The 135,401-nt window shown below is 39.4% G+C and overlaps 1 protein-coding gene across 1 annotated transcript; it reads right to left on the reverse strand.

The window, feature by feature from the left end:
• Positions 1–10,518: 10,518 nt before the first annotated feature.
• On the reverse strand, positions 10,519–102,328 carry LOC149068771 (potassium voltage-gated channel protein eag-like). The gene is made up of 10 exons (XM_089250907.1): positions 102,086–102,328; positions 78,564–78,797; positions 57,416–57,544; positions 54,123–54,247; positions 47,211–47,606; positions 44,730–45,213; positions 32,890–33,089; positions 21,441–21,693; positions 17,855–18,051; positions 10,519–15,529 (listed from the first exon to the last, which is right to left on the reverse strand). Exons 1-10 carry the CDS (start codon positions 102,162–102,164, stop codon positions 14,378–14,380), a joined length of 3,249 nt encoding a protein of 1,082 aa, XP_089107033.1. The 5' UTR covers positions 102,165–102,328; the 3' UTR covers positions 10,519–14,377.
• Positions 102,329–135,401: the final 33,073 nt, after the last annotated feature.

The raw sequence follows: 135,401 nt of genomic DNA on the forward strand, positions 1-135,401 counted from the left end.
TTATTCGTTGCTCTCTATACACAGTGAAAGGAAGGGCCTGTTCTTTTTATTTATACATGTACTCATTCTGTTACATACTATCCAGGAAATAACTACAAAATACATTTTTTTTGAATGTACACAAATCCTGATTGTATGAAATTGTCTTCGTTACGTGTATATACACACACACATATATATATACGAACAGTTATTCAGATTTAGCATCATTAATATACATATATAAATATATACAAACATATAATCTTTGATGGGAGAAATATCTCTTTGAATCTCAAATTTTTTTCAGCCTTCATAGAATCACTGCTAGACTTTCGTTCTAACATCTCAAATACAGATATACATGGTCATATTACTGTCGATACATTAAGTATTGCTCCAATGTGAAAGTTTATCCGTGATAAAATCTGGTTATATGCGCCAGGTTGATATTTAGTAAGACTTTCCTCATGTGTTATATTCATGTATAAAAAATACTGTTTTCACTAGATCGATCAGTTCTTTATGACTGTTCCCCATTTAGTTTTGCACATATATGTATATTAGATGTAAATATTTATTGCATGTTATATATAGGTGTTTTAAAAAATGTGATTTTTATTGCTTGTGTAAAACAAATTCCAATGTATTTTAATATGGACTTTTCCATTTATAACTTATTAATGACTTTATGAAACATTTTTCAGTTTGCACACACCATTGGTTTAAAACCACCAATTTTATTAACAGTATACTAAATTTTAGATGTTGTATTTCATCACAAAATATGAGGTGCCATTCACTATGTGGTATAACACACACAGAACAGTGCACTGTTGTTGTAGGGCACCTGTTATTGCAATTGAGGTCAATTGTGAAGGCTTGAAGAGGCCTCCAAAGCAATGTTCTGCCCATTAGGAACCACGCTGCTGCTTCTAAGATGGCTCTGACACCAATATTAATTTATTTGATTTTTTACATCAATCTAAACTCTTCAAAATGGCAAGTGAATTCCATACAGGACAGTAAAACCATGTTTTAGCTTTCTTGGCATCTATAATAATGTGGAAACCCTCCATTTCCTTATTTTTCTTGTAAAAAATATGATTTGAAAATGTATTTAAAAAAAAAATTTCAGCATATGCCTATCCACAGATTTTCATCACTTTCTGTAAAGTGATTCATGTTGGCATATATGTAGGGTAAGAAATCGACATGATTTGAAGCTAGGGGTATGAAATACCAACCAAGGATCACAAACTCTTCATTATTGAGAGCTATAATTGCTAAGAAATTCAATCCTTTTGATAATTCAGGGCTGATAGAATTCAGGCAGAAGTTGAGCCCATGGCTCAACTTCCATGTTCTCAAACTATGGGTAGACAGATCTCTTTAACGGCGCAGCATGAATCCAAAATGCCATTTTTTTTATGAAGTAGGCTTCTGATTGGTGACGATTTCTTCCAGAGAATTTCGAGTTATCAACCGTCAAAAAGAATTTAAATTAACAGAAATTAATTAAAATAGAAAATCATTTTATTTCAATACATTAATTTTTTAGGACCAATATAAAACAAAAAAAAAATTGGAGGTGCGGGCACGAGCCCCTCTTGCGTACACTTCTAGACCAGAGGGGCATTTATGGTTTTGCCGCTCTTCTCCCATTCTAGTCTAAATTTCTTGACAACTCTTACCTGAAATTCACCACCCTGCACTATAACCTGCTTGGCCTTGCCCCCACCACTCCTGAAAGTATACCTGTGACTTTAAGTCACTCTTGGTCACTCAGATGCTCATATACTATCTGCATCACTCTTTTGGTCACTCCCATGCTCACACTCTAAGTCACTTTTGGTCACTCACATTCTTTCACATAGTATCAGTCACTCCCATGCTTGTACACTGTTTTGATCATTCCCATGCTTGACCACTCCCCTGCTCACACACTCTCTAAGTCACTTGTTTGGTCATTCACATGTTTCACACTCTCTAGGTCTCTCTTTTGATCATTCTTGTACAAACTCTAAGTCACTCACCGACCTGGTCCCTTGCTCTGTAGGTCACTCTTAATTTGCATGTTTGCCCACTCTCTAAAGACTGCTACACACTACTCTGATGCAACGTGGTCCCATGCCAGGATTTTGGTCACTCACCAATGTAGACTGTCTGGGCAGAGGTGGATTTATTGAAGGTTATACTAATTTTGTCTTTCTCCCATTCCACTCATGCCTCAAATTTTCCACCCGCTCTGAACTTTCCTCCCTAGGCTATAGCCCCTAAGCTACCCCCCCCCCAACCCTTCTTTGTAAATACGTCACTATTCTGCCATAGGCATAACCTATTCACCATAATAGGCATAAGCTTGCTTGTATCGGGCCAAAGCTCCCTTCCCTCCAATATTTTCAATAACTTCTACGCCTTGGCCATTGTTATGCAATTATTAATATGGTCACCTAACTGTGTCGCTCAAATCATGAATTTTTTGCTCACAAGTATGTTTGTTTCATAAAAAGTTGGTCATTCCTTGTACTAAAAGAATGATGTCCTAAATTGTTTAATCAGATAATTCAGTAGAGAACCCAGAGATGATCTTGTTAACTGCTTTGCCACGCATGCATTTGCATCAATTAAATTGATACATCTTGTGAGCAAAAAAGATTTACTGCATGGAAAAAGAAAAAAATTTCCCACAACCATTTGATTAAAATTGCTATTGAAAATATTTTTTGTTGCTGTATATAGGCCTATATTGATTGATTGTCTGTTCAAAGACCATCATTTTGTAGTGATCATTTTGGATGAATCTCAATGTTTTGATTGAGACAGGGTGGGCGAAAATTCCTGGACACATTTTAAAAACTAACAAATTTTCAACCAATTGACAGAAAAAGTGCAGTTTGCACCAAAATATTTATCAAGGCAATTATTTTTTTGGATCGATAAAAGTTTGAAATTTAGCTGACAGATGGTGCTGCATCACAGAAAAACTCAACACAGCACATAAAATGCAATACAAACAGTGCATGATTAATGTTAATTACGATTTGCATGACATGAAGCTACCACATTTTAATATGAGCACCAGTCTAAATATAGCTGGAGCTAGAAGGATTGCTTATATTGAAATATGGCAGTTTTCTGTAATGGAAATCATCAACATTCATTATGCTCTGTTTGTCACAATTTATGGGTTCTGTCAACACCATCTATAGCAGATACCTACATATCTGCCATAGATGGTACTGGATATGTCGATTTTTTTTAATGCTGTACCATCTGTGAGCAAAATTTTTTACTTTTTTATTCTTCAAAAGAAAGTTTTGACACCTTGATAAGTATTTTGGTGCAAACCAGGGGCAACTCAAGCTTACCTGCTGCGTGGGTGCAAAGCTTTATGGAAAATTGCATTTCAATCCCCTGGTTTAATGGTCACCCCTATTTTGCAGATACATTTTTTTTTGTCCCACCTGTGTCCGCAAAAAAAAGGTTTTACTGTATTAGCATTTAAGAAAGCTTCTACAACCTTGTTTAAGCGCTACCCTCACAAGGTATTCTGTTTTCCCGGGAGGGTTGCTTTTTTGCCAGAGGCGATTTGCTATAGGAATCGACCAAGGTTTCTTGAATATTTCTATGATCGACATCAAGAGTTTTGTTTGCATCCTATTTCCTTTATTTCTAAATGGGTATATTTCTAAGGAGTAATACCCTCTTCCTCCACACCTCAGTACATGGCATTCGCTGTTAGTAAGCAAACAATGGTATGCTCAAAATAGATGTTGCCGTTTTGTTCTTCCGTAGCTGTTTTTCAGACTTTCTTTTACTTAGGACAAGTTGGGCTATCGTAAAATTGCATCTGTCCTGCTTGAAGATAACTGGGGTTTTTGTAGTCTGGGAATTTCGACGGCGATAGATCAAAGGGTGTGAACGTGTGGATAAAAACACAAAAACTCGTATCAGTGAAGAGATACGTGTTTCAGAGTGGAAAAAAATAATTTCAGAAACCTGGAAAGAAGGACAAAAAAGCTACTTTTCCAAAACGTAGGAGGATGCTTCAAATGGCTTAATGGGAGGACATCTGGTAACCCTTACCATGAATCACGCATATACTGGAAGTTTGAAAATTCTGGCACCCGTTCTGTTCATGCCTCTGAATGCCATCTATCTTCTCACTGGAACATTACACTGAATTATAAAAATGAAGACATTTTTCAAATCAGTTTTGAAATAATTTTGCAATTGATCATTTTACTGTTGAAAATTTTTTTTTAAAAAGCTATACGAATCTCCAGCCATAACTTTTTATTTGTAACTTGCAATTAAATTATTTATTAATATGTTATATTAGACATTAAATAATAAGGTGTTGTAAGAAACAGTGCACAATTCTCACGAATATTTACAGTAATTTCCTCCGTTAGAGCCATGTATTTCGTTATTTACCACAAATTCTGTATTATATTTATCATTTATACTTTTACATGTAGTAAGCCCATACAGAACTAGATGGAAGACCATTCCTATTGCTCATTTGAATTGCATTCTTTAGCTCAGGGGTGCACAATCTCCAGCCAGAGGGAAAATGCAGCCCGCCAAGGGGTTCTGTTGATCCTGCAAAGGTGTTCCGGAAAGAAAAGTACCAATGCACTCAACACGATAAAAATGCCTAAGCTGACCATATTTCTTTCATTAAAATACGGAAAAATTGGGATAAAATTTGAAAAAATAATCAAAGGCAGGCTAAAATGCCAATTACATTCACAGTAATTGTCAAGGACTAGTAAGTTATCACTTGTCACTGAAATTGCTGAAAAATCACCAATGATGGAAAATAAAGGACTACTGCAAATGGCAAAGGGTAAAAATTCAATTCACGAAAAACAAAAACATGTATTTGGGAAAAATGTAAGATATTGCATATATATTTTTATATGACTACTAGCTATAATTCTTCCGTTATTCTTGAAAGGATTGAAAAAGTGACAAACCATTATAAAGGTATATAAACTATTATACATATACTAACAGGATTAAAGAAATGAAAAACCATTGTAAAGACATACATGTGTGAAACGCATTGGTAGGGAACCACGGTAAAAAAAAAAAACCAAAATAAACATTTTGGAAATGATTGTTCAGGCTGAGAAACCGTTGTTGCCCGACAGTTTTTTGCCCATTTCGGGCATTTTCCCAGCTCTGACGGACTTTAAAAGTAGTCTATCGTTCAAGTCGGGTCTCGTTTGGTATACAGTAAAACTTCGATTAACCATCACCGTTCGGATCAGGGCTGTGACGGATAACCGAATAGGGATAACAGAAACCTCCTAATACATATGTAGGCCTACAGTAACGTGATTTCACTTCATGCTTGGGACAAAAATTTAAATGAAACCCTTTAAAAGTGAATAATACATACATGTATATTTAATTTTACAAAACGATCAATATAAGGTCAGCCCATGCAGTGACAATATTGAAAATAGCGTCCTTTATGTTGTATCTCTTCCAAAATTCTTTGGCATCATCAGATAAAAGCAAGCCTTTGATAAAAGCTTTTCTGTAACGCTGCTTCATGTTTTCAATTATGCCCTGAAATAGCTGATGATTATTCATAATCACAGCAGCTCTTATGCATTTTAATAACATATGTAGCATAGCCACTCTTTGTGGAGGGGGTGGCAATGTGCACTTTGATTCGAGTCATATCGAATAATTAAGTATGAATGTTTCGGTTTTTTTACTGCAACATGGCTTAAAAAGCATTATGTATTTATCATTTCTTCGCCATGTTCACATTTTCTTAAATGAACTCTATGAACGCTATTTTTTCAGGCTAGAGTCATTCTAAAATTTCTTTGTCTTCCCATCTTGTCAACAACAAGTTTTTGTTAATTTTTAACTGAGCGCTGATTGGTCAGCGGCAAAATTCCCCAAAAGGGGAATTTTTTTGGCCTGTCCATCATCACATGACCTTAACAATTGCCTTTAACGATGGCATCGTGGTTGCATTCGGAGCTCGATTCTTACGTATGGATGATTGGCTATTAAGAATCAGAAGGTAGTATATGCCATGGTCTATAGACTGGATAAGTGGAGTTGTATTCGCTGGGAGGAAAGAACTATTTTGCTATCTCATATATATATATATATATATATCACTTTAGAGTTCACAAGAGGGTTGTATCGAGGCATTGTCCACTAACAGCAGTGCTTCCTGCAGCAACTGTTTTTCAGCCATGTGAGCTCTAACCTGAGGCACAAAAATTCTGTGGTACCATTTTGAAAAAATTGTTTGGTCCATTCAAGCACTTTTTGGTCATAATAGTTAACAGGCAATTCAATTTAAATTTTTGAAAGCACATGGTTTTTTTGGATTTACCAATTGCAAGCAGAGCAGATCTATAATTGTCTATGGCATTTGCACAGGCCATAGCAGTGATTCCATATTTTTGGACCTTAAAACCTGGGGCTGTTTTACCGCATTTTTTTTAGACGATGATGGATAACAGAAACTGGTGGTTAAATGAGTGACGGTTAATCAAAGTTTTACTGTACATGAGAAATTTAAATATGATCGATCTAAAATTGTAGATTTGTATAGAGAACTTACACATGCACAGCCAGAAAATCAATCATATATATAGATGATCAATTATGATAAGTCATAATTATCATAATGTAAGTCATGAAAATAATCTTAAAATTCTTGATTTCAAAAATTCAATGCCTTGCTGAAAATGAGGAAGCAAACGGGACATTTTATAAGAAAGTTGGAATGGGCCAAAATTATGCAAATGTTCAATAAATATCACACTTCCATATATGCAAGTTTTTCTGGCCCGCGAACTGAAAAGGTTGTGCACCCTTGCTTTAGTTCATTATACAAAAACATTTTCTCTTACCCAGGGCCGTCTTAAGAGTATTGTGGACCCCGCGGGTCAAGTGATTTTTCGGATCCACTACCTATTAAATCCTAGAAAATTTCAACTGGATCTCATTTTTGTGAGGTCCCTGGGTCGTGTCCCGGGTGGGCCCATATGTTAAGATGGCACTGCTCTTACCTGATCCAAGCCAGTATATTGTATACAGAGGCACATTTATGGTTTTGCCACTTGTGGGCTTTAAGAATTTTCCCGCCCTTCTCCCATTCTAGTCTAATTTTCCTTGTCCATACTTGAATTCGCCAAGCTGTGCAAGTATATTTATGTTTCTGAGTTACTCTTTTGGTCACGCTCACACACTCTTTAAGTCACTGTTTTGGCCATTGACATGCTTTCACACTCTCTAGGTCACTCTTTTGATCATTCACATGTTTTTATGCAATCTAGGTCCGTTTTTTGGTCATTCACAAGCTTTCATACCCTTTAGGTCACTCACAGACCTGGTTCCCCGCTCTGTAGCTAATTTCTTTTGGACATTCACATGCTTGCGCACGCTCTAAGTTGCACAAGTCGAAACAAATAATGAAAATTCGGAATTGGTAAAAAATCATTTTAGAAATAATGAAAAGCCAGAATTATATATATATTGAAAGGAATAACTACAAAAATACTGGAAATCAGGAAGGAGTGAAAGAATAATTTTCAAAAATTAATGAACTATATAAATTCACAAATGAAAATCTGGGATGAAAGAAAGAGAAATCTCAGAAATGATGAAAATCACAAAGAATCGGTGGAAGAAATAATTTCGAGAGAGAAGAGAATTTGAAATTTTTTCAAATCTTAGAAAAGAAATAATTTCAAAAATAATGAAAATTCGGAATAAATTCAGAAATATTTAAATACAGAATTAATGAAAGAAATAACCTCATTACTGTATAATGAAAGACAACCTCAGATATATAATGAAAGAGGTAACTTCAGGAAAACAAAAATCTAGAAATCAATAAGAGAAATTGTTTTAAAAATAATGAGTTTTTTCAGAACTAATGAAAGAAATGATGAAAATCCAGACTAATCACTAAAAGAAAGTAAAAAAAAAAACAATCCAGAAGTTTTATGAAAAATATAATCTTTTAGAGAAAAAAATCCAGACTTGTAATGACACATTAATAAATTCCGAAATAATAAAATAAAAATTAATTCAAAATAATGAAAATCCGGAATCTATAAAATAAATAATCTCAGAAATAATAAACACTCAGTATTAATGAAAGAAAAATTATTATGAATGAAAGAAATGATCTCGGAAAAAATAAAAATTCAAAAATTAATGAAATAAATTCAGAAATTATGAAATAAATTAAAAAAATAATGAAAATTCAGTATTGTGTGTGTGATGAAAGAAATTTTCTGAAAAGTAATGAAAATCCCCAGAATTGATGAAAGTGTTCACAATATAATTCTGCCCCCTCCCTTGATTAAGGGAGCCTAGGCCCCAGATCCTCGAGCCCGTTAAGACGCAACTTCCTGTGTTTTTCCGTGAACGAACATGCTTTCTTTGGTGTTAATCAGGCATCTTCAACACGTTGCTCGCGAGCACCACAGTGCTCTCAGAAGCACCCAATGCGCTCGATGCTCGTGTCCAATTTCGTGCTCGCGAGCACTTTATCAACGCTTCAATTAAACACACTGTAAAAATTGCATTCGAAGGACTACAATTAATGTAGATTTCAGGCATGCGTATGCCAAAATATTGTAAGGGTGCTCTTCGTTTGATGATGAGTATAGTCAGTACTCGTGAAAGGTTGAAAACCTCTGGTGTAAATAATTTTTCTCATCCGAACATTTCTGGCAGTTTATTGTACATATGTTACTGCCAAAGCCCGAAGTGCGGCGTATTCGCGACGGAGCCGGCCACTTCACGAATTGGCCAAGAGTTTTAGCCAAAGTCCGAATTGCAGAAATAATACGGACTTTGGCCAGCCATTTCGCGAAGTGGCTGGAGATCTATGGCTAAAGCTCGATGTGCTGGTATAAGACAGTAGGAGCCAAATTAGTTTTTTTAATCGCCAACGTGTGATACATGGCTATATATAGTATCTGTATTAGATTAGCTACATGTGACGGGGGGGGGGGGGGAGAGAAAAAGTGAAATTCAGAGGAAAAACTATAAAAATAATTGTAAAAACATAGTTTTTCCTGCCGAATTTTGGAGGGGAAAATGATTACTACGTCGTGACTGTGCGGTTTGAAGGGTTGCCATAACTAACGGGGACATAATCAGAAAAAAATACGCCAAGTCTACGGTGACCCCGAATTATGTCTTTGCTATCCGACTTTGGCCAGGGATTACTGCCTGCCCACTTCACGAACTGGCCGGACAATGTCACAGATTCGGACATCGGACGGGTCAATATTTAACAAAATTGGCCGACTCGCGAAGTGGCCGGCCCCGTCGCTAATTAGCCAATTTCGAGCTTTGGCAGTAACATACATTATATAGTCAAAAGGCCTACTTAAAAGTTAATACATTTGCTCGAATTCCTAGAAAAAATACTGAGCGAATTGCTCTAAAATTTCGGTCGTATATAGGTCTACCATACTATATTGGTACTCACCATTTCCAGCGAAAATTTACTCACGAGTGTTTCAAAAGGGGACCGATAAACAATTAAATAGGGAAAAAAAAAATGGTTTTGATCAACCCTGTATCAAAAAAAAAAAAAAAAAAACATCAAATGACTTGCAGGTTCAACAAAATATTTTACCAACTTCGTAGAATACTTGTGTGCATTTTCGTGAATAGCATGTTTATACGTTTTGCATATACGTTTTCTATAAAAATTCAAATTTTCATTTCATGTTTTTTGCTTATAAAATGACAATTTTTCAACCAATTTTTACGAAATTTACAGAAAAATTGACGCTATACATGAAACATACTGTATAGAAATTTAAAATGTAATACCATTCAGATTCAATGAGATATTGGTATTTTTCGTAAATAAATTATTGATTTGCACATGCGCAAGATATGTAAATTTTATTTTTTTTCATAATTTGATTGCTAGATATATAATGCAACTCATATGGAAATTCTAGCTGAATGTCGTGAAAATTCAGAAAGATATCGGATAGCAGCAATTTCGAAACTTGCTGAAAGTGTAACTAAATGATAAGGGATTTTCCCTGAATTGGTATTCGATTATTCTTTGTTATTTGATTATTTCGAGAAGCCCGCAGCATTATGTGAATGAGCAAACAAATCAATAATAAAATAGCAAAATATAATCGAAATACGAATTTGTAGAAAATCCCTTATCATTGACTTATTTACAGCAAATTTCGAAATTACTGCTCACTGCACCACCGACATCTTTCTGAATTTTTACGACATTCGGCTAGAATTTTTGTATAAGTTGCACTATATATCTAGCAGTCAAATTAAAAAGTAAAAATTTAAGTTAAAAGTTTGAAAAGTAAAATTTATTCATTTATTTTATTTTATTTTGCGCATGTGAAAATATTTACTAAAAAATAAATATCTCATTGAATAATAGTTCGTCGCATTTCGAATTTCTACACTATATGTCTCATTTACAGCGTCATTGTTTGTGCAAATTTTGTAAAAATTTATTGAAAAAAACTCCATGTTATAAGCAACAAACGTGAGATGAAAATTGGGATTTTTATAGAACATTTTTATATTTTTGGGAATATACGTGGTATTTCTCACGAAAATGCACAAAAGTGTTGCACAAAATTAGTGCAGCATTTCGTTAAAGTTACGTCATTTTCTACCTTTTTTGACATAGCGTTGATCAAAAAAAAATTTTTTCTTATCTTATTTAATTTTTTATCGGTCCCCTTAGTGCACTCGTGACTCTTAACTGGAAATGATGAGCATTAACATAAGGTACATATGATCGAAATTAGAATTCGTTTAGAAATTCGAGAAAATGTCTGTGAATTCCTAAGTGACTCTTGGCTGTATAGTGTATGTTCCATACTCCCTGATTATACGATTTTCAGGTCTTGTTTTCGATATAAATCCTCAGAGTTTATACTAAATTATTTTTCTTCTTTCTAATCGTTGAAACGTTTTTAAAAGCTCTCTTAAATGATCATTCGAGAAAAAAAATTAGGGCGTGGCGTTTACTGTGAAAGAGCTGAAAAAAAGGGAAAACGAAGCAATTTAGGAAAGAAGACGAGCACCTTTATACGATAATTAACGATCACCTGTCATCATTCGTATACGCTACGTTAATTTTTGCTTCGAAATGATCGACCTGGAGGTCATTAACTGGAGAAAAAAAAACCACTTCAGGAGTTTTTTCTATTTGATTCTGGATCCGTTATTTGGAACGTTTCCTCTAGAATATAGCCTAAATGAAAATCAATACGGATATGTTTACGCAAATAAATGCTATTTTTCAATGAGATTAATGGACCCTGTACGTTGTTGATTAATTAATTAATTACCCTTGGGGATCTCTCGTAAATGATAGTTAATGCATCATTTGTTTGATGTATTCATACAGGTTGTTTTAAAAATTCACGTAGAAATTTTGAGGTGGGATTGGAGGTACGTGCAGGGTGGATACTATCGACTGCCCAATAATTACACGTGATTCCTTGTGAAAAACCAATATGGAAAAGGATTTTCAGTTTTTTTGGATTTGGCCAATGCTTTTGGAGTTTTGACGCATTAAAAATTGATGACGTCACTTTCGAATCATGCCAAATTTACCGAATGTATAACTTTGCGTTTTTAAGCCGATAGCAATGCTATAACCCTTAGAGTAATCAAGAAAGCCGATGCTGTGGAAACCAGGTTTTTTCCCTTGCCCTTTCTATCGAAAAATTTTATTTAGTAAAGGAAAGAAAATTACCGAATTTTGTCAAAAAAGTTGATTTTGGGGAAAAAAAATTTCCAATGGATCTCGTTCGGCTGGAAAATTTATCTGCTGATAAATTTGCCAATATAGTGGGGTGCAGGTAACATATTATAACAAGGTGTTATTTTTGGTACAAGATTATCATTCTACAAGAAGAGGAAAAAGCACCAACCGTGGAAGAAAATAACAACTCTGCTTCTAACGGGATTGAATATTAGTTCATTTTCAATTAGCGGCAACCTGCTGCATGGGGGAATTTTTTTTTTTCCGTTGGGTGTTTGGCGCGTAACTGACCGTTAGAAAACTGACGCGTCACAAAATGTGAAACTGTTATAACTCCCTTAATATTTGTTCTATCCTAAAACGGGAAACATTTTTTATATAAATTTTTACAAGGAATCATGTATATGTATTGGGCAGTCATATATATATATATATAGTATCCATCTTGTATTGTTTGTAGAATTGGGAGATCTTCCCCATTCTCTTCTTTCTCAGGTAGAGTTGTCCTGAGAACCGGTTTGGATTATTAAGAAACCTTACATTGATACGAGCGGGGAAGAAATTTAGTGCTCCATGATTGGTCGCAATGACTGACGAAGGAAAGTCACTTTTGACGGATTTCTTTGCCAGGGTCAATACGAAGGCAGGTGGTGTGGTTGCAGACGCTTTCTTTTATTGTCGCAAAGCTGTCAAGTACTCCGGATTTTCCGGGATCCTCTCGAAAATTCCTTGTTACATTTCGCGGACTCTCGAAAAATCTTTATATTTCCCGAATTTCGACCGTGATTGCAAAAATTCCCCACTTTTGGGGAAAAATAATTATTTCTAAGGAATTTAGTTAGTTAATTTTTTGTAGTAGAAAAAAATAAAAGACCGTTGCTTTTCTTTTTTCCGTCCAAGATGATTTCTCAAGCGTAGGCTAATCATATTTTATCGAGAAAAATACGGACGATAAGGACCTTAAACACTGAAAGTCACCAATCATCGCCAAGAATGATGTTAAACGTCTACAAAGTTGCCAATTATCACTAAGGATTATGCTTAAAGTCTGTAAAGTTGTCAATTGTAAACAAAATCACTGCAAAAAATTTACAACGATGGGAAATGAATATTTCCTGCAAATTGCAGTGGATTTAAATGAATTCTGCAAAAAAAAAAAGTTTTAAAATGAAGAAATGTGAAAAAGGTTTTTGCGGTGAAAATAAGAGGGAAAACTACATTTTTATGAAAGAGTCACGATGGCGAAAATGAAGGAATTTACAGGGATGTCCTGAGAAATACAGGTCATATGGGCACCCTGCTCATTATGCTATTTTTTTGACGATGGGATCTTTATTTTGAATCACGAAACATTGGCGCTGTCTTTTGGAATCTCTGTGGCAACTACGTGTTGAATAATGCGTGAAAATTCAGCAGAAAAATGTAACGAGATCCGTGAACAAAATTAATTTGGCCTTGATATTGTCTACAAAAAATATATATAGGCCTATATATATATTTATTTAAAAATGAGAATAAACATTAAAGGAAGTTTCTGTGCACACTACGCGGGAGATTGAAAAAAATGTGCAACGGGGTAAAAATATCGAAATTCCGCCTCCGTCTCCAAATATCGCCAAAAGAAAACTAACTCCGCCAATACTGGACTACCTTCGTCACTTCAGTGCGACCAATCATTGGATTTCACATTTCCCCCAACCCGTATAGACGTTGAAATTGTGTATGCTACAGCTTTTAGCGCAAGTGGCTCAAATCTTTCGTATTTTGTCTTTAGCGTCATTCTATAGAATTGACAACGACGATAATGAGAACGTCAATGCAAATGACTTGTATGGCGCGATAGAACCCTATTCGTGACAAGGTAGTGAAGAGTTCTTCATTGCCAATCCCTCTAGTCAGGGCCAGGATGATAGATAATTCCAGAATAAAGATGTGTAGGAACTCTCGCCCCCCAGTGAAGATGTCCTGCCTTGAATATCAACGAGATTTCTGAAATTTCTAATTGCAGTAGAATTAGGAAACGTTGCGTTTACATGCGCGAGGGAACATCTTTGGTGGTGACTTGAGTAGAGTCGATTTTTGCCTGTCCTACTAGATGTTCAATTTTCTGCACTTTGATTCCTTAGCTCGGAAATAACGTTTTGGCATCGTGTTGGCTGTTTTGTGACGACGATGACCAATGGGAGTGAAAACTGTTTTGCGTTGACGGTAGAGATGGTGGTGTTGACAAGAAAAGTTGGCGTCTTTCGCTGAACCAAGCAAGGAACGTCTCCAAAAAACGATCGAGTTGTTACTGCTGATAAGTATAAACGTAGCCGCTGGCTTATGGTTTCGCTTACCACCACTTTAAGAGAGGGATATGCGTACTTGCCGTTGTTATCAGAATGCATCCTGCTTCGCTGCCACCAGATTTCTACTTTTATCAAGGGAAAGAGTGTCCGATCAGCATGTGGCTATTTACTTGGATTGGAACTTTTTTTGGTCCACACCATTAGGATGGTCTACTGACAGAAATCTTGACATTAACGTCGATGACGATCATGACGCATGTGGAATTTTTACGAGGAGGAAAAGAAGTGTTTTATATATATATATGGTGATGGCGAGAAATGCTGTTCATTGGTTCTTGTCGGCATTCGTTGGCGAAGGAAATTTTTCCTGTTCCTCTATCTCGTTTTCCAACATGGACCGGACAGCACTCTCCGGTGGCGATAGCACCTGCTGCTGCTGCTGTTGTGGTGGTGGTGCATTAGTCCTGTTTGAGCTCCTGCTGCTGCCATGCGTGCTGCCTCGTCGTCGCGTCACCGTCCCGTTGACCATCAGCACGTTGCTGCCGGTGCTGCTGGCTGAAGCAGATGAATCTCTTCTTCTGGATTGCTGTTGGTCAGCACCACCGCCGCGTTTCGCGAAGCCGCGAGCGCTGTCTATGCTGGACGCCCTGAGTACCAGGACTGGAGCGGTGGAACCATTGCCACCGGCTTTCGAATGGACCGGGCGGACGTAGCGCAGTAGCTCTGCTATCTGTTCATCGACCCTAACTATTTTGGTGTTCAGTTTATGCATTTCCGACTTGAGATCGACTCTCATGTCGACGAGGCTCGACAGCAACTTGTGGTACTCGGGTGAAGACATGGCTTTGACGATGGGACTGACGACCATAAGTTCACCCTCGCTAACGACGGTATTTGACGGGGAGTCGAGCTGGTTCTGAGGAGGGCTGCCGATGTCGTCAACAACATTCTCGTCCATAGAGGGTTCCTTGTTTCCCAGGAGTTTTGACCATTTCGAAAACGACGATGACCTGACGGGTCCACACGGAAGAGTCTTACCGACGTCTTTCTTGAAGTGGATCCCCTCAGCCGGGGGTTTGTAAGAATTGACGCTGTCCGTCGTCATCATCATCATCACGTGGTTCTCCTTGTTCTCATCGCAGCTCGGGTCCTGCGTGACCGTCCACTTGGTGGTATTGTTCATCGTCGACGCCGGCGGCGTGTTACCCTGTCCCGGAATCTCCAGGACGGACTTGAGTTTGGCATCGCCGCCGCTACTAGCAACTGGTGATCCGCTGGGAGTTCCCCTGATGCCCTTTTCGATATCGAGGTGGTTCGGCGATGAAACGCCGAATCTGTTATCCTGGCCGTTCCTCCGGAATTTCGAGAATATCTTACGCACCAGGTGGTCCTGGGAGAGCTCCTGCAGGGGTTCGTTCTTCCGACGCTCCGCAAGTTCTTTCTCTCTCTTCACGTCGGAAACTTTCCTGAAGATAAGCTGTAAGTGGGAGGGAGAAGAAGAGAAAAAGGGCGCTCAATTAATCAATAAAACTAACGCCCGGAAAGTGCAACGCATCTCTCTCTCGTATTAGATTCCCTTCCCAAAAGAGACGCAGATAAAAGGATTTAATTCTGAAGGATTCGCTCTTTTTTTTTTTAGTGAGGATTCTTTTATTCGTAAGTAAATTGATAGCAAGAGGCCGTCTTTTATTTCTGTTGTCTCTCTCTCTCTCAGGTTTTGAAGGGTTGCCGGCGAGCGCACGATGGCATAACCTCTTCATCTTCTCGTAACCACCGAGAAATTTCTCCTAGCTCTTTTTGGATAATTCACTTCTCCTAATGAGTTTTCTAGTCATTCTCAGGCGGTGCTCGAACCATTAAGGACTTGTATAACGTTACACGACGCTTTGTTTCCAGGTTCATATAGCGTGCTTTGTTACTTTAGTAACAAAAATAAGACCAGATTTTTGACCGTTACATTGACTTTTATTTCGTCCTGATTCTGCTCCGCGTCGTCCTATTCTTTATACAGAGATAAGACCTATAACTACCATTTTTTTAGGTGGCGTTTTCTCAAGTGACTCGTAAATCACCATTATCAATGTTCAAACTTAAAACTTGAGTTTCAGCTGAATTGGTTTTGAAAAGAATCTTAGCAAATCGCATCAATTATTCAAGAACTATTCCTGATCATGAAGATTTATATGATATCATTACACACATTTTTTACAATTATAAAATACAGTAGAACCTCCCAACAACGGCCGCTAACGGGACCGTGAAAATGTGGCCGTTATTGAGACTGGTAGTTTATCTAAAAAAAACTGAAATTTGCAATCTACGTATAATTAACATAATTATAATTGAAATTATAATCCATACTGTAACTGATTTCGATAGTTGTATTGATTATGTTAAAATATATAGTTATATTTCGATAATATTATAATAATTGATCGATCTCGATCTACAGCACTATTATGACATCCTAAAATCCAGGCTTGCAGTGCTCAGGTAGAACACAACAAGCGAGAAAAACTGATATGTGGCCCAAGACGGTGTACCAGCAACACCAAATAGTTCTTTGTTCACACTGGACCTTCACAACTGGAGTCTAGTTACTTTCAACTAGACTCAACTTCAACTGACCTTCAACTAGAGTCTAGATCCTCTTTCTAGGGCGTTCCTAAATCCAATCTGATAGCTGAAGACAAAGGCGCTAACATGTATTCTTGTTATAAAAAAAACCTTTATCGATTAGAGTGCTGACAACAGGTCTCTTATTATCTCTTCAATTTTTTTTCATCTTCACTGCCTTCAATATACCCATCTAGTATTTGTACCCAGGAAAAGAAAGCATACATAATCTCCCCCCCCCCACCCCATAATACTCGGGGGAACGAGAAAACTCCCTTAAAAACCAGCTTTTGAAAAATTTTTCTCATCGGGATATGCGTATTTTTTTCCCGACTTCTTGTCCAAAGTGGCCGTTGTTGTACCAATCGAATTGTGCACCTAAAACTTGAGTCGTATAGAAAGGATTAACACAAGCTCTCTTACGTCGTAAACAAACTCCACATGACAGCGAAACACTGAAAAATAGATACCAGGGGCTATGAGCTATGCGGAATGTACAAATGCTACCAGCTGGTGACCGATTAAGGAGAGCGGCCATTCTTCCCGTCGGCGTCGTCATCATTGGAATCATAGACAGTAAAGATGAAAGGCGATTATCACGGCCAGCGATAGACATTACGGTTTTTATGGGAAGAGGGGAGGATTTCAGAAGGAGAGAGGGGGGGGGCGTGATATCCATTGTCATGTGGTAACGCTGTGCAGAAACGAAGCACCGTCAAGACAAACTGTATTGTCCTGGTTGGCCAAATTCAACAATGGACAGGAAAGTGCAGAAAGATGTGAGGACCACCACCACTCACAAGACGACCTTCAACATCCAGCAAATGTCGACGCTTCTGATTGTGGCAAACAGGTGCATAACATTTGCTGAGCTGCACAACGAAACAGGACTTGCTCAAGGAACATTGCAGTCGATTATTCACAATTCGTGCGAGGTCAACGACTGCAATGTGACGGAGAGTTGCAGGCTATTGTCCGTAGATGGTGCAACAACACACTAACAGTATGGGTTCGCCACGGCCATTCGGAGACTCTCAGTCAAACAGTAGAAGTGCATGTACTTGAATGGGAAGTTTGTCTAATTAATGTGATATTCAGTTTTTGTGAATAAACTATTTTCCACCCCGTGACTTCATTTGTGCCCATCGTTTCTATACGACATAAATATAAAGCGAAGATTACTTACCCTGTGCCTCAGGTTGTAGGTGAGCACCAAGTTACGAGCGAAGGAATTGGCGAACGCGTGATAGAAGTTCAGCACCTCCAGTAGTTTGTCTCTCTTGATCGCGTGCAAGTCGCAGTAAGTGAGTGCCCGGACGTTGGCGCAAGACTGGCCGATGGTTGGCTCTCTCCAGAATGCATCGCCGAACACGTCGCCTTTCCCTATCGTAGACAATACAATCGATCACACATCAAACCTCGCGACAAAAACGTTAACTAATCGAAACACTACGATACGATATAAGAGTTTTGACATTATTAAGCCAGTGGGGTGAGGGGTTTGTTGGGGACGAGCATGCGGTCTATCAGACTCCATTATTCAATTCGGTGATATTATTATTACAGGGAAATTGTATTTTTTTCATTCAAAAGATACCTACTCAGGGTCGTCGGAAATGTTTCAGACCCGTGGGTAATCGTACTGAGCTTCATGTAGAAGATTTTGATTTTTATATCAATTCTTGGGGTGTTCAAAAGCATGATACAAACTACTGGTGCAAACTCGGCAACACCGATTCACCACCCTCGGTGCAAATGTCACTTCACCTACTTCAACTTATGCAGTTTTCTTCGTTTAAATTGCGTTTTTCGCTCTCTTCAGCTGCTCTGTCACCGTTTCCACGAAATTCACCGATAAAAATCAAAACCGCCTTTATGAGGTGTACGGCCGGAGGGGGGGGGGGTTGGTTGCACCTCACTTACGGTAATGAAAGTGGAAAAATATACATGTATATCAAATGCATTTTTCCTGCATATCCTGTGGTAATGCATGAATATTTAAATGTCGATTCCCCTCTCTCACAGAATGTATAAAATCGGGGCGAAGGAGCCCCGAAATTTTTTTTCGCACAGGGCCGCGCATCTGATAAGGGCGTCCCTGATAAAAATTCATCGAAGGGAAGTTTTACCGACAAACCATTCGTCGAAAGACGATTCACCGACAACAGTTCGCCGTCGAGAGATCCGGTGAATAACCGAGTCAGTGTGAGCAACTTTAGGAACGCTTAATTGAGCGGGTAACAAAGAAAGGGAATGAGCAAGGCATCATTGCTCGATCACAGAATTGTCCTCACTTGCTTATGCATTTGCTCACTAACTCACTTGCTTATGCATTTGCTCACTAACTCACTTGCTTATGCATTTGCTCACTAACTCACTTGCTTATGCATTTGCTCACTAACTCACTTGCTTATGCATTTACTCACTAACTCGCTTATGCATTTACTCACTAACTCACTTGCTTATGCATTTACTCACTAACTCACTTGCTTATGCATTTACTCACTAACTCACTTGCTTATGCATTTACTCACTAACTCACTTGCTTATGCATTTACTCACTAACTCACTTGCTTATGCATTTACTCACTAACTCACTTGCTTATGCATTTACTCACTAACTCACTTGCTTATGCATTTACTCACTAACTCACTTGCTTATGCATTTACTCACTAACTCACTTGCTTATGCATTTACTCACTAACTCACTTGCTTATGCATTTACTCACTAACTCACTTGCTTATGCATTTACTCACTAACTCACTTGCTTATGCATTTACTCACTAACTCACTTGCTTATGCATTTACTCACTAACTCACTTGCTTATGCATTTACTCACTAACTCACTTGCTTATGCATTTACTCACTAACTCACTTGCTTATGCATTTACTCACTAACTCACTTGCTTATGCATTTACTCACTAACTCACTTGCTTATGCATTTACTCACTAACTCACTTGCTTATGCATTTACTCACTAACTCACTTGCTTATGCATTTACTCACTAACTCACTTGCTTATGCATTTACTCACTAACTCACTTGCTTATGCATTTACTCACTAACTCACTTGCTTATGCATTTACTCACTAACTCACTTGCTTATGCATTTACTCACTAACTCACTTGCTTATGCATTTACTCACTAACTCACTTGCTTATGCATTTACTCACTAACTCACTTGCTTATGCATTTACTCACTAACTCACTTGCTTATGCATTTACTCACTAACTCACTTGCTTATGCATTTACTCACTAACTCACTTGCTTATGCATTTACTCACTAACTCACTTGCTTATGCATTTACTCACTAACTCACTTGCTTATGCATTTACTCACTAACTCACTTGCTTATGCATTTCCACACTTGCTATTTAACTCACACGCCTGCTTCACTCAATTACTTGCTCTCTCACTTTCTCCTCACCCGCTTGAACATTCCCAACACTTGTTCACTGACTCGGTCACTCACTCTATTTTTTGATGGTGAATTGTTGTCGGTAAATTTTATTTTCGGTGAATTGTGTGGTTGTAAATTTTGACGCTGAATTTTTCGTGAATTGTCTGTCACACTGTAAACCGCGAGTCGGTGTCACGGGCGCTGCTGAATTCAACTTCGTCGTTGCCTTCGAGAATTTCGATGTCCGCACTGTTTTTGGCAATCAAAATGTCCTTTCTCACTCCCTGTATTTCATCTTCATAGGGACAAGTAATTGGTTTTGGGCCAATCAAGACACATTCTAAAAATCCCGTGAGAGTGGACACTAAGTTGATTGTTGGACATGAAATCGTTTCCCTTATCAAAGAAGTACTTTATGACCGAGTGCTTTTCAACAGCACAATAAAGATGACCTTAAACTCTTCTACTTTAACTAACTTTCCATACATGAACCTCATACACATTCCTCTGGGTGAATTTCTAATGAATTGGTACATGCTGGAACATGCGTGTGTGTGCGTGGCCCTGCAACTGCTTAACGAAGACTTTTCACTGTAACTACTACTAATACTACTTAACTGTACATGCACCTCGTAAACATTACCATCGGAATTTCTAATGAATTAGTACATGCTGGAACGTATTGTGTGTGCATATAAGTGTGGGTCCAAAACGTATTCATGTTGTCCGAGTTGGGGTTGTGCTTGTTTCGTGTTCTTGCTGATGCTGCCGTTCAGCTTCCATATTTTGAAGTGAAGACGATAAATGCCCGAATTTTCATTGTTGTGTAAGTATTATGTTGAAAGTGTACCTTTCTTTCTTTCTTTCAAATCAAGCACAACTCCGTTGTATCGCCATTGGGCAATCTTCAATCGATGCACTTGGGTTGGAAATAAAGGCGCCATCTATCTGTGGTCGCCCCAGGCTTGTTAAGGAAAAGAACTTGTTATCTTTGTTCTTCCCCAGGTGCGAACCTGTGGACACCTTCATGGTGGTAGACGAGCATGTTACCACCACTCCACTCGGGTGCTTCAAATGTGAGACTGGCTCGCATCTAGGCCGAAATCGGGAAACCACAGGAAACTAACTTCAGCCAAAACGCCACTGTACCAACAACGAATTTGGATCCAAACGGTGAAAGTCCAGCACGGTGGAAACTCGACCGCAGAGTGGCAAACTCAGCTACCGAAGGAATTAATAAGAAGCTCATTTGCATGGGTTGAGAGGACGAGTCCACTTTATAAGTAATGAGGACACCACGCGCACTGCCGCCGTATAAAAATGGTTAAAAAAAAAAGAAAAGTGGTTAGAGAGGCGTCTGCTCACCGAGAATGGCGACGACCTCGTCGTCCTGTATGACTTCGAGCGATCCCGTCACCACAAAGCAGAGGGTGTCGATGCTCTCACCCGTGTGGTAGAGGAGATCACCGGGTGCGCTGTGGTCCATGGAGAAGTACATAGCCAGGGCGCGGAGGCAGCCGTCGCTCGCCAGTCGGAAAGCCGGGTGTTCGTTGAATACCTTACGGTTCAGGTGAACGCAAATGTCCGCCGTCATGTCCTTCGGACAATAACTCAATACCTGCAAAAAAAAAGGAAATATAAAAATTACTCACGTAGTTATTCAGTGACGTACGTCTCTATATTCGTGATCTGAGACCTTAAAGTAGAAAAAAAAATGATGCGGATCATGTTACAGATGATGAACAATGTGTGCGTGTGAAAAGAAAAAATATTTTCGATAGGATATAGGATTCGTGCCAAGCACATGCCAAGAATTTTCTTCAAGTACCCTTTGGTTTAGTACAGTTATACCTGAAGGAATATTCTTGTCACGATTTTGGACGATTTTCAAGTGTATATAAGTCTACTTTCCCATCTTAAGTATCATTATTTGAATTTTTTCCTTTTTTTTTTCATTGAAGCTCGAAGCATCAAATGTACATGTACACTGAAGTGTCACGGAATTAGAGATAAATAAAGTTCCGTATAACTAACTAACTAACTAACTAACCGTGTGATGGCTCGGTCCATATCCTACGGGACTTCTAACCGAAAAGCCATCACCGGGAAACATTTTCAATATGGTTAATATGCAAAACGAAAAATACATTGCGATAATTACAAATACAACGCCACAACAGGCAAATTGCCCAACGAGGTGGCTGACTTAAGAACATCATGGATCCCCGAGCCATTTTTTGGAGGCCCTACCTACTACTGCTACACCATACATGCACCCCGCCCACACCCCTCCCCCCCGCGGAACCCACAACGAATCGGTACATGCGGTAATGTGCGTGTACGTGTAGTGAAACCTGACGTGAAGTTTTTTTTTGTTTCTCTGTAATGCTTGTTATGTGTAGTGCTGCCATCTGCCACCAGTTTTTCTAACTATGAGTGAAGTGTTATGGTTGAATGATTTATCGTTGTAGGACTGTTGCTCTCTGTGGCGAGACTTTTTAACGGGGAGATCGGCTCGCATTTGCGCCTTGAAGTTGGGAACCACAGAAAACCAACTTCAGCCGACCACCACTGTGGGGTTCGAACCCGGATCCTCGCATCGCGAGTCCGTCACTATAAACTCCGTCACATATGCTCGTCCTATACACATATTCCACAATTTCCAAACATTTCGGAAACAGTTATACATACAAGCAAGGGCAGTAAAATAGCAAGCAAAATAAAATAGTGCATATGTTTATCCCTTTCGCATTCCACAATTTCTAAATATTTCAGAGACAGAAATACAAACAAAAATGTGTACACATCAAATTACCCAATCACATATGGCTAGTCATCAGAGATGCAATACGCTACGAGAGCGTATACTATAATATAGAGATTATTGAATTCTCTGATCACACTGTTAGTCTATTCCGTAGCAGGGATTTGCTTCGAGTAATAAGCGGCGAGTAATCTGATAAGATTGAAGTCGTGGATGTGTCCGAGTCTGTAGTAGGCTAGCAGAAGGTCTAGTCTTGGTGTGCCATATATGCATATGGGTGGAATTTATAAGGTTTTCCATCTTTTTAGTGATTGATTGACCGATGACCGCTCACGCCCAGAGCTGTTGTGCAAGAGACAACTTCCTCTCTTCACCTCCTAGGAGGCTGGGTCGTGTCGGAGAGCATCTTCCACTTATTCAACAAATGAACAAATTGTATACATTCTATGGAAACAATCCATCAGAAGACATTGAGGATACATACAATCAGGATTAATTAAGAGAAAAATTAAATAAAATATATAAACCATCGAAAAAAGATCAAATACACGCCAATTTGCACCAATTAGCTATGCACTATTATGTACATTCTGTGAAAACAATCCATAAGAAAACATTGAGCACGATTCAATCAAGATTAACATCTTTAACATCATCAAGATTAATCTTTTTAGTGAGGACTTGAGACCTAATGATTTGTTTCTTCCATATGTTTATGTAAGATGGAAAATGAGCATCGCTGGTGTATGGGCACTGTGTGAAATAGTGCAGTAGGTCCCCCTTTATACCGCCACAGTTACAGAATTTGTTGTTGGAGAGTCCGAAGCGTCTTAAATAAGTTGGCGATGGGCCGTGTTCTAAAAGAAAAATTGTCTTCTGACGTGACCAGACTTTATTCATAGTCTGAACTTGTGGAACTACCTTTTGAACCTCAGCTCGAGTGTCCGAATCATTCCATTCCCTTTGCCATCTGTTCCTAAGCCAATATTTTTTTGGCAAAGCATTTCGGTAATGGAAAGTCTGTTAGAAATGGGTGCTTAGTCGTTCCGTATAGCATAAACTACGGCCGCTGTGGTGGTCGAGTGGTCATAGTGACGGACTCGCATCCCTAAGACCCGGGTTCAAACACCCCACCGTCGGCAAGGTGGTGGTCGGCTGAAGTTGGTTTTCTTTGGTTCCCAACTTCAAGGCGCGTATGCGAGCCGATCTGTCCCGTTAAAAAGTCTCGCCACAGAGAACAGCAGGCCTACTACGGTAAAATCTTCAATCATTGCACTTCTCTCGTAGTTATAAAAATAGGTGGCAGATGATGGCAGCACCAAGCATTACACAGAAACAACCTTCACAACACGAACACGTGCATTCCAACGTGTACCGATTCGTCAGAAGTTCCGCAGAAGAATATAGACGAGGTGCATGTGCGGTTTAGTAGCATTAAGTCAGGGCCACAATTGTGCCCAGCCTGTCCCGATACGTTAGTCATGGACAAGTTTTGTACCCATTCCACCATTGGCAACGATCATAATATTGGAGAGTGGAAAATATTGGAAGGTTGGCTGAAGAAAACAAGCAGGACCTTCCAGCCTTCAGCCTAAGTTGTGAAGGAGCCACCTTTTTCTCTCTCTCTTTCCGATCTTCCAATCAGTCTGGCCACACATTGGTCGAAGAATGCCATCAGTCACAACAAGTGTTGGCGTATTAAATTGTTTACCGGAAGCAGATGTCCGCCAAGGAGCATTGAGCCAGTATGGGTCAGTGTGTAGCCAGTCAATGCCGCTGGTGCTCTTCATTAGTACAGCAGTGGGGATGCACACATTGGAAACAAATATTTGCGAATGACAATTGGGCCAGGCTAGACACTCGCTCATTCTATAATCATGTCCCCCCCCCTCCCCCATTAAGTACAGAAGCTCTTTTATTCCGCCTTGAAAACGGCGCTCATGAATGCCGGAACATTTGTCGGTGCTGTAGATATAATACAGTATTTACCAATAGCACGTGTTCTTTCTTCAACCTTGTATACAGTTAGTAGTAGTGTTGAAACTGATGGTGTTTATGGAATCACTTTTATAAACGCCTTAGTCGGAATCGAAAGGCACCCAACCTCTATCATACACGGTGCTTTGGGGGCTTCGATGATTCCAAAGATTTAATACCAATATGAAAATGATAACATAAACCTTATGAAAGCAAATAACATTAGTAGTAACCAGTCTTTCCGACTAGCAGAATTGATGAACTTTGTGATTCAAACGCCTGTGATCTCAGCCTACAAATATAGGTTCTTTGCGCGGTTCAATACAATAGGGCCGATCTCCCCACGCCTGAGATAGAGGGGTAGTTCTAATTAGACCAACGAGAATCCATACTCATTGCACCTCAGCGTCTTGCATTGAGATTGAGGAAACCGAGTGACGTTCAGGCTCTGTCGCACAGGCGATGTAAGCACTGTATCGGGTGTCACTGGAACTTTTTTAAGCACATTAAAAACAATTCCTGAATTCACTGACTGCAGAAACAAAATAAGGTCATGCACTACAGCATCTTGCATCGGGCAGTAAACACACAAGACCATCAGACGTTTGGAAGCACGTAGCATAGGTTAACAAGTCTCATTTCCTACTTCACCTCTGCGTCGAGAATTGTATCGGTCCATGATGCCATGGAGCATACTCTTGAGCCAGGGTCACAGTCGCGTCAAGCCTGGCCCAATAGCCATTCCCAAATATTTGCCTTCCCCCGATACAAAGAAGCATAAACGGCATAGGTAGGCCTACACACTTGCCCAGCCTGGCCCATTGTTCTTTGGCAAATATTTGCTTTCAGATCAATTTAATACGCAAACGCGTGTTGTGACTGCTGGCGTTTTTCGATCAACGTGTGGCCAAACGGATTTGAAGATCGGGAAGGAAGGCGGAACCTTTGAATTGAAGGTGGAAGGTACTGGTCGTTTTCTTCGACCAGCCTCCAACATTTGACGGTCATTTCCAATGGTGGAGAGGCCACACTACTTGCCCATGACCAAACTTAGAACGTATTGGACCAGCGTTGACACGTGTGTTGCCCTGGCTTTAGGAATCTAATCCTATTGAACACATAGGACGACGCTTCGAGATGTGAGGCGGGGCTGCGTGTCCGGTCCTTCACTATTCATACATCAGGGAGAATTCGGACACACAACCCCCGCCTCGCATCTCTCATCATCGATTGATCCGTTAATGATTCATGCACAGCTGCAACTGACGTTTGGCAAGCAATACCACCGGGTAGAACAAATTCGAACAAGGCGAATCCCGCTGGTCTATCTTTTTAGCGAGGAACATAATCCGTAAATAGTTCATGTCGATACCATTGGACGCATTTTCGGTCATTTTTCTAATTCAGTGCAGCCCGTATTATGTACAGTACCGTCCTCGCTAAATTATAAATTCTAATACTGCATCTACGCAGGGGATCGGTGTCAGATATTGCCGATCGGCGATAGAGCCTTTACCGTATTCAGTTCAAAAGGCAATAGGTATCAAATGTAACGTAGCCATAGTCGCGTTTCGGAGTTTAGTAATGATATATCAGTGTGGTAAATGGTTTGTCGTGGTTTAAAATGACGAAAAGTCAACCCTCACATGAGTTCGTAACTTGGAGAAACCATGATGTGCCATTAAGTGATGTTAAATAAGAAATATCAACGATATCAGTAACCGATTGTAATGGGTAATCAGAGGATTGATCCGTGAACCGAGGACGTATTTTAAAGAGAATTCAGCGAAAGAACATTACACAGCAAGAGAGTTGCAAATTATGTGTGTCAATTTCAAAGAGCTGCCGATTGTATTAATGTAAATTATGTAAATTTTGTGAATCATTTCCTCTGACTGATATGTCCCGGCCATGTAATTACGTCGCGCGATTAATGATAAATCACCTCTTTCGCCGAGGAGCAAAAGCTGATGGTACCATTAACGATGTAGCTTAGGTTGTCTCTGGCCCGTAACGTGATTTAACATCGCCTGCCATTTTAAGAAATCTCTTTTTCTTCCGGAATACTTCGGGATTTTACAACTTCGAGGTGCGAATGTGATCCGATCTCTATTATTTGGAAAACATCTTTCCGCACAGACACCAGGCGGAACTTCAACACTATACGTATTTACATTTCGTAACTATTACATACGTAACTACACTTCGAAGTGTAGAGATGGCAGGACCAGTAAAACACGCATAACTCTGACAACATATAAGCACATTATGGATACATATAAACTCGTAACTAGAGCCCGAAACTAAAAACAGTCGAAATGGACAGACAAAAAAGGCGCTAAAAATGCCTAAAATAGGCACTAAAAAAAAAGGCATTTATAATTTACGGAAGAAAGAAAAAATATCTAAAACTAAAAGGTATTAAGAATCCAAAAACTATTTGAAAAAGTTGCATTTAGTTCCTTACTGCTTTAGTTATGGTTTATAATAACCACGTTATTATCCAAGTTAAACTGATTTCATTTTCCGAAATAAAATGTTAGTAGACCCTCAGGATTAGGTTAATTACTAGGCTACCATTACCAGACGCGGAGCGCGTAGGGAAAATGATCTGTAGGGATCCCTTCGAGTTGGCCGCATCTGTCGCACACCCCTGAGGTCGACTCTGGTCAATTTAATCGAATACTGAATATATATGTATATGCAAAATAAATAGCCGTGGTGGTTTGCAGTGCATTAATGGTGTGAAAAAAAAAAATCAGAACAACATGGCCTCAGAGCCCTGTCTGCTCCTACTCCGTATGTGTGAGCCATGACGTCAATTGACGTCAATGACCTCTTGGGACAGTCATCGGTCAGCTATATATATATGCAATGTAGTTTAGTACCTGAGCGAGACATGTGAAGCATGTGGAGAAAACATACATTTCTAATTTTTCTTTGTTTTTCTAACATGTACTCAATGCCGTCTTGGTGCATGGGTCCACCCGGCATGGCAAGAGAAGAGGGGCTTCTGAAAATTGAATAGTAGCCTACTTAATCTTTCGAAAATTTGCCAGGTAGTGCCTTAGAAAAATTACTTGGCCTGGGGGCCCTGCATGGGCTGCGTTCACCTGAAGCAAAATCATTCACGTCTAACAACATCCGGTCAAAGCAGAGTTAATGCATGGCACCACCAATCTCTCAGATCACTTATTTGTGTCTAAATGGGGCTGGAAGGCCTGGGAGCGCTTTCTGATGATAATTAATAGTGAGAGTTATAAGATTTTAAAAGAGCAAATCTTTTGAAGTTCTCAATGCTCAAAGCATCCAAATTTCACCGATTATGACCTCTGATATTCACTATTAAACTTAAAACTATGTTAAAATAGACACAATTTCTGGCACGAAAATTTCAAAAAAGGCATTTTTACCAAAAAAGTTTGAAAATAGGCAAAAAAGGCATTTATGGCATTTTGCCTGAACTTCCGGGCTCTACTCATAACACGCTTTCCGGTATGCACCGATTTGTTAAAAATTCCTGAGAGGAATGGAATATTTACGGAGTGCCTTTACAATTTTTATATCCGTCATCATATTCGAAAGCGTCTGAATTCAGGGCTATATAGTAAGGGTTTCAACACTTTGATGTTGCGCTTGCCGCCTTGGTTCAGTGGGCGTGGTCTCGGAGCTATTGTGTGATGTATAACAGCCCTGCTCCTTCTTTCTCGCAGACGACATTATCTTACGTTGAAGAGGATTATTTTAAATTTTAGTTGCTTATTTCTTACTGTTTTTTAAGTGAGTGACCTCTCGTTTATGGTGTTGTTTCAGTGTCGCTAGTATTCGCCGGCGGAATTTTTATAATATAATTTCTGTGATTCTAATGTAAATCAGCGATAAACAAGTATGAGTTGTTCTTGTATAAAGTTGTAACTCCCGGTCTAATTAGCTCTCGTGAGCAGAAAATGATGGTTGGTGCGACAAAAGTGATCAACATAATTTTTTTCCAGAGGGGCCCAATTCGCTCTTTAGACGGTCTTAATCCAAAGTGTCAATCATCTTTGATTAAATCCGTCATAAAAGTAAATCATCAAATTCTCGAATAACTTGCATCAAGTTGAAAAATACGAGTAAAACCACAATTACTTCTGAGCATTCAAACCTTATGACGCGACACGAAAAGAAAAAAAAAATTGGCAGCCATATTTTTTTTTTTTTTGCTATTATTTAGCAGATTCCGTGCCATCTTTAACTCGTCTCTCTCAGTATAACAGTTATTTCGAACGTGAAGCCGCCATTAGCTGCTCATTACAATATTCACTTTTTATATTTATTGCATTTTATCTTATGGTAATTATTGTAACGATTCAAAGAAGAGAAAGATGGCGCAACAGCAGTTCAAGACAACAGCCATTTTTATGACTTTTTTCTGAAAAGCAAAAAAAAAAAAAAGCAAATATTTTCCATTGAAACAGCAACAAACTCATTATCAAGACCATAATCATCATTGCATGCAGTTAATGTTACGTAAGAGAGAGATAAAAGTTGAATCATGTTGTTTTTTTTTTATCTTGTGAAATGGTCTGCCAGTGATTATTACCCGCTGTTTCATAATTTACGTGCATGCGCAATGTTCACAAATGACTTATATTTCTCATTTTTCAAGGGGATAATCACACACAGTGCTGATGACACGTACGACGATGATTCATCAGGCTTCTCGTGAAACGATCGGCTCAATCTCAAAGAGAAGGAAACTATTTCCAAGGAATCGCGGGGATATCGTTCCAATGAGCAATCATTGTTGGATCGGGATCTGCGAAACAAAATAGAGTGGATGGATTCGTCCATTTTCCTCACTGAAATCTTACGCTGTCTGATTATGATTATCTAGACGCCTCGATTTTTCACCAGCCCGTGCAGAAGAAATCAATAACGGTTCAGTCTCAGGGCTGTCTCTCAACAGCATCATAGGTTCTCGGTCAAAGCGATTTTTCTTAGGCTACCCGACTCAAAATAGAGTTCCTGTCTGCCAATCTTCATTCTAACACTCGAAAAATCTTTACCATACTCTAATTGCCATGATGTGGTTCCCGTGTGGGGCCCATGTGTTGAGATGACACCTGGTGGGTCTGTTGTTTATAGCGATCAAAGCTGCTACTCTCCCAGGAAAACTATCCACCGTTCTTTACAGCGATCCAGCTGCCACTCTCTCTCTCTCTTTCAGAAAGGATATGCAGTATTATTTAAGCAGTGATTCCAGCTGTCACTCTCAAAAAAGCTATCCACCATTGTTTATAACGATTGATCACATCTACCACAATCTCTCTGGGAAGCTATTCACCATTGTTTACAGTTATTATATAGCTGTGCCTCTCTCCCTCTTTCTCTCGGCTGCTGTTCTCTAATTCGAACTATCCACCACTGTTTAGAGTGATTAAGACTGCCACTCTGTCAAGGAAACCTTCGTCTAAAGCGGCTATATTCCTTCATTTTTAAAATAATTTCCGGATACATCCTTCACGAACGCTTCAATATCTCTTCGAGATGTGAAGTGGGAATGTGTCCGGTCATTCAATGCTCAATGCCCCCTCTCTCAGGAAAACTATCCACCATTATTTATAGCAATCACAGCTGCCACTCTCTTAGATAAACTATCTACCATTCTGTACAGTGATCGCAGCTACCTTCTCTCAAGAAAGCTATCCATCATTGTTTAGAGCGATAATATCTCGCAGCTACTTCCCTTTCTCTCAGAAAAGCTATCCATCATTGCTTAAAGTAATCACAGCTGCCACTCTCTTAGGCAAGTTATCCACGTGCTTTCAGTGATTACAGCTGATACAGCTACCTCTCACACTCTCAGGAAAGCTATCTACCATTCTTTACAGCGACAGCGATTACAGCTCTACCCCTCACACTCTCAGAAAAGCTATCTACCATTCTTTACATCGACAGGGATCACAACTCTGCCACTCTTTCTCCCCTCTCTCTCATTAAAGCTATCCACTATTGTTCACAGCGATCACAGCTGCTACTCTCTCAGGAAAGCTACCATTGTTTGCGGTGATCACAGCTGCCACTCTCTCTCTCAGGAAAGCTAACCGCTATATTGTTTAGAGTTATTACGGCTGCTACTCTCTCTCTCAGGAAAGGTATCGCCATTGTTTACACGATCACAGCTGCCATCCTCGCCGTAAAACTATCTACCAGTGTTTATGTTACAGCTCGAAGTGCGACTAATGAACGACGGGGAAGGTCACTTCGCGAATTGGCCAAAGTCCAAATTGCAGAAATGATTTGAACTTTGGTCGGCCATTTCGCGAAGTGGCTGGATATCCCTGGCCGAAGCTCGATGTGCTGATGTAAGACGGCCAGGTAGGAGCCAAATCCATTTTTTTTTAAATCGCTAATGTGTCCACACGTCTATACTATGTAGCAGCTGCATTGGAGAGAAATTCAGAGGAAAACTAAAAATAATTACACAACATATAGTTTTTATGCCAAATTTTGAAGGAAAAAAACCCCCCGCATGGTGACTGGTTTGACAGGCTGCCATAACTAACGTGGACATAACTATCACGAAAAAATACGCAAACTTGACGATAATCCCGAATCATGTCTCTTGTTATTGGACTTTGGCCAGGTAAATATTAACTCAGGGAAGCTAGCTCCGCCGTTGTTAACTGATAAAAGCTTCCAATCCCTCAGGAAAGCTTTTCGAAATTGTTTACAGCTGTCACTCAGAAAAGATATCCAGTAGTTTTTTTTTTAATGTTTGGCCACACCATTCTCGCAAAAGAGCCGAGACTAGCTCCGTTTGGCACACATTTTTTGACACCCGTTTTGGTTCGCAGCCGACGTTCAGTCGATACCATTTCAACGTTCGACTCGGGAGCTTCGTGACAATGAGACCTTAAAGATATAAGATCGTTTGGATCGAACCTTCGGAAATAAGTATGCAAATAGGCAGGCCTTTCTACGTAAAGGATCTCAGAAAAATCACTTTGCACGGACGACTATGGTACAAAGACACGAGGAGAAATCTCGCAAAAGAAGGGTGAACGATCAACGGTCAATAACTAAAAATGAACAGTTCCATACGCACAAAAAGCGTTAGAGTGGGGAATACCGTCTGTATGTGGAAAAATCATATCACAAATAATAAAGACAGTTTTCAGAATCACGATACTGGAGTAGCGAAGAGACTAGCATGCCAAGTTGCCAATCAACCGGTCGTGTGAGAATTTTATAGTTGCCAATTCTTCAATATTCTCGTCTCAGGGGCACCATGGAAACACACGTGCTTGATCACCTGGGCACTGACCTTCTGGTTTCTATACAACTTCAGTATCAGTGTGAGGAAGGCGTTACTTTCTACCCGATGGCCAAAAACGTGTACACATTAAATCTTAATTCTTTACCAGCGGATTTATAACCCACCTACTTTTCCTTGAACAAAATCTCTCCTGATTGTATTCCGTACACCAAAGCCCACTGAGGAACATGAACTTGTCTATAGCAAAGTGTGTTGTCAAAAAATATTGTCTCTAAATACTCTACCATCGACAATTTACGTTTCTAATACCTAAACCCCGCGAAAAGACACTGAATTATGCGTCGTCATTCCGATTTCGCGGAACCTGACTCTATTCGCAAAAGCTGACCTGGCATTTCGTGTGTCTATTTATAGTCAAGTGCTTAAAGCTTTTAAATATTCATCGCTGTAATTTACTCTTGGAAATTGTCGTCTTTGTGTGGCCAACCCATTTCCAATTAACGGTTTAGAGAATGGTGTCGTGTCAATTAACCCTAATTAGGGCGTGTGGAGAGATAGCTGATGAGGGGATCGGCCGTTTGAAAACGATCTCTCGCATTCTGTTCTCGATTAGATGTATTCTGAACAAATAGTCATTGGGAAGAACTCTATGAGGGTGTTCTAAACAATACACTAATTGCTATATTTTCTGCTTAGGAAAAGCATGCAAGGACTGTCTTTTGTAATCGTTATCAATGGTGGAAACGTATAAAATGATACACGTTTAGATAAAAAGGAAAGGACAAAAATTTGATTGAACTTCCATTCATTACCTTTGTAGTGTCGATGCCTTTGGTCATGGCCCAAGTCGAAACCACGTAGTCCATGACCCGTTCGCTTAAGGCCTTAGGAACTTCGTGCAGCTTCATGAACTCCCTGACGTTGTTCAACATCTCGTGGTACCGGGCGGTGGCTGACGTCATCTGCTGGATTATGGTGGTCACGTGGCCGAAAATCGTTGCGTATAGCAAAGCTGGAATCACAAGAATAAATACATGGTGTCTGCAATTAAACTGCGCCACTCGGGCATTGCCATTAAACTGGAATTACTCAGAGTCATCTGTAGCTCGACCTAACTACTGATAGAAACTGGAGTATGCAAGGTTCGTCTGCCACTCCGCAAAATAGTATGCCATGTATGCTTTCATTTCCTAACTACTGGAATGACACCAAACTTGGTAGTAGGACTATTGACGACATGAAAAGAAAGATTCTGAAAAAAAAAATCCAAACGTTGCCGATAGGGGAAATGTATCGGCAGAAACAAAGAACGAACAGATAACATATTAAAGACAAAATTGCAGTGAAACGGATGCAACCACGGTCACCGATTTGGGAATCTTCATTGACGAGCGGCTTAGGTTTTCTGAACATTGTTCAGCGGTGGTCCAAAAGCGAATAGAATGCTTGGTTTGATTTTAAAAAAGGTCTCTTTGCGTTCTCCTAAAGTCATTCTTCCGCTTTTTCGGGAAGAGAGATTTCATTTTTTAAATATGTTTACATTAGATGAGCGCAGGTGTTGGGGAGATATGATCGAAGTGTTTTCAGTGGGATGGATAGGATGGACCATGAACTTTTAGTACACCGCCAATGGACTGCTTTTACAAGGGGACGCCAGTATCGATTGGTGAGAGACAATGCAAGGTTATGGTATCGCAGGGAATTTTTCTCTAATAGGGTTGTTAATAAATGGAATAGCTTACCCCCGGAGGTAGTAAATTGTAACACAATTGACACGTTTAAAAAGAAATACGATAAACATGTTGGGGTAAATCGAGAAGCTATCCATTCTTAGATTAAGACAACCATAAGTATTCTTTATGGGCATTGTATAATATTTTATCATGTGTATATATTGTTTATGGTTTTTGTGATTGTGCTTTTAATTGGTTTGCTGTATTTTTGAAATATACGACATTCATATTTCTTATGGGCATCTTTTTCCTCAGCCACCTCGTTGGGCATTTTGCCTGTTGTGGCCTTGTATTTAAAAACGCCACGCTTTATTCATCACATTCACCTATGCAGCGAGGACATCTCGACCACGTTTGACGTGGCCGCCGTTCTCGTGGAGAACTCCTTTTCATCCTTTGTACATCCCCGGCATAGGCGGTATCCCTAAGGGAGGGGGGCTGCCATTGCTTCGCTACTTCAGTTGTTGTTCTGGAATGGAGGGGATTTTCCTATGCACCCTGTATATCCCATTAACGGAAAAGCTACACGTGCTAGGCTTTCCACGTTTCAAGTTATATTTTATTATATTTTAAAGATCGACTTTTTGTTTTAACTCTTTTGTATCGAAATGTAATTCAGCGAAACCTCCATATAACGATACTCTGTGGACCGAGAAAAAGGTAGAAGGGTTATCGTAATATTGAGAGATAGCATTACCATCATGTGTGCGGCCAAATTTATGCTGTTTTTGGCATCTCTTTTGAACTGGCGTTGTGTAATGCATAATGATGACAGAAAATGCGTTAATAAGTATTTATTCGGCATAAAAAAATTCTAATAAGTTGTTTCACACTGTAAAGTATAGTTTACTGCACAACAATTCTGTGTAATAAGCAGAAAGCAGCTTGACCGCAACTTCCTTAACACTTTGAGAGGGTAGATAATGCAAATTACCGATGTTATTACTGGGAAAAACTTCGAAAGAACAAACACTGATGAGATATTTAAAAATATACTGCTGGTGATTTTGAGAGAATTTTATAGAACATCTTTATATAGGAATTTCGAAAAATATCCTCAATAAATATCGTTATAAAAGGATTTATCGTAGTAAACGATGTCATTGTATCGCGAGGAGTTCAACATTAGACTAAGAAATTCTAAACAAGATTTGAAAAATTATCGTTGTAGAGGGATTTATCGTTATGTCAAGTATCGTTGTAACGAGGTTTCGCTGTATTTCCATTCACCGGCTCAATTTTCCTTAGTGGTGCAATGGATGTTGTGCAGAGGATGCAAAGTGTGGTCCAAGGGAACAGCGGACATATTGAAGGTGGTCGATGCCCTTCCCGGGAAGGTGAAAGTGACAAATATAAATCGTGGCGTTACATCATAATTTCGTCTTTTTATATTCATCTGTCTGTTCTTTGTTCTTTTTCACTCCGCACAGCGCCACATTTTCCCCTATCGACGAAGTTTGGGACTACAAAATTTTCGGAATCCTTCTTTACATGTTGTTTAGTCCCCCGACAGAGTTTGGTATGGGTGGTTGTTAGTGTTGTGATCTATTTCGTTAATATAGATGGCAGCATCTAATAGACCTTATTCTGTGCTTTGTTTATAATGTTCAAGTGATTTAAGATTGCTGTCTGTTCTGCTTCTGTGTCTCACGGTCTCTCGAGCATTCGCAATCATGTAGCTAACGCGTTAACATCTATTTCTATTCGTGCTTCATCCTTTATCATATGTATGTGTATTAAATGCAATAAGTCAAAGAGTTCACTTCGTCTTCTATCGTCTTCCACTCGGACGAATGTTTCAGCGAGAATGAAACATAAAACTGGCGACGAACTATGGGATGTTTACCAAACTGATGCCTGATGAGAGCTGGTATGTTTATTTCGACATTGCTTTTCCTTATCACGCTCGAGTTTCGTGGCACTGGTATCTATTTATATTGATGTTTATAAAATTCTAACATGGCAACAATTGGGTCTATGCCTGAGTTCGATACCTCAAATTCGGGGTCCTGGGATTTATATATACAACAGCTGACTTTTTTCTTGGAAGCAAATGCGATAACGCTTCCTGAAAAGAAAAGGGCTGTTCTTTTGGCTGTGTGCGGAATAAAAACGCTAGGGATTTTGCGTTCCCTTTTGTCGCCTCAGCAGATTTCTGATGTGAGTTTCGATAACATACTCGAACTACTGAAAAATCATTTCTGCCCAAAACCCTCCGAAATTTATTGCAGATTTCAATTTCATAAGAGAGTACAGTTAAACAATGAGTCAGTAAATTCGTACGTTACCGAATTAAGAAAATTAGCTGAAAATTGTAATTTTGGTGCTACTCTTGCTGAACGATTGCGCGATCAGTTGGTATGTGGATTACGAGATGAAGGAACTCAACGGAAGTTACTGGCAGAGCCAAAATTCAATTTTGACGATGCTGTTGCCAAGTGCCTTGCAGCTGAAACTGCGTTTTCACAATCAAAACAAATTCATTCTCAAAATTCTCAAGTTTCTAATTCAGGAACTTCTGATTTCGTTGATCAAGTGAAGTGTAAAAAGAAATTTAATTCGAAACAAAAAAATGTTTCAAAGGATGATTTTTCTAATAACAATTATGCATGTTTTGGTTGTGGTGGACGACATGACCGATCTAATTGTCGTTTCAAATCAGCGACTTGCAGGCACTGTGGCAAGAAAGGGCATGTACAAACTGTATGCCGAGCCAAGAGTATTCAGAAAAATAAAGCATACACACATAATACACATGAAATTAAAACCGGAAATGAATATTCGAATTCTGTAGTTAACTTTTCTGGTTTCAAACAAGGTATCGAGGTTTTATTGAACAACCATGCATTAAAAATGGAGATTGATTCTGGATCTTATTATTCTATAATTTCTAAAGAATTTTTGAAACTTTGTTTGGTTGCTGCAAACCTAAGATTAGAAACACTTTTGTGAAGTTGCGGGATTTTCAAGGAAATTTAATTTCACTTCTAGGTTCATGCATAGTAGAAGTACAATTTGGGAACAAGAAAGTCAGATTACAATTGCTAATTTCAAAATGTAAATGCACAAATATTTTGGGTTTCTCATGGTTTGAGCCTCTGGGTATTTCATTGAATGGAGTCAAAAAGATTGAATCTAATCCTGTGGATTTTGTAATTCAAAAATATAGCGAGGTTTTTGATGCTGGATTGGGTACATTTGCAGGACCTGTCGTGTCTTTACCTCTTGATCCTCAATTTCCTCCCATTCGACTCAAGGCTAGGAATGTTCCACTTGCAATGAAACCAAAAATCGAGATTGCTTTGAAAAAACTTCAGGATGAAGGAGTTATTGAACCTTTAGGCACCCAGTTTAGGGACCGATGCAGGGCACCGGTGTGTAGGCACCTATCTGTAGGACCGGTTGTTGAGCTCCATTATTAAATATAATAACAATCAGAAGGTTTTTTATAATACATGTTTAATTTGGTACGGACACATAAAAATGAAAGACATCACATGACAATGGTTGCTTGCCGACTGCGAAGAAAAACATTCGATTTTTTATCGCAACTTGCGTTGCTAGGTAACAAAATATTCTCATCAGAAAATTGCGAAGTGCGACGTCATAATTTTTCCGCAATCGGTGAAAGTTCAAGTAGAGGTCGCTACACACTCCCCCCCTAGTGTCAACGAAATGTCGTGGTCGAGTATCTGTCGGGGAAGTGGACATGACGACCGGAACGAGTCACAGTTGCTGGTACTGTACTTGGACGGACGGGTGACGTCGAAGGCACTTGGGTATGCTGGTCACTTAAGAAAGCTGGGATCAACCGATCGATGGAGATTCTCCTGGATGTCCCGTTGAAGTCGATGTCGAAGAATTTATCTCGTCGATCTTTGACCAGAAATGGGCCTTGATACGTTGGTTGCAAGGCAGAGTGTGGTGCATCGTTACGCAGGAAGACATGAGATGCGGATTGTAGACATGTAGGAACATATGTTGGCGTAGATCCGTGAGTTGTTGTAGGTATGGGTTTCATTGAACGCATTAGTTTTTGAAGTTGATGGACGAAATCGGATTGTTTGATGTCTGGTATTGCGGAGAAGTACTCGCCAGGCAGTTGCAATGGTGATCCGTAGAGGATTTCGGCGGAGGAGCATCCTAAATCTTCTTTCACTGCTGATCTCAGACCTAGTAGTGCTAATGGAAGAGCGTCAACCCAAGCTGCATGGGATTGGATTCGGCATCTTAGGGCAGCTTTCAGAGATCGGTGTTGTCTCTCAATGAGTCCATTCGCCTGAGGATGATATGCGTTCGTCTTGTGATGTTGGAATCCGAGGTATCTGCTTAAGGTTTGAAAAAGATGACTCTCAAACTGTCTTCCTTGGTCTGTGGTAATCTTCTGTGGTATGCCAAATCTGGCAAACCAGGTCGCAATTAGGGCTTTGGCGACTGTTTCGGCAGTTTGGTCTGGCATAGGTGCGGCTTCGATCCATCTGGAATATCTGTCTATTATCGTTAGGAGGTACCGTGAGCCTTGGCATAATGGCAATGGGCCAACTATGTCGAGATTGATGTGTTGAAATCTATTGTTTGGTACTTTGAATTCGGCCAGAGCGGAACGAGTGTGTCGGTGAACTTTAGAACGTTGGCATGCAATGCATGCTCTAGTCCACGCCTGACAATCTTTTTTGATGTTGCGCCAGATGAAGCGTTGAGAAACCAACTTGGTAGTAGCTTTGATACCTGAATGAGAAAGCGTATGGAGTGATTCAAAAGCTTGTCTTCTGTGTGATTCTGGAATATAAGGACGGATGTGTCCCGTAGAAATGTCACAAAACAAGTGCTTCGTTATATTACTGTCCGGCAAACGCAGTTTGACGATTTTCAATGATGAGCTTTGTTGGAGTTCACGTAATTCATCGTCACATTGAGAGTCGGCAATCGCATCGTAGTCGATTGGTGATGGAGAAGCAATAGTTGCGATGCGTGACAAAGTGTCAGCAACTACATTGTTTGGTCCGGGAATATACCTGATATCAGTAGTAAATTCTGCGATATAATTTAATTGCCGTAGTTGTCGAGGCGAAGCTTTGTTCTGGTCTTGTTTGAAGGCATACATCAATGGACGATGGTCACTATAAATGGTAAAATGACGTCCTTCTAGCTGGCATTTGAAATGTTTAACTGCACTATAAATAGCTAGAAGTTCTCTGTCATACGCACTGTATTTTACTTGAGACTGGGAGAGTGTGCGAGAGAAAAAACTGAGGGGTTGGATCACACCGTCATGCTCTTGCTGTAACACTGCACCGATGGCATTGTCCGATGCATCTGCTACGAGAGAAATGTGCGCGTTTGGCTTTGGATGAACGAGCAAAGTGGCGTTGCATAGCGCTTCCTTGACATCGGCGAAGGCTTGTGAAGCTTGTTGAGTCCAATTGAGTGGTTTCCGGCTGTTTTTCGCATGACCTGCTAACATGGCGGTGAGTGGTCGCTGCAGGTTCGCACACTTAGGTATGAACCGGTGGTAAAAATTCAACATGCCCAGAAATCGGCGCAAGGAAGTGGCGGAAGTGGGTTGCATAAAGTTCTTGATGGCATCTACTTTGGCGGATAACGGTTTGAGTCCATTCTTGCTAATTTCATATCCCAAGAATTTGATGGTCGGGACGCCAAATATGCATTTTGGCACATTTATGCACAGTCCGTATTCGTCAAGTCGACTGAATACTTCACGTAAGTGTTGGAGATGAGTTTGCTCGTCTGGAGAAGCTACCAGGATATCGTCTAAATAACAGAATACGAATTCCAATCCTTGTAGGATCGTATTCATGAATCTCTGGAAGGTCTGCGCTGCATTGCGTAATCCAAAGGTCATATACGGAAATTCGAAGAGTCCAAACGGTGTAGTAATTGCTGTTTTTGGAATATCCGGCTCGTGCACTGGAATTTGTTCATACGCTCTAATCAGGTCGATTGAGGAATATATTGTCGTTCCGTGGAGAATGTGCGAGCAATCTGTGAGGAAAGGAATCGGGTAACGATCAGGAACTGTGATTTTGTTTAGTGCTCTATAGTCTCCACACGGTCTCCAGTCGCCAGATTTCTTTGGCACTAGATGGAGTGGACTAGACCAACTGCTCTTCGAAGGCTGACAAAGTCCTTGTTGCATCATGAACTCGAACTCTTTTCGCGCAACTTTCAACTTTTCCGTGGAAAGCCGTCGAGGTCGGGCAAAAACTGGTGGACCTGTAGTCTCAATGAAGTGCTTGATATTGTGCTCTTTAATTTTCTTATTTTGGATGTGGGGACGGAGAATATCAGGAAACTCTTTGACTATATCCCGATATGGCGATGATAATAGATCGATACCGTTCAAGCAAAAAGATGGAGCTGCGATATTTCTTGCAATGGAACAAGTGGCAGATAGCAAGGTCGTTCCATCGATGAGGCGATGATGTTTGCTATCGACTAACAGGTTGAAATGCGATAGAAAATCTACACCAATAATTGGTTGGGTTACGTCGGCTATGATGAACGGCCAAGCAAATGTCCTTCGGAGGTTCAAATTCAATGTTAGAAGTTTGGTACCGTAAGTTGAGATAGAGGAACCATTGGCGGCTGTAAGAATCAACTTCTCGGGTTTCTTGTGGGTATTGACGACAGTTCGCGGGACGACTGACACATCAGCGCCCGTGTCGATCAAAAAAGTCCAGTTGGTGGAAGGATCGGCCAGTATGACTCTGTCGACGAATTGGCAGCCGTGGCCTTGGCCGGTGGACGACTGCCTTATTAGTTTCCCGGTGAGGTTTTGAAGGAGCAGGGCTGTTGACATTTCTTAGCCTGAGCTCCGAAACTGGTGTGATAGAAGCAGAAGCCATTTTCAGCTTGTTTGTATTGGGCTCGGCTGTGGGATCGCGAGCGAGAATACCGTTCTCGATGACGGAATCGAGGTCTAGGCTGTCGCTGTGAAGTGTGAATAGCGGCTTTCAGCTCACTCAACTCTTTGGTTAGAGCTGCGACTTGTTGCTCCAGTGATTGGCTGATTGCGTTCTCAGGTCGACCGGATGCTGAACAGATATTTGGAATGGCCAACTCAGCGATTTTATCTGCCATCGAAGCGAGTTGTGGAAGCCCTTCGCTCGAAGCAGCTAGTATAGCTTGGACGTTAGCGGGGAGTCGCGCTAACCACAACGATTTCAGCAAGTCATCACTAAAGTTACGTCCGGCAAGCTCACGCATTCGGGCAAGCAGATGCGATGGCTTTTGATCTCCTAGTTCTAAACCTTGCAGTAGCGTACGGATTTTCGATGATTCGCTCTCCGCGTAAACCTGAATCAATCGTGTCTTCAGCGCGTCGTATTTATTCTGCTGGGGAGGTTCTAGAACTAAATCTTGGACCGTCGATAAAATATCGGCATCGATACCAGCGATAGTATGGTTGAACTTCGTAGCATCGGCAGTTATCGCTGCGATCGAGAATTGTGCTTCTAGTTGGATAAACCACAAGTTTGGATTGTTTCTCCAAAATGGAGGCGGCTTTATAGCGACGCTATCGACATTCGGCGGATTGTCCATTTGGAACGGAGGAAACGATTACTCGCTTACCTTGAGAAGCTTGCTGTTCGAAATCATGGCGCTGTTCGAAATCACGTCTGGCGTCGCCAGTTTAGGCACCCAGTTTAGGGACCGATGCAGGGCACCGGTGTGTAGGCGCCTATCTGTAGGACCGGTTGTTGAGCTCCATTATTAAATATAATAACAATCAGAAGGTTTTTTATAATACATGTTTAATTTGGTACGGACACATAAAAATGAAAGACATCACATGACAATGGTTGCTTGCCGACTGCGAAGAAAAACATTCGATTTTTTATCGCAACTTGCGTTGCTAGGTAACAAAATATTCTCATCAGAAAATTGCGAAGCGCGACGTCATAATTTTTCCGCAATCGGTGAAAGTTCAAGTAGAGGTCGCTACAAACCTATTTCGAACCCAAAGTGGTCAACTCCTGTTGTTCCCGTTATTAAACCTTCAGGTGACGTTAGATTATGTGGGGGACTATAAGGTAACTTTGAATTAGGCCATGAATGCTCACCCCTATCCAATTCCAGCTGTTAATCAGTTACTGTCAAACCTGAAGGGTGGAGGATATTACGCTAAAATAGATTTAGCTCAGGCTTATTTACAGCTTCGTGTAGACGAAACTTCAGCTGAGGCCCAGACAATTGTAACTCATAAGGGTGCTTTCAAGGTTAACAGATTGCAATATGGTGTTAATGTTGCTCCTGGAATTTTCCAAAATATGATCGAAAATTTGTTTTCAAATTTGGAAGGAGTAGTTCCATATTTTGATGACGTTTTGATCAGGGCTAATTCTCTAGATCAATTAGCATCAAGATTAGAATGCGTGCTAGACAAACTTAAAAATGTCGGATTACGTGCTAAAAGAGAAAAATGTCTTTTTGGAGTCACTGAAATTGAATTTTTAGGGTACCGTATCGATGCTGCGGGTATTCACCCTTCCAATTCGAAAATTGAAGCAATACGTTCGACTCCCATTCCAAAAAACAAACAACAATTGCAGGCATTTTTAGGACTGATAAATTTCTATAACAGTTTTCTTAAGGATAAGGCTACAGTTGCGGAAGTGTTGCATAGATTACTGGATCAAAATGCACCATTCAAATGGTCAAAGATCCACGATGATGCCTTCAATTCTCTGAAGGAATTGTTAAGTTCGGATTGTGTGTTATTTCCTTTCGATGAAAAGCTTCCCATTGTGTTGGCATGCGATGCTTCACCTTTTGGAGTTGGTGCGGTTTTGAGTCACGTACTTCCTGATGGTTCAGAAGCACCAATAGCTTATGCCTTGAGAACTCTAACTACTACAGAACGGAACTATGCTCAAATCGATAAGGAAGCTTTGGGTATAGTATTTGGAGTAAAAAAGTTTCATAATTTTCTGTATGGTCACTCATTCACTATAGTTACTGACCACCAACCTCTGTTGGGAATTTTCAATAAAAATAAGCCCACGAAAGAGATTTTATCTCCGCGAATGCTAAGGTGGAGTTTGCTTCTAAATGCATATGATTTTTTGTTAATTCATAAGCCGGGAAAGAAAATTGGTAATGCGGATGCCCTAAGCAGATTACCGAATGCAAAAACTCCCGAATCCATGGTCACTTCTCCATTAGAAGTGCTATTCATAGAAGAATTAGAAAATCCACCACTTCATGCTGTGGATATCTCAAAAATGACTATTAGAGATCCAATAATTTCTAGAGTGTTGAACTGGGTACTAAAAGGTTGGCCTGTTGAGATGAAAAATTCACAGTTTCGAACTTATTTCATAAAAAGGAATGAACTATCCGTGCATAAAAATTGCTTATTATGGGGAAATAGAGTAATTATTCCAGTGCCGGGTCGATCTCGAGTTTAAGTGAATTTCATGTCGCGCATTGAACGCATGAAAGCTCTTGCTAGATCGTTCATATGGTGGCCAGGCATGGATGCTGATATTGAAAACTACGTAAGAAGATGTACGAACTGTCAACGTACAAGGCATGCACCTCCCAAAGTTCCAATCCATCCGTGGGAAATAACGACAAAGCCTTGGTCTCGAGTTCACATAGATTTCGCTGGACCATTTCAAGGACAAAACTTCTTGATTCTGATTGACTCTTACTCCAAGTGGACTGAAGTACGACGAATGACATCAACTACTGCCACCGAAACCATCGATGTGCTGCGCGAGATTTTCGCTACTCATGGTTTGCCGGATGTTGTAGTTTCCGATAATGGACCTCAGTTCACATCTAACGATTTTCGCCGTTTCCTAGAAAGTAATGGTATTCGTCAAGCACTGATTGCTCCTTACAGACCACGTGCAAATGGTCAAGCAGAGAGAACTGTCCAGTCGGTGAAGGACTCTCTAAAACGCATCGTTTCAGGTTCCTGGAGAAAGCGTCTTTCCAATTTCCTACTTCATCAACACATCACGCCATCTTCAGTAACAGGGGTCAGTTCAGCTGAGCTACTGATGGGAAGGAGGCTAACTATTGTCTTGGACCGTCTTCATCCAGACTTGGTGGGTGATAGAAGGTGGAAACAAGAGCAAGATGCAGCTACAGAGCAAAAGCAACGAAAAGTGAGACGATTCGATGCCAAAGATGGTCTACATCAGAAATTATAGCCAGGGTGCATCCTGGATTCCGGCTACTGTTGTGAAACCAACCGGACCAGTGTCATACAAAGCCATCACCAATACCGGAGATGTTGTCCGACGTCACGCTGACCAAATGATGAACCGTTATCCTACAGATCCTACAAGTTCAGAGATTTCCGGATCGAGTCCAATTCCTGCAGATGTGTCAACAGAGACTAGTGCAGAACGTTCAAGTTCAACGTTTGCAAACGAGCAGATACCAAACGATAACGGAACTGTGGCAACAAAGACTCCGAGACCGAAACGAACAATCATTCGCCCAAAACGACTGGGAATCGACGACTTTCCTAACTAAGAAGGGAGGGGTGTTGTGATCTATTTCGTTAATATAGATGGCAGCATCTAATAGACCTTATTCTGTGCTTTGTTTATAATGTTCAAGTGATTTAAGATTGCTGTCTGTTCTGCTTCTGTGTCTCACGGTCTCTCGAGCATTCGCAATCATGTAGCTAACGCGTTAACATCTATTTCTATTCGTGCTTCATCCTTTATCATGTGTATGTGTATTAAATGCAATAAGTCAAAGAGTTCACTTCGTCTTCTATCGTCTTCCACTCGGACGAATGTTTCAGCGAGAATGAAACATAAAAGTTAGATCGAGCTAAATGGGGTGTAGGCTGTTAGATCGAGCTACCGATGGCTAAGAGTAGTATCAGTATAATTTAAAATACTCCTGTTATGAGAGAATAGGCAGAGACTCACCTCCGATGATCATCATGCAGATAGTGAAAACCTTTTCGTTGTCGGTCTCCGCGGCCACATTCCCGAAGCCGACGGACGTCATGCAGGTCATCGTGAAGTACAGAGCGGTTATGTACATGGTTCCGCGGGGAGGACCACCGATCAGCTCGAATTTCACTTGGCCGTGCTTGCCGGTCAACTGCCCTCCTCCTCCCGATGGATGGTGGTGATGTAGAGTCGGTGGGACGCGACTGAAGTTGAACTGCTGCTGAGTGACGTTGCCGAGTTTCCACAGCCAGCTGTAAGAGACGCCGTTCTCGGCGTCGCTCCTGCCTATGCTGTAGAAGATGCAGGCCAGCCAGTGGGCTACCAACATGTAGAAGCACAGGAGCAGGATCAACATGGCCGCCCCGTACTCCAGGTAACGGTCGAGTTTCCGGACGACTCGGCCCAAGCGGAGAAGTCGAACGACTTTTAAGGCGCTGAAAAGGCTTCCGATCCCTTGCTAAAGAAAACAAAAAAGAGGCGTCACGTGACAGGTTACGGTAAAATTTGAGATTATCATCAATGATTTGATGATACAGTGCACGCCGCTTAAGGTGATCACATTAGGAATAGTAGGTTTCTAATAACAATAACCGATTGATAACTAGAGTATATATGAGTAAAAAAATTCCGGTTATAAGTTTGATGACCATCTGTCCCGTTTGATTGAACTGAGATAAAGCAAGTCAAGCAAGCAAGTGTGCCACCCACCCCTCCGAACTTGACTCGGAAGCACCTTCTTATTACAGGATCCGGGGATTTATTTCTCGTCTCACCCTGCCGGATCTGTACTGAGCAGGATGGCTGTGTCAGTTCTTCGTGTGACTTCAGTGGAGTATTTACAGGGGAGGGGGGGGGGTCTATTTGAGGAGTGAGTGGCCAAGAAAGTTAGTAGAATGGGAGGAGGGTAGCAAAATTTGTATAAATCTCAATAAATCCGCCTCTGTCCAGGCTGTTTTGGTCACTCACATACTTGCAGACCCTCTAGGTCACTCTTTTGGTCGCACACCGACATGGTCCCTTGCTTTATAGGTCACTCTTTTTTATCATGTACCCATTTATTAGGCCATTCTTTTGGTTATTCACAAGCTTTCAACCTCTCCAGGCCAATAATTTGGTAATTAACGTGCTTTCACACGGTTTAGGTCACTCACTGATTTGGTCCCTTGCTCTGCATGCCACTCTTTTACTCATACACATGCTTATATCTGACTCTATGCCACTCTTTTGGTCACTCAGTAACCTAGTAGTAAGGAACTAAGTTAGTGAATGACCAAGAGCGTGACCTAGAGCGCAAGTATGTGAGTGGCCAAATACAGTGTGCAAGCATGTGAGCGACCAAAATGGTGTGCAAGCATGTGAGCGACCAAAATGGTGTGCAAGCATGTGAGCGACCAAAATGGTGTGCAAGCATGTGAGCGACCAAAATGGTGTGCAAGGATGTGAATGACTAAAAGAATGACTTGGAGAGTGTGTGAGCATGGGAGTGATCAAAAGGGTAACTCAGAGACACAGGTGTGATTGCAGGACTGAGAGGGGGATTGACCAAGCGGGTTATAGCCCAGAGTGACGAATTCGAGGAAAGAGTAATCACGAAAATTAGACTACGATGGGAGGAGGGCGGCAAATTCGTGTAGCCCATAGGCGGTAAAACCATGAATGCGCCTCACTCATGTCTTCACTACGGAAAAGTGAACGTACGCTGCATGTACATGGTCCATAGCGACTATTACGGCCCGATTTGGTTATTTGTGAACTGAGTACATCAATAAAGAAGTACAGCCTCCCGACTCCTACATCACACATGCTCAACCAATGCCCCACGATCCAAATGTGGCCGCGACCTCAAACTTAACTTTCCAAAAATGAACTAAGCAACACATAATTAAATCATTCAAGTGAAACTCGCGACAAATTCCCTGACCACTTTAGTGACCCGTGGCACATCTCCTGGTCACTCAAGTGACCCAATACACATTTTTATATCACTTATGTGGTCTGCGGCACATTCCTAAGTCACTCAAGTGACCCCACGGTACATTGACAAATCACGGAATTGACTCGTGGTGCATTTACAGATAACTGAAGTGACCTAAGACATTGTTATAGATCACTTAAGTGACGCTCGGCCCATTTCCAGATCACTTAAGTGACCCTTGCCACATTTCCAGATCACTTAAGTGACCCTTGCCACATTTCCAGATCACTCAAGTGACCCGTGGTACATTTCTGGACCACGTGGCCCACGAGAAAAAGGGAGACACGTTTCTAAACCAATGGAGTGGCCCGCACTCTTCAAAAGGTTGAGCACTCTTGTCCCATTTTTTTCCCAAGTTATCTATATCGGTTCGTTTCGTACATAGTGGATAACAATAACCCCGAATGATAACATTATTCGCGATTCTAATAAGAGGCGTGTATTTTGATTCAGAAAGAGACGAAACACTTTGTACTCACGTCCTCCTCGTGATCGAAAGCGTTGAAGACATCGTAAGGAAGGCAGGACAGGAGGTCGATGATGAACCAGCTCTTCAGGTAGTTCATGCGGATTATTTTAGGATCGGAGACAACCTCTCCACCTGGTCCCACGAAGGTCGTGTGGAAGTTCAGGACGATGTCTATGAAGAAAATGACGTCCACGATGCTGTCCAGAACGAGCAGCGACACGTCCTCGCTGGTCTTGTTCTTGAAGGCCACGTTGTAAGGTACCATGATTGCCGTGTAGAAGGTCAGGCACAGTATGACCCAGTCCCATATGGCTTTGAAGGCGCAGTAGTGCAACAGGATGTGGGGCGGTGTCTTGGGGGCTTCTTGTCTGTACTGGGGAAGAACTTCGGCATTCAGGCTGATCATCTGTCATCGACAGGGGGATAAACAAACAACATGAAGACGAGATAAATCAAAGATCGAGCCAAGGTTTCAGCTGGCTGCTTTTTTTTAGAATCAATTTAAGCAATTTATCAATTTTTAGCCAAACGGAAGGGGAAAAAAAACAAGCCAAATAAAGCCATTTGGTGGCGTTAGAGTGAACAATCGTTATTTAGCTAATTCGATCTTTTGTTTACTCTCAAATGAAATACAATGAAACCTGTCTAAGACGAACACTAAGACGCATACCTCTCTTGAACGGAGTCAAAATATAGTCTGTTCACACACACACAGGTTTAACTGTATTTGGTCACAAATTGGCCATCAACAGCGGCAACCTGGGATTAAATATAGATTAAGGGGCCATTCAAGTATTACGTAAGCAGATTTTCAGCCATTTTTGACCCCCCCCCCCGTCAGCAGCTTAGAATATTTCATATCTTCAAAAAGGGGCGGTTGATGACGCAAGCAACCTTCAAACCCCCCTCCCCCCTTGTCATAAAAAGTCAGCAAATCCGGAACCCCCTCCCCCATCGATGCTGACGTAATACTTGAATGACCCCTAAGCCCTAAGGATGTGTTTGGCAGTTTATAAGTGTCAATTCCTTTATCCGAGGATGACGTCACTTTCCGCTATCCATACGAAGGTTTCCAACAGCTGACTGATGCGGAGATGAATTTCAGGAAAGAGGGAGGAAATTCACCTACCCTTGCGGGGAATAGCAAAAAAACACCATCTATAGCGTTTCATTTCATACGGTGCACTGCCCAGGCTCCATCGACCATTGGCCATCTACAGCAGAAGACTTCCGTGCAAAGCTCGTGACGTCACTGAAGAAGGTCGACGCATGCGTCATATCTACACTTTTTTGCAGTATACCGAATGGCTTTTAGCAAGATGAACTTCTACAGTGACGAGCTTCGCGTGGAGGCCTGCTATAGATGGTGTTGGAGTAGCCCTAATAGCGAAGAGTGATATCGTCCTCGGATAAGTCGCCGTCTGGTGGCAGTGTCAGCAATTATGAGCTTCGGCCCGAGTTAGGTCCGACCGTCCATGAACGGTCTTGTTCGGCGCATACGAGCTTTAAGGGAAGATTGAGAATCGTTTCCTTTGTAGTCCAGTGCGCTCGCCAGGCTTGTGAGAGGACAGGGTTGGATTCCCCGCAAGGACAGTTGAATCTTCTGCCTTTTCCGGAAATTCATCCTCGCATCAGAAAGCTGTTGAAAATCGACAATTCGTTTAGTCCAGCGTTTCTCAACCTTTTTATACCCAAGGAGCAGTAAATATTTGAAACTTGTCGACGGACCCCTATGAGAATTGTGCCTGTAATACCAGTATTTTAAAGGACATTCATGGTTGGACCGACTTTTTTTATACGGTAGTTGTCTCGGTTTTTTTCAACGAAGTCCCTCTACGGAATTTCTAACGAATCAGCACACGCCAGAATGTGCGTTCTGAGTGTATGTGTGACCCTAACGTATTTATGTTACCGAGTTGCACTTATTTCGTGTTCGTGCTGCCATCTGTCTGCCATTTTCTGAAGTAAAGGTGGAAATACTTGAATTTTCAAGTTATGTCAGTATCGTGTTGTAGGTCTGCCTGCTCTCTGCGGAAAGAAGACTTTTTCAAGTGGGAGACCGGCTCGCATTTGCGCTTTGAAGCTGAAAAACCGCAGAAAGCCAACCACGATCGGAACGGGAGTCTAGCACGATGCCCACGTGACCACACAGTGGCTTTTACCGGGAATTGCATTTCAACTGCGATTTCCAATATAGTCTTCCTTTACTTACCCCGCATCAGTAATTTTTCAGCAATGACTGAAAGATTTTGCCGCTGTTATAGCAATGTTTTTGACGACAATTGGCATTTTCCAATATACGTCCTCTTGCCATATTCAGAAGACCCCTATTTTCCGTATTTCATCTCAATGAAATGCGCTCACCAGGTTTTGAAGTTTTTCGGGAGATACATTTCTTACCTCGATTTGCAATAGTTCTTAATTCCATTAATTTCAACAATAATTAGCAATTTATTTCAGAATTGCACGTTTTGTCGGCAATTAGCGAGATTCTGTATATAGGATGAAAATTTTCTTTGCATTTTTTGATGAGATATGGTCACTCGAAGTATGAGGGTCTAGTTTTTTTTTTAATCGGGCCCAAAAGGGGATATTTATAATATCAGTTTAACAATTGAATGAATTCTCATTCAATGAGAATTGAAGTCTGCTTGCGGACCACCTGTAACATCATTAAGGACCACCTCTGGTCCACCGACCATAGGTTGAGAAACGCTGGTTTAGTGAAACAAGATATCAACACACCTGACCATAGACTTGGAAGTCTGGGGGGGCATGTTCATTATTGCTGGAGGGAGCACGATGATGATGATGTCAATTCATATACAGTCGAACCCCATTATAACGACCTTCAAGAGACCGGAAAAATCACTTCGTTATAAGGAAATTTCGTTGCAAAGGAATTCCAGGTTTTGCATTGTTCCTATGTAAATTTATCTGAGGGATTGGAGAAGTGTTCGTTGAAACGAGATTTTCGCTACAAGGGTATTCGTTAATACGGGATTCGACTGTATATATATACATTAGATCAGTCAACCCACCTTTGACGCGGGGGAGGGGGGGAAGAGCCCCCTCCACGAAATTCTATATGATCATGCCCTTCAGCGTAGTTTTGATTCATACGTTAATACGTTAAATGCAGTCAATGGAGGAAAGGAGAAGTATTACAGTGAAACCTCTTGATAACGCACACCGTCGAGACCGAAAATTTTGTCCGCTAACGAGTAGTGCCCGTTAGTAGGTATTAAAATACAGGGTGTCCCGTAAATAGCTTAACAATTTATATAATGGAAGGAATTGGGAAAATTTGAATGCGCTATGCGAAAAAGGTTATTCTCACGAAGGAGAGTTAATTTTTTTTGGTACAGAAAAAATTTAGTTCAAATTTTTGTGAGTAGAGGGCGCTGCACAAAAGCTAATCGCTGGGAATACGCACAAATGAGTCATAAAATGCAGGGTGTACGATTTTCAGCTTATTTCTCATTCTGAATTTCCCTGTTACTGGTCCTTTGCGATGTTGACATTGGTGGATAAAGCACTATTGGTGAAGGTGTTTTACCTCAGCTACAAATCGCCGGCTGAAGCTTTACGAATGTTCCGGACACAGAAAAGAACTGGAAGAAATGTTCGGGTCTAATAACTACTGTCGAACCCGGTGACAGTTATTAGACCTGATTACTGATTTGTTCATATTCCCAGTGATTAGCTTTTGTGCAGCACCCTCTATTGACGAAAATTTGGACTAAATTTCTTCTGTTCAAAAAAAAAAAAAAAAAAAAAAAAAATTACTCCGTGAGAATAACCTTTTGCGCAGTGTCCCCTATCGACAAAAAAATGTGAACTAAATTTAGTTCTGCACCAAAAAATCCACCTATGTATAAAGTATAAAGCTTCTTCACAAAACTCATTAAAATATACGATTCCTTCAATTTTAGAGTTTAAACTATTTACGAATTTATGGGACACCCTGTCTAATGAGAGACAGAATAAATTGCCTGGAGAAAAAAAGTCATTCTCACGAAAGAGGAATTTTCGCGAGGCGCTACGGAGAAGCAAATCACCAGAAATATCCAAATTACAGTCGGCCCCCCGTATTCGCGGTTTTTTTTTTCTTTCATTGGAATTTTGTTTTCCAACACTCAGAAATCGTCATTCGCGTGTTTTTTTTACAAAATTTGAGTTGTGCATATTTAGAATGGCTCGCTAATGACATTACTGTCATCACCAGAGCCGTGGCAGCCCCCAAGAGAGAAAAAGTCCTCTTGGATTGGATTAACCTTTTGCCACAATGTGCACTAAAGGATACAACCACTTCTGCAGAGCCAACTGAAGAGACTATAAAAGACATTGTCATGTTAGCGAAACAGGTGGGTGGAGAAGGGTTCAATGATATTGATATAGAGGAAGTCGAACAGCTAAATTAATAGCAATTAAGAGGTGTTGACAGAGGAGGAATTAATGAAGGTTGGCTGCTCCTGAAACTGAAGCGGTACCAGATGAAGATCAAGATAAAGAAGTAGAAGACAGGTTCACCATGAGTAACATAACGGAAAGGCTTCGGACGTTCAAATCAGCAATGGATTGTTTTCATGGCATAGATCTCCATATGATACGCTCTTCACATTTAGAAAAATTGGTAGAGGAGGCCTTGTCATCATATTACAACATACTTGATGATATGAAGAAGACACGACAAACAGAAATCACGATGCTCTTTCAGAAAACATCGCCAACAATCGCTGCACCCTCTTTTACATTTCGTTCTATCCTCTGCGTCACCCTGCTCTTTCCCATAATATTCAATAAACGAGATATACAAGAAGAAAACTATGGTTTTAGTTATTCCCGGATTTCCCGTATTCGCGGTCACCCCCGGAACGTAACCCCCGCGAATACGGGGGGCCGACTGTATAGTCATAAAATGCGGAATGTATGACACAACACACGCGCGCGCGCGAATCATGAGCTTTACGAATGTTTCGGACACAGAAGAGATTGAAGAAACGTGCACTTCAAATAACTCATTAAGCACTGGTTTGCAGTGCTCTCTGTCGACAAAATTTTGAACTATTTCCTTTTTTGTGCCGCAATATCCGTATCAAAGCCATACATAATCCTTTACTTTAAATCATAGAACTTTGGGTCGTTCCTGAAAGATTTTGTATAATTTCAAAACAATAATTATAAGTTCTTTTTTAAAATAAAGGCGTCTCATAAATTCGTAAATAGTTTAAAAATTAAAAAATTATGAGAATTTATCTATTTTAATCACAGGTTGGTGAAAAATTGTCACCACACAAAGCGAGATTTTTGGTACAGAAAAAAAACAGTTCAAATTTTGGTCGATAGAGGGTGCTGCATGAAATTTCCGGCAGGACGGATTGGACTCGACCCATTTTTCAATCTTTTCTCTGTCCGAAACGTTCATTCAGCTTAGCTTCAGCTGGCGATTCGTAATTGAGGTGAGACAACTTCACCAATAGTGCTTTATCCACCAATTTCAGCATCACAATGAAAACCTTTTATGAGCGCCAGCGGCAGGAAAATTCTGAAATGAGCTAATTACACAGTTTTAGTGACTTTCTTTCTTTCAGCGCTTTCTATTGATATAAATTTAAACTAAATTTTATTTCTGTGCCAAAAAAATAGAATAAATTTCACGAGAGAATAACTTTTTAGCAAAAACTCTCTGCATTCAAATTTTTTTCGATTCCTTCAAAATTTTGTGAATTTTAAAACTATTTACGAATTTATGGGACACCCCGTACACTGTAATAGTCACTGCAGATTCGTTCCATGTTTTTAATTGCATGAAGACTTAAATTTTAATAGAATTAGTGCCTTTAATTCTACGCTAATTGGGGGATTTATGGCATTAGGCATATTCCGGGAGTTTCGGAAAGAATTAATGATTTTTTTTCAGCGACAGCTATCAATGTCTCGTATTTTCCTCGATGAAATATGGTCACACCATGCATTTTTCACCTGTCTGTCACCTGTTATAAAAAAAAGATTAAAAAATTTATTTGTCCCGTAAAATACGGGACGACTCAATACGGGCGACTCAGATATAAGTGAAACTATATCTGAGTGAGTGACTGCGCCTCTATAAAACATTGGAACAGGCGCAAATCTAGGGCGATGTGTTGGGAGGGGCGATAAGGCTCGTTGAGTCGTCCCGTATTTTACGGGACAGATAAATTTTTTTAGCTTTTTCTACTCTTGGGAAGGGCGATTGTCTCCCCCCATATCGCCTTCCTCTGGATTCACGCATGAGGCAGACCTCTTCAACGGCGGATAAAGCCTAAGCAAATGTTTTCAGCTACGAATGGAATCGATGCAAACACCATCAGCTGCGAATAAAAACGAGACAGATATCTCTAGCTCCGGAGCTGAGACAGACATCTTTAACTTCGAATGAAGTGGAGGCTGATATCTTCAGCTGCGAATGTCGTAACGGCAGACTCCATAAGATGCGAATAAAGCCGAGGCAGATTTATCCAGCTTACGAATATAGCGCAAACTGGATTCTGATTCTGCGGAGTCAGCGTCGTTACGGATTGGTTTAAAACCTGAATTCTAGGTTCTTTTTAACCAATCTGTAACGGCACCGACTTGCAGAATCAGTAACCAGCGTTAACTATATTCGTATCCCTTATGTAGACATCATCCGAGGCGGACATTTTCAACATCGAGTGAAGCCGAGGCATGTGCAGATCCAGGGCAATGTGTTGGAAGGCACAATTTATTCTTTAGCTTCATCGAATCGTCCCGTATTTTACGATACAGATAAATTCCCCCCCCCTCATTTTATGGTTGCTGGGATCGCCTCCATCGCCCCCCCCCCCTCCTCTGGATCTGCGCATGCACACATTGGGAACTATTAAAACTTCGCAGAATAGATGCTCAAACTCGACCTTACATGGGCTATCTGTGATTGTTTAGTGTTGTCCGATTTGATGGTCGGTAAATGCATCGAGAACTGCTGCACCAGAACGGAACGGCTGCGTGTAACTGACCTGGCCAGTCGGGCAAACTTGCTGAGACCTACAACAAGAAATAAAAAGAACACTAAAGACACAAGGGGAAAATACATCGGATATTCAATAAAAAAAGACTCATCTTTTATGTATTTTTCTCGTTCCCCCTTCACTTTTACTTCCATGATTATACGTTTGGTTGTTCTTGGGCTCTCAAGGACAAGTTTTTCTATTCTGTTCTCTATGTTACACCCTAGAATCCAATACGTGTATTATTGAGTCCTCCCGAAAGTTTTCTGTGAGCGTTTTTCCATCAAGTTATTCAGCAAAACAAAGGAAAAAGTGTAAGACTTTACCTCTATACGAGTATTCCGTACTTTGCTCTCTCCATAGCTTTAAGCTATTTTTTTTTTGACAATTTTAATGTTGAAATTGCCTTGTAGAATTTAGCTAGTGTGGATGCAAAATGGCTGTCCACCTGGCTTTTGACAGTGTCTTCATCAAAAAATGGTTTCCATACGGAGAATTTTGAAATGAGAGAAATAGAGATGTGTGATATGATGAAACATATCCATTTGTGCTTTGAAATTTAATTTAGGTATCCAGAGACAAAGTGGGGGGGGGGGGGCTAACAATGGACTTAAGAAATATGTTGGTATTTAGAATTTTATAATGGTAATCAATTATGAATTTTCATGGAAGGGGAAATGCTTTTGGTTCCGCTTATTCTCGAAGTTATTTCTTGTAAAGAAATTATTTCTCTCATTATTTCTGAAATACAGGGTGATTATAATCAAAGTTTCCGTATTCTGAGTAGTTTTTCTCAGAAACTGCGTATCCGAACACAGCCAAATTTTTAGGATATCTTAATGAGCCCATGGGAGAGAGATTTCAGAATTTAAAAAAAAAAATTCACTTTTTTACCACCAGGTGGTAAAGTGTAATTTTTTATTACATTTTAAATTTTTTCATGGTCCATTTAGCGTATATATCAAGTTTTAATGGAATGTGTTTTCCAGAACGGGAGCTGTATGTAGGTAGTAGTTTGAGTTCACTGACACTGCTCAGACCAATGTAGCACCCGTTAGAATACTGACACTATTTCGACCCATATAGCACCCGTTCTAGAGGATGTAGTCCATTGAAAAACTTGGTATATGGTCCATGGGGAAAAAATGAAATTCAATAAAGAAAGCGTTACCATTTCACCTGGTGGTTGAAAAGGGAACTATTTTTTTAATTCATAAATCTCCCAATTTATGGAAATGTTAGAAAAGAAAACATCAAAAAATGAAAAAAAAAATGTATTCTAGAATTGGCGTAAGAATTTATTTCAAATTTACTTTTAAAAAGTACAGGGTGATTCTAATGAAAGTTCCCGTACTCTGTGAGTAGTTTTTCCCTCAAAAACTGCTTATTCGAATTTTTAGGATATCTTTCTCATTAAGATATCCTAAAAATTTGGATTTTTACTACTAAAGTCTTTGGATATCCTACTAAAATTTCATTTTATTTTTATCGAACCAGCCTCTGTTATACTGTGCACGTGTTCATAGTAAACTCTATCGCAAAAGGGCAATTTCCCGATTCCATTTGAGGTTCAAGAAACGATTTTTCCATCGCGTGCAGTTTAGATAAGACGTTCCTACGTGTTCACGCGCATCCATAAACTTCATTAAAGGCATATATTATACATTATATATACATAAAAAAAGGAATTGAATCCTTTCAATTTGAAACTCGGCCTTCGGCAAGTTGCGTGGGAACCAAACAAAGCGTTCGTCCCTTACATTGCGTTGATCAATAGAATATCCATTACTTTCGACAGCAGCAGCGGCTACATTTATTTACTGTTATTATTATTTTTTATTCTAGAAATACAGCCACGTTCCTATCACCGGTCCTTCTCTAACATGTCGGCCGAATTCAGCAGAGACAAATCAATATCCGTGGACTGTTCGAGGATGAGTGTGTGTGTGTGTGTGTATCTCTTGTTGTTCTTTAGTGACATTCATTCGAAGACATTAGGGGGAATCCCATGTTTACTTATCGACTGTTACAAGCAACACGAGGCCGAATATTTTATTCCGTTACACGATGTCCATGAAACAATTGCGACATCTCTAGGAAAAACTTTATATATGTCCGTTACTATCGGAATGTTGCTCATGAATCTCTTATAACTTTCGGGGGGAGTATTTACGGTGGGAATTACCGGGCCACAGCCCAGGGCGACAAATTTAACGAATGAGTGGGAGACGGGTGAAAAAATTTGTATAGAAATAGGTGGTAAAATTATAAATCCGTGACCATGGCAATTACCTTATGATCTAAAACTTATTTATCTTGATGTTTTGTTACATTCACACTATAAATTATTATAGATGGGGGGGGGGGGCACCAAATATTTCAGACCAGGAACCCGGCTCCGTGCGAGAAACTAAGTCAGTCCAAATAAGGGACTTGGAGAGTTTTTAAGCATGGGAGCGACCTAGAAAGCGAAGTACCAGGTCGGTGAACGACCAAAAGAGTGACCTGAAGCGTGTGAAAGCATGTGAATGACCAAAAGAGTGACTTGGAGTCAGAGGTGGGGGGGGGGGGAGAGCAAGCGGGTTATAGTGCGGAGCGAAAAATTTGAGGAATGAGTGGTCAAGAAAATTAAACTAGAATGATAGAAAGGTAGCAAAGTTTGTATGTATTTGTATTTCAGTATTTGTATAGCCCTGCTTCTCCATAGAGAGAGAAATTAAGCCAACAACATTTAAAATTCACGCATAATAACACAACAGGCAAAATAACCTGTGGAGTTGTTTGCTTCCAAACCCCAAAGACAATGTGGCAGCACATCTGAAAACACAGGACAGGCATTCCTCAGAAACAAATTTTAAGTTAGGTATATATAACACATGCGTGGTGAATTCCAACATGCCCCAATTCCTTAGAAGTTCCTCAGAGGAACACTTAAGTGCAGTTTTGTGTGGTTCAGTGGTGGTAGTGGTAGGTTCAAGATGGCCTAGTGAATAGTGTGAGTGAGCATGAATAAGGACTTTGGTCGGCTCGCTATAATGACACGTCGGCAAGCCGCATGCTCTTACATGGCGTGATTTTAGTGCATGACAATGCTGGTCGCGGGATTCGTGTCTTTTTTCAGAGGTCTAGATGAAGTTCCCATGGCGACAGACATTAAACATGAATAATTAATGAAATGATGCACCATTTGACGACTGTTCCTTACCTTTAGAGGCGTCATCCTCCAGAGGCTGCTTCAGCGCAGTTATGTCCCGGAAAGTCAGCAGGAACAGCACCACCGTGTCTTTCTCATTTTTGATTGGAGCGATATGCAGAAGTAACCACAGGGGTGATCCTGCAACAACCAAAAAATTGAGCTTGAATAAAATTTGTATTATTAAGTCAAATCTTGTAAAATCATAGAGACATATTTTTTTATCAATATTAGATTGATATCTTATGGTTAGGGATACGTAAATTTCGTACTTACGAAACAGATGCGATAAATGTGAAATAAACGCGGTAAATGCAAAATTTGGTAATTTTGACGAATAAATGCGGAAATTCGTAGTTTTTTTTTTTGCTACTTTTCCGTGACATATTGGTAATTTTCAGTTTTAAAAGCGAAAATTGGTCACAATTTTGCTCAGTACTTGTGTTCTTATGCGCTTAAACACCTTCTCTTGCGTTATAACTAGATCCCTTTTTTGATCAGGGGTATTAATGTAACTTTTCAATGATGTTTATTACTAGAACTCCCGGGAAATTTTAATTACATTAAAAAAAAAGGGAAATATATTTGCAGCAGCAGCTGCTGCTGAAAATGCGAATATCGGAGTAATTACTATAAATGTGAATTTCAAGTATAAATGCTTTGATAACTTGCATGTTTTGACACCATGAAATTATTTACCTTTAATGAAATGATTTTTTATAGAAATTTTCAAGCGATTTTGTGGTGTGGTTAAGTTCTGAATGTAGACGTATTAATATACACTGCTGGCCACCCAAATTGCAACACCAAGAAAGACAAGAGATATCGCAACAATATTTATTTTGTAGATAACATGTTGACCAAGCATCAAATGATTAAATTTATAGACTTCTGTGAAGTGTGGTTCCTGCCAAAATCAGTAGCCAGAGTAGCCGCCATTGTTGGATATCACCGCTGCCACACGCCTCGGCATTGATTCAAAGAGACTTTGGATGTGTTCTTGGGGTACAGCAGACCAAGCAGCTTCCACGCGTTGCCAAAGTTGATCTGGTGTGGCAGCTGGGGATGTAATCTGGGTCAATCGTTGAGCAACCATGGACCACATGTTTTCTATTGGCGAAAGATCCGGAGAGCGAGCTGGCCAGGGAAGCAATTCAATCTGGCGATTGACGAAGAACCTTTGGACAATGCGTGCCACGTGTGGTCGCGCATTATCCTGTTGAAATATGGCTGTGGGCAAGCCCTGAAGGTAAGGAAGGACAACTGGCTCCAACACCTCGCAGATGTAGCGCTGGCTTTTTAAAGTACCGGCAATGCGTACTAGAGGAGTGCGAGAGTGATATCCAATACCGCCCCATACCATAATACCCGGTGCAGGACCAGCGTGGCGGTACATAACGCAGCTGTTCAGCATCCTCTCTCCACGGTGTCTCCAGACTCGAATCCGACCATCGTGGTGTTGCAGACAGAAGCGTGACTCGTCAGTAAAGACAATTTCATTCCATTGTGCCGTCCACATCCTTCTTTCATCGCACCATTGGCGGCGGAGACGTCTGTGGTTCTGCGTCAAGGGTAGACGAAGCAATGGACGTCTTGCGGACAGACCACTCTGCTGTAAACGGCGTCGAATGGTACGCGCAGACACTGGATGATGCGGTACAGACTGAATGTGCTGTGCTATGGTTCGTGATGTGGCTGAGCGATCCGTCACTGCCATACGCACAATACGCCTGTCATCACGTGAAGTGGTGCACTGAGGTGGATGCGATCGAACACGTCGTACCCTCCTGCATCCAACGATCACATATCCGCATTACAGTTGTTTGGTTTCGTCGAACACGACTACCGATTTCCCTGAAAGATAATCCACAATCTCAGTAGGCCACTATCCTTCCTCTGTCGAACTCGGATACTTGATCAAAAGATGATCGTTTTTTTTGAAAAAACCACAAGAAAAACACAATTGCCGTACTTCTAATCGTCGAAATCTCCAAGCCTTAAATAGCGCTTTGAAGTGGCGCCACAGGCGCGCGTGATGTGCGTCTGCGCTGAAATTCTAATCATTTGCATATCTCACCTCCGCTAATGCATGTTGTAAATTTCATATTATTTGCATGCTTCCTTCAGGGTGTTGCATTTACGGTGGCCAGCAGTGTACATATAATAATATATAAGTACATTCGGACGCAATAACGCACATTTTCAATGTAAATGCAATGATACACATTTCCAATATAAATGCAATGATACACATTTTCAATACAGATACAATGATACACATTTTCAATACAGATACAATGATACACATTTTCAGTGATAATGCAATGATACGCATTTTCAATGATAATGCAATGATAAACAAGTAATAATATACATGTATTCAGAATCAAAATAACTAAAAAATAAAATAATCAAACCTTTCGTTTACTAAATTTTACCCGCTTAAAGGAAATTTAAATTAAAAAATACTTACAAAATTTGGAATGTTTTTGAAAGATATATAATTTTTTAAAGATGATTAAAACGAACAATTAATAATTTACAATTAATCAATTAATGAATTAATAATAATAATATTCATAAATAACTAATCATAACTAATTAATTACATGACTTTTTTTCATTCCCATATTTAAATCAATTTTTCCTTGAATTTTATCTCGAAAACAAGGAAAAAAAAATCCATAATTATCAATGACAACAAAAATATATTTCAGAATCAAGAAAATATTAGTACAACAACATAAAAAGACGTACGTTATGAGAAAATACTGACTTTTACCAAAAATTGAAGAAATTGGATTCATTTAATTTTAAAAGAAAAAAAGTAATTTTTCCAAATAAACTTCAAGAAAAAAACCCTCCGTCAATTAAATTGTCGTTAACTGCTAAGAAAAAAATAAACATGGCAGAGTAATTTTGTTTCCTCTCCTCCCTAAGATGAAAATAAAAAAGCCGAGAAAGTTTCTTAAAATGTGTTTTTCGTGTTAGACGGAAAGTCTAGACAATATCATCATTTCCATAAACGTGGAAAGATCTAATATTTTGCCATTTATATGTGTTGAAACTACGTTTGGCATTTTGGACGAAAAGTTCTCCCGTAATTCGAATAAGATTCGCGAATCCTTAAATCGTTTTCTTATTCTTTCTTCCCTCCCCGTCGAAATTTGCAATTCCCATTCGATATCACGTGCGATTCTCTCTCAAGCGTATATTCAAATTTCCATTTTCCTGGAATATTCAAACCTGAAACATCGAATAAATAAGACTTTTCTTCGACAGTAAGTCCCATACAAAAAACTCATTCACAACGTTAGAAATTTGAATACGAAACCAATAAATACAAAAAAATTAAGATTGTAATTTAATTTAAATGCTATCAAAATTATAATTTTTACATTCTAATGTCAAGTTCAAATTGGTGTTGCCACACACGGAATAATCTGTCAAATTACTGTTCTCACTCATTGTGATATTTAAAAGGATTGAAAAGTTCTGTTGTTGTTAAGATATTGAGCAAGATGTTTGATTGAAATACAGGGTGTCCCATAAATGCGTAAAAATTGGAGGAATTAGTGTATTTTAATGAGGTTCTTTTGCGAAAAAATTATTCCCCCGAAGAGAGATTATTTTTGGTTCGAAAAAGTTCAGATTTTTCCGATAGAGGGCCCTGTGGCCAATCCGGAGGGAGCACTTTTTGGAAGAATACACTTCCCTTATTTTCACCTGAAATGTTCGGAAAAATAAGAATGGTCGCAAAAATTTAATGATCATCGAAGAATAACCTCTGTGTTGATCATCTATTTAGGAGCTTCTCGTGCCAAATGCAATCGAATACCTTGTTATAATCTAAAAAAGCCCCTAATGAAAAGTTTTTGTGAGTTTTAGTCTCTTGAAGTCATTCCACCACCCTCACGAGGTTATTTGTAGTACCGCGGCCCCTTTCGAAACCAAATTGCTCATCTCTGGCTAGGTTGTAGCCTTCTGTAAATTTAATATCTTGCTGCAAATACCCTTTCGAATAATTTAGACATGTGGAAGAAGAGCGATGGGCCTGTATGAGAATTGCAGTACTCCTTTGGTTTTCTTTGCTTCGGTAAAACTTTCATAATAGCAATTTTCCGGTAGTCTGGAAAGTACAGTTTATCAAGGAGTCCGTTGAAAAAGTTAACAATTGAGACTATCATGTTTGAGGGAAGCGTTTTTATTGCCTTTGAAGTTAGGCCGTCAAATCCTGCGGTTTACTTTGGCTTAATTTTTTCGGTTATTTCTTCTAGCTCTTTTACGTTTGTGTGATGATTAAAATACTGAAATCTTGTGCTGGAATATTGTTGAAAAAAATATCTTTGCATTTCCTCATTCCCATCATCTACGAGCCCTTGTGGTGTGTTGCTATTTGGGGAAATTGGTTTTCGAAAGTTCTTGCAAATTCGTCTGCTTTTCGCTTGGTCTTCATATAATAGTTCGTGCTGACTATTATAAATTGGTGGTGAAATTTGCGGGTTAGCTTTCATTCTTTTATACACGTCGAAAAGGGACCCATCTTCCGCTTTTGATTCTTGAAGCCAATCTCTCCATCTGTCATTCCAATATTTTCTAAAAGTCCATCTGACTCCAACCGTTTTTCTGTTATAAATTGTTTTGAAAGGTGGGAATCTCGTTTGTGTGCTGAAATTTTTTCCTCCATTTGTTTTTTCCCCCTTATAAGCTCTTTTATTTCTTCTTATAGTTTTAAAGGTTGCATATATTCTTTTCTCTTTCCGTTGTTGCCTCGTCTATGGCTCTTTGCATTGTTTCGTTAATTCCTTTGTAGCATCGTCCGATTACTGACTATCATTGAAATCTTACTGAAGAACTTCAAGCTCTTGAAGATTACGTTGATTCTGAGATAAGCATCCGTTTCTTCCCAAAAATGACTTGCCCGTACCTAGCACAGACAACGTAATCTTTGTCCCTAGAGGACGCTAACGAAAAGTAAACATTCAAATAAATATGCATAAATGATTATGGCTTCATGCAAAAGCAATATAATGATATCTAGATGCATAATCTCGTAATCTATATAATAACATAGATACATAATCTAGTTCGGTTAAATAATCCATCCGAGAACTAGATTATAATTGGTGGATAATCACTAGATTATAACATTTTATATTCCATGAAAAAAAAATTCAAATTGGAGCTTCTGAAAAAAAATTAATTTTAAGAAAAATTAGTTAATAAGTGAATCAAAACTTTACAATTTTTAAATAAAAAAATTTAAGTACGATTTTCTGTAAATATCGGTTATGCCTAGTGCATGAATATAATGCAGAAATGAAAATCTGACATTTCTGTGCAAAAAAAAAATTAAAAACCCATCAGGCAAACGGTTAAAATATAGGCTGTGAAGTAAATTCCAAGCATCATGGCCTCCATATTGGAGGCACTGATGGGGCTCTTCGTGAAACTCATTTCATTTTTTCTTACACTCTGAATTTATATATAGTGTGAAAAAATATCCAAAGAGATCCCAGCCCATAGGCTTACTTTACTGCCCACAAACTCCGGTCATGTATCGTCATACGACAATTTCCAACCAGCGGAAAATGAAGGTGCCATCCACCGATGATCGCACAGTAGGTAACGAACTTGTTTTTGATGTCCTTGCCCAGATTCAAACCCGTAGATCTTAACGGTAACCTTAATAGTGGAAGATGAATAACCTACCACGGCGCCACTCGGACGCAATTTCAGCCCGTAGGCCTGGCTTTAGTGCCTAGGATACGTGAGGTCAAGCCAAAGATTGAAAAAGCATGAAGAGATAACGACTGTGAGTAAGAAACAGAATTAAGGATTCCGATCCATGTGCCTGTGGTTCACTTTAAAAAACTTATCAGCATTTATGGCTACCAGGATCTCGGCCTATGTCCCTGTGTGTGACCGTATAAAATGGAAACTGGACAATCACTGTCATCATTATGACAGTGCTGTTGTTAGGTTGTAAGTATAAAATGACAGACATACAAATTATTGATCAATGACTATTGATCCTAAAATTTGAAAATAAATTAAAATCATAATTTTTTTCGGTAAACATTACAACAGCAAAGGCTCTAAAAAAAAATCACCGTTATATCCGAGCGCAGTGCCTTTCGACGACTTGAAAGAAAAAGTTCATTATTCGCTATCGAAATAGGCAATAAACACCTCGTCATTAACATTATATCTTAGATATCCGAGGTCGTTGTAACCGAGTTTGAAAAATCTGAAACATCATGTCTCTGTTTGTTTGTTTGTTTCTCCTGCACGAGACTAGCAATGTGTGTGTGTGTGTCAAGAAATTGATCTGATGGTATTTCACTCCAATTTTCAAGAAAAGTTGTTCATTAATGTTTTATGAAGTCTGTATGAAGAGTAACCCCTGAAACAGACAGTAGATTTATTAATTATAATAATTAATATTTTCTGAAGTCTATTTCCGTGATTTCGAGTCGAATCTCGGACGAAGAAGATGAAATTTGTGGGGTGCGAAGAAACACGTTGTTGCTCCTTTTTTATGGCTTCGTTACAATAAAGATGACTATGCAGTGAACCAAGCATTCAGGATATTGCAGGTGCTATAAGATGTACACCAGAAGTTTTCAACCTTTCAGGCATTGCGGGACAAATTCAAACTTCTCATGAAGCCTGTGGCCCACCACAACAATGGACCATGGGTAAAAGTTAGCTAGTTGTAAATATTCATAACCATTTTCGTAGTTGAAACAGTCACTTCGCTTGATTATTATTGCCGAAAATATTGTTTTTACACTTTTATAATCACAAGTGTGGGGGAGGGAGGCCCTCAAAGAGTAGGGAGCCTTGTTACCGCATCTTTAGTGCATCACTCTACTGCATTTTGAATTCATTACCGTAGTTCGAATTTCTTTTTTGTATTTCGTTTGGCTTTCAAATTGAAATTTACCTAAAGAAATTCTTAAATGTATCACCAGAAGGCGTTGAGATGGTTTTGTCTGATATAACACGTTTAGCTTTATTACATTTAACCTCCATTCAAGTGGTATAAAGGGCTTAATCTCACGCGTATTTTCTATCTCAAAAAATATATTATTCCGAAATTGCATTGTTGAGAAAACCACAATTGTTGCTCGCCGGAAATTTTGAAAACCATTGTTATAATGTAAAAAAAAAAAGCCAGTTCAATGTCAAAATGGAAACATTGTTGTTGGATGAACTTGCTCAAGGTAATAAAGAAAGCACTGTTGTTGAATAATGTTTGTCTACCAACACGGTCGCAGAGTAGCAATAGTGGGAGACAGCGCCTCTAGCGGAAAATGAAGGGACTGTTGATACGATAAGGAACTAAGGTAAGTATGCCTCTAGGATCAACGGTTCGCCAGTAAAATGCAGAAAGGGGAATTATGGAATCACTCTGTATATATCGTCCACATTTTATTTTAAAATCAAGCTTTTCTTTCGAGTTTTTCCAGCTAAGAGTAACTGTTCAAAAGTCTTCAAATCTATATATTTAGATATTTACTTCATTTGCCAGGCCCGGGGTCAGTATCTCTTAGATATTTACTTCATTTTTGTGCCATTTTTTAATCTATTTTTCCAGTATTTCGTCCATCGTAGAATTTATCCGTTTTCGAAGCGAAAAAATGTCATCTACGTGGCTTTTGACACAGCATCACTTCAGCGACTGATTTTACAAGCCATAAATTTTTATGAGAGTGAAATGGATGGAAGTTGCGAGATAAGATAAGGCGCGATGTCTGGTCATTATGATGGATGAGATAAAGCCATCCCTTCGTCTCCTCTCATGGGATATCATTTTAGGTGACCAAAGAATAAACGGGCTCCTGAAATAAATGGATCTTTTTTCTGTGCGTTTCAGAAGCACGTCACACACATATATTGAATATCGATTTATAAAGTTTTTCTCTGACTTGTTCATGAGATGTTTCGAAACGGTACTTTTAGAGGTATTTTCTGGAATCTCCGTGAAGTTTCCAGCACTCAGTTTTGGGAATTGGGTTCGATATGATATCATCGTCCTCTGCGATAGTTCCGTAGGTCTCAATCTTCCAATGCTTCAATTTTTTTTGGGTTTTATGGGGTTTTTTTTCTGAGAATGCGCTTAAGGGACTTGCGCATCCCTATAAATTCACCACGGTCAGTTCCTCTCATATCTGCGTGATTATCAACTTGCTCACTCTAGAAGTGTGTCCAGATGTGCTCGCCCTGGAAATTGTCAAGACTTGATCAAACAAAAAAATTATTTACCAATACCTCTCACCCAAAAAATTATCGCGACCTGCTCATCCAAGGGATGCGTGACGATCTGACGCAATCTAGAAATCAATGAATACCTGCTCACGTGAGAAATCATAAGGACCTGATCACGTGAGAAATCATAAGGACCTGATCACGTGAGAAATCATAAGGACCTGATCACTTTAAAAATGGCATTTCTTAGGCCTGCTGACCAAAGAAATGCGTCAAAACCTGACCACCTTTAGAAATCAATGAATACCTGCTCACCCTTGGCAATCGTCAAGACCCTTTTTACCCTAGAAAGCCGTGAATATCTGCCCACCTAAGAAATGCGTCAAGATTTGACGACCATATAAATCAGCAAATACCTGCTCATCCTAGAAATAAATGAATACCTGCTCATCCTAGAAATAAATGAATACCTGCTCATCCTAGAAACAAATGAATACCTGCTCATCCTAGAAATAAATGAATACCTGCTCATCCTAGAAATAAATGAATACCTGCTCATCCTAGAAATAAATGAATACCTGCTTACTTAGAAATGCGTCAAGACTTTCCCTTCGCAGAAATTGCCAAGACCTGCTCAACTTATAAATACTTTTGAAACTTTCTAACATCCTAGGCATACGCACAAATCTTGCGCACGTCTAGAGATGCGTAGAAAACTCACGTATCCCTTGAAATGCATAGAAGACTTGTGTGGGCAAATCCCAAGAAATGCACCAGATGCTCGATTACACTAGAGAAATGCATAAGAGATTCTTGGCCGTCTTTCATGTCCCAGAAATACGTAAGAGGCCTGCATGTTACTGGAAATATGCCAGACACTTGTTGAAGACTGGGAATGCATAGGGAACGCGCTCCTCGGAATGGGTAGGAGAATTGTGTGAGTCCGTAGAAATGCGTAGGAGTCATGAAAGTCCATAGAAATGCGTAGGAGTCATGAAAGTCCATAGAAATGTGTAGGAGTCATGAAAGTCCATAGAAATGCTTAAAAATGTTTGCAAATCTTTTAAATGAGTAAGACGCTAGGGTATTCCTCGGAATGCACAGGAGACTTGCCGACTATTTAAAATGCATAGAAGGTTTGTATATTGCTTTTGTGTATACATCATAATTAATGTTTTGCATTATTTTATTACTTTACTCTTCCTCCCATAAAATGTTTTTGCAAATGTCTGCAATTTTGGAAATGTTGATAAGCATCGTGTCCATAGACTTCATAAATATCTCCACAAATTTGAGCAACATTACGCCATTTTATTTAATGTCAAGTATCTAAAAATACAACTAAAGTTCAGCAGCATCTTTAGCAACATTCAAATTATACCGATTACGATAAAAGCCAGACTGGAAATGTCAATGTCCCCGTGTGTTGCCACGAAATGTTTACTTCAACATCATAAAAAGACGCAATGGCAACAGCTGACACGTACAAAAACGCTTCACATAAGGTGTACACGAATGTAACCTTTCATTTTCTTGATTGATCGCACTAGGAGGGGGGGAAAATGACATGTCCTGTCCATTTTTGGCTCAATGTGACCATTGTGACGCCAAAATAAAATTGATTAATACATAATCGAATGTATGATTTCATTTTCCTCCACAAAGGAATGTCACACACAAGTCCGACTTTTATATTTTTCTTGATAATATATTAAATTTCTATTTGGTAATGTCTGGTTAATATTTTCTTGATTTCCTGTAAAATGAAAATTGTATGAAAATCGTTTCAGATCTGTGTTCTTGAACCGCTGGTCCATGAGAATTTCCAAGAGCGACATTTTATCAAGCGTCGCGCCCTCTGACGGGATTTTTACTAATTTTTCCAATTTATTTATTTTTGGCTGGCAGCAAATTTTTTATTCAATTTTATACAAATTTGTGCCGGTCAAAAATTTATTCTTTTATTAATTTTTCTGCTTTATTTAATAATTTTCTGCTGGTCAACAAATTATTTCTACAATTAATTAGTTTCCTGTCGGTCAATAATTTACGTATATTTTTTTCTACTAATATTTACAATTCATTCATTTTACACCCAATCCGCTAATTATTTCCCAAATTTATTCATTTTCTTCCAATTTCTCTGCTGGTCAACAATGAGTACGTTTTTATATTAATTTTTCCAACTTGTTTATTTTTTGCTTCTCCGCAAATTTTTTATCCAAATTTACCTTCTGCCGGTTAACAATTTATTTTCTCCGGTCCGCAAATTATTTCCCCCCCGCTTATTTATTTTCTGCTGTGGTAAAAATTTATTTTTGTTTATTAGTTTTTTCAATTTATTTATTTATTTATTATTTTTTATAATTTGTTTATTTATTTTTTGCCGTACCGCAAATTATTTCCCACGTTTATTCTTTTTCTTCCGGTCCGCAAATTATTTATTTTCTATCGGTCACTTAATGGGTTTTTCCTCCCACTTATTCATTATCTTTTGCCGGTCCGCAAATCGTTCTTCCAGCGCGGCCCAGCCGCAAGGTAATCCGCTTATATCCCGCGAAGGACAGAGCGGGGGCCATGTTTGGTGTCATGGTGGTTATGGTCCGCAAATCGCTTCTCTCATTTGTTTTTCCTGCTGGTCAAGAATTTATTATCATTGCTATTAATCACGAAGTGGACTTGGACTCTCCAAAAAGGTTGAGCACCCTTGTACTAGAACACAACTTTTTAAGAATTTTTGACCCTGTTAAAAGGTATCAGCCCCGTTGAACTTCAGAGACATTTCTGGTGGAGAATGAATATCAAATTAAAATTGTGATTCCAGTCCAAAGTAAGGGAGTCAGACCTCGAATATACAGTCAGACCTCGTTAGTGCGTCATCCGGTTAACATGTCACTCCGCTTAACGGGTCACCTTTTGCAAGTCCCAGTTGCTCTCAGGCAGGAATTGGCACAGCTATGGCTTACTCCGTTTAACGAGTCACTCCGCTTACTAAGTCATATTTTTGCTCTCCCAAGAGTGACTCATTAACGAGGTTTGACTGTATACAAAACACATTTAAAACTCTTATCTAATTATAAAATCGAAGAAAGCACGGCCACAGAGAGAGAAATACTTGCTTTTCTAATCATCCATGGTGTATTCCTTAAAATATTAGTCGTTTATTCGATGGTATACTCTCCATAACAATTTTATGGCCCACCACAGACGTGTACCGATTCTACAAATAGGCCAACAACCCGGAATCTGATCACAGAGAAGGCTCATTAGATTCTCTTTCAGGAAATGGTTGGTTTTTATTGGTTTTTATCTATTTCTTGCAGCTGAGAGAGATATCTATCCTATCCACTAACACAAAATAAGATAATAAATGATAAAATAACTTTTACCATAGAGGCTTGATTTTTGTTGTTGTTGTTGAATTTTAAGGAAAAAATCCAATTTTAAATTAGTTTCGAATTTTATACGAGGAGAAATGAATTATTAAATGGATTCCGGGCTCTTTTGGTAATCCCGGCACGGATTCCTCCAAAATGCTGTAAGATGGAACGGATATCCGCAAGATTCGAGTCACGACTCGAAGGAATACGAGCCATTGAGGTGATAATAAGCAAGAGACGGAGTTGTCTAGAGTTGTATACTTCATCCACGATGGGAGAAACGCATCCGGGACATTTTTCAAGTTGACTATTCAAAAGAGATGTCTCAACGGTGCTCATAAATGGATTTTCGATTTACTTTCCCTGGAGCGTGAGCTATGGGTTGCTTTCTGATGTTGGTCGCAAGTGGAAAGCGTCTTTTCTATACACTCCGACGGTCCGTGTTTTGAGGTGTATCCGAGTTTCTGAACATAAACTGATTTTAAAAATTAGGTGATGTAAAATTCCTTGCGTCGTTACGAACTGTTTCACAAATTTCGGCAGCGTGTAGCGACAGCTTTACGAGTTGTGAAGATAGACCAAATCTAAATTTATCGCCCATTAAAATTAAAAAAAAAGGGCGATATCGCCCCTTGGGAAGGGGGGTGATGGAACTATCCATGTGGCAGGTAGGAGGTACAGATACAGCATGGGATCTTAGGGCCGTTCCAGTATTACGTCAGCAAATTTTTAGCCATTTTTGACCCCCTCCTTGTCAGCAAAACTCTGACCCCCCTCCCCTCCACCTTGTCAGCAAAATTTCATCAGCACTGCCCCCTACCTCCTAACGCATATTGGTGGGATCAGAAACGTACGCGGGAGGGGGGGGCATAGGGAGCTCGTGCACCCCCGCAGACGAAAAAAAATTATTTTTCAATGCGAAAATTTAAAAAAAAAATTAAAATTTCGAAAGAAAATACCTTTATATGTGTGTTGTCAAAATCAATTTCTCTTAATCCCAATGCTATTTGAAGGGTAAGAACTCAAAATTTCTCTATAAGAAATTCATTGTGACCCACCCTTTCAGCCATATATGTTAAATCTGCAGACCAAATGTGGCCCTGAAGGTTAATCTGATGTGGCTTGCTCCCCCCTTAAACCTAATTTTGTAAAAATGAACTAAGCGGCACATTCACAAATCGCTTAAATGACCCCCGGCACAATTCGAGAGTATTTAAGTGGCGTGGGGCACATTTTCAGATCACTGAAGTAGGCCTCAAAGATCACTTTCACATTCAAAAATCACTTAAGTAATCCGCGACACAGATCCAGAACACTTCAACGATCCGTGCCACATTTAGAGATCCCTTGAGTGACACGTGGCACAGTTTTAGAGCACTTAAGCGGCTCCCATTGCGGTTCTACATCTCTCAAGTTACCCGCGGAACATTCCCAAATTACTTAAGTGATCCGTGGCGTAATTACGGATCACGTGAGTGATGCGTGACACAGTTCCAGAGCACTTTAGCGGTCAGAACACATTTCCAGAGCACTTGAATGATCACTAAAGTGGCTCTGCAGGGGACTTATCAATAGGAGTATGTTCCAAACCCCCATCCCCCCTTGTCATCAAAAGTCAGCAAATCGGAACCCCCCCCCCATCGATGCTGACGTAATACTTGAATAACCCCTTACGAGTTGGCTCAGTCAAGAGGGTGAAGCCATGGCTACACTCGTGTCAAGCCTGACTTAATAGTCACTCGCAAAAAATATTTGCCTTTCCCTGATGCAAAGAGGTCTATAGCAGCGGTTCTCAACCGGTGCTCTGCGTGCACTTCCCAGGGACTCCGCGGCGACTTCAGGAAAGTAAAATAAATCAGTAAATTTGACAGATAATTAAAAGAGGCCTTACAGCTTCTACCATAGAAATTATGTACTAAAGGTAGCAACCGCTAGTCTAAAATGATGGAAAACTTATTCCGGTGAATTCCTAAAGAAATTTTATTTTTCTATTCAAATATTGTATAAATATGTGAATTGGTTCTATAAACTCGTAAATAGTTCAAAATTTTATAAACATAAAAAAAAATTTATGTATTTGAATGCGCATTGTGAAAAAATTGTTATGACAAGAAGTTATTCTCAAATAATTTTGTTTGTTACAGAAAAAAATTGGTTCAAATTTTTGTCGATAGAAGACGCTGTAAACCAGTCCGGCAGAAGTGATTGGACCTGAACCTTTCTTCAATCCCTTCTGCTTCCCAAACGTTCACAAAATTTCAACTAAGGTAAACGTGTGTGGCTGAGGAGAGAAAAACAACTTCCCCAATAATCCTCTTTATTCACCAATGTCAACATCACAATAAAAGCCATATGTAAATTCAGAAATGATCTTTTAATCGTCCTTCCTGCATTTCATTGATTCTGCCTTGCATATTTCCAGTGATTTTCATTCGTGCGACGCCTTCTATCGAGAAAAATTTGAACTTATTTTTTACCCTATCCCATATAAAATTCCATTTGGTGAGAATAACTTTTTTACAAAACGCATTCGAATATACTAATTTCTTCAACTTCTACGAATTTTTAAACTATTTAATAATTTTTGGGACAAAATCGGGGATCAAGAGACCCAACAATTCCGGGGCTCCGGAATCGTTAAGAAGCTTTGGTCCTGCTATTATTTTCGAAGCGGGCCAAGCGTCTGATATGGACTTCCCCGTCTAAGACAAGTCTCCTGGCCTGAATATTTCTCCAGCTAAAATATTTCTCACAAAAAGTAATGCGTGTTGTATGCGATCCAGAACCACGATGTCTTCTTCAAACCATCCTACAAAAATGCAATCCTTACTCCTTCGAAAACAGGTATTTACGGAAAAAACAAAACGAAACTCCGCTCGAAGGGGAAATGAGATTCCGTTTGTGTTTTCTTTACGTTATTCTCGAAGAATACGACAAATGCAGAAACCTTTGCCACAAACCTGCGGCCTCTTCTCGGAGCTAAAACGAGGTACATGTAGTAAAAAACCGAAGGGAAATACCCTTTCTTTTTTGCAGAAAAATTCAAAAAAGCATTTCCCTTCGAGCAAATTGCATGGTTCTCGAAAACGAAGAGGAAAAAAACCTTCTTTTCCTTTGAAGACATGCGCGCAGATCGAGAACAAATTACGCACCAAAATGGCAAAAGAGAGAAGACACCCATTTTTTTAAGGATGTTCCTCGTTTTAGGATCTCTATAAGAAAGAACGAGGTATTTTTTTTGTTTCGTTTCTGCTCTTCAAGGACATTTTTTGGCGTCAAAAATATTACCTGACAGCTCCTTTCTGGAAGAAGTTACTTGATGTAGTGATCTTGATCATCTCTGATTACTATTTTTGTAGCTCTCTAGATTGAGAGGAGAGATAGCTCATATCCTGCAAATGCTCTGGAGAGATCTGGGGAATCAGATTGTTCCTGATCGTGTTCAGTTATGACCGATTTCATAAAGGTATGGATACAGATCTTTTTAAGGATTATCGAAGGAACGAGTCTCTCTCTCTCTCTCTATAATGATAGAGAACAAGTTAGGAGATCGATCAGGAACAGCTGGAGGATTTATTGGAGTGCAGTGGGAAAACTGATAGGCAATGGGATGAAAATCTGATAGCTATTGGTCTGAGTATGTTCCGTAAGTTTACCACCATGTGGTTGTCATGGAGCGGTCCTTCAAGCTACCGTAGAGACTTTGAACACGATACTTACATAAAACGAAAATTCAGACATTTGCCATTTTCACCTCAAAAAATGTGGGAGACATATTACTAATACTATTTAACCGTACGTGTACTTCGTAAACATTCCTGTTTGGAATTTCTCACGAGTTGGTTGTGAATCCAACCTATTTTGCCAAACGGAAGAGGTTGACAGACAAGCCCAAGTGGATCATGAAACAAACCTCTAGCAACCATGTCCTATATCAAAATGTTTTCGAGTTATGGTGGATAATCGATTATGGAAAAAATACCGGAATATCTGGTTGCAATAGCGAGCTTCAAGCGCTGAAAGATTTGGCAGTTCAAAATCGAATTGTCGCCAAAACTTTTAATCGCCAATTCTGCGAACACCATTCTAGCTATAATAGGTCAAATTTGCCAAAACTTTTCCATTCCATCAACTTCGGAAAGAATCTACAATAAACCATATGTGGGTTTTCTAGTTCAGAAGAAATTTAGTCTTTCGTTTGCAATACATCACTGAAATCAGCATTTGTCGATATATATTCGACAAAAATTTGGAATTGGTGGTTACTGATTTTGGCGACAATTTGATTTTGTATAAAAAACCCTATAAGATGACACTACCTCTATCTACAGACAGACAGATATAACCGCTGACCGCCCAGAGAGACCATCTTGGGATGGTTTGCGCTCTCTCCGAACCTCTATCTACAGGATATCTGTATTTAATGGTGAGCTACGAGCACTTAGAGATCAAATTGTCGCCAAAACCTACTAAAATTACTGCGACAAACGTGGATTTCAGTAATGTATTGCAAACAAACGACTAAATTTCTCTTGAACTAGACGACCAATTTAGTTTATTCTAGGCTCTTTCGAAAGCTGATGGAATGGAAAAGTATTTGGCAGATATGACCGATTGTAGCTAGAAGGATGTTCGCGGAATCGGCAATTAAAAAGTTTGGCGAGAATGTGATTTTGAACTTTGCCAATCTTTCAGCGCCTGTATGAAATTACAAATACAAATACAACCTAATTTAAATTTAATAGCTCGACATTAAATTCAAATACCGTATATACTCGTGTATATACATATGACAACCATATTTTTATGGGCATCTTTTTATCAGCCACCTCGTTGGGCATTTTGCCTGTTGTGGCGTTGTATTTGTATTTGTATTTGTATTTGTATAAGCCGAGTTTTTTTGTGGGAAAATTCGTTCCTAAACTGGGGGGGGTCGGCTTATACTCGGGTCAGTTTTTGACGAGAAAATATCGACCCCCCCCCCTCAATCAATAGTTATTTTTGTAACTATAGATGGCGCTAATAATTAGTAGTGATAGATGGCATTGCAAATCATGCAATGCCATCATCAGTGATTTTTGTAGCTATAGATAGATGGCGGTTGTGTTAGTAGTGTTAGTACTTTTCTGGTTAAATCCACGTGGTAATTTTTTTCCCAGGCAGTACAAGTGTGTGTCGTGATTACCCACAGAAAAATCTAGTGTTGTATCAGTAAGTGTCGACGATCAAAAATGGAGAAAGCTGAAAGATTTGCGTATGATGCGTCTTTCAAACTGAAAGTTATCAAATTCGCCGAAGAAAACAATAACTGTGCTGCAGCTCGGACATACAACGTCAATGAGAAACAAGTGAGAGAATGGCGGAATATGAAAGAGAAAATTTCAGCCATGCGGAAGACAAAAAAGGCTCTTCGAGGGAAAGTATCGGTGTTCCCTGAACTTGAGAAGGAATTGAATGAATGGGTGCTACAACCTCAGACTGAAAGGTACAATCGTGACAAGGACAGCCATTCGTCTGAAAGCATCGAAACTAGCTGAGAGTGTTAAATTCAAAGACACAAATCCAGAAAAGCTCTATGCATCCTCAGGTTGGTGTACTCGTTTCATGAATCGTTTCGACCTGTGCTTACGCCAGCGGACAAAGATCGCACAAAATCTCCCAGAAGAATTGGAAAGCAGAATTGAATCTTTCCAGAAGTTCATAATTGAACTGCGAAAAATACATGGATTTGAACTGTCACAAATCGGTAATATGGACGAAACCCCGGTTACTTTCGATTTTCCAAGCAATAGAACTGTTGATGAACTCGGAAAAAAAACCATCTTTGTTAGAACAACTGGGCACGAAAAAACACGATTTACGGTCGTGCTATCGTGCATGGCCGATGGAAAGAAATTGCCTCCAGTTGTGATTTTCAAAAGGAAGAAAATTCCTCCGAACATGAAGTTCCCACCAAGAATGATCGTGAAAGCCCAGGAAAAGGGCTGGATGGATGAAAAAGGCATTCTACAATGGATCCAGGAAATATGGAACAAAAGACACGGAGCAGTGTTCGAGAAAGCGGCATTATTGGTATGGGATATATTCAAACCCCACAGAACCGATAATGTCAAAGCCGAGGCAAAGAAATCGAAAACATCATTGGCTTTATTTAATACCAGGTGGGCTAACGTCGATTTTACAGCCTTTAGATGTGAGCATTAACAAGCCTTTCAAACTATTTGAGGCATTTGTGGATCGAATGGATGAGTTCCGATGATAAAGAAACTACAAAAAGTGGTGCCTTGAAGAAACCTGACATTGGCCTAGTGTGCCAATGGGTATATGAGGCGTGGAATTCTGTTTCCACCGAAATTATTATCCGATCCTTCAAAAAGTGTTGCATCAGCAATGCGATGGACGGAACTGAAGATGATATCCTGTTTGAAAGTGACAATGGCGATGACAGCCCAGATGAAGATGAAAACGAAGATGCCGCACCCTATGATGATCTGAGGGGATTACGATGAGCTTGGAGACTCAGAAGAAACGGCTTAAAAAGTTTGAATCATTTTCTATTGTAAATTTGCGTAAGATATTCATTTTGCTTGAAAATATAAGAATTTTTTTTCTCTGAAATGCACGGATTTTTTCGGGTCGGCTTATACACGGGTTTTCAATTTATTGCGGTTTTGGTGGTCTTGAAGTGGGAGGGTCGGCTTATACACGAGTATATACGGTATTTCAGTGAAATTAATGAGACCTTGTAGGAGTTTTCTGTGCTTTCCAATCGTGTGCTTAGTTTGCGTATAGGTCTTTCAGAGACTTTACAAGTTCTGGTTTTTCAGACTTAACGCATTTTTTTTTTCCATAAATGACTATCCGCCATAACTCAAAAACACTTTGATGTAGGACAGGGTAGGTAGGTTTGTTTCATGATCCACTTGAGCTCATCTATCACCCCCCCCCCCTCCCTTTCGTCTGGCAGAATTGGTTGGATTTACCCCTGCATATACGCGTGCGTGCGTGTGTGTGTGTGTGTGTGTGTGTGTACTCGTACAGGATGATTCAAAATTAATGGGACAAACTTCAAGAGGTGCTATAAGACTCCTAAACAAGTATTTTTTCATCATAGAATGTGCGGTCGAATCGCAATTGCAAAGGCGGTAGAGGGCGGCTTTAGAGAGCGCACAACAGCACTTCACCAAAAGCAAATATCATATTTTTATGACGGATTTGCAGCCATAACAATCAACCATTCGAGGGGGCGGGGTATTGCAATCTCATAGGTCTTCTCATGGTGCAACCTCGGTAATTGGCAACTTTACTTGCATTCGACAATTTTATGCGTTAATTGATGATATCCCGTATTTTTATGAAAAAAAATATGGTAAGCCTAGGCATTTATCATGTTGAGTGTATTGCTACAATTTTACCAGAACGCGTTTCGCGGGCCGGAGGTTGTGCACCCCTTAACTAAAGAATGTAATTCAAATGAACAAAGTTCTGTATGTGGGCTTGTTGAACCATTTTACGACCAAGGACGTAATATTGCGTCCAGTGGAATGAATTCAACCAAGTGTATCTGTTTTCTTTCCTCTCTCCTCATCACCACGAAACTTTGTTGTAACCCTATGAAAAAGTAGTTGTTTTACTATATACATAAGATGCTGTTTGATTTGTTTCCAAAATTTGTCTGTACATGTCCCAATTAATACGTTTAATTGTTCTCCTGGTGCAAGAGCGAAGAAAATCAATAATAAAAAGTACTGGATTGTGCGATGAGCTGAGAATTGATTTTGCGTAAGTTTGAACGTCAAAGAGAATATTTTTGGAGATGCCAAAATCAATTACATCAGGTTGACATCTGTTTTGAGGTGGTACATGTGTTGTGGATGAATGTATATTTAGGAAATTATCAAGGCAGAATTTTCTCAACACCCGACGACATCTGTTGAATCTGTTACTAAAGAATAGATCGTTTTTACTATTCCAATCACCCCCTACAAAAATTGGAAGCCCTGTTTTGAATAAGTGTTTTAGTAAGGAAATATCTATGCAATTATTGGGGATCTTATACATTGCGCAGAAAGAAATGGGTGTTCTATCTATGTAAACAGTGACAGTAGTAGCTTCCATTTGAGTGGAAGTTGTAATTCTTGAAATGGAATATCAGACTTCACGTATACAGTCAAACCTCGTTAGTGCGTCACCCGGTTAACACGTCTCTCCGCTTACCGGGTCACTTTTTTGGAAGTCCCAATTGTCCTCAGGCAGGAATTACTCCGGAACAGCTATGGCTTACTCCGTTTAACGAGTTACTCCGCTTACTAAGTCATATTTTTGCTCTCCCAAGAGTGACTCATTAACGAGGTTTTGACTGTACAGCTACTCCTCCCACCCTACCATGTAATCGGTCTTTCCTGACGCTAGTGTAACCATTAATTTCGATTTTTTTTTTTGTGAGGGCAATAACCATGTTTCTGATAGAAGTAAGGTATCTACTTGACAATTGAATAATTCTTCTTTTAATTCCCCTTAAGTTGGCTTTGAGGCCATTAGCATTCCAGCCCATAATATGTAATGGCCTGGTTAAGCTAATGTCACGATAATTGATATAAGTAATTAACTCAACTATAAGTCGCAACAAAAAAATTGTAACTAGAAATTCTTATAGTTACAAAAGATGACCAATAACAAAAAAAAAATTATTGCAAAATGTTCACAAAACCGATTCAAAAATTCTCCTTCCGTAATCCAGTGTGATGTCCTATCTTGAGAAGATAGATGGCGCTAAAAGCCGCCGATACAAAGAAAGATTTGAACGGGTACGAGGGTCTCCAAAACGTCAAGTCATGGGCGGAGATACGGGGGGTAGGGGGTGGAGCGTTCAAGGAGTGAAAGGGGGAGTACACTGATCTAATGTATGTATATATGAGCTGACATCATCATCATCATCGTGCCCCCCCCCCAGCAATAATGACCTTGTCCCCTCGCCCCCAGACTTCCAAGTCAATCTCCACCTATGCGTCAAGTATAACCGGGATTCAAGGAAGTACGTTGAATCGAATACTGGGTGATTCTAAATTCATGGGACAAACTTTAAGAAGTGATATAAGACTACTAAACACGCATTTTTGATCACAGAATGTATAGTCAAACGCAATAGCAAAGGCGTTAGAGGGTGTTTTTAGAGTACTCAACAGCAATTCACTAAAAGCAAATATATTTTTCTGACGGCTTTGCTGCAATGCTCAGCCACCTCGTTGGGCATTTTGCTTGTTGTGGGCGTTGTATTTGTATAAGTACAAAAAAAACCGTCCGAGGGCGCAAGGTATTGTAATGTCACAGGCCTTCTCATGGTGCAACCTCGGTAATTGGCAACTTCATTTACGTTCGACAATTTTTTTTTGCGGTAATTTGCGATTTCCCGATTCATATGGTATAGAAAAATATTTACGAAGGGTATGTACTGCTAAGTAGCAGTGTTTTAACACTTTTCAGTATGACATGTGATCATATTGTAAGTTTCGTCACAATTTAAATGCATTAATTGCAGGGTCTTAGTGCGCGTGCGTGGAACTTACTGTTCTTCTTGTACAGCAGGATCTCGACTTGCATGGGGTCGTGGTTCTCGAGGCTCTTCTCGACTTTGCCGATCGTTGCTCGATCCGTGAGATCGCCGTACATGAAGGAGCACCTGCACGAACGCTGCATCACTTCTGCCCTGTTGTAACCGGAGATTTTGCAGAAAGACTCCGAGCAGTACACTATCGGGAAATCTACGATCTGGGCGTTGGCCAACAGGAAGCTGCAGTCCGCTGCAACACAAAAACAACACAAATAATTACTCATACGAATCGTACGTGAAAACATGTTAAACAGTCATACCCTTGATACCGGGTGTCCCGTAAGTGCTAATGAGGACTTTATCTCATCAAACGCCCGTCGTAGAGGCATGATTTCAATACCCTGTACTAGTTTTGAGGGTGAAAATACAGTGTGTAACAAAATAACAAAAATTAACTTTCTATACAAAAATCCCCGTGTGCCCCAAAACCCAATTCGGAAAGCTGTTGCCCCGTATCTCCTGAGGCCGACAGAAAAAAAAAAAAGTCACACGTTTCTAAGTGCAATCTTCTGAGATATTCGAATTCAAAAAAATCGGAGAAAAGTTATGAAAGAACAGCAAAAACTAACGGACAACGCTGCTTGCCCTCATTTATGCTGCCTTTTCCCAATTTTTCTCTGATTTTTGAAATTGGAATATCTGAGCGAATATTGTAATTAAAAACTTGAAGTTTTTTTTTTTTTTTGGCTTCAGGAGAGACATGGCAACAACTTTCTACTCGGAAGGTAGAGGACAAGGGGCCGTATAAAAATTTCGGTTTTTTTTTTATTTTGTGACACACTGTATTTTTTTTACTCTCAAAACTGGCACAGAGTAGTTTTGGAATGCCTTTTGAGCATTTTTTTCTAAATTGGAATCATGCCTCTACGACGGACGGTTGATGAGGTAAAAGGCCGCATTATCACTTTCAGGACACCCTGTATATACCAAGAAATATCGCCACTAGTTTCTTACGGTCCGTTTTGTCAACTTTTTTTTCGCACATAGTCCCATTTGGACTGTTTTTGTTGTTGTTGTTGTAAACTTACGACTTATCCAAGGACCCCCCCAAAGCTCATCCAAGACGCTTCCTACTTCTTGGATCGATTTACTTTTTCAGTAAATGTATAAGTAATGAACAAAAATTTCATAAATTATTTTATTCATTTACAATAACCCTGAAGACATGAAATGCACTGGAAAAGTAACAATAAAATATATTAAAACGAATAAATAAAAATAAAATTAGAAATAAAAGTCAGAAGGGAAAGCACTTCGTATACGGAGAGACAAGTCGAAATCCTCAATAACGTAGGAGACGCATTCAAAGTTGAGATTTTTCCATATTCTTGCCACACGGTATCTGAGAATCCGTGGGAGAAGCAATCTCTTCAGGCTGTTGGTATTCTTATTTGGAAGCGATGCCACCGCAGGTTAACTTGTCTGTCTATGATCTCGAAGGAAGGTTCTACAGATGGTAGATGAACCATCTGGTGGACTCGTTTGTGGCACGTCTTCGGTTCTCTCTGCAGCGATTCTACGCCATTCCAGCGAGTGCAAACCCAGAAATTGAATCCTCTCGCAATAAGACCAGCCGCTTATTCCCCGAGTAGTAAGATACTCGTCTACCACAGTAAAGGTTGCTGTCATCAGGGCCGTCTTAAGAGCATCGTGGGCCCCCGGACCAAGTGATCTTTCTGAGGCCCTACAGGCAAATTCTCGGGAATTTTAACCAGATCTCATTTTCGTGAGGCCCCTCTTCTTTTGAGGGCCCCAGGCCGTGCCCGTGTGGGCCCCATGCCTTAAGACGGCAATGGATACACATAAATCTTCTTATTTCTTTTGACCTGAAAGAAAGATAAAAAGAACGAAGTATATCCAGGGCCGTCTTAAGAGTATCATGTGCCCCGAGGCCGAGTGGTTTTTCAGAGGCCCTACCTGGTAAATCCTAGAAAACTTCAACCGGATCTCATTTTTGTGAGGCCCTTCTTCTCTTGGGGCCCCTGGGCCGTGCCCGGGTGGGCCCATGCGTTAAGACGGCACTGGCTGTCACGGTCCCGTGTTCGAATCGGAGGTAGGATATAGATAAGGTATTTTCCCTAACGAACTTGAGGCGAGACCACCGATACACAGCGCCTTCATTTCCAACCCATTGCAGTAAATTGCGATATGGCCAGAGTTGGTGAAGTAGTAGCCAGCTATTCGGTTTGTTAAAGGACTTCTGTGGCTTTTCAAGGAGCTTGGTTTTCTAAGGGCTCCATACTTGCGAACGGAACTTTAGAATCGGGCTCTATATATTATGTCGGTTTCTGGACACCCTGGGCAAGCGTTCAGTGAGCTGGTCATAGTGACGGACCCGGTTTCGAACCCTACCGTCGCCACAGTGTTGGTCGGCTAAAGATGGTTTACTGTAGTTCGTAACTTCAAGGCGCGCACGTCGTCTCAACAAAAAGTCTTACCGCAGAGAGCACAACCGGGTACAAAGATTCAATCACCAGGCCTTGTCTACACTCATACACAAAGTCGCGCAGCAAATCACTCGATTTGTCGAGCCATTAGTCGCAGAACACGTGCTGCGCAATTTTGCGTATGAGTGTCGGCGTGTTCTGCGACTTCGACTTGAGACTTTTATCTATGAAAAGTCGCAAAACACCCGATTTGTTCTGCGACTTTGTTTTTTAAGGAAAATTTATCTCACCACGTGTACTATCGCCCTTCCCATTTCAGCGGCAGTTCTACAGCATACCCCGTCTCGAATCCGGAGTTCTATCCGGCCCGTGAAAAGTGTATCGGTATGATACACACAAAATACGATAAACGATTTCCTTCAGAAAAATACGGGAAATCGGAATCCATACGGGATTTGCCATCAATCGCGAATTTTGGAGGAGTAAAATTGAATTTGAACGCGTCGACGGTCTTATTCAATTGTCTTATGTGTTCGCGCTATTAGTACAGCGAGTGATGGATTTATTTTGCGTGCCATCTGCGGCCAATAAACGATTTAGAAAGGAATGGGAAGGGATGGGGTTGATACTTTGCCAAGATTTTCACGATGTTGAAAGTGAAGACCAGGAGCCGGAAAGAAAAAATTAGATAATGTATATGAACTTTATTTTTATTCCCACGGAAAAGTAATATTTCAAACAGTTTTCTTGGCACGCTTACATGCATGTACAAAATAGAATGTATCAAACAAGTGGTTCGCGTCGTCAGTGAAAATCTGACTTTTAATCAAGTGCAACAATTTAGCTAATCAAGAAAAATCACAGCAAAAAATTAGAATGGAAAAAAATATATATATTTATTCATTTATTTATAGCCATTTTCATTCATTTCCATTTATTTCGTTTAGCCAAAGCTTTTGCCCCGAAAGCGTTAATAGTAATAATACAACACGGGGTGCGGAACGTTTTCAGTCCGCGGGCCAGATATGCGGTAATTCTGCCACTCGCCGACCATCTGACCCGTAATTTTACGGGACATTCCAGTATATAGTTTTCTTATTAGTATAGTTCTTATTTTTGTGAGCCAAAATTTTGTAGCTAAAATTTATTCAAAGGCGTTTTCGATATTCCAGGGGCCGGACAAGTGAAAAACCAAATTTTTCCTTTGCCTTCATTTGACTATTGTGGATCAAATTCTGAGTGAGTGTATGGGCCCCTGAGCTGGGATCTTTCGTAGGCCTCCTCCCAGTCAGATTTCTCACGGCCCCTTCTATAGTTAATTTATAGCCCGAAAAAGCCAAAAAATTATGAGAATTATCCCGGGCTCTTGTGGGGGCCATAGGTGAGGGAACCAAAATGCACGCATGGCCCTTGTAATAGAGTACAGGGGTGGCGCTTGGCCATGCTACCCATTGCGGCCACACGGGGCACCGCTTAAGAGGATGCTAAATCCGGAGTGAATGGGTAAAAAAAAATTCCATTGGCCAAAAAAAAACAAAACTGTCAGCTCTGGGGGGGGGGGGGGCGCAGAATCCGAAATGAAGGGCCGAAAAAAATGTTTTGTTAGGAGTTGTTTGGATAAATTGTGAGGGAGTGAGGAAGGGGCATGACCTTCTCAGGGTAGGGCTGACAGGGCTCCAGCTTGAGGCACGGGACTAAATCCTTATAACTTTTCTTTTTTCACTCTATAAATTAATTGTAGAAGGGGCCCCCGTGGAAAACCACGAAATATTCCCTGACGCAGGAGGTAGGGGCTATGGAGAGAGCAATAGGTACATGCCCTTGACCTTTCGAAGAACAAACAGAAAGGACAGTTGCGCTCCTTTTTAGTACCTCGAAGGTAACTTCATCCCTCTTCCACTAAATAAAATAATTCCTCGAATATTCCCAACCCCATCGAGAAACGCCGCGGTATTTTCCATAACCGGAAAGCAACAATAAAATGGCGACTGTTAATTCGCCTTTTCAACGTTACAATAAACACGTCATCGCCCGAGAAACAAACGCAAGGACCTTTCCAGAAAATAAAAAAAGAGGAGCTTATACACAGGAAACAAAGCAGCTGTAGAAGCCCCATCAACAGCACACAAAGAACAAATAAAGCTTAATCCCCCCACAAAAAAAAGTCTTAGAAGTGCTTCATTTAGTGCCGCCCACGCCAAGAAGCAGTAGTAGTAGTAGTAGTAATAATAGTAAGTACGTAAGTCGATAACTGATAAATCAATGAATCATCGACGCAACAACAAACGTTCCAACCTCGTAGAAAAAAGACATAGAAACGAGGCTTTCTATTGCGATATATCACGGGGGGGCAAACAAATATTTTGGGCGCCATCTCTTTTAAACACGCGCGCGCGAGTCATAATTGATCAGAAAAGAGTTCGCGTGATCAGAGTTCATTGATTTCTAAAAACAAAAATGGCGGGAGAGAGGAAAAAATGGGTCGTTTATAGTCGCTTGGAAATGGAAAAAGTAAATATCGATTCGGTCGCGCGGTATATCGTTCTAAACATTATATCGCAGTTGTTTTTCCCCCTTTCCGTAAAGTAATTGGTTAATTAGACCGCAATCGATTTCAGACAAGTCCAGAATTCGTTTTAAGTGAACTCTGATTATCCTGAAATGTAAATTGCGTGTCTGAAAGTTACCATTAAATTTTGCGAGATAACATTGTGAATACCGTAATGCGCAGTGATAGTCAATTGCTGGTCCGCGGACCGGTGTGGTCCGTGGGAATTTCCTACCGGTCCGTGAGAATTTACTACCGGTCCGCAGAAAATTTCGACCATTTGGTGTAGCTGTTACTGCCAAAGCCCGGAGTTGGCCGTATCGTGAATTGACCAGCCCTGTTGCTCCGATCAATGTTCGAAATTCGGGCTGTGGCCGACCCCTATACGTCGATCCCCATGATTCAGGGGTCACCGCCACGTTGGCGTATTTTTTTTTTTTTTCTGTGGTAATTTATGGCCATTGTTAGCCATAGTTTTGTTACTGCCAAAGCCCGAAGTTGGTCGCTTCGCGAACTGACCAGCCCGGTTGATCCGACCAATGTTCGAAATTTGGGCTGTGACCGGCCCCAATATATCGGCCCTTATACATCCCTATATAGATCCCCATGATTCGGGGGGATCACAGCCACGTTGGCGCATTTTTTTTTTTTTTTTGTGATAATTATGGCCTTTTATAGTTAATTTTGCCATAGTTAATTTTTTTTGCTGTCAAAGCCTGAAGAGTTAGCCACTTCGCCAACTGGCCAGCCTAATTTGGCCTTCCCGCTATATATCGATCCCTATACATCCCTATATATGGATCACTAAGATATCGATATTCAAATTACTTTGATCGTTAGGGTTGCCGTAGCTAACCTTAATAATTATGGTTAACTATGGCTAACTACAGATGACCGTAATTATCACAAAGAAATATGCCAACGCGGCGGTGACTCGAATCATAGGGACTGATATATAGGGCCGGCCAAAGCCCGAATTTCGGACATTGGTGACATGAGTGAATGAACGAGCAAGCAAGTGAACGAGTGAGTGAATGAATGAGCGAATGTCACTAGAGCGCTAGCTCGCTCACTCACTCACAAGGTCACTCAGTCAATAACTAAGTAGCTCATTCTACCACTCACTCACTGGTCGCTCCCTCTGCCACTCTCTCGCTAGGTCACTCGTTATATCTATCATTTACTCCTTACGCCACTCACTCACTGGTCGCTCCCTCTGCCACTCTCTCGCTAGGTCGCTCGTTGTATCATTTACTCCTTAGGCACTCACTTGCTCACCAGGTCACTCACTAATTCGATCGCTCTCTTAGCAGGCCGGTCACTCAATTAATGTCTAGGTCGCTCATTTACTGCCTAGGGCACTCATTCTGTCATCAACTCACTAGGTTGCTCACTCTGCCCTACATTCAATCACCTGGTCGCTCACTCTGTCACTCACTCAATCACCTGGTCGCTCACTCTGTCACTCACTCAATCACCTGGTCGCTCACTCTGTCACTCACTCAATCACCTGGTCGCTCACTCTGTCACTCACTCAATCACCTGGTCGCTCACTCTGTCACTCACTGACTAGGTCACTCATTCTATCATAAACTTATCAGATCACTCACTCACTTGGTCGCTCACTCTTACACGCTTACTCACTCACTCCGCTACTTCCTGGCAAAGTCGCTCACTCTGTCACACACACTCTCAATCACCAAGTCGTTTACTTACCGACTAAGTCGCTCACTCTGTCACGCACTTAGTCACCATTGTCACGCACTTACTCACCAGGTCACTCATGCTGTCACTCACTAGGTCACTTACTCTATCTCTAGTTCTCTCACTCTGTCAGTCTCTCACTCACTAGTTTGCTCACTCACCAACTCTAACCACTCACTCACTACTATATCATTTACTGAGTCACTCGCTCGGTCATCCCTCGCTCACTGACTCGAGCCGAACTGTTGTCGGTGAATTTTCCGTCGATCAAAAAATATATTCCAGAATTGGTGAAAGAAGTGATTTCTAAATCACTTTTAATAAAAACTTCTGAACAAATGACCAAAATAATTTCAGAATGAATGAGAAATAATTTCATAACTACCGAAAGAAATAATTATACAACTGTGATGAAGGATGTTTGCAATTCATGAAAATTCATAATTAATGAAAAATATTCCCATAAATAATTAAATACTTTCAAAATTGAAGGAGATTCATATTCAATGGAAAAATTATTTCTGAATTTAATGGAAAAATTATTTCTGAATTCAATGAAAAAAATTATTTCCGAATTCAATGAAAAAACTATTTCTGAATTCAATGATAAAATTATTTCTGAATTCAATGGAAAAATGGTTTCGGAATTCAATAGAAAAAAAGATTTTTGAATTCAATGGAAAAAAAAGATTTTTGAATTCAATGGGAAAAACTGATTTCTGAATTCACACTTAAAAAAAATATTTCTAGATTGCTGAAATTTCTTACTCAAAATAAAAGTAATTTCATAATTAATGACATTCATAACCAATGAAAATAAAATAAATTCAAGAATAATGAAAATTTTATAATTAATGAGAAATAACTTCCGAATTTATGAAATTTCAGAATTAATGAGAAATAACTTCGAAATTTATGAAATTTCAGAATTTATGAGAAATAATTTAATTCTGAAATTTCATGAATTTTCTCAATGAGAAATAATTTCCTATTGAAATAGTTTCAGAATTGATAAGAAATGGTGAAATAATTTCATAAATATTGCAAGAACCATATTTCAGAACTAAATAGGATTCATATTTAAAGAAAAAATGATTCTGGAATTAAAAAAATTCCTATTACATGAAAAAAATTCTATCAGAATTAATGAAAATTCATATTTTATGAAAAATAATCTCAAAGTAAGTAAAATTTTCAATCACCGTCCTGGTTCTAGGGGCCCACTTATTTATGACGCCACTAATCGAGTCTAGGTACCGCAGTATGGCTTCTTGGCCTACAGTTTCATGTAATGTGGTTCTGTTACCAAGCTACTAATTTTCGTTCGTGTTGCTCGCATAATTTATATTTTAACTTAAAATTAAGTTAAATGAAAGTAATTGTAAATAAATAACAATAAGGATATTTATACAAGGTGCCCCCATGAATTCGTAAATACTTTGAAATTTCATAGAAATTGAAGGAATTTGTATATTTTTGAATGCGGTTTGCGAAAAAGTTTTCACACGAGAAGGTGGGTTTTTTTAAATTGGTTACGGAACACAAAAAAAATAACGTTCAAACGTTTGTCGATAGAGGGCGCTGTACGAAAGCAACTCGCTGGAAAGGTGCAAATCCGAGTCCTATAAAATTCAAGGTGAAAAATTACCAGCTCATTTCCGAATTATTCCGGTTACTGGCGCTTACGTAAGGTTTTCGTTGTGATATTGGCACATTGGTGTATATTTAGCATTATTGAAGTGGTAGTTTTACCTCAGCCACAAATCACCGGCTGAAGCTTCACGAACCGTTCGGGCACAGATGGGATTGAGGAAAGGTTCAGGTCCAATTGCCACTGGCCGCTCTATCGACAAAAATTTGAACTAATTTGTTTTCTGTACAAATACATCACCCTTCGCGAGAATGACTTTTTCCGTAAACCGCGTTCAAACATACCTATATGTACTATCCAATCTGTACCATCCACTGTAGTTTAAACCACAGTAGAACACGGCCGTCATTAAGGAGGTCATGGGTGCAACGCCCCCCCCCCCCAGGAAAAAGTTGAAATGACGTTACTGCAGTAGAATCCGAACGATCCGGCGGAATGTGGCGGAAGGGCGTGCCGGATAGGCCGAAGTTATATAAATTCTCACTTCCGACCTCCAGTATGCCATTAAAAAACTCCATTTTAATGATGATTGATTGATTGATGACCGCTCACGCCCAGAGTTGTTGTGCAAGACAACTTTGATATATATTTGACAATAAGATATGAACATCCTATTCATATTTTATGACGTCTTGGTACAGGTCAGTACTTTATACAAAAATTTAATTTACCTTTATGCATAAATGTATGCATAATGTAAATGTTTGTTATGTACTGTAGTGTACGTTTTAAAAATTCCTTACTGAAAAAAGTCCAAGAATGTAAACTTTGTTGCGAGAATCATGTAAATAGCTCTTATTTTTGTCATTTGTTATGTCATTTTTCACCTGTAAATAATCTTTAAGAAACATGAAAATTAACGCATTCCTCTGTAAATATTAGCAATGAAAGCCAGGGGCTCTGCCACCGAACTTATCCCGTTGCTGAGATCTCTTCCAGCCCAGTCTGGAACGAAGTAAGTGCACCTAACAGTCTAAGTGTGTAGCTAGTGTTGTGCTTGATATTTCAATGCTGCCATCTATACTTCAAATTGTGAGTGAACTGTAATGATTGAATATTTGTTATATCTGTTGCTCTCTGTGGCGAGACTTTTTAACGGGGAGATCGGCTCGCATTCGCGCCTTGAAGTTGGAAACCACAGAAAACCAACTTCAGCCGACCACCACTGTGGTGCCGGTGGGGTTCGAACCCGGATCCTCGCGATGCGAGTCCGTCACTATGACCACTCGACCACCACAGCGGCTGTAAACATTAGCAAAGCGAAGTTTGGCGACAGCTCCGATGATTCGGCAACATCATGGCGCCAAGAGACTAGGCAGGATAGTTGCGAGCCCGAAAGTCGAGATTCTACTGTATTTATGAATTTATGTTACACCCTGTGGTTTCCATAATTACTCTAATGCTTTCTTTGTTTCTTTCTTTCAAACCGAGAACAACTCATATCTATCACAATCTATTGTGTGTGTGTGTGTGTGTGTGCAATTTACTACCTAGTAAGTTTGCCGGAAGTGTAACTGTGTGTGTACCTAACAGTCTGAGTACGTATGTAATGTTGTTTGATTTGTGCTGCCATGTAAATTTCTGAAGTGAAGTGAATGATGTGTTATGATTGTTTGTACTGCTTGTAGGTCTGTTGCTCTCTGTGGCGAGACTTTTTTTTTTTAAAGGGGAAGATCGGCTCGCATTCGGGCCTTAAAGTTCGGAATCACAGAAAACCAACTTCAGCCGACCACCACTGTGGCGACGGTGGGGTTCGAATCCGAGACCGACGCTAAAATACTAATGCTGATAAATATACCGATATCGAAAAAAAAGTAATGTCTTATAATAACGATTTTCTGCATGACTCTACTCATTCAAGAAATAAACCAACGCTATAAAAGCAAGTTAAACTTAAATATTTTAATACAAATTTAATTTTTAAGTGATTTCTCACCCATATTTTTGCATTAAATTAAACTTCTGTGACAAAAATGTTATCTGTAGGGGATATAAATTACACCACGTAATGGAAGACTAATTTAAGATGAATGAGGCATAACTGCAGCACACGTAAAATTGAAAATGAGGTGGACGAATATACTCGGGGTAAACTTTCAAGCGATTCAAAGTATTTTTTATTACTCAGAATTTTTACTAAACTATTATATACCAGTCATTTTTTTCTCTTTTTATTCAAATTTTAGACAAAATTTGCAACGATTAAGTAACACTGTACGAATCGAAGAGTAATTTAGAGCCGTGTTTCTCAACCTGGGGTCATATTCTAAGATATTCTAAGTGGGGGGAACACGGGTAAAAATCAAATGGAAGAGGAGCCACGGCAGGTACCTAAGGGGCCGCAGAGAGCTTTGAAAAAAAAATTCAAATATCAAGAAATGAAGCTTTAAAAAAGGGAACTATTGGTTGGAAAAGAGGTGTGACTACGTCAGAATATAGCAGAATTTTTGAAGCGCTTACGCAGGGCCATCTTTTCTTACCCGGGACAGGGTCTTTTCGGGCATATCCTGGCGGCTGATGATAGTTGTCTTCTATAATAACAATAATGAGATGTGGTGCTATGATTCATTTTTAAAGTATGTAACTGGGTAGATTGGTATTTCCAGTCCGGGCTTTTGAAAGCTTCCAGCTGATAGTCCTCCGGGAAAACCTGCCCCCCCCCCCTCCCGAAGAGCATCACTATGCTCGAGAGCCCATGGTACTGTTAAGATGGCCTCACCGGTGGCCCACTTGTCAATTGAAGAACTAGCTACACAATGAGATCTGGTGATATGATTTTCGAGTTTATGTTTTCAAATAACATTAACAAAAACATTAAAAGGTTCTTCCAGTTAATGGTCCTTAAAATTTCTGGGGACATGCACCTGAGGCCCATGATGCTGAGATGGCCCAGCATAGAGCACCACCCACAAGACAATTTTATCCTAGGTGATTCGGAGGTTGACCTTATTCATAAAAAAAGGAAATTCGCTATAAATTTACTCAATAAGAAGAAATATTATACAGTATCATTCCTGTATGAGGTGTGGGCCCTGGATAACACTGGGGGGAAAACGATAAGAAAATTTGGTTCAAAGGGAGCCATTATCTGAAAAATGTTGGAAAACTCTGATTTAGAGTTAATGAAACTTAAACATAAAAACATTAAAAAAAAAAAATCGAAAATGAAGTGGACGAGTATACTCGGGATAAACTGTTAAGCCATTCGAATTTTATTTAAAGTAATTTTTCATTTCAAACAACTTTTACGAGAAGCTATTACATAGTCATCTTTCAAATAAATGGAAGGTAATTCCGGAGTATATACAACGTGTGATAATCCTCGGTTTTATTATGTCCCATCGACTGGAAACCGATATCAAAACCCAGAAGAATGTGCCACGTAATGTCGAAACTTTCACTCCATAAATATTATGTTGCACATCAAGGAGTAATATTCCCCAACTTATAGCATATTTTTTCCGCTCGTCGAAAAAATTGTAAAAGAAAAATTAAATAAAATTTTCCTCAAGAAAATAAATAAGATAAGAGAATTTTCGCGAGAAAAGATGAATAAGCTTCCATAAATAGAGCAAATTTCTAGGCCACGTTTTTTCTTATGCCGCGTGAAAATTATTTCGCTATTCATTTTAACTTCTTTTTTCTTTTAAAAGCAAACATTTCACGTAAAAATACGAAAAAAAAAAAAACCGACCATTATGTACGAAAAAGAACAAATTTATTCAAAGCAAATTACTTCTTCTTCCAGAAAATTGCATTATTAAGCATTTTCTTTTCGTTTTTTTTTACAATTTTTCCAGTGTTGGTTGTTTTATTTTTGGATACTTGTAATAGTCGTTGATAATAAAAGCAAATTTGCTGATGTGTGACTTCAATACTCGACGGATACTCACTATGTATGTTACTGCCAAAGCCTGAAATTAGCCAGTTCGCCAACTGGCCACTTTCGTTGCAAATTGGCCGAATGTCCGAATTTCGAGCATTAGCCCGAAGTGGCCGGAGATCCTTAGTCAAAGTCCGGTAACAAACGATATGGTTCGGGGGGGGGGTGTCACCGACAAATTCGCGTATTTTTTTCGTGATGATTACGTCCACGTTAGCTATGGCAACCCTTTAAACCACAGTCACGATGCGGTAATCATTTTTGCTTCAAAATTTGGCAGAAAATAACTATGTCGTCTAATATTTTTTTTATAGTTTTTCCTCTCAAATTTCTTTCTTTTTTCTCTCTCGTCACTTGAAGCTAATCTAATACAGCTGCCATGTGTCACAGCCGCTGTGGTTGTGGAGGGGGTCATGGTGACGGACTCGCATCGCGAGGATCCGGGTTAAACCCAACCGTCGCCGCAGTGGTTGGTGGTCGGCTGAAACTGGTTTCCAGCGGTTCCCAACTTCGAGGCGCGAATGAAAGCCGATATTTCCGTTGAAAAGTCTCGCCGCAGCGAGCAACAGGCCTACAACGTTACAATTATTCATTCATTGCGCTTCACTCGCTACGAGTCGAGGGAAAAAACTCATAGTTGAAAAAATTCATTGCAGATGGCAGCACTACACATAACAAGCATTACACAGAAACAAACTTCACGGAAGGTTCACTACATACACACACATTCCAACATGTACCTATTCCTTTAGAAGTTCCGCAGAGGAATATGGACGAGGTGCATGCGTGTCTGGTTCAGTAGTAGATTCATACAATGGCTTTTAACAGCTGGCCGATGCGAAGATATATTTTGGAAAAGAAAGAAAAAATTTAACTGCCCCTGCGGGGAATCGAACCCACGCCCTTTCAATTTCCGGGTAAACACCCTAGAGCACTAGACTACAGAGGCAACGACCATCTCAATCTTTCTTTGGAGCTCGTGTGCACTGAAGTGGACCGTACATGGACGGTCAGACCTAACTCGGGCCAAAGCTCACAATTGCTGACATTGCCACCAGATGGCGACTTATCCGAGGATGATGCCACTCTCCGATATCAATACGAAGGTTTTTAAAAGCTCGCTGATGCGAAGATGTACAGGGCGTACATAAATGAATATCCCCAACTTTGCAGGGCATTTGAAGGAAAACTAAACAAAGTACAAACTTGCTCATCGGAAAAGGGTCATTCAAGTATTAAGTCAGCATCAGGGGGGGGGGGTTTCGGATTTGCTGACTTGTGATGACGGGGGGGGGGGGTTGAAGGTTGCTCACGTCATCAACCACCCCTTTTTGAAGATATGAAATATTCTAAGCTGCTGACGAAATTTTGCTGACGGGGTCATTGTTTTGCTGACAAGGGGGGGGGGGGTCAAAAATGGCTGAAAATCTGCTTACGTAATACTTGAATGACCCTAAATCAAAAATAACAGTTGAAAGTTTAAATTCGACACAGTTATAGGTGTTCAATGTGAGCCCCTTTAGTAACACGAAGGATATCGAGGCGGTACGATAACTCATCTCACACTCTTTTCAGCAAGTCTGGTGCGACGGGTTGAAAGGCTGCAGATATGCGTGTCTTAAGTCATCGTCATTTGGTAGCAGTGGAACAAACATCTAATGTTTGATGTAGCCCCAGAAAAAAAAAAATCGCACGGAGTGATGTAACAATGCTGCGAGGAGGCCATTGATGAAGAGTAAGGTCCTGAGGTGCTCGGCGACCAATCCACCGGTGTGGCAATTTGTCATTTACAAACCCATGAACAGGTAAGTGCCAATGGGGTGGTGCGCCATCCTGCTGTAGAATGAAATCCCCCGATTCTTCTTCTAACTGTGGCGAGAAATGAACCACATACGTTACTGTTATTTTTGGTTTCCGACGAACAACGAGTTTGTACTTTATTTAGTTTCCTTTCAATAGCCCTGCAAAGTTGGGGGATATTCATTGACGTACACCCTGTATTTTCCGGGGCGTTCACCCGGAAAGTGAAAGGACGTGGGTTCGATTCCCCTCAGGGGCAGTTGAATTTTTCTCTCTCTCTCTTTCCAAAATATATCTTCGCATACGCCAGCTATTAAAAACCTTTGTATGGATAGCGGAGAGTGACGTCATCCTCGGATAGTAGATTCATCACTGACAGCAGAATCTTATCCTTCCACGGTTGATTACTGACTGGATCGGAGAATATTATACAAATACAACGCCACAACAGGCAAATTGCCCAACGAGGTGGCTGACCCAAGAACATCATGGATCCCCGAGTCCCTACCTACTACTGCTACACCACACATGCACCCCCCCCCCCCCCGCGGAACCCCCCAACGAATCGGCACATGCGGGAATGTGCGTGTACGTGTAGTGCAACCTGATGTAAAGTTTGTTTCTTTGTAATGCTTGTTATGTGTAGTGCTGTCATCTGCCCCCAGTTTTACTAACTATGAGTGAAGTGTTATGATTGAATGATTTACCGTTGTAGGACTGTTGCTCTCTGTGGCGAGACTTTTTAACGGGGAGATCGGCTCGCATTTGCGCCTTGAAGTTGGGAACAACAGAAAACCAACTTCAGCCGACCACCACTGTGGGGTTCGAACCCGGATCCTCGCATCACGAGTCCGGCACTATAAGCACTCGACCACCACAGCGGCTATACGTGGGTATTTCAACGACTACAGAACTTTGTCTTTATTGCCACTGGGTACCAGTTGGCTAGGCACATTTCTGCACGCCGCTGATTGCAGATGTTGCCAAACGGGAAGGGTAGGTGATAATCCTCTCAAACAAATGGGACAATTTCTCACTAAAATGTTGGCCAAAAAATAGTTTCAAAATATATTTTCAAAAAATAATTTAAATAAGAAGAGACGAATCCCGTTCACACGGAAAAGCAATCGATTCGATTTTTAATGGCTTATTTCGGGAGATTAGATTTCCTTTTTTTTTGGGGAGGGGGGGGGGGGGGCGTTTAAGTACATATACGCATAAATGGGGTTCTTCCCGGTTTATTTCTCGCCGGTAAATTAGGTTCTCTCTGCGTTATTTCCTTTTTTTTTTGGAACCGGAGTCGTTTATGTGTGGGAATTTCTCCACCATCTTGTGGATGAAACTACGCTAATAATAATACGAAGATGACGTCTCTTGCTTTGATTGCGGCCGTTTCATGACCTGTTGACGTAAATGACGGTCGTTCCCGATTAGATTGACTTTTGCGGTTTCATTTGCATCGAGTGGTTATGATGAGCACCCCCTTCCCCCCCCCCTTTTTTTTAAAGTTATTGCCTCCTTTTAAGAAATATTGTGAGATGCAATTCATACTCGATCTACGTGGTTGTCAATTACCTAACATTTTGAGGTATCCGACTACGTTCGAGAGCACTTTTCTATAATATTGTTCAGGAGTGTGAACTTTGATAACATTTCTCTGATAGAAAGTGCCCCAAAATGGTGAAAACAATAATAAGTTTTGGACTACCTAACTTATTTTCTATGAAAAAAAAGTCATTTTTTATGCCAAATTTTCAGCAAAATTCATGTAATATTGGAAACCATTATTGCAAAAAAATTCAACGAATGGAATGTTTTGTTATTTTCACAGTATATTTAGCTAGTGATGGTGCAGGTTGCGAATCAAAATTTAAAGGATTGTAGGGTATTCTCACAAGTTACATTCAAACCTGTTAATGTACGTGTGAATTTTTTGAAATTTCATTCTACATATCCGTGTCAATAAATAGTTCAGCATTTATAAAAACAGTATTCAGCATTTAGAAACAGAATTCAGCATTTAGGAACAGAATTTAGCATTTAGAAACAGATAGATAGAAACATTAGATAGATAGCAGCCGTTAGGTGGCGCTGGTACGAGCGACTTCGGTGGAGATATGCAAATGATAAGGTTATAAGAAAACTTGCACACTCCTCATCCGCAAGCAGTTCACTGTTGTAAACCGTGTATGTGAAATTGCTGCATTCTGCCGTTACTGGATTTGTGACTCGCCTGCAATGTGTTTTTCCCTGTGGTGGTGGTCATGTGGGACGCATACTGCTGTAATGAACGATTTGGAGGAATTCTGTTCGTTACTTGCGTATCTTTTCTGGCACTTGTGTAAGTCAGCGCCATCTATCCGTTTTTGTTTTTTTTTTTTTGTTATTTTTCCATCTCTGTCTTAAAAATATTCCCGTGACCTAGCGACGCTAACCCTTGCAAACCGTTTTCTATTTCGGTTATTTTTTTCCGATTTTTATGAATTTTTAAAGTTTCTACGGTCTTTTTACCCACCCTGTATATATATATATATATATACACACACAGTCGAATCCCGTTATAACGAACTCCAACAGACCGGAGAAATCACTTTGTTATAACGAAATTTCGTTATAAAGAAATCCCAAGGTTTTGTATTGTTTCCTATGTGAACTCATCAGGCCGATTAGAAAAAGCGTTCGTTAAAACGAGATTTTTGCTATAACGGTATTCTTTAAAACGGGATTCGACTGTACATACATAATCTTGACTATCCTATTCGATTAGGCACCTCTGAGACAAGCCAGAGAGCTAACTAAGAATAACTTTGACTATCCAACTCGATTGAACACATCTGAGACACATACTGTAGACCTATATTCATCCTCAACCGAGTTGAATATTCATCTACCAGAGACTTCAGGTGACGGAACGTCCAACACGCGGCTCATAACCGGGATAAAAGCGGCCTAATAAGCATTTGCTGTGCTATATTGTATTATTATTAATTATTTTACAATATCTAACCACAAGAAATAAATACCGTATATACTCGTGTATAAGCCGAGTTTTTTGTGTGGAAAAATTCGTTCTTCAAGTGGGGTGGAGGGGGGGGGGGGTCGGCTTATACTCGGGTCAGTTTTTGATGACAAAATATCGACCCCCGCAATCAGTAATCATTTTTGTAGGAGGCATTATTGGTATGAGATATGTTCAAACCCCACAGAACCAATAATGTCAAAGCCGAGGCAAAGAGATCGAAAATATCATTGGCTTTAATACCAGGTGGGCTAACGGCGATTGTACAGCCTTTAGATGCGAGCATGAACATGCCTCTCAAAGACTACTACTACTTCACCAAACACCAACTCTGGCCATATCGCTATTTACTGCCATTAGTGAGATGGGTTGGAAGTGAAGGCGCTGTCTATCGGTGGTCGCCTCGAGTTCGTTAGGGAAAATAACTTACCTATTTCCTCCCTTGGGTTCGAACCCGGGACCCTGACAACAACCTTCGCGATGGTAGACGAGCATCTTACCACCATGCCACTCGGGCACTACCCCCTCAAAGACTGTTTGAGTAATTTGGGGGATCGAAGGGATGAGTTCCGATGGTAAAACTACAAAATAGTGGTGCCTTGAAGAAACCCGACATTGGCCTAGTGTGCCAATGGGTACAGGAGGCGTGGAATTCTGTTTCTGAATGAAATTATCATCCGATCCTTCAAAAAGTGTTGCATCAGCAATGCGATGAACGAAACTGAAGATGATAGCGTCTTTGAAAGTGACAATGGAGATGACAGCCCAGATGAGGATAAAAACAAAGATGCCGCTCCCCCATGGATTACGATGAGACTCAGAAGAAACGGATTAAAAAGTTTGTGAATCATTTTCTATTGTAAATTTCCGTAAGATATTCATTTTTCATGAAAATATGAGAATTTTTTTTTTCTCTAAAATGCACGGATTTTTTGGGGGTCGGCTTATACACGGGTTTTCAATTTATTGCGGTTTTGGTGGTCTTGAAGTGGTCCTCAAAGGTCTTGAAGTGTGGGGGGTCGGCTTATACACGAGTATATACGGTATATATATATTTTTTGAATATTTTAAAACTTTCGAGTGTCGTTTGTCACCAATTAGAAGGAAATGGAGCTCCTCTAATTAATGTTTTTACTTAAAAAGGTAAATTCCGCTAAAAAGTGCTCTCTTTTATAACTTTTTTTTTTACCATTTTTCACATTCTCGATGTGGCCCCAAAACAGTTTTTCATCTCCCAAACGCTGCCCGAAAAAGATGTTTCTTCTGCCAATTCAGTCCAGAAAGCCAATAAAACGCGTCGCTGTGAATAATAAAGCCACATCCCAAAGATTTTCTCAAGAAATCGGATCGAAAAAAAAAATGTCCGAAATAGTCGAATCGGTCATTCATTTCCTCCCCACTTTGTAAAAGTCCCTTCACACGGAACACCCAACAATTCAAAAATTCGCTCAACTGTCAGTTTTCACTTCCAATCAAGAAGATAGATGACACCACTTTAAACACGTAACACGCACGATCTCAGACATTCTTGTAGGGGAATGTCGTATATATACTCGCGAAAAGCACACACACCACCGAGACTCGTGTCTCTCTCCTTACTTCAGGAACAAAACATTTTCTGAAGTGGCATTTATTACACGTTCTTCTACTTCTTGATTCCACTTCTTGGTCTCCAAAAGGTTGAATAATTACTTTTTGATAATTCGGAAAAGAAAAAATTCGTATTATGGGAATGAGAAGTAAATTCGATTCCCGATAAGTTGAATAATATCTGCTGTCGAAGTCGAAGTTTTCACTCATCCCCAGAACATTTTTTTCGTAATTTTTAGTGTGAAAATTTTTCCTCAACTCGAATTTTTCTTCGTTTAAGTCGAAATTTTCGGAAATGAACGAAATTGAAGTAATGACATTTAGTAATAAAATTTAGCATTTAGAAACATAATTTAGCATTTAATAATAGAATTTATCATTTAGCAATAGAAGTCAGCATTTAACAATAGAAGTCAGCATTTAACAATAGAAGTCAGCATTTAGCAATAAAATTCAGCATTTAGCACTAGAATTTAGCATTTGACAATAGAATTTAGAAACAGAATTTATAAATAGACTTTAGCATTTAATAATAGACTTTAGCATTTAATAATAGACTTTAGCATTTAATAATAGACTTTAGCATTTAATAATAGACTTTAGCATTTAATAATAGACTTTAGCATTTAATAATAGACTTTTGCTTTTAGAAACAGAATTTAGCATTTGCCAATAGAATTTAGACATAGAATTTAGCAGATTCATTTAGCGGATTAATTTGTCTGCTTGCAAAAAGTGATCGACGTTCTCACGAAAAAAGGACAAAATAAAGAGAGACAGTCAAAAATCACTGCATTTTTTGACAGAAGATAGTCATACACATTACAATAGAAGTCCGTTATAACGACAGCTCAAAATCACGATCGAATCACAGCTCAAATCAGTCGAACTAACGATAATTCGAAGTTTTTCGTCTACCGCTGCACATTCGATTTATCGAGATTTTGTTGTATCCAACGGAGTGATCAACGAAAAGCATTTGTCTATTAAATACACAATCTATATACATGGTGTTCTCTTGATGGACCGACAAACTCAGAGGGTTAGTAGGTATCAAGGTGGGGGGAAATTGCAATGGGACAGGGTGTCGCAAACCCCGCTGAGAGGGTGAAAATCGTGCGAAAAACGCATGCAGGCTCTGCGTCCAGAGGGGACGGAAGGTGGATGTTAGTTGATCGCTGAATGCGTTCGTGGGTTCGCTCACCATATCTGACGTAATCAGCGTCGCGAAACGCGTGCGCTGGGGTAGGATCACGCGCTGCGGACGACGTAAATTGGCGCTGTTATGCGGACGTCATCAAAAGCATCCCTGGTATCTCCGAGCGCGTCCGGGAATCGTTTTTACGTCGTTGTAGATCATAGTTTCCCAACTTTTATTGTCCCATCTCCCCCGTCTTCAGAAATTTTTTTTATGATATCGCCCTTAAAGCAATCTAACCCACAGGATCCTATGCTATACCCGTAGCTTCTAACGCCCCCTGGAACATTCTATCTCCCTCCCCCCTCCCCAGGGGCGCGTTAACGAACACGTTTGGAATAACTGTTGTAGACTGTGCAATGACGTCAGCGTCCGCGACTTCCAGCAACTGTTGTAACAATTAAATAAATCTTTTTGTAGTTATTATTGTACTTTTTGTCGTTCCAGCGTGAACTCCGAAACCTACATGCGTTTTTCGTGGTTTTCACCCTCTCAGCGTCGTTTGCGACACCATGTTCCATTGCAATTTTTGTTCCTTTTGATGCCTAGTAACAACCCTCTGAGTTTGTGGGTCCATTAACAAAAACACCCTCTATATATAATTGATTTTCTGCATATACTTTTTTTTTTTTAAAAATGTGTTTTTATATTCAATGTTCATGTATTTTATATTTTATATGCATAATAATGCACCCGACATCGCCCAGCCCCCTCATCCGGGCAATGGCTAAAATTGACAATGGTCGATAGAGCCTGGGCGGTGCACAGAATGAAATGAAATGAAAAATGTGTATAAAATTGATTTTCTGTGTTGTGTGTGTGTGTGGTTTTTCTCCCATATATACCAAATGGAACCCGACTTGAACGATCGGCTACTTTAAAAGTTTGTCAGAGCTGGGAAAATGCCCTAAATTGGCGAAAAGCTGTCGGGCAACAATGGTTTCTCGGCCTCAACAATCACTTTCGGAATGTTTACTTGGGTTACCACGGTTCCCTAACAACGCGTTTCAGACATGTATATGCCTTCACAATTGTTTGTCTCTTCTTTAATCCTGTCAGTATATGTACAGTATAATAGTTTATATGTACAGTATAATATAATTATAATAGTTTATAATGGTTTGTCACTTTTCCAATCCTCCCAATAATTGAAGCAAACCCGGTCAACACAGCGTCGGGGTTTTATAGCTAGTGAAACGATCTCAATACTTGTAATTACTTCATTTGCGCAAAGTCCCTAAAAAACGGATGTTTTCTAGCCAAAACAAACTTGCCAACAAAGTGATATGTTGTCAAAACATAATAACTTTTCATCATTGATACTATCTCGATAAATATTGCATTTAAAAAATATATTTAAATATTGCATTTAAAAAATATATTTAAATGCTTTTCACGGAGCAAGTTTAGCATTTCACTAATTCGAAGTTTTAGCACACAGACAGACCCAGTACTGTATAAAAACGAATACCTTTATGTAAATGACTCCTCAGAAAAAAATTACACACATTTTAAGCAACTGCATGTTATTGTGCAAACTTTTTTGTGATGAGAAATACGATTGTTATAATGTTAACGGGGGTTTCGGAGACAGTCTCGTGAACAAACAGTTTGAATGACCCTGGAAAGCGTATATAAAGACAAATATCACATTAAATTCATAAATGCTGTAGGACAATAGCAATTGGTGTTTCCATATAGATATCAATCATTGCTATAATGTTTCATACATAAATATTTAATATTTATATCAAAGCTGTAGAGAGCGTGGATATTCTTACAATATTCGCTTAATTCATGAATTTTTGGGAGTTTTCTAGAAAACATGATATTTTTGCAATCGTTCCGTAGAGAGTGTATGTTACGGTGAATGCGATAAATAAGATTGTTATACTTAATAACCGCTTGGTATGCATATTTACCAAACATTTTGATAAGTTTGATAAATTTCCCTAAATTTATCACTTTTACTGCCGGCGATTATGTATGTCTAAGCGTCGCGTAGTTGGTAAATGATAAGTCGTACTACTATATGATATATACTATACATGACAATTCATACATGAATTGTGTCATTATATCGGGGTACGATCACAAAATTTGTTATCACTATATCGGGATCCGACTATATTCATCACACATAATAGACTCGTTTGGAATTTCTTTTATATTTATTAAAGTGACCAATAGCACTAGGGTATTATGCATGATCGCAGATAAAGGCAATAAACTTCATGTATTCGTCGAATTTACCAACGACACTTGGTTATTACGCATAATCGCCGGAAACGTGATAATGTTTTGGGTACTTGGATGAAATTTACCAACGAACGATTGGGTATTATGCATAACCTCCGATAAAAGTGATAATTTTTCGGTATTATCGCTATTTTTTTAGTATTTATAAATTTGCCAACGACGCTTGGGTATTACGCGTATTCACCAGTAAAAGTTATGAATTTATCAGACTTACCAAGACGATTAGTAAGTATGCATAATTACCGATTATTATGTATAATAACCGATTTATAACACGGTAACATATATATCGTAATTCAAAGTGTTTCGTAGACCATTGGTCGCGACTAGAAATATTCCAAGAGTTCCGTATAATGAAGGTATCAATAATTTATGAGTTCTAAAAGGTCACGAATATTTTCCAGATGATTCCTAGAACATGTTTCGTAACGGCAAAGGTTCCCCTCTAGAACTTGAAAGCTGTTTCAAGGGCTCTCTAAAACGTAAGAACAATGAGCTACAATTTCGTAACACATCTTAACGGGGAACCAATATTTCAATTTTAAAAATTCTACTTGCGAAAATATCTGATAACAATCTCAAAATCTTCAAAAATTTCATTCGTTAAAGTCAGCGTCATAAAATGTCATTATCCAAAAACAATCAATTCGTGGTAATGGCGTAAAAATACAGCGATCGCCATTGTATTAAACGACGCTCAAACACCAAAAAAACAACTATTTATCATCAATGTTTGTAACCGATCCTAGCTATCAAAACATTGTTAATTTTGTCAGTAATAATTAATTCATAATCAATAAGATTCTAACAATATAACAAGACATTTCTCAATCTTTAACATTCGTGGAATCCTCAAAAAAAAATGCACAGTGAACCCCTAAAATTTCTCAAAAATTACCAAAAATATTTACTGTTTGAATTCATTATAGAGATGCCCTAAATTTCGGGGGGCCCTGGTTAAGAAGCACGAAATATAAGCATGGCCCTCCTTGCTATTTGCATGGGCTATTTTCCATGGGCTTCCTTGCAATTATTCTATGTATCAAAGGGTCTGTTACAGACTTTTAAACTTCGGATTTCGGTTTACATGAAGTTGCCAAGAAGTCGGTGCAAGCTCGATAACTTGCAACTCTGCATCCAAAAGCAACAATTACGCAAGTGACAAGTAACAAAAAACGCGCTATGTAAATCTAATAATGTAAAATAAACTTCGGTAAACAATCTGACGGCCCGGAAAACTTTGCAAAGAACCCGTCGGGAAAAAAGATCGATGTCACTGAGAATATCGATAGAGCCGGGGGATCGAAACTGGAAATGGGTCAGAATCTGGGACTTAGAACATCATCGATAGTCGGTCTTTTCTTATGGTCAGTCAGGGACTAACTACACCGGGCGCGATAAGATCGCGATACTTTTAATACAGCGGGTAAATTACTCACATAATGCATTGTAGCGCCGGATAATGTTTTCCAGGAAGGTGTTCTGGGGCGCGACGAGCCCACGTCGTCCTCCAGGCATCGTTTTTTCATCCCTTCGTAGGAGAGGCACCTGTTAAACGTTTCTGATGATGAATCGACAACAGACGAAAAAACGCGCCCAACACAACATCCATCCACAAAACTACACCCAACACACACACTCACACAACACTGAACTCTTCGGCACCCAACAACTGACTGACGACGCTGCCACCGACCACAATACTCCGAAGCTAAATAATCGAGAGTATAAGATGGAGCTAAACAACAAAAAAAAAAAGCATGGCGGCGCGGCTCGCGGAGCTCGATGGGTGGCGCGAGCAGCGCCGCAGCGAGCAGCATGAATGCATGCAACAGAGTGGTGGTGGTGCTCTCTTTCTCTCCATCTATGATGATGATGACCCATCCTTTTCCCAACCCTGCTATCCTTTTTTAGCTGAGAGGCGGCGAGCACTGTTCGATCGAAGACAACCCGAAACCAGAGCGAGCGCGACAAACACACACACACACTACTCTTGATCTTTTCTTTTCCTGTTCGGGACTATTTTGGTGACATGATTTATCAATATTTAATGTAATCATTGTCCGGGAATGATGGTGGGGGAAAAAAACAGCATCACCATCATCATCACTCCGCGATAAATTCTGGATCCGCGAGGAATCAGAGTCCCGTATTACGTGACGAAAAGAAATGCAACACCGTGGCAGATATAGATGAGCTGTGCCGTGGACTTGGGCCGCGAAATATCAAGGATTATGACACCTTGATATTATACTGTGATTTTGACATCACGACAAAGTCGTAGCTTGAAAAATTTCCGTGGACCACAGGTCCTTGAACAGGACCTTCATTTCTCAAAAAAAACTTTACATGGCTTCTTATACAGTCTCAAATTGTTTGCCCAGCGGATATCTTTGCAACCGTTGACTTTATAAAAATAGTTTTTTATCAAATTCATACAGTGTATTATTACAGTCGATTCCCGATACAACGAACTCCAAGAGACTGGAGAAATCAATTCGTTAAGACGAAATTTCGTTGTAAAGGAATTCCAGTATTTTGCATTATTTAATTTGTTAACTTATCTAAGGAAATATATAAGTGTTCGTGAAAACGAGATTTTTTTCACTATAACGGTATTCGTTAAAACGGGAGTCGACTGTGTTATTATTATCGTTATTATACAAATGCAATCGAATCCCGTTTTAACGAATACCGTTACAGCGAAAATCTCGTTTCAACGAACACTTTTCTAATCCACCAGACAAGTTCACGTAGATACAATACAAAAACATGGAATTACTTTATAACGAAGTGATTTCTACGGTCTCTTGGAGTTCTTATAACAGGATTCGACTGTATAAGAAAAGAGAGAAAAAAATTTACCAAGGAGTCGAGAAAAATGCTCCATTCTGGTAAATGCTAATTAAATTAGTATGGACAAAAAAAACGGAAAAAAACTAAAATATAGTCGAATATACATACAGTCGAATCCTGTTATAACGAACTCCAAGAGACCGGAGGAATCACTTCGTTATAACGAAATTTCGTTGTAAAGAATCCCAGGTTTTTGCATTTTATTCCTATGTAGACTTATCTGGAGGATTAGAAAAGTGTTCGTTATATATATATAAAACGAAATTTTCGCTGTAACGGTATTCGTTAAAACGGGATTCGACTGTATATATATATGTATATATATATATGTGTGTATATACACTGAAGAGCAAAAAAACTGGTACACCTGCCTAATATCGTGTAGGGCCCCCGCGAGCCCGCAGAAGTGCCGCAACACAACGTGGCATGGATTCGACTAATGTCTGAAGTAGTGCTGGAGGTAATTGACACCATGAATCCTGCAGGGCTGTCCATAAATCCGTAGGAGTAAGAGGGGGTGGAGATCTCTTCTGAACAGCACTTTGCAAGGCATCCCAGATATTGTATTTGTATTGTATATGTTCAATAATGTTCATGTCTGGGGATTTAGGTGGCCAGCGGAAGTGTCTAAAGTCAGAAGAGTGTTCCTGGAGTTATTTTGTAGCAATTCTGTACGTGTGGGGGTATCGCATTGTCCTGCTGAAATTGTCCAAGTCCGTCGGAATACACAATGGACATGAATGGGTGCAGGTGATCAGACAGGATGTTTACGTACCTGTCACCTGTGAGAGTCGTATCTAGACGTATCAGGGGTCCCATATCACGCCAACTGCACACGCCCCATACCATCAAAGAGCCTCCACCAGCTTGAACAGTCCCCTGTTGACATGTAGGGTCCATGGATTCATGAGGTTGTCTCCATACCCGTACACGTCCATCAGCTCGAAGCAATTGGAACCGAGACTCGTCAGACCAGGCAACGTGTTTCCAGTCCTCAACAGTCCAATGTCGGTGTTGTCGGGCCCAGGCGAGGCGTAAAGCTTTGTGTCGTGCAGTCATCAAGGGTACACGAGTGGGCCTTCGGCTCCGAAAGCCCATATCGATGATGTTTCGTTGAATGGTTCGCACGCTGACACTTGTTGATGGCCCAGCATTGAAATCTGCAGCAATTTGCGCGAGGATTGCACGTCTGTCACGTTTAATGATTCTCGTCAGTCCCGGTCTTGCATGATCTTTTTCCGACCGCAGCGATGTCGTAGATTTAATTTTTTACCGGATTCCCGATATTCACGGTACACTCGTGAAATAGTCGTACGTGAAAATCCAAATTTCATCGCTACCTCGGAGATGCTATGTCCCATCCCTCGTGCGCCGACTATAACACCACGTTCCAACTCACTTAAATCTCGATAACCTGCCATTGTAGCAGCAGTAACCGATCTAATAACTATGCAAGACACTTGTTGTGTTATATAGGCGTTGCCGACCGCTGCGCCGTACTCTGATTGGTTTCATATCTCTTTATTTGCATAAGCATGCCTGTACCAGTTTTTTTGGCTCTTCAGTTTATATATATATATATATATACCCGGTGAAAGCCCGAGGAATGGTAAAAACCTAGTATTTACCGGTAAGAACTAGGTTTTACCAAGGCGAGTTGGTAAAAGCCCGAAATGCTCTTGTAAACGTCTCATTTCGGATTTTGACGAAGTCAAAGACCGTTTTCAATGGATCTCTCAATAAGCCCTCATCAGCTAATCCGTTTCTGCCACTTATTAATTAACTGATAATTATATAATTATACATTAATTACATTTAATTAATAATAAACAAATTAATTAATTTAACCAACATGAACTTGTCAGTTCTTAACGCTAACCACGTAAGTAAATCATAAATTCACGAGAATTAATTGATTTAAATTTCATACTCTTCGGAGTAAACTAAAATGCCCGTTTTTAGTTAATAATTATAGTCAGTTTTAATTAATAATTGCAGTTATTTTTAATTATTATTATTATTGTTATTAATGGTCAACTAATTTATTATTATGGTCAGTTAATTAAATATTTAATTAAATAAATTAGTTAACAATAACACGGGACATGACAGAACAAAAAAGTTTACTTTTAATTGATTCATTCGAAACGGAATTTTAATGTTCGGAGTAAATTAATTAATTATCGTGGAACTAATAAGTTCATGTTGGTTAGTTAATTCATTTTTTTAATTATTAATTATAATTAGTAAATTTTTATAAATATTCATTAATTTATAAGCGGTAGAAACCAATAAGTTAACATTAAAAAACAAAGCGGTGTGACTTGGTAAAAGTCAGAAATGAAAACGTTCACAAGCGTATTTCGAGCTTTTACCAACTCGCCATGGTTAAAACCTAGGTCTTACCGGTAAATTCTAGGTTTTACCAGTCTTCGGGCTTTTTAACCGTAACATATACACGTAAAAATTAACTTTTCAAGTAGACTCTGTGTGCTAAAAACTTCTACGGAGCTAGTGAAACGTTGATTGTGGTTCTGAGAAGTTATTTACAAAAAAAACAATGCATATTTTTAAATGAAATATTAATGGAGATATTTGATTTTGAAGTTTTCCGAAGGACGAACCCACGTCCTTTCACTTTCCGGGTGAACGGATAACCACTAGAATACAGATGTACCGAATCTCCCAATCTTTCCTTGGAGCTCGCGTACACTGAAAGGGACCGTACATGGACGGCCGGACCAGACTCAGGGCAAGCTCACAACTGCTGCCGCTGCCACCAGATGGCTACTTATACAAGAATGACGTCACTCCCCGCTACCATACGCGAAGGAAAATTTTTTTCATATGATTTTCCATCAAAATTTTAGTATGTGGACGCTTTGCACGTATAAAAAGTTAATTTTTTATGTGTACGATCCCTCAAATAAATTTTGGGCCGCAAAATATTAAGGGTCGTAAAACTGGAATTTGTCACTTCTATATTATACAGGGTGGGCAAAAAGTAGAAATTTTAAACGTTTCTACGTCTGTAGAAACTTTAAAAATTAAGGTCACACTAATTTTGAACCTATGTTCACGGGAATATTTTTGACAGGAAGAAAATAACTTAAAAAACATACGTTAGGTGGCGCTGGTATGAGTGACTTCGTGGAAATATGCAAATGAGACGGTTATAAGCTTGCGCTCCTAATCCACAACCACTTCACTGTTGCAAACCGTGTATGTGTACCTGCTGCACTCTGCCGTTGCGTTGCTAGATTTGTGACTGGCCTGCAATGCGTTATCCCCCTGTGGTGGCGGTGGCCACGTTGAACACAAACTGCTGTAATAAACGATTTGGAGGCATTCTGCTCGTTGTTTGCTGTCTTTTCTTTGACTTGTGCACGTCAGCGCCACCTATCGGCTGTTTTTTTTAGTTGTTTTTCTTTTCCAGTCAAAAAAATTCCCGTGATCTAGTAATGCTAACCCTGCAAACCGTTTTTTATTTACTCGATCAAGTTGTTGAGCAACAAATTTTTTGAAGACTGATAAAAGTTTAAAAGTTCTGTTTCTTTCTACTCTTTTCTTTCTGATGATTCAAAATGCCCATTTTAATATTGTTCAGCTGGAGCCCTTCGGGGATGTGGGGCCTCTTAATACCAATTATGTTTTTTCCATCTATAGATCAAGGGGTGTACCATTCAAAACAAAATTTGAATCTTTCTATCGTCATTAAAGAATATCGAACGTATCGGAAACTTCAATGAAAGTATATTTATATTTATAAAAGATTATATATATATATATATGATAATCATGAGCTGTTCCAATGAATCAGGCTTTCAGCATGGTCGAGAAATTCTGCAGTGATGATACTGCTTCAACAACTCTGGCCATATCGCTACATTGCAATTTACTGCCATTAATGAGTTGGTTTTGAAGTGAAGGCGCCATCTATCGGTGGTAGCCTCAAACTCGCTAGGGAAAATATCCATATTCTTCATCGGGTTTTAACCTGGGACCGTGACGGCAACCTTAACATTGATAGACGAGCATCTTACCATCACGCCACTTGGGCGTGTGATGCTGATACCAGAACAGTGTAGCAGCTAAATTATCATTTATTATAACGATGATATTCATTAATATTAATAACTAGCTATAATACCCGGCGCTGCCCGGGTTTTCTTCAATGAGGCTTTTTTGAATCACGTGATATCTCCCTCTCTTTTTCTTGAGGGACATACAAACCGTGTCCAAGTTAACCAATATGGTGACTTCCTGCGCGACTTCATGAAATAAATAAATATAGATTTACACAGAAACGTAGAAATGAATATATATTTTTCTTTTTTTAAGGGGCGCTAGGTATTTCGATCCCCCCCCCCCCTGAACTTCAAGTTATCCATCTGTCTGTTCCAGCTTCCAAAAATCCTTAGTTAAAGCTGTGGAATTTTTTCGATGCACTTTTCACGGGCTCATAACTAATTTTAAAATATCCTAACCCACATGAATTTATGCAAATAAATATGAAAAGAGACATTCATTTTCATACTTGAGAAGATATAAATGAAATCAATGATATTGCTCGAATATCCAACTCAAAAGTATAGGTTTGGCTAATTACTTCTTATTTAATCTCCTAGGCTTCGTATATCTCTAAGCGAACTGAATATTTCAAAAATCGAGAATTCAATACAATTTTTAATATTATTGATGGGGAGGAAAATCCCACTAATTTCCGCATTTCTACAGTAAAATCGACAATTTTAGCACTGATTTCTATGAGGATAACCCTTTTCCTGACTCTCAAAGCGATGCTGATGATGATTATGACGTCTATTCAAAAAGCCTCATTACTGAGAGTATATTGAAAATGTGGCAAACCGTTATAAAGGCATAAAACTTCTATAAACTATTATACATATACTAACAGGATTAAAGAAGTGACAAACCGTTGTAAAGGCATGTACACGTCTGAAACGCATGGCTAGGGAACCACGGTAACCAAAGTAAACGTTCGGAAAGTGATTGTTGAGGCCCAAAAACCATTGTTGCCCGACAGTTTTTTGCCCATTTGGGGCATTTGCCCTGGGCTGACGAAATTTTAAAGTAGCCTATCGTTCAAGTCGGGTCCCATTTGGTATATATGCAAAATTTGGCGACGATCGATCTAAAATTGTAGATTTGTATAGAGAACATACACACACACACACAGACACACACACAGAAAATCAATTTTATATATATAGAAGATAGATAATGATGATTATTATTATTATTAATTATTATTATTATTAATAATAATGATGATTATTATTAATAATATCTAACACTATTACAAATTATTGAAATTTGGGAAAAAGTTTCGTAACCGATGATAAAATTTTAATGGTGATAACACTGGGGAAAAGAATTTTTGTTGCATTTATACAAGCACTTGATCTTACCTAATTCGAGAGTATGCTGATGAATCAGGCTTTCAGCATGGTCGAGAAATTCTGCAGCGATGATACTGCTTCAACAACTCTGGCCACATCACATTGCAATTTACTGCCATTAATGAGTTGGTTTGGAAGTGAAGGCGCCATCTATCGCCATCTTTCTTTTCAAAAAATAGCATTTTTTCATTTTTTCTGAATATATTTTTTCTATCTCTTTGCAGGCAAGAATTTGCACTTATAACTCTTGCGTTTGGGGAATTTATGAGGGCAATCTTGGCAGCGCTCTTCCATCGTCTTGAAATCTTAATGAAAGCGCTCTCCCTGTTCATCACATTGACATTGGGGATTTTCACTACAAACCATTCACATGACGTTTAGTTTATGCCGGTAATCCCCCTCTTCTTTCCGGAAGTCGTCACTACGTGGGTTGAGCGGAAGTGGTTGATTCAAGATGGCTGACGAAGGAGCTTACAGTAGTTTTCGCAGAGCAAAAGACTATGGGAGAGAAGGTCGGTGTCGACCACCAATCCACCCCCAAGAAAGATGGGCTTTTTCGATGAGCTTCTCTCCCACCTTTTTTTCCCTACGAGGAGAAAAAAGTTGTCATGCCGGTAATTATCATCAAAACGACCCCGAATCTTGCACATGTGAACGGGGTTTTACAGCCTCAGGATTCTTGGGGAATTTTCAAGGTGACTAAAGAGAAAATGATGCTTTACACTCATGTTGCACCCGAGCTCGCGAAAAGCCAACTGCATTCTAGTAACCAGAATCTCATATTTGTCTTTCTGTTACCAAGAAAATTTTGTATATAACTGCCTTAAGGGGTGTCACGACCCCTGAAGTCGAATTTCCAAAAATGACTTCAAAAAATATTTCATTCAAATAAAATACAAAAGTAACCATAGGCGTCGTCATAAGTCGTAACCATAGGCGTACGCAGAAGTTTCTCGGGGGGGGGGGGGTTTAAGATTTCTTTCCCTTCTGAGGGGGTTTACTTTTTCCCCGCAAAATAACACTATAATCTTGGCTCAAGGGGGGGAGGTTAGAACCCCAAAACCCCCCTTTGCGTAAGCCAATCGTCGTAACATCCCTTAAAAGACAGTCGTGCTGACTTTTAATCCGTCGTCGTCGAATCCCATTTTAACGAATACCGTTATAGCGAAAATCTCGTTTTAACGAACAATTTTCTAAATCCCCCCCACATAAGTTTCCGCAGGAACAGTGCAAGAACCTGGAATTTCTTTATAACGAAATCCCGTTACAGCGAAGTGATTCCTCCGGTTTCTTTCGAGTTCGTTATAACGGGATTCGGCTGTATTTTGGGTAATTCAAACTTTTTCCCAGCGTCTTTGGCCTTTTCGAATTGAACAAATTCGACTGCAATTTTTATTTATTGTGAATAAAAGAATAAAATGGTTTAGTTCATTTTATTTGTGTACAGTCCCTAAAATGTCAGTTTTAGGGACTGCATAAATGGAAATTTGTCAACACAGTGATAAGTTGCTAAACATAGCGATTTTATATATTTAATGTTTCGATAAATATTTCATTTAGAAAAAAGGATTTTTTTTGGCAAAAGACAATTCAGAGCGGGATCTACATTTCAGTAATTGGAAGTTTTATCACACGGGGACTGTATGAAAACTTAGTTTCTTTATATCTTTATGTATACGGCCCCAAACAAATTTTGAGATTTTAATTAACTGCACGTCATTTTAAAACTTTTTTGTGGTCGTAAATATCTTCCTAAAGTCAATAGTTGCAGAGATATTTACTGTGTAAACGGACTACGCACTATGTAACTTTACTGCGCAAGTTTGGACGGAATATATGGATGGCATAGTTGCCGCATTAGCCTGTTTTTCGAACCGGGAGAAAAACGTTTCCAATGAAAGAAACTGCTTGTCTTCAGTTATTAAATATCAGGCTCGGTGGTAAATTTAAAAGAGAAAAAAAAAATTGAGTGAAAATTAAAAAAAAAATTAAATTGTTCAAAATTTTTAAATAATTAAAAAAAGTGAAATGAGAAATAAATTTCAAAATCCAATTGGAAATATGAATCAGATTGAATAAAATTCCAAAAATATTCTTGTCAAATAAAATTTACAAACATCAAATCTGAAAATTTGAACAAAAAAATCCCATTAAATAAAATTTTAAAGAAATCAAATCTAATAAAATTCCATAAATAATTACGAAAAATGATGTCAGGAAAAAGAATATGATAAAATTAGAGAAAACAATGAGATAAAATTTGAGAAAAAAATCTGATAAAAATTAGAGAAAAAAATCTGATAAAAATTAGAGAAAAAAATCTGATAAAAATTAGAGAAAAACAATAAGATAAAGTTGAAAAGAAAGTGTGATAAAATTATAGAACAGATGTGATGAAACTAGAAAAAAGAATCTGATGGAGAAAAACAGATAAAATTAGAGAAAATCATGTTTGTGTGTGTGATTAAAATCAGAGAAAAACACAATGTGAAGTTTGACGAAAAAAATTTAAGTAAATCTAACCTAAATAGGAGTCTAATCTAATAATCTAATTAAAAAGTAATTTAAAGAAAAATATCTGAAAATTCGAGAAAAATAGGAATAAATTGGCAAAATTTTAAAAATATCAAATCGAATAAAATATTAAAAATATTAAATCGAATAAAATACTAAAGATATCAAATCGAATAAAATTTGGGAAATATAAATTCGAAAAAAATGTCGGAAATATCAAATTGAATGAATTTCAAAAAATATCAAATTGAATAAATTTCAAAAAATATCAAATTGAATAAATTTCAAAAAATATCAAATTGGATAAAATATCGGAAATAAATTTCAAAAAATATAAAATTGAGTAAAATATCTGAAATAAATTTCAAAAAATATCAAATTGAATAAAATATCGTAAATAAATTTCAAAAAATATCAAATTGAATAAAATATCGGAAACAAATTTCAAAAAATATCAAATTGAATAAAATATCGGAAATAAATTTCAAAAAAATATCAAATCGAATAAAATTTAAAAACTGTTAAATCGAATAACATTTGAAAAGTGTCAAATTGAATAAAATTTGAAAAACAACCAATCGAATAAAGTTTACAGAATATCAAATCGAATAAAATTTTAAAAATATCAAATCGAATAAAATTTAAAAACATCGAATCGAATAAAATTTGGGAAACATCGAATCGAATAAAATTTGGGAAATATCAAATCGAATAAATTTCAACAAATATCAAACAAAACAAGATTCGAAAATCATCAAATCTAGTAGAAAATTCCAAAAAAACGTATCGAATGATATTCCAAAAACTCTCATCAAATAAATAACAAAAGGAAAATCTGATCATGAATTTTAAAAAAAAATGTGCAATCAAATAAAAATCGAAAAAATAAAACTTCAAAAAAAAACTAGTGGAATATAAAGTTTTTGAATAAAAAAAAAACAAATCTTATAAAAAATGTTCAAAAAAAAAAAATCAAATCGAATGAAATTCGAAAAAAAAATTAAAAATTTATAAACCAAATAAAATTCAAGGAAAAAAAACAAACAATTCTCGAACAACATTCAAAAAAACATCGGCGCAAAACTTTACGAACATAAAATTTTCCCAATTTATTTATTTATTTTATTTTATTTTTTTGGCTTAAAAAAAAAATCGATTGTTTCAAACCGATTTAATTTTCCCGCTTTTAAAAAAAAAACAATAAACGGGAAAAAGAAATGCAAGTACTAATTGGTATTTTGCGTGTCTTTCCCGGAAATAAAAACCGGAATTCATTTTCTTTTATGATTTTCTTTTATAAATTTTCTTTTACGTGATGACAAGAATTTAATTAATTTAAAAGACCGCAACCGCCGAACAAAAAAATAAATTAATTTGATTGTTTTCTTCATTTAATGGATTCGACCGGCGCCATCTTTTATTTTTAGTCTCTCTCAATTTTCTTTTCACATCAAATTATCTTTGACGGGGATATTGATTTACGTCTAATAAATATAATTAATAATTAAATAATTAAGATAATAAATATAATTAATAATTAAATAATTAAGATAATAAATATAATTAATAATTAAATAATTAAGATAATAAATATAATTAATAATTAAATAATTAAGATAATAAATATAATTAATAATTAAATAATAAATGTAATTAATAATTAAATAATTATTATAGAAAGGAATTAGACTTTACATTGGCCATAAGGGGCAAGAGATAGAGGGTAGATTGTGGGTGAAATCAGGACTCATCCAAAGAAGAGGTCAAATAAGGATTATGCCTGGGGGGGGCACTCCCCAAGACTATAATGATTAAAAATTATATAAAAAATAATGAATTTTTCATTATATTTGTTCTCAAAATTATAAATTCACTACAGAGGGTTTCACTGGAAGACTAGAGGCCTCTGGGGTGGATGTGAGTAGAGACTAGGGGGCAGAGCCGCATTGAGTGGTGTGTGGCAGGTGCAGTCACACCGGGTCCCACGTTTTGGGCCCCCCCCCCCTCCGCATTTACGGTGACAATAATTTCTTTCACTAATTCTGAATTTTCCTCAATTCTGCAATTCTGAATTTTTCTCTATTCTGGAATTCTGAATTGTCAGTTCACCAATTCTGGAATTCTGAGTTTTCATTTCACCAATTCTGGAATTCTGAGTTTTCATTTCACCAATTCTGGAATTCTGAGTTTTCATTTCACCAATTCTGGAATTCTGAATTTTTATTTCACCAATTCTGGAATTCTGAATTTTCCTCAATTCTGGAATTCTGAATTTTCCTCAATTCTGGAATTCTGAATTTTCCTCAATTCTGGAATTCTGAATTTTCCTCAATTCTGGAATTCTGAATTTTCCTCAATTCTGGAATTCTGAATTTTCCTCAATTCTGGAATTCTGAATTTTCCTCAATTCTGGAATTCTGAATTTTCCTCAATTCTGGAATTCTGAATTTTCATTTCACCAATTCTGGAATTCTGAATTTTCATTTCACCAATTCTAGAATTCTGAATTTTCATTTCATATATTTTGGAGTGCTGAATTTTCCTCAAGTCTAAAATTCTGAATTTTCCTTAATTCTTTTTGTGTGTGTGTGTATTCTCATTTCATCAACTCTGGATTTTCATTTCATCAATTCAGGATTTTCATTGTTTACGGAAAATTCACCGCGAACAATTCAGCACCATGCAATTCACCGTTAGGAAAATTCACCGACCAGCAATTCATCGACGGAAAATTCACCGCTAGGAAAATTCACCGACCAACAATTCACTGTCAACAGTTCACGAAGCTTCCAAGTCGGTGAGCGAGTGAACGAGCGAAATATTGAGTGATGAATCGAGTGAGTGAGCTACTGAGCCCGTGAGTGAGTGTGCGAGTGGGTACGTGAGCTAGAGAGTTAGTCAGCAAGTGGGTGAGTGCGTGAGCGAGTGACTTGGTGAATGAGTGGGAGAGTGAGTGAACAGGCGAGTTTGTGGGCGAATGAGTAGGAGAGCGAGCTACTGAGTCCATGAGCGGATGAGTGAGGGAGCGAGTGAGTGAGTGGGTAGGAGAGTGAGAGTGAACGAACGAGCTACCGAGTCCATGTGCGGGAGAGTGAGGGAGTAATCGAGTGAGCTACCGAGTCCATGTGCGGGAGAGTGAGGGAGTAATCGAGTGAGCTACTGAGTCCGTGAGTGAGGGAGTGATCGAAAGTGAGCTACTTAGTCAGTGAGTGCGTGGCCGTGCGAGTGAAATATTGAGTGAGTGGGCGAGTGAGCAAATGAACGAGCGAGTGGGTGGGAGAATGAGTGGGTCGAGTGATTGAGCGACTGCTAAAAACGAGAGCTATTTTTTTTATTTCATTTCACGAGTCAGTTTACGAAAATGCTTTTTCTCACCCAAGGATCTTTACGTGCAACAATTGGACGTTTGCAACAAGATAACTTCACACAGTTTTTGAACTCGAGCACGACTTTAAACAATAAGAAGCTGAGGCCATCTTTTACCAGTTTTGCTGATGAAGAAAATTAAACTTATATCTTTATATTCCCTTTATTCCATTAATTTTTTTTTTCCAGCAACAGTATGAATGGGAAATGGGTGCGGGTCATATTCCCGACAGGGCGGCTTATACGGTGAAATTAAAATTTTCGATTCGACCCTGTTGGGATTTTAACCTGTGGGGAATATGACCCGGACCCATGTCCTGGAATAAAGGGAATATAAAGATATAAGTTTAATTTTCTCCATCAGCAAAACTGGTAAAAGATGGCCTCAGCTTCTTATTGTTTAAAGTCGTGCTCGTGTTCAAAAACTGTGTGAAGTTATCTCGTTGCAAACGTCCAATCGTTGCACGTGAAGACGCTTGGGTGAGAAAAAGCATTTTTGAAAACTGACTTGTGAAATGAAATCAAGAAATAGCTCCCCTTTTTAGCAAATGCAAGACGAGGTGTAATTTTCGACAAACTTTTCGTTACGTGTTTAATTGGTATATAACTTTCATTCAAAACATGCATGACTTAATAATTTTCGAGGTAATTTTCATTACTTACATATTTATAATTAAAGGGTTCCTGGCTCACTCATATTCCCTCACTATTTCGCTCACCCGCTCATTAGTCCACGAACTCACCCGCTCACGGACTCAGCAGCTCGCTCTCCTACTCATTCGCTCACTCACTCGTCCAATCACCCATTCACTTGCTCCCTCACTCACTATTTCACTCGCTCACGGAGACTCAGTAGTTCGCTCGCTCAATTACTCACTCGCTCACACACTCTTTCACTCTATCACCCGCTCACGGACTCAGTAGCTCTCCCGCTCATTCACCCAACCATTCGCTCACTCACTCATTCACTCGCTCAGTCACTCTCTCACCCAGTCAGTCATTCGCCCACTTACCCATTCACTCACTCACTCACCCGCTCACGGACTCGGTAGCTTCATGACGAACTTTTGCCGGTGAATAAAAAAATTGGAGGTGAATTTTCCTAGCTGTGAACTGGTCTTTCTGGAGTTTCAACATATCTTCAAAATTACAATTTAACATTCAGCAGTAAATCTCCTGGACTAATTTTCGATCAATTTACACGGGGTGATTAAGAAAAGATGAGAAAAATTTTAACAGGTGAGAGTACATACTAAATACATAGTTTAACAGGAAATGCAAACGCGCCAGCGCAAGTCGAAACGACCGCTCCGCAAACGTTAAAACGGCCGAAATTTATCGAGACAAAAAGATCAACATGCATGCAAACGTAACCTGGGAATGAAAAAGAAACCGTGTGCAAATCTGCGTCCCAGTGAATAAAAGGTGCGGATGCCATCCCCGTGAAGCTATTCCAGCGTGCAACTGTTAGTTGTAACGTACGGAATAATGGCGCCCTTCTATTCACTGTGACGCAGATTTGCTCATACGGTTTATTTTTCTTTCCAAGGTTACATTTATATATATATATAATAACGTGATCCTCACGTATTCCCAAGGGATCAGCATGATCCGTCCAGGGAATTTGTTAGTGTTAGTAAACATCCATGCCCGAACCGGGATTATGCATGCATTATGTTCTTTTTGTCTCGATAAATTTCAACAGGAATGCTGTTTTAACGTTCGCGGAACGGCCGTTTCGAAACGCGCTAGAGCTCTTGCGTTAGACCACGTATTCTTTTATTTATTTATCATCATTACCCCAACAACAGAAATATCCAGTTACAGTTGGAGAGGAGAAAAGATGAACACATTTTGCATCGAACAAAACAAATAGTAACAAATAAAACTTTAAAACATCTCAAATGTCTTCGATAACAATTGTTTGAATTGGTGTTTTGTACTATCACCTCTTACGGCCGTATTCACCAACACAGTTTCAACTGCAATCGCAGGTGAAAGGATTGAAGATCGAAACGGATTGGTTAAATTAAGGATTTTAACCAATCCGTGTCGATCGCTGATCGTTTAACTTGCGATTGCAGTTGAAACTGTGTTGGTGAATACGGCCGTTAAAGTTTTCCCCCATCTCTTTTCTGAATCACCCTGTATTAAAACTAGAAACGGTCGTGAATAATCATATTTTCGGGGACCTCCATGCCAGAAACCGAGATGGGGAAATCTTGGTGACGACTAAATCAACGAGCACTTAATACTTGAGAACAATGGCCTTTGCGATAGCCGCAAAGACCTTTTAGCATAATTACGTTGATAAAATGAATACGAACCTAAACAACATATATTTCTGTATAAAAAGATTATTACTTACTTTTATGCAACAGCGATCACCATGTTCATACAGGATGTCTACAAATTGATCCGTCCATATAACGACTAGATAAATAAATAATAGAGAAAGCATAAAATATAATATAAGTGATTGATCATCGTTTGATGCATTGTGCTTGGGAAAACTAAATTTTTTAGTCAGATAGAATTTCAAAATTAGTTATAACTTTTAGCAGCAGGTGACGCTGCTGCCTAAAATATTAAACTAATACATGTATGTGATATACAGGGCGTCCATAGTTAAAAGACCCTATTTTAAAATAGCCTTCAGGCGAAATCAGTATGTGGAGGCCAAACCAATGTGTGGAGGAGCTGCATCTTGCGTAAAACTTGTGTCTGCAAGACAGTGGCGTGCTTGCAGAGCCGGAACAATTTCGTTCTGTAACAGCAATGCACATCGCTTCCAGAAAATTGTGAAATTTTGTGGGGAACTTCATGAAGTGATGGTAATTTGTTTTGGAGGGGGGGATAGTTGCACATGATGCCACTAGTGGGCATTTTATTAATAAATGACACATTTAGGCAAACGTTTACAATTTTAGCAATTGTTAAACACTTTTGACAATTGATACTGCAACATGTTCCACGTGATGGCCATCATTTTCACAGATACCATGTGAAATCGCAAGATGGCGTGTTCCGCGACTGATAGAAGTGTGAGCGGAGAAATGTTCAGCACGTGGCGTGAAATGCTGAACTGCAAAGACCTTCAAGGGAAATGCTTTAATTAAAAATCATATATTTTTTTAAATAAATTATTATTTACTTTTATGCAACAGCGATCACTATGTTGATACAGGATGTGCAAAAATTGCTCCGACCATGTAACGAATAGAAAAATAAATAATAAAGAAAGCATAAAATATAATATAAGTGCATCGTTTGATGCATTGTGCTTGAGAAAAATAAATTTTTTAGTCAGACAGAATTTCAAAATTAGCTATAACTTTTAGCAGCAGGTGACGCTGCTGCATAAAATATCAAACTAATATATGTATGTGATATACACGGGGTCCATAATTAAAAGACCCTATTTTAAAGTAGCCTACAGGCGAATCCAGTCATCAGAAAAGTGTGAAATTATGTGGGGAACTTCATAACGTGATGATAATTTGTTTCGGAGGGAAAATAGTTGCACATATCGCTACTAGAGGGCATTTTATTAAGAAATGACACGGCAAACGTTTACAATTTTAACAATTGTTATACACTTTTACAAGTATTACTTCAAGCAAAACATGTTCCACGTGATGGCCATCATTTTCACAGATACCATGTGAAATCGCAAGATGGCGTGTTCCACAACTGACCGAAGCGTGTGCGGGGAAATGTTCAGCACGTGGCGTGAAATGCTGCCTTTAAGGTCAGGTAAAGTTCTTGGATATTGTCACGACCTACCAGACGTCTCAAATGCCCACAAAGTCAAAAACTGCATGGATTAAGGTCCGGGAATCGGGGAGGCCATAGATTAGGGAAGTGGCAGCTGATGGCACGTTCTTCTGTAAAATGCGTGTTAAGAACATTCTTGACACATACTGCAATGTGTGGAGCAGCTCCGTCATGCATAAGGATTGTGCCTACAAGGCAGTGACGTGCTCGCACAGCCGGAACAATTTCGTTCTGTAACAGCAATGACCATCGCTTCCCGGTGATCAAACATGTCACTGGACCAATAGAACATAACTCCTCGTTGAAGTAGGGACCGAGAATAAATGATGCAGTAAATCCACACCAGACGGTCATTCACTTTTGGTGAATGCAATGGAACCTCTAAGATAGCGTGCGGATTTTCTGGTTCCCAAATTCGGCAGTTGTAAGTTTTTGTTGGCCGCACCATCCAAGTGAAAATACGCTTGGTCTGTCCAGAGGATATTCCAAGGTCATTCTGAATCTACCTCAACGTGAGCTAGAGACTGCAGTTAGAACCGGAGTCGAGCGTCATAATCATGTGGAAGCAACCGCTGCGCAAGTGAAAGTTTGTACGGATAATATCGGTGGATATTCCGCATGATTCTATGGACGGTTCAACGTGGCCTATCCAACGCCTGTGTTACACGCGTGACAATTTGATGCTCTGTCCTCTTCCACCTGAAGCGAAACCTCCTGTAATGCGTCTATAGAAACTGGGTTTCTTCAACTTCCATGATGAACAGCCAACACGATCCTGTAGTTTCACATTTAGTTATCATACTCCGAAGGTTTCCAACATTCATTGGACCTTTTCGAATACTCTTCCAAGTCCGATATTTAAGTAGAGCAGTTACTGCGGAATTGCTGTTTTTTTCAAAACAATTTCGCGGTCTCGTAGATTTATTGTCATTGTGAGCAGCAAGCACATTGAGAAACAAGATGTCCGCGAATGTTTCTAGGTCTTATAACAGCTGCAGCGTGGCATCACTTGAATTTACATGTTTACTACAGGTACTCAAAATGAAACGCCCTCTAGTGGCGACATGTACAACTAATTTCCCCCCCTGAGAAACAAATTCCCATCACTTCATGAAGTCCTCCACAAAATTTCACACTTTTCTGATGACTGGTTTCGCCTGTAGGCTACTTTAAAATAGGGACTTTTAATTATGGACGCCCTGTATTTATACGGTAAAAGCCCGGGCAAGTAAAATTATCAATGGGACTTGGTAAAAGCCCGAAATAAAATAAGCTTGTGCACGTTTTCATTCCGGATTTTTACCAAGTCAAATCGACAACGATTAAAATATCTCATTTATTACAATTAATTAATTAATAATTTAATTTACTCCAACAGTAGACGTCCGTTTTTAATGAATCAATTACCCATCAGGAACTTACTAGCTGCTGCTGCTTATTAATTAATCAATAATAATTAGTCGACGCTCGATATAACGACCCCCCTTCGTTCAGTCGAAAACAAATGTTATATTGGGAGGGTCGTTCAATCGAGGGAAAAACATATATGAGAGTCGTTCTATGAAACATTTGGAACTTATCCTACCGGCCGTTGTAACGGAATGATCGCTATAACGTAGAATGTTAGATGATTCTTTCACCAGTTTTTTGCGAATGAATTTTTTATTTAATTCCCTCTGGCAGTAGAAGCTCGTTTTTAATAAATCAATTAACCATTATGAACTTATTATTAAGTTTCTGACGCTTATTAATTAATACTTACATTTATTCAATAGACCTTAATTGAAAACGGGCTTATACTGTTCAGAATAAATAAATTAATTAATTCCTTGGACTTTAATTTTATTAGTTAATTTCCTTATTAAATTTTATTTTTTAATTAACTTTTAAAACTTCAATTAATTTGATTATGTAATTCTATTTATTGTTTAATTAGTTTAGCGTCATAATCTCATGATGGACAACAATGGGGAAGGTTTTCTGTTGCAAACTGATTTGAGTTGTCTTCTTATCGCCGATTTCAAATCTGAAATCGATTTCACTCTCTTGCAAGCTCCAGTTTTTATGCATTTTGATATTAGATACTCATATAGGGAAAGTTTGTAAGCGCGACACTATACGCCAGTTGGCGCAGCACAGGAGGGTATCGTATGGCGATAGGCCAGTGAATTGGCGACAATGAATGAATGAACGCCAGAATTTTGACACAGCACCTTACTCGGCGAGCAACATGAATACGACAATATGAGTACGCACGTGTGTTGTCGACATGAAATGCATTAAGAACTTGAATAGAGAAAAGAGAAATACACATGTACACACATTTATATACATATATATATAACTGCCAGGTCGAGTCGTCTCGCCCTAAACCTGTTTTGTTGAGCAATGTGGGCTTGTTTTAAATGTAGGACTGTCTTGAGAGCCTTATCTAAGGATCACCTTCGGTCTTGGTGTTTTGGTAGACTCGCTCAGGCTGGTTACATTAATATATATGTTTTAAAAATGAACATTTATAAAATATAAACTATATGTAATGGTTATTATGAAACCATTCGTGTCCTCCCGCCTCGCTCCTCCGCTAGAATAGCAGAATGAAGGTCACTTGTGGTTATCACATTTACATCATTGTCATAAAGGGAATGTCATAAAAATTCTTGTTCGAGTCCTGTTAGTATATGCTATATCTTGTAATTGTTATGTATTAGTAGTGGCAGTCGTGTGGGACAGATTTTTTTGTTTTTCGTCGGCGTGTATATATCTGACAAGGCTTGTAATCCTTGCTGCTGTGTTTTTGTTTTTGTCAGTGAATTGGCGACAGATCAGACCTTGAAAAAGAAGGTAAACGTCTTCAGTGTGACAGTGAACAGCAAGAAAGACGGACCCTCCTCCTCTTGGCGGTGCTTAATTAGGTCCTACCTATGGGAGGTGATAAGAAAACAACTGAAATCAGTTGAAAAATCTCATGCAACAGAAAACGTTCCCAGTGTTATCCAACATGAGCTTATGACGCTAAAGTAATTAAACAATAAATAGAATAATGTAATCAAATTAATTAATTTGCAGTTGTGAAAATTAATTTAAAAATAAAATTTAATAGAGAAATCAACTGATATAAAATTAAAAGTGCAAGGAATTAATTAATTTATTCCGAGCCCGTTATTATAAGCCCGTTTTTAATGAAAGTCCGTTGAATAAATACAACTATTAATTAATTAATAAGCGTCAGAAACTATAATAAGTTCATGGTGGTTAATTGATTCATTAAAAACGTGTTTCTACTGTTGGAGTGAATTAAATAATTGATTAGTTAATGGTAATGAGGGAGTAATGGCTCAGTTAGTGTCAGTTCATGGTGGCTTTTTTAATTCATTCGCAAAATACTGATGAAAGAATGATCAAACAGTACAGTCGACGCTCGTTATAACTACCCCACGTTATAGCAATCATTCCATTACAATGGCCCGTAAGATGAGTTCCAAATGTTTTTATAGAACGTCTCTCATATACGTTTTTCTCTCGATTTAACGACCCTCCAAATGTAACGTTCGTTTTCTACGGAACGAAGGGGGTCGTTATATCGAGCGTCGATTGTAATTATTATTGATTATTTAACCGTCGAATTCACCAAAAGTGACGGTATGGTGTAGGTTTACTGCATCGTTTATTCTCGGTCCCTACTTCTACGAGGAGTTATGTTCTATTGGTCCAGTGACATGTTAGATCACCGGGAAGCGATGCGCATTGCTGTTACAGAACGAAATTGTTCCGGGTGTGCAAGCACGTCACTGCCTTGTAGACACAATCCTTATGCATGACGGAGCTGCTCCACGCATTGCAGTGTGTGTTAAGAATGTTCTTAAAACACATTTTATACAGAAGAACGTGCCATCAGCCGCCACTTCCCTAATCTATGGACCTTAATCCATGCAATTTTTTGGCTTCGGGGGCATTTGAGACGTCTGGTAGGTCGTGACAATCCAAGAACTTTACCTGACCTTAAAGGCAGCATTTCACGCCACGTGCTGAACATTTCCCCGCACACACTTCGGTCAGTTGTGGAACATGCCATCTTGCGATTTCACACGGTATCTGTGAAAATGATGGCCACCATGTGGAGCATGTTTTGCTTGAAGTAATACTTGTAAAAGTGTTTAAAAATTGTTAAAAGTTTGCCTTAATGTGTCATTTATTAATAAAATGCCCACTGCTGGCGATATGTGCAACTATTCCCCCCCCCCGAAACAAATTATCATCACTTCATGAAGTTCCCCACTAAATTTCACACTTTTCTCATGACTGGTTTCGTCTGTAGGCTACTTTAAAGTAGGGTCTTTTAATTATGGACCCCGTGTATATCACATACATATATTGGTTCAATATTTTAGACAGCAGCGTCACCTTTTGCTAAAATTTATGACTAATTTTGTAATTCTGTCTGGCTAAAAAATTTAGTTTTCCCAAGCACAATGCTTCAAACGATGCAGTTATATTATATTATATTTTATGCTTTTTGTTTTTTATTCATCTATTCGTTATATGGACGGATCAATTTGTGGACATCCTGTATCAACATAGTGATCACTATTGCATAAAAGTAAGTAATTATATATTCATACAGAAATATTTGTTGTTTGGTTTTGTGTATATCTCAGCAACGTAATTTTGCTAAAGGTTCTTTGCGGTTATCGCAAAGGCCATTGTTCTTAATTACTCGTTGATTTAGTCGTCGCTAAGATTTCCCCATGTTGGTTTTCTGCTATGGAGATCCCCGAAAATCTCTCATGATTATTCATGACCGTTTCTTGTTTGAATACAGGGTGATTCAGAAAAGAGATGGGGGAAAACTTTAAGAGGTGATAGTAGAAAACACCAATTCAATACAATTGTCATCAAAGACCTTTCGGACGCTTTAAAGCTTTATTTGTTACTATTTGTTTTGTTCGATGCAAAATGTGTTAATCTTTTCTCCTCTCCAACTGTGACTTGATATTTCTGTTGTTGGGGTAATGATGATAAATAAATAAAAGAATGCGTGGTCTAACATGAAACGGCCGCTCCGCAAACGTTAAAACAGCATTCCTGTTTAAATTTATTGGGAGAAAAAAGCACATCATGCATGCAAATGTAACCTGGGAAAGAAAAAGAAACCGTATGCAAATCTGCGTCAAAGTGAATAGAAGGCGCCATTATCCTGTACGTTACAACTGTTAGAACGGTTGCACGCTGGAATAACTTCACGGGACTGGCATCCGCACCTTTTATTCACTGTGACGCCGATTTGCATGCGGTTTCTTCTTTTTCCCCAGGTTACATTTGCATGCATGGTGTTCTTTTTCTCCCGATAAATTTCAGCAGGAATGCCGTTTTAACGTTTGTGGAGCGGCCGTTTTGAAACGCGCTAGCGCGTTTGCGTTTCATGTCAGACGTTACGATTACAGTATCATTCTTCGATGACAATTACAGCGAAAGTGAAACGAGGTCCCTATGCACCGAAAAAGTCGAAAGAAGCATTGACCGTTTTCTTAGGTAAAAATTGTTTTAATTGTTCTGAGAACTTTTTCTGCCATTTGTCACGCCCTGTTGTGTAATTTTCACAAAGTTTGAATGACAGTTTTTGGTTTTTTTGGATAGCGCCTAGAATCGGAATGCTGTACCTGGCCAAAGGTAAGAAACGTGATTTGATCCTACTCGCTCTAGAATAAGGATAGGAAGTTCCGAATGATTCGCGTGTAGTAGATCTCAAGCGTATAATAACAAAGTTCTCCGGTGATGAGGAATAATTCGTGAAAGCCCTGCTGGCTACTATTATCGGAGAAAGAGAGGGAGAAGAGGAACGAGCTTGAATAGCTGAAGAAAGAGAGAGAGACGAAAATCGCTCTAGAATTGCCTAAGAGAAAGAACGAATCGAGCTGGAACGTTCTTTTGAACTTGAAAAGATGCGGTTGCAGCTTGAGTTTCAACGAATCTCGCAACCGGCAGAAGAGCCATCCGTCGCCCTCATCGATCAGCCCAAGTTCAACGTGAAGAGGTTGATCCCGAATTTCAATCCGAATGAAGTTGATATGTCGCTATTCCTAAAAATGCTCGAAAGACAGCTAAAATTCTCTTGAAAGTGAAGAAGATGAACTGGGTTGCGTATCTGCTGGGAGTTTTGCCAAATGAAGTCGATAAACTCTTTGCTCGAGAACCTGAAGATAAGGCCCATGATTACGACCACATCCGGGAGGTGCTCTTACGCCGTTTCAAGCTGAGTGCGGAAAGGTTCCTGCAGCTCTTTTCTACTCACAGAAAAGCACCTGGAAGGACTATCACTTTGAGATCCAAAGTTATTTCGAAGGCTGGATGTCCGAACTGAACATTAGAAACTTTGACGAGCTGAAAGATCTGATGATTTCGGATCAGATGAAGAGGATTCCACCTGAAGTAAAAGAACATTTTCTGGATGTTTGGAGTGAGTGGACTACCCCTGAAGATATCGTGGAGAAGCTCGATGCTTATGATAACTTTCGAAACAAAAAGAGCGAGATCCAATGTGAGAGGAAGAAGTTGCAGTCCAAGCAACATGAACCCCCTAGGTACCCAATGCGGCAAAGAGACTTTCATTCTAATCAACGTGCGAATCTGGAATCGGAAGATGCAGGACGTCATCCTGTCTTAAGATGTTATGGTTGTGGGGAACCTGGTGTTACCACGTCCCGATGCGAACTTGTAATCCCCCAATGGATAGACCTGGATCCATTGTCAACGCCTTGGACTTATACAGTTTATCATCCCATCCTAATACGGAATCGGGAGATGATAGTAGCAGTCATGCCCTAAGATGTTGCGGGTGCGGAGAACCTGGTGTCGTCAAATCCCGATGTCGAACGTGCAATCCTGCAACGAACGCCCCAGAAGTTAGTGTCGACGCCTTGGACTTTTACAGTTTCTCCACCGAGAGACGTCAAAGTCATCGTGCCGAATATATATAGAGTCATCGTGCCGAATTCATAAAGATGAAGGTACCCACCTTACTTCTCAGCAAAGAGAACTTGATTCCTTCAAGTTTAAGCGATGCTTCAAGCCAGTGGGAAGCCTGATACCTTTCATCGAGCAGCGAGAACTTTATTCCTTCTCAGAAGAATCCCATAGATGCTCCAAGTCAGGGGGAGGAAGACCTTTCCTCAAGCACCAGAACAACATGAGTGGTGAGGACAGGGTATACCGCTATAGAGGTGGCCCTAGAGAAGCCTACGAAAAGTGTTACGCATCAAATTCTCGCTGAACCTTGCGAGGAAAGAATGCTTGCTATAACTGCGGTCGACATGGACACGTTGCCGGAAGATGTTGGGATCAGATAGTGTGTTACCAGTGTAAGAATCGCGCTGATGAGCTATCCAACCCAATTGGTAAAGGAGCCAAGCAGTGTGAGCTGTTGAACTTCATTGTAGGGAGAAGAGTTCACGGACTCTCCACGAGTCCCAAAGTGGGAATGATGTTTTGGATAAGATCATTGAAAACGTTAAATCTACTGAGGAAGCTGAAGATTTCCTAAACGGGAGGAAAGAAGAACTCGTCTTGAATCCCGTAAAGCAGTACCGATTCCAAAGGGAGTTGACTCCATTACGAGATGCTGAGACCGTGGTTACCCGGACCCCAAGAGAGTTGCGTTCTTCAAAAGTGCATCCGAAACCTAGTGGGCGTCCTGAGAACCGGTGCGATTCAAGGACCGAAATTCGACCTGACACAAGAGTGTCGGAAGTTGCCCGGAGCTTCCTGCTGTGTCCGTCAGGAACTACTCGCAAAGGAAAGATGGCTCTTACTGGCTCTTCGCCGAGACGTCGTCGGAGCCAGAGGGGAAGATTGTAACGAATCTATTTTTCCAGTATGGACATTTTTACTAACTCTCTGTGGCCTTATACCACATAATGTGTTTTGTTTGTTTACACGTTGTTAAAAGAAGGTGAGAAGAGCAAATCTATCTTCCAAGAGGAGAGAACGTGAGTTGGAATGTGACTTCCGTCCTGGAAGGTTGTCAGTTTTGAGTGTGCTTCGAAATAAAGTCACCTTCGTTAAGTTCCGTAGTTTCGTGCTTTAATTGGATACCCCTCCAATATCAAGTGTCTAGGGATATTCCGTCACCTCACGGAAAAGAGATTTTTTTTGTTGATTTTGTTGAAAGATCAAATGATTGTCGGACTTATATGATGATATGTGAATGTATATCTACAGTGTGAAAATTACGATGTAAAATGTAATACAGAAGTAATTATTATAAACCCCAGAGACACTAAATTGCTTCTCGTGAGTTCTTAATGGTTGCTCCCTGGGGTGAGATGTAAAGTTGATTTTTTTTTTTTTTTTTTGGTTTTGTGGAGAAAATGCTCCCTTCGGGGAACCCTGTATGGCGAACTATGTTTGCCGGGCCGGGGGTTAGTTCCTCTTATCAACCAGAGGTTCTCGGTTGATTTTAGTCGTGGACCCGCGGAATCTGGGATCTGTTATGGACCTCCACGTTTAGTCGTGAACTCCCGGAAATCTCTTGTTTGAGATGAACCCCCGGAAATCCCTTTTCTGCAATGGACCCCCAGAAATCTCTTACCTGTCATGGACCCCCAGAAATCTCTTACCTGTCATGGACCCCCAGAAATCTCTTACCTGCCATGGACCCCCGAAAAACGCATATCTGCCATGGACACCTCCGAAAATCTCCCGGTGCGTGACTGTATGAGTGAACGAGTGGGTGGATGACCGAATGAGTGAGTGACAGTATGTGACGTAGGAGACACCAAGTGAGTGTGGTCATTCATACGGTCACCAACCTGGTCACTCCCTTGGTCACTGATGTGGCCTCACGCTTGTCTGTCACTCATACAGTCACTAATTTGATCACTAATACGGTCAGGCACTTGGTTGCTCATACGGTCACTTGGTCACTAACTTGGTTCCTCATACGGTCACTCCCTTGGTTCCTCATACGGTCACTCCCTTGGTTCCTCATACGGTCACTCCCTTGGTTCCTCATACGATCACTCCCTTGGTCCCTCATAGAGTTACTTCCTTGGTCACTCACACAATCACTAATTTGATCACTAATATTGTCACTTGGTTACTCATACGTTCACTCACTTGGCCAATCATCCGGCCATGTACTTGGTCATTCAAAAAGTCACTCATTTGAACATCCATATGGTTATTCACTCAACCATACAGTCACTCATTTGTCTACTCACCATACTACTCACTTGGTGACTCATATGGTCATTCACTCACCCATACACCCACTCATACAGCCACTCGTTCTCGCATACGGTGTCGCTTACCCTCTTATATGGCCACTTATACGATCACTCACCCAATCACTTGGTCATTCACATAGTCAGTCATTGACTTGGTCACTCACTCGGTCACTCATACATTCAGGGCAGGCGAAATTTCCGGAACCCCCATACATGGTTATCCTACTTCGAAACGATAACAAACACTTTTGTTTAAACGAGCTGGAAATGGTCGACGTTTTCGTAGAGTTCTAGCAACGCCGTCGAATCCCATTTTGGTCATCTGACCTTTCGGGCAAAGTCCGTAATTTGCACATTGGTATTCTACGTCGGGAAAGGTCACTACACTCGTATAATAACCATTACTCCGTGGTCGTAAACTTAACTCTCGAGTGGTTAGTAAACGCGTTCCGTGCATAATTTAGTATTTATTGAGAGACTTGGTACATTCAAGTAACTAACAGGCCGATTTGAATTGATTGTCCACAGGATTATCTTTACAGCCGTCGACTTTAAGAGTGAAATTTAAAAAAAGTTTTCTGATAAAATTTAATTTATTAGAACTTCAATGTTTTTGTCCTGATGGGGTTATACAGGGTGCCCCGCAAGTTCCAATTCTGCCTTTAACTCATCAGCCGTTCGGTATGGTTCCGATTTAAAAAATGCTCGAAATGTGTTCAATGTGATCACTGGAGCCCGGATTATATGTATTTCTATGTATGCAAACTCTCTCTCCGTGGATTTGAGTAGACTGAAGCGCGCATGCACTAACTGCCCTCACCTCCGTAAAAATTATCCAATGAGCGCCTACTTACAACTTATCGTGTGGACAGTTTCAACAAGAATCGGTAACTTAAAATTAAGTTGCCAACTAAAGCACTTGCCTCGTGTAAACGGGCCTTAACCTCAAATACACCATCATCCCATGGATCCAATTAAATTCTGTAGGGTTTCAACACAGCGCTGTCTTAAAGCATGGGCCCACCAGCACGGCCCGGGGGCCTCAAGAGAAGAGGGGCCTCACAAAAATGAAATCCGGTTGAAATTTTTTACAATTTACAAGGTAGGGTTTCAGTAAAACCACTTGGCCCGGGGCCCATGATGCTCTTAAGACAGCCCAGTTTCAACATCAAAACTGTACCATGCTTCCTCGATAGAGAGCCCTTAAAGTCATCAACAGTCGATACTGTATTTCATTTGCAAACACTTTTTGCCGTTAGTATGCTCATACATGCCCGATAGGATTCAAGTCAGGAGTTATCGATGGCCAGTCTAAAACTGATACATTTTCGCAATTAAGTGATCCGCGGCATGATTAAGAATCACTAAAGTGACGCTCGGCACAGTTCCAGAGCACTTAAGTGGCCAGCGACACATTTCTAGAATACTTGAGAGACCCGGACACATTTCCAGATCGTTTTAAAGATCCGGGGAAGATTTAGAGATCACTAACGCGGCTCTATAGAGGAGAACACTCCGATAGGGAGTGTTCCGGATAACGTCTCACACAAGTCCTTGAAATGAGCAGAGGATGGAAAAATTTGGAGGACGTCACAGATTTATTCACAGAACAGAAATTTTTACAGTTATTCAGAAGCAGAGATGCACGCTAACCAAGGAGTGACCTACAGATAAGAGTTCTCGCATTGAGGTTGAAGTCTAACAAAACTGACCCCCTCTGGTATGATGGCATCACTTTTTATAGGCACGGGAAAAGCTTCGAAAGGAAGAAGCTCCAAGAGAATTCCATCATTGTTCATAGGTCCAAATGGGTGGTGCTAATGGACGTGGGGGGGGGGGATAGCCTTCCAGAAAAATCTGGATGTTTCTCGTGGCACCTTCACATTTCTTCTTTGGCAACAGGACATTTGCTGAATCATAGCCGTCGCCAAACGAGCCAGGTTTGTACATTTCGAGGGGTTTACAACAAAATACGCTATCGATTACTGAGAGGGTAAAAATGACGACTATTTACATAATTTTCGTAACAGGAGAATGTCAGTTCAGGTGCCCACATACTAGGGTTATGTTTTTTTCGTTTTTGGCTTACCGAGTAAGTTATCATTAAAAATATATCATATTTCTATAGAGGGGGGTTGATGACGTAAGCATCATTCAAACCCCTCCTCTCCTTGTCATCAAACCCGAAATCCCCCATCGATTTTGACGTAATACTTGAATCACTTCGCCCTCCCCCTAAGTGCCCCTAAATGGCAACTTCCATTTTTTTCTTTACCATCATTTTTGGAGACATCTGGCAATTTAAGATCCTAATTTCCCGAATTTTTCTCGTAGTCATATGCTCTGCTTTCATTAAAAGGATGAATTCTCCATAAAAATGTTGAAGTGTTCACCCTCCCTTTCCACCAGATAGAGTTCTAAAGATCCAGAGTTTTCTGCGATTCCCGAATAACTGTGGAGAGAGGCTCAAGGACGGCACGTACCTTTTTATTCATTAACTTCACTAATCATTGACTTAACTTATGATATCGAATCATTAAGGAGTTAATGATCGACGAATCATAATTTTTTTTCCTTTTTTAAAAAAATAAATGAATCATTTTTTCCCTCTGGAAACGTTTTATTAACAATCCATTACTTTTTTTTTTCTATTCTGTGGTCATTTTAATATTTTAATGAAAATGCAAAAATAATGATTCTACGATTCAATATTCGGGATGTAATGACCGTAATTTCAATTTCCCCACGCTTCAAATTGCATTTTCATTAATGCATTTTGATGAAAGTCTCTTTCGATGCAGGGAAAATGAAATTGCGATATTGTAATACACATTCATTTACATGAAAGTTTTTCCCTCCTTATTCAGGGGATAGATGGCAGCATCATACTTTAATTTTTTGACTCCAAAATCAAGTGTTCCGTACTCTCCCACGAAGCTGGGCTGGAAGAGATCTTGGCAACGAGATAAATCGAGTGGCAAAGTTCTGGCTTTCATTCATTCAGCATCATACTTTCCTGAGTGGTTTTGGTTTTGCCTGATTCTAATGAAATTGGTGTATAACTTAGGGATATATCAGACGTCCTCCTTTGCAAGCGTCCTTCTAGTTTAAGAAAATTCGTCCCTAGTCCCCCTTTTCAGGTTTCCAGAATTATTTTTGTTTTTTTCCCTGGGAAATTTTTTTTTTTTTTGTTACTCAGAAACATCTTTTTTTCTTCTTCTTTCATAATAAAGAAGACAACTCAATTTCGAATTCATTCAATTTAATATCATCAATAGGTAACAGGTTGCTCAAAATAACCACAACCACCAAAGAATCTGCACCGTGGTGGAAAAAAGAACTGGAGGTGTCGAGGAAAAACTTTACGGTCTAGTAAGTGAAAATTTTACGCTGCCACGGATCAGAATAAAGGTTTATTGGAAGAAATTTTCCATCGCAGAAGGGCCATGCATAATAAGCTTATCAAAAAGACCAAACACCAAGAGTGGAAACAATTTAGTGAGGTTTCTGCTAACCCAGTCGGCAAGATCTTCAAGGCAGCTATAAGAGAGAAAAATTTTACGCCTCAAATATTCTCATACTAACTATAATCCCCGGCGTTGCCCGGGTTTTCTTCAATGAGGTTTTTTTTTTGGATCATGCGATACCTACCTCTTTCTTCGAGGAACATCCAAACCCTGTCTAAGTTAACCAATATGGCGACTTCCAGCGCGACTCGTAAAAGAAACAAATCTAGATTTGAAGAAACATAGAATGAATATATATATATTTTCCCCCCTTTTTTTAAGGGGCGCTAAGTATTTCGATTCCCCCCCCCCCTTCTTTGAACTTCAAGTTATCCATCTCTGCCTGTTTCAGCTTCCAAAAATGCTTAGTTAAAGCTGTGGAATTTCTTCGCTGTACTTAATTAATTTTAAAACATCCTAAACTATGTGAATTTATGCAGTTGAATATTAAAATATAATACGCGGAGACGTTAATTTTCATGCTTGAGAAGATGTAAATTGAAAGTTGAAATCCATGTTATTGCATGGATATTGTCTGGCTAATTACTTCATGTTTAATCTCCTGGGCTTCGTATATCTCTAAGCAAACTCAATATTTCAAAAATCGAGAATTCAATACAATTTTTAAAATTATTGATGTGGCGGAAAACCCCACCAAATTTCCGCATTTCTACAGTAAAATCGGCAATTTTAACACGGATTTCTATGGGTATCATCCTTTGCCTGACCCTCAAAGTGATGCTGATGATGATTATGGCATCTATTAAAAAAGTCTCATTACTAAGGGCGGTATTCACCGACATGGTTTAAACTATAGTCACAATTTTTTGATAAGAGATCCACACGGATTGGTTACAAACCTAAATTTAACCAATCCGTGTCGATCGCTTATCACAAAATTGTAACTATAGTTTAAACCATGTCGGTGAATACCGCCCTAAGAGGATTGAAAAAGTGGCAAACCATTACAAAGGCATAAACTATTACACATATAGTAACAGGATTAGAGAAGTGACAAACCATTGTAAAGGCACGTACACGTCTGAAACACATTGCTAGGGAACCACGGTAAACAAAGTAAACGTTCGCAAAGTGATTGTTGAGGCCCAAAAATCACTGTTGCCCGACAGTTTTTTTGCCCATTTGGGGCATTTGCCCTGCTTTGACGAAACTTAAAGTAGCCTATCGTTCAAGTCGGGTCCTATTTGGTATATAAGAAAAATTTGGTGACGATCGATCTAAAATTGTAGATTTGTATAGAGAACACACACACAGACACACATAGAAAATCAATTTTATATATATAGATAGATAGCCTACACAATGACAGCTAACGCGTGCAAGCACAGCAACTACTTTCAGACATTTTCCCGGATGAAGGGAATGAAATATATCAGTCTTCCCAGACAGCTGACTGCGAGCGTATTTGTTTTGTTGACCCTGGAATCACTGCTAGCGAAATCAAAAAAGAGTCATTAGTCATCTAAATGACAAAAAAGCGCCTGGAATAGACATGATCAACAATAGCCTAATCAATAGAATCAACAGGACGTTCCCTGAATTTTTGTATGTAATGTACTTCCGATTTCAGCTGTTTCCTACACACTTCAAAAACGGTAAAGTATTATTATTTTTGAGAAAAGATAAAAAATCCAAGCCTACCTGAGTCATATAGGCCTATACATCTCCTGTCGACTGTGGGAAAAATATTGGAAAAGATAATCGCACAAAGAGAATTGTATTTGAGTTGGACAAAGTTAACTAGATCAATAACCACCAATTTGGTTTCAGACATGGTGTTACCACTGAACACGCCCTGATTGCCATTCAGCAAGAAATAAATACACAAAAGGAGAAAAAGCATGGCATGGCAATCATAACTCTTGACATTCTGGGGGGCTTTCAATTCTGTAAAATATCCAGTTATCCGCAGCAAATTAAGTGAGGCTCCAATTTCCTCTGAGCTTAGGAAAACAGCTGAAGACGTCCTCTATAACCGTACACTTTCTATAGTTACTGGCAATGGAGCAGTGACAAGGAGGACAAAGTGGCGAATTTTCCGAAACGTAGGGGGGATGCTTGAAATGAAATCAAAAAGGAGGACATCTGATAACCCTACGTGCATCAGTATGAGCGTGGGAAGGTGCGAGGCGCGAATCAAGGAAGGGAGTGTTCGCCCCTTCTGACAGCTGGATAAATACGAAAAATTTACCAGTTTCGTGAAATACGAGATGATCCTAAGAACCCACACAATTTTACCGTCCTTGCTGTCTAGGGGTACCAGATGTCCCCCTTCTTGATGCCATTTCGTGCGTCCTCCTACATTTCGGAAAATTCGCCGTTTTGTCCTCCTTTTCAGGGGTTCCATAAATTTTATTTTTTTACACTTTGAAACATACATCTATTCATTGACAGTGTTCTGTGGCTTTTTCCCATTGAAAAATAACCGTCGAATTTCCCTGAATTTTTCTGTTTCATATGGGAAAAATCATTGTTGTGGCCGGTTTTGTCGGTCAGAATAGGGGCGCCATCTGTTCTGAAAATTGGGGAAAGTGGCATCACTAAGGGTGCACGTGTAGGCGTCCTCCTTCCCCAGATTTCAAACCTAGTAACCCTATCGCTGTTACATCACCCTGGATTGGAGTTACCGGACGTCCTTCTTTTTGATGTCATTTCAAGCGTCCTCCAAAAGTTTAGAAAATTTGCCTTTGTTGTGCTCCTTTTCATGCTTCCGGAATTTTTTTTTTCACCCTGCGGGGAAATTTTTCCACTCTGGAACATATATCTAGTTTTTTTACTTTTTTCGCATACATTTTTACACGCTTACGCTTTGGCCAATCATCTTCGGGGATTCCCAGGACACGATAACCCAAGTGGCCTCCAAGAAGGACGTATGCTATTTTAACCACGACCCAGCTTACACCAAGATGATAACGGTTTCACATGTTATACACTTGAGCGCAAAGAGGTTGTAAAAATTGACACTGGAAATGTTCATGGTGAAATGAATTAATACATTTCAACATCGATTCCTGTGTGCAAAAAATATTTCAGTTTGCGAACAACTCGATTTACGAACGAAATTCCGGAACGAATTAAGTTCGTAACCCGAGTAATGACTTTAACTCGGGATAGGACAAGATTGGCAGAGACGCACCCCGCTCCCGTAACAATGATGTAAATGTGATAACCACAAGTGCCCTCCATTCAGTTCTTCTAGCGGGGGTGCTAGGCGGAAGGAGACATGAATGGTTTCATAATAACCATTACACACATGTAGTTTTTATTTTATATATACATTTTTTTTCTTCAACAAATATAACCAGCCACAACTAGTCAACCAAAACAACAAGACCGAAGTTGATCTCTTTCCCTAAGGCCGGCATTACACTATAAAAGTTTTAGAAAAGTTATTTTATAAAATTTAAAAAATGCAGCTAATAAGCGCATCGGTTACATTGGAGCGAATATAAACGATGCTCTTATTGATTGTTTTCTTTTCAAGTTTTGCAAAAGGTATTTTATCAAACTTTTATAGTGTAATCCCGGCCTTATTCAATTTTTTTAATGCATTTCATGTCCACAACGCAAGTGCGTACTCATATTGTCGTATTCATGTTGCTCACCGAATCAGGTGCTAAGCGAGCTGGCACGGGTGATCCCTAATTGTACACTGCTCAAAACAAGTAGGGGAGCGAGCAAAAAAGTGAAGTAAACCGTGCGAGACAGCCACGTATTGGCATACAATGGATAGTACACGCGTATCAATGCGCAATACAGAAAAAAGACGTAAAAAAATTTGGAATTAAGCTTTAATTCTTTGAAAATATGGAAAAAACATGAAAAGATGATTTAGGGCAACAATTTGGTTACATGTAAACGATAAAAAAAAGTACTGTTTAGACATGATGCATGAGTTTTAATAGGGCGTGTGGTCTCCTCGAACAGCTAAGACTGCTGCACACCTGTTTGCCATGGATGCGATGAGGTTATCGATCAGACTTTGGGGAATACTGTTCCACTCCTCAAGAAGTGCAATCTGCAAGTCTCGGACAGTAACAGGCGGCCTTGGTCGCGCAGCAATGCGTCGTC

Source organism: Pholcus phalangioides, unplaced genomic scaffold (genome assembly GCF_987345545.1).
Source record: "Pholcus phalangioides strain wild (caught in Gottingen) unplaced genomic scaffold, Ppha-v1.0 ptg000024l_1, whole genome shotgun sequence".
Classification (NCBI taxonomy): domain Eukaryota; kingdom Metazoa; phylum Arthropoda; class Arachnida; order Araneae; family Pholcidae; genus Pholcus; species Pholcus phalangioides.

What these genes read in the sequence shown, in the direction of transcription:
- LOC149068771 (XM_089250907.1), bottom strand. Translation starts at nt 102,164, where the DNA reads ATGCCTGGAGGACGACGTGGGCTCGTCGCGCCCCAGAACACCTTCCTG. An exon ending in CCGGCGCTACAATGCATTAT is followed by an intron (nt 78,798 to 102,085) that starts GTGAGTAATTTA and finishes TTTGTGTTGCAG; the next exon opens with CGGACTGCAGCTTCCTGTTG. An exon ending in CCTGCTGTACAAGAAGAACA is followed by an intron (nt 57,545 to 78,563) that starts GTAAGTTCCACG and finishes TGGTTGTTGCAG; the next exon opens with GATCACCCCTGTGGTTACTT.